This window comes from Myotis nattereri (genome assembly GCF_964212035.1).
Source record: "Myotis nattereri genome assembly, chromosome: 10".
Classification (NCBI taxonomy): Eukaryota; Metazoa; Chordata; class Mammalia; order Chiroptera; family Vespertilionidae; genus Myotis; species Myotis nattereri.
The window spans coordinates 25,163,034-25,307,212 of NC_138085.1; positions in this window are offsets into that span (position 1 = coordinate 25,163,034).

Consider the following 144,179-nt stretch of genomic DNA (forward strand, 5'->3'; position numbering starts at 1 on the left):
TTTTTTGGTTTTTTTGGTTTTGTTTTGTTTTTTTTTGTTTGTTTGTGTGTTTTTTTTTGTGTGTGTGTGTGTGTGTGTTGGGTTTTTTGTTGTTGTTGTTGTTTTTTTTTTTTTTTTGTACTTCCATATAAATTTTTGTGATATTTGTTGTAGCTCTCTGAAATACGTCACTGGACATTTGAATGTTGTTAATTCTTCCTATCTTTGAACACCATATATGCTTTTATTTATTTGTATCTTCTTCAACTTCTTCCTGTCTTCTTTCCTTTCTTTCACTTTCTTCTTTCTTTTTTTCTTTCTTTCTTCTTCATAATGTTTATTATGTTCAGGGGAATTCCCTCTGTTCACATTTCGCTGAGAGTTGTTATAATGAATAGGTGCTGTGTTTTGTTGCTCTTTCTGCATCTATTGTTATAACCATGTGATTTTTATTTATTTTGTTTACGATGTATCATGTTTTTTATGTGTAGATACTGTACAAAGCTTGCATCCCTGGAATAAATCCCACTTCATCATGGTGTGTAATCTTTTTAATGTATTACTGGATCCAGTTTGCCAATATTTTGTTGAGGATTTTAGCATCTATATTCATCAGGGATATTGGCCTATAATTTTTTCTTTGTAAAGTCTTATTCTGGTTTGGGATTAGGAGAATGCTGAACTCATAAAATGAGCTTGGGAGTCTTCCCTTGTCTTGAGTGTTTTGGATGAGTTTGAGGAGAACAGGTGCTAGTTCTTCTCTGACTGTTTGATGAAATGCACTGTGAAACCATCCAGTCCAGCACCTGCATTTGTTTTTTGCTGCTTTGTTTATATCTGCTCTGATCTTTATTATTTTCTTTATTCTTCTCACTTTACGGTGTCTTTGTTTTTCTTTTGCACTAGTTCCTCTAAGTGTCAAGTTAGATGATGTATTTCAGATTTTTCTTGTTTCTTGAGGTAGACCTGAAATGTTAGGAATTTCCCTCTTAGGACTGCTTATGCTGTGCTCCATAGAGTGAGGATTGTTGTGCTCTCATTTGCATGTGTTTCAAGGTATTATTTCATTATTTCCTTGATCTCATTGTTATCTATTCATTATTTAGTAACATGTTAATTAGCCTCCAAGACTTTCTGTGTTTTACAGGTTTTTCTTTTTCTTTTTCTGTTTTCTTTTTAATCCTATAATTACTAATTTTTATTGTGGTAAAATAAATATAAGATTTAGAGTTTTAACCACATTTAAGTATACATCAAGTATATTGACATGCAATTCTCACCACCATGTATCCCCAAATTTTTATGTATTTATTTATTTATTTTTGCTTGTCATTGTTTTTATTTCTCTGTTAATAAATTTATTGGGGCAGGGTGGTTTTAGGTGTGTACAATTCAGTAATAGATCACTTGTACATCAGTTTTGTCTAATTGACTTCTAGTTTTATACAGTTATGACCAGAAAAGATTCTTGATATGATTTCAATCTTCTTAAATTTCCTGAGACTGTTTTTGTGCCCTAACATGTGGTCTATCCAGATAATGTTGCATGTCCACTTAAAATGAATGTATATTCTACTGCTTCAGGGTGAAATGCTCTGAAGATACCAATTAAATCCATTTGATCTATTGTGTTAATTCAGGCACTCATTTTTTTTTTTTAATTTAAAGACTAGGTGTGAGGCCGCCCTGCACAAGGGTGAGAAGGTGCCCAAGTCTCCCCCCCACATCTCCCTACCCCCCAGCCCCCACCCGTCTCCCTCCCCCCCCAGCCTCCGCCCCTCTCCCTCCGCCCCCACCCAAAGGGGCCCCAATCCAGGAGGAGGTCAGGTCCCAAGTCTCCCCCCCACCTATCCCTCCCCCTCCCAGCCCCTGCCCGTCTCCCTCCCCCCCAGCCCCCGCCCATCTCCCTCCACCCCCACCCGCAGGGGCCCCAGCCCAGGGGAGCCAGGGGAGCCTAGGGGAGCCAGGAGAGCATGTCCCACGCTAGGGGGAAGGGAACGCTTCACTGATTTGAGTGTCACCCTTGCGCAGGGGCCAGCCTAATCTCATCTGTATCATTCCAGCTTTAGTGTATGTGCTCCTGCTGCTGCTGCAGAGTCCAGCACCAGGCCACTCTTTGCTTCTTGATTTTCTGTGCGGAAGATCCAGCCATTGATTCCAATGGGATGTTAACATCCCCTACTGCGTCTGTATTATTGTTGAACTCTCCATTTATGTACATCAGGATTTGATTTACACATTTACTTGCTCTTATGTTGAGGAAATACATGTTTGCAAGGGTTATATCCTCTTGTTGGATTGCTCTCTTTATCATTCTGTGGTGTCCATTCTTATTGCTCAATATAGCCTTTGTTTTAAAGTCTGTTTTGTCAGCTATATAGGTTTACCTCCCCAGCTTATTTTTCATTTGTATTTGCATGAAATACCTTTTGCCATCCCCTTGCTTTTTGTCTGTATATCTTTCATTCTGAGATAGGTCTCTTGTTGACTGCATATATATGGTTATTAATTTCTTATCAGTTCAGCTACCATGTCTTTTAATTGCCGCAGTCAAGCCACTTACATTTAAAGTGATTATTCATAGATATGTTTTATTCTTTTAACTCTGTTTCCCTTTTATTCCTTCTTGATAGTTCTCATACTAATGGTTTGGTGGTAACACACTTGTTTTGCTGTTTCTTGTCTAGGAAGCTCTTTATTTCTCCATCAATTTTAAATGACAGCCATGCTGGGTAAAATAGTCTTGGTTGAAGGTCCTAGCTTGTCATTATTTTGAATAGTTTGTGCCAATCCCTACTGGCCTGGTATGTTTCTGTAGAGAAATAAGCTGACAATCTTATGGGAGCTCCCTTGTAGGTAACTGACCGTCTTTCTTTGGTTGCTTTTAAGATGTCCTGTCTTTAATCTTTGTCATTTTCATGATGATGTGTCCTGGTGTCAAGCCTCTTTGGGTTCATCTTGTTTGGGACTCTGTGCTTCCTGGACTTGTGTGTCTCTTCCTTCACCAGGTTAGGGAACTGTTCGCTCATTATTTCTTTTAATATGGTGTAGTCCCTTAATCTTTCTTTTCTCCTTGTACGCCTATAATGTGGACGTTGTTACTGTTTCATGTTGTCCCAAAAGTCCCCTAAACAGTCCTCATTTTTAAAAGTTCTTTTTTCTTTTTGCTGTTTTGTCTTCTGTGACCTTGTCTTCCAAATCACTCATTTGATTCTCTCCTTAATCAAATTATTTATTTTCTCTAGTGTATTCTTCATTTCAAAGATTTTACTCTTTATTTCTGACTGGATCTTTTACATGGCTTAAATATACTTTTTCATGCCTACTATCAGTTTTCAAGTTCCTACTGATTTCATCCATTCTTCACCTAACTTAAATTAACATCCTTACAACCATTGTATGTATATATATATATGCAGTATCTGGAATATTGCTAGCTTCACTTTGTTTAGCATTTTTTCTGGATGTGTCCCCTGTTCTTAAATTTGGGGCATGTTTCTTTGCATTTTGGCTGCCTCTGTGTGTTTCTTTCTTTGTATTAAAATCCAGGCCTTGATAGTGTGGCTTCGTGTAGTAGGAGTCCTGTGGAACCCAGTGGCAATTTCTTCTTGATCATCTGAGTTGAGTGCTCCAGGGATGTCCCGTGTGTGTTATGTGAACCTTCCTGTGGCAGTTGATTCTTGATGGCTGTTGGCCCAAGCATGTACTAAGTCGATGCTCAGGCTAGTTGGCTGCGACCACAGTGTACCCTGCCTATAGTATAGTGTATAAGCTGCTGACAGGTGTTGACCATGTGGAGTGCAATTCATCTCAGCGGGGTCTGGTGCCTGCCTAGATCTCTCTTTGGATCTGCCACTTCTGAGGCTAATTGTATCCTTCTCTGATGTGCTCTGAAGCTGGCCACTGGGCTTGTTGGTCCTGGGGCTTCCTGGGAGCGACTCTGGTGCTGAACAATGTCAGATGCTTGATGTGACTGGCCCAGGGCAATCTATTTGCATCTACAAAGCAATTCACAACTTGTGACAGGCACTCCTGAGGCCCAGTAAGCTCAGGAAGGCCCAGGCAGGGCACCAAAGCTGGCTTTTACTAGCACTGATCCCGGGGACAGGTCAGCAAAAGTCCCAGAGCACACCATGTTCTGCCTCCCTGTCTGCCTCCGTCTGCCGGGTGCCTGTTTTTCTCAGCTAATGAAAGAGTCTCTGGAAGCACTCAAGTTGCATGAGGTAGGTTCTCAGGGAGTCCCCAGGTAGAGGTGAGTGGTGTTCACCAGATGGATGCAGGTTCAAGTTCAGTGTCAGTGTTGGGTCTGAGGCCACTCAGCAAATGTCCCAGGGTATACCACGTCCAGCTGCCACCCGCTGGGTCCTCACACATCTTTGAGCAGTGTACAGAAGACACAGACCTGGCATTGTTTGTAGGAGGAGAATGAAAAATCAAAAGAGGCTGCTTCCCAGGATTGAAGATTTCTGGAATCTGTAGTCTGAGATCAGCCGTGTGAGCTTAAGGGCTTTGCAGAGGGTCTGTGGATTCTCAAAGGCCAGAGAGCTGCTTTCTGTTGTAGATGATCCATGGAATCCCTGGGATGCCACAGGGGAGGGAGAGCATGGGGGGATCATGGAGGTGTAATCCAGTCATCATGTAGTGAAAAGTTGAGTCCCCTTATGTGTGGCTGATTTCAGCAGATTCATCCCTCCATTTCTGTCCTAAGAGAACTGGAGCTCTCTCCAGACTTCTGACCACATGCATGCTCACTGGCTTCCCGGGCAGCACTGTCCCTGCCTTCTTTCCTCCAGGCTGGGTGAGCCAGGCTGGCTGGAGTGTAGGGAAGGGAGGATAGAGGTCCATTTGGTGGGTTGAAATGCTGTGAGAACCTTTAAGGCTTAAATTTATTTTTTCTGTGTTGGCTCCCACACTACAAGTAAGCAGCCAAAGTGATGCTTAGCTCACTCTCAAGGAAGCACAGTTCTGACTGCACCAGTGCCACACATCACCAGAGCCATGAAGGCAGCTACTGGAGGAAGAAAACAGGGCATTCCTCTCCCAGCAGTGTAACACCCTCACAGGCATGATGCTGTCTGGAGAGCTGACCACTGTTGGAGCGCTTAAGGCTTTTAGGCACAGAGTGTACTTATCTGATTTACATTTTTTAAAGATCACTCTGATTCGCATTTTCATTTTTATTCAAAATTGTTTTACTACTTTAATTTAGTTTCAATTAGGGATGACATTCAATATTAGTTTCAAGTGTACAAAATAGTGGTTAGACATTTATATAACATATAAAGTCATCTCCTGATAAGTCTAGCATGGGATATCTTTGAACAGGGTATTAATCGTATTCATGAGGGCTCCACCCTCATAACCTAATCAACCTCAAAAGACCCACCTTTCATTTACTTTTAATCAACCGTATTTGGGTGACATTCATTAATGAAATTGCATAGGTCAGGTATGCAATTCTATATTGCATCATCAGTAGATTGCATTGTGTGTTCACTGGCTTCAAGTCAAGTCTCCTTCCATCACCATTTATCCCCCCTATTCCCTCTTCTCCCTCCCCCACCTGTCACCCACCAACCCTACCCCCTACTCCGCACAGGCCACCACCACCTGCCACCCGACAACCACACCCAGCCCCCACCGGACTCACCACACCCCCAACCCACAGCCCCCTCCTGCGACCCCATACCACCCACCTGCCAGCTCCCATCCCCCAACACTACCGCTCACCCCTACCTCAAACTCTTACCCACACCCCTACCCACACCCCACAACCCACACCTCACACCGCACACCACCCCCCTGATTCTTGACCGCCCATTCCCCAGTCCACACGCCCTAGCCCCCACTCCCCTCCCCCCACCCCCACCTACCATCCCCCACCCCCCAACTCCCCACCCCCAACCCCCCACTCCCATCCCCCACTTCCCACCCCTAACCTCCCACCCCCACCCCCCTTCCCCTGTTTGTGATTTGACATTTGAAATGATATTTGAGATGTGTCTTGAGAGCACAGGTAGGACTTAGACAGATGAAGAAGGTGAGAATGTACTTCAGGTACAGAGAGTGGACACTCAGCCTAAAGGCAGGAGAGATGAACACTGGAGAGGCCAGAGCATATGCCCCTCAGATGCCTGTGAGTGAGGGGTCACGGCAGGGACACAGAAGACCCTGGCATGGAAGGAAAAGGCAGAGGGATAAGGTGACCAACCACAGAGTGGTCAGAGCAGCGGAGACAGCAGCCCCTCCATGGGAAGGCAGGGCAGTGGGGGCAGGGGACCAGGGGAGGGACCAATGGACAGGGAGGACAGGGAATGCTGTGAAGGGGCAGGGCTGGGGAACAAAGGCCCCACCATGGGGTAACAGGGGACTCTCCATGGAGGGGTGTGTTTCCCCTGTTACCTATCTCTACTCCCCTGTCCTCCCTTCCCTGGCCCCTCCATGGATGGTGCCCTAACCTCACTATCCTGCTCAGACTATGTGGGGTCCTTTATCCTCCCTGCCCTGCTACCTCGCGGGAGGATGTCCTCTCTCCCCTGCCCTGCCATCTATTTAAGGACCTGTGCTGAAATCCTTGCTGTCTCAAAGTAGGGTTCTCTATGGCCCCAGCCTCTCCCCTCCATGGAGAGTTCCCTGTTCCCTCTCCTGCATGACCTGTCCCTCTGTGTAGGATTCTGTCTCGTCCCTGCCCTTCTCCCTCAAACTGGGGTTACCTTTCCCCACTGCTTACCCCCTCAAAGTGAGTTTCTCTGTCACCCTGCCCTGCCCCTTCCATGAAGGAAACCTTATCCTCCCTGCCCATCCTCCTCAAAGTGAGGTTCTCTACACCCCTGCCATGCCCCATCCATGGAGGGTTCCCTGCCTCACCTGTCCTGAAGCCTCCATGGAGGTTTCCCTGTCCCCACTGCCCTGCCCTCTCCCTGGAGTGTCCCCTCTCCTCCCTGCCCAGTCAACTCCATGGAGGATCCCCACTTTCCCTGCCCTCCCCCCTCCATGAAGATTCCCCTCTACTCTCTGACTGGCCAATCATACAGGGTCCCGTGTTCCAAGTCCCCACTGCCCTGCCATATCAATGGAGAGTTCCCTGTTCCCTATACCCCCTTCACTTCCCCCTCCACATAGAGTTCCCATTCCCACTATCCTTCCCTTCCATGGAGGGTCCTCTCCACCCTGCCGTGTTACCTCCATGGTAAGTCTCCTCTCCTCTTTACCTGAAACATCCATGCATTGTCCCCTCTACTCTTCATTCTCTCCCTCCATGGAAGGTCCCTTCTCCTCCCTGTCGTCTCCCCTCCATGGAGGGTCCCTTGTCCTCCCTGCCCAGCCCCCTCCATGGAGGGTCACCTCTCCTCTCAGTCTTCTTCCCTCAATGGAGTGTCCCCTCTCCTCCCTGCCCTACCCCTCCATGGAGGGTCCCCTGCCCCACCTGTCCTGTAGCCTCAATGGAGGGTTCCTTGCCCACTGCCCTGTCTCCTCCACGGAGTGTCCCCACTTCCTCTGCCCTCCTTCCTTCATGCAGTGTCCCCTCTCCTCCCTGCCCAGCCCATTGTTTGGGGTTCCCTGTTTCCCGTCCCCACTGCCCTGCCCCCTCCATGGAGGGTCCCCTCTCCTCCTCTCCCTTCCCACTCCATGGAGGTTCCCTTGTCCTTCCCGCAGAGCCACTTAAATTGAGGGTCCCCTCTTCTCCCTTCCCTGTCCCCTACACTCCCCCCTCCATGGAGGATACCTTCTCCTTCTTGACCCATCGCCTCCATGGAGGTTCCCATCTCTTCCCTGCCCTTCCTCTCCCTGGAAATATCCTTCTCCTCCCTGATCTGTCCCCTTTATTGAGGGTCCCCTCTCCTCCCTGTCTAGCCCATCCCTGTAGGGTTCTCTGTCCCCGTCCCTGCCCTCTCCTCCCTGGCCTGTACCCTCCACTGAGGGATCCTTCTCCTCCCCGAACTGTGGCCTCCGTGGAGGGTCCTGACTCCTCCTTACCTGTCCTCTCCTGGAGGGTTCCAATAACCCTACACTCCCCCCTCCATGGAGGGTACCTTCTCCTCCATGACCCGTCTCCTCCATGGATGTTCCCATCTCCTCCCTTTCTTGTCCCCTCCAGGAAGGGTCCCATCTCCTCCCTGCCCTTACCTCCATGAAGGGTCCCCTCCATGAAGGGTTCCCACCTCCTCCCTGCCCTTCCCATGCATGGAGGGTCCCCTCTGCTCCCTACCCTGCCCACTCCTTGGAGGGTCCCATCTCCTCCCTGCCCTTTCCTCCCATGAAGGGTCCCACCTCCTCCCTGCCCTTCCCCTCCATGGGGGGTCCCATCTGCTCCCTACCCTGCTCCCTCCATGGAGGGTCGCCTCTCCTCCCTGCCCTTCCCCTCCACTGAAGGTCCCCTCTGCTCCCTACCCTGCCCCCTCCATGGAGGGTACAATCTCCTCTCTGTCCTGCCCCTCCATGGAGGGTCCACTCTCCTCCCTGCCCTTCCCCTCCATGGAGGGTCCCCTCTGCTCCCTACCCTACCCCCTCCATGGAGGGTACAATCTCCTCCCTGTCCTGCCCCTCCATGGAGGGTCCCCTCTACTCCCTTCGCTTCCCCTCCATGGAGGGTCCCATCTGCTCCCTACCCTGCCCCCTCTATGGAGGGTCCCATCTCTTCCCTGCCCTTCCCCTCCATAAAGGGTCCCCCCTCCTCCCTGCCCTTCCGCTCCATGGAGGGTCCCCTCTCCTCCCTGCCCTTCCCCTCCATGAAGGGTCCCATCTCCTCCATAACTGTCCCTTCCATGGAGGGTTCCCTGTAACCACTGCCCTGCACCCTCCATGGAGGGTCCCCTTTTGTCCCTGCCCTGTACCCTCCATGGAGAGTCCCTTCTCCTCCCGGCCCACCCCTCCACGGAGGGTCCCATTCCTCCCTGCCTGTCCCCTCCATTGAGGGTCCCCTCTCCTCCCTGCCTTCTCCCCTCCATGGTGTTTCTGCTCTCCTCCCTGCCTTCTCCCCTCCATGGAGGGTCCCCTCTCCTCCCTGCCTTCTCCCCTCCATGGAGGGTCCCCTCTCCTCCCTTCCCTTCCCCTCCATGGAGGGTCCCATCTGCTCCCTACCCTGCCCCCTCCATGGAGGATCCCATCTCTTCCCTGCCCTTCCCCTCCATGGAGGGTCCCCTCTCCTCCCTGCCCTTCTCCTCCATGGAGGGTCCCATTATCCTCCATAACTGTCCCTTCCATGGAGGGTTCCCTGTCACCATTGCCCTGCACCCTCCATGGAGGGTCCCCTTTTTTCCCTGCCCTGTACCCTCCATGGAGAGTCCCTTCTCCTCCCGGCCCACCCCTCCATGGAGGGTCCCACTCCTCCCTGCCTGTCCCCTCCATTGAGGGTCCCCTCTCCTCCCTGCCTTCTCCCCTCCATGGAGTGTCTGCTCTCCTCCCTGCCTTCTCCCCTCCATGGAGGGTCCTATCTCCTCACTGCCTGTCTCCTCCATTGAGGGTCCACTCTCCTCCCTGGCTGTCCCCCCATGGAGGGTCCCCTCTCCTCCCTGCCTTCTCCCCTCCGTAGAGTGTCTGCTCTCCTTCTTGCCTTCTCCCCTCCATGGAGGGTCCCCTCTCCTCCCTGCCTGTCCCCTCAATGGAGGGTAACTTTCCTCCATGCATGTTCCCTCAAAGGAGGGTGCCCTGTCCCCACTTCCCTGCACCCTTCATGGAGGGTGCCCTTTTGTCCCTGACCTGTACCCTCCATGGAGAGTCCCCTCTCCTCCCTGCCCACCCCTCCATGGAGGGCCCCCACTCCTTCCTACCTGTCCCCTCCATGGAGGGTCCCTCCTCCTCCCTGCCCGCTCCCCTCCATGGAGGGTCCCCTCTCCTCCCACCCCTCTCCCCTCCATGGAGGGTCCCCTGTCCTCCCTGCCCTGCCCCCTCCATGGAGGGTTTACTGCCTCCCCTACCCTGTCCTCTCCATGGAAGGACCCCTTCCCCCTGCCCTGCCCCATCCATGCAGGATCTTCTGGTTCCCTGCCCTGTCCCATTACTCACAGGCTCTGAGAGGCATGTGCTCTGGTCCCCAGTGTCCATCTGTCCTGCCTCCAGGCCGTGTCCACTGTCTGTACCTGAAGCACATCTCACCGTCTTCATCTGCCCAAATCCTCCCGGGCTCTCAGGACACATGTCAAATATCATTTCAAATGTCAAATCACCGAGTGATCTTTAAAAAATATAAATCAGATCCCCCTATTCTCGTGCCTAAAAGCCTTCCTGCTGTGACAGCATTTTCAACCCACACTAGGGCCCTCTCTGCCCCCCGCACCCCCTCTGCTGTTCCCAGCCAGCCTGGCTGTCCTTGCCCTGGGGCACTGCCTCTCCTTTTGGGGTGGCTTCCCCAGGTCTCCATGGGGCCAGCTCTGTCTCAACAGCCATGTCTCAGTTTAAATATGTTGGGGAGCCCTTTCCTAAGCCTGCTGGGGAGTCACTCTGCTCGGGAGCCCCCATCTAGCCCTATGGTATATCACCTGGCAGTAGGTCACAATACTAACAGAGGTCAGAATGGTAAGACAGGTCATAGAGGTAACCTAGCCACCATGCCAGGTCAGCCATGTGGGCCAACCTCTCAAGTTTTCTGGTGGTGGTGTTGTTAAAAATCAGTGAATAAACATTTATTGACACCAACACACCCCAGGTCCTCTACAGAAACCACAGGAGGTGTGTCTCCCCCTGAGGTCCTGGCCCTCAGTAACCAGGTGTTCTTCAAAGTGAAAACTGGCTGGGAAGGAGGGGCAGAGAAGCCAGGGAGGGACCCCATTTGAGTTGCTGGCTTTGAGGCTGGAGGAAGGGATCAAAGGCCAAGATTTTTGGGAGCCCCAGGAAGCTGGGAGTGGCTTTGGCAGGGAACAGAAGGGAACTGTGCCATAAGGAATGGAATCTGCCACCTCCCCATGAGCAGGCCCCCGAGGCCTCCTGGGAGGAGGGCAACCCAATGAACCACCTCAGGTTTCTGACCCACAGCACCTGGGACCCCACACTTTGTCCTGTGAACCACTGCGTTTAAGGTCATAGGTCAGGGCACCAATAGAAATCCTTTGTGTCCCTGTGGCTCCCTAGTCATATAAGCTAAGTCTGTTTTCTTCATGGCTCTTCCTGTCTTCTGAAATAAAGTGTGGCCTTGGTTCTTGTTCACCTGTCTGTCTCTCAGGCCCTCTCAGCACCTGAAAGGTGACCTGTGAAGGCCCCGCCCCGAGATCCAGGTAGACATCACACACTTGCTGAATGAATTCCTGAGCAAAGAGCTCTTTTTTGATTTCCTTTATTTCATATTTGTAATAAACCTGATTCATTAACATGTACATACATATGATATCTTAATCTTCTTTAGGACATCCCACATAGATTCATGAATTTTTAAAATATCTTAATTTTTTGGTCAAAACCCATGTCTCAATTTCTTGTTCAGAAATGCAGTAGCTGCTTTATGACCTGCCTTGGGGAGGAGAGGGCTCTGACTGCAGACCAGGATGTGGCTCCTGTTCCTGGTCCTTCGCAGGCCAGCCCTTTGGCCTCTGGTGACCAGTTTACCCATGATGCACCTTTACACCTCATCTTCTGTTCACCAGCCTGGTGTTGCTTCCTCAGTTGGGCACAAGGTGCAATATACAGATCCTGTCACATAGAACCCACACCTAAAACCTGTATGTTCTTGTTGACCAATGTCACACTAGTGGATTTAATAGATAACAATATTCTTTAAAAAATCACATATTAGTTATTTTGCAGATTGAAACTGGTTCAGGGAGATGAAGTGACTGCTCTGAGGTTCCCCAATATTCCCACTGCTCATGATTCTGAATGCCCAGCACTTTCTTCTCTTTCTCCCATTAGAGTTCAAAGGCCCTGCCTTTTAGAAATCTAAAGAAGCTGAAAAAACAGTAGGAAGCTTCAAACCTCCTTTAGAAAGCAAACTTTAAGTCGGCAGAGTGGAACATCTTCTCTGTCAGTGTTTCTTTGCTTCTTTCTTCATTCATTTGCCAAATGTATGTTTTACAGACATTTCTAGAACTGACCTTTTCAGTACTGGATCTCCCTCTCAGAAGGTGCCTAGGCCTGTGCTAGGACCAAAGAGCCCCCAGTGCTGAGTGGGAATTCAGCAATGACTTTTGAAGGTTTCTTTTTAAGAAATACATACAAATTCTGATTTTACTTTTATCACTAGATACAGTGGAGCCTTGACTTACTAGTTTAATTCATTCTGAGACCAAGCTCGTTAAGGAGCTCGTTAAGGCGCCCCTTAACTCAAATTACTCTGTCAACTCAATGCAAAAAATCAGCGAAGAGACAGCTGGTATCTCAAAACACTCCTTAGTGGGGACACTTGTAAGTCAAGGCCCCCGTGTGCTAGGAAGGGCTCTCTCCTCACAAGAGCCTTTATGCTATTTTTACAAGACACTTGCTCAGTGTCTGGTGAAAGGAAGCTCAGCTTATTTCACAGAAACACAACAGCTAAAACCACAGCACTATTTTCATAATAAGAAATTTCCTTTGCACATTGTAGCGAGGAAGAAACACCTTTAAGAAGAAATGTCAGATAGAGTTACAGTTTTGCATGAATAAAGATAAGTACGGCTCAAAGTTGCAAATATATTCAGTATGTTAAATGTGCAGGAGAAATATAGCTTATTTACGTGTTTCTAAATGAATTCGCTCTTGAGTCCCCCACCGAAGGATAGAGGGGAGAGGAGCAAACGAAAATATTTAGCCCAGTTTACTATCTGAGCTCAGCCTCAGGAAGGGAATCCTGTCTTTAAATGAACCCAGTGCCTTTCCCATGGGTGTGATATGGGATGGGAGGCGGAGCTATTTTGTTCCTATGGCAACAGGGGCGGAGTCTTTGTATCTCCTGTTGTCTCTCAGGGAGTAGCTAGCCTGGGTCCCTGCCTGGGGTCCTACTCCAGGTTTCCCTCTGGAGTTCTACTCACCCCGAGAGTGAGGACATGCAGCATCCCTGCTGGGGGCTCCCAGTCTGCCCAGATAATCCCAGGGGAGCAGTCCTCAGCCCTCCAATTCTAACCCCAGTGTCTGTGTGTCCCCCTCTCCCCTCTGAGAGTCCTGGCTGCAGAGGAGGGGACAGGAGGCATCTGCAGTTCCCTGTCCTCAATCTCTTCATTTGTTCCCACAGTTACCAGAGCTCAGAAGGCTTTGCTTCTCCTTCCTATCCATACAGACCTTCCCTGATGGAAAATTTGAGAAAATTGGAAATCAGGGCAGGTAAATGCTTTTCAAGAGCATGCAAGTGTATACAAAGTATTTGAGAAAATTAATTTCGAAATTCCACATTTCTTTTAGGTGCTGTTTTCACATTTGGTCTGCCTGAGGAGTCATCTGTGATTATTTTTTTTTTCCATCTCACCTTTCACAGTCTCTTCTCTCATTTTAGTAAAGAAAACCATGCCTTCCCCACCTCCTCCCAGAAATCTTACCTTTGCCCCTGGGTGTGACACTCTCAAGCCCTCTGAACTATGAGTGCATGCCAACTAATCGCACTGCATGAAGCAAACCCTATCTGAGAAGGAATTCTTAGGGTGATCTGAAGGCCGCAGGAAAAACAAAAGCAGAGACTTCAGAGGTAGTTGGAGCCTCGGTCATCTCCAGCTACACAAATGTTAAACACAGCCTGACACATGGCCAGACAGTGTAAAATCTCACAGTGCTCAAAATGGTTGATAAAAGGGAAAAATGGATTATTTTTTTGTTAAATAAACATCTGCATAATAAGAACTAAAAAAACCTAGTTTTCTTCCATAATTCAGGCACTTTACATGTATTGTTCTAATCCCACAATGGTCCCCATGTGCCTCCCATTTTAGAAAGCAGAGAACTGAAGTCAGAGGACTGAAGACAGGAGGCCAGAATTGGTGGGGCTCCAAATCCAGCCAAGTCGGCTTCCCCAGAGCAAGCTGCCTCCTGTGTCCAAGGTTTCCTCATCCTACTGATGGAGAGTTTGAGCTTCCGTCCATAACACACATACTGGTGTCTTCATGAATTTCAACCAATTTCCAAAAGTACCAGTGGGTAAAGAATTTTTACGGTTAAGGACTAGCAATAGGGACACAGAGGAGACTCTCATTCAGAACAATTGGAGCATAGAAAATGTTTACAGATCTGCTTCCGAATAAATGAATGAATGTCACACTGGGCTCAACGCTTAGACAGGTGCAGCTACAGAGAGAATCCAGAGACCACTCCGCTGCTCTGTAGACATGGGAGCATCCTACGAATGACACTTGCCTTGACACCTGCCTTGGTGACAAGAATTATGCAGACGGCTTGAGCGGATATACAAAACATTTTATACATCGAAAAAATCTTTAGTTGTGTTTTTTTTTAAGTGAATTACTGAATCTTCTGAAACTTATTTTGGCTTTTGCAAAAGTTCAAAAAATTCCACATTCTTTTTATAGTTTCTTCTTTTATTCATTTTTCCCCCGATATTGGAAAAAGATAAAAAATAAAGCCATGTTCAAAGAACATAAAATCCGCCATAATTTCACATCCCACAGTTAACAGATAATAGTATGATCTTTTTCCTTTGTTTCTTTTACATATATATATATATATATATATATATATATATCTTATAAAATTGCAAAATTTGGAATTATATATTCAAATGTTTATATACATATATTTATGAAAATATAAGTACACATACTTTTTGCTTCCTCTTGTTCTTAAAATTATGCCATAAACCTTCCTGCACATTCTAAGAAAAGACTATTTTAATGGCTTTGTAATATTCCAGCATATGTTTAAATCACAATTCAGAGAACCCAAATTCTATCGCTGGACATTTAAGTTTTTTCCACTTGTTCAGCATTATGAATAATAGGAAGAATCAGCACTTTCTAAAACTTTCTCCATTTTTTAAATGAAAGGAAATTAATTTTAAAATCACTAGAAAATCTGTGAGAATAGAAATGTTTTATTTTGCATTGCTCAGCAGTGTAGCCAGCAGCCACATATGGCTATTGAGTTCTTGATAGGTGGTTAGTGCCACTTAGGAGTGTGATTTCTCCTTTTACTTCATTTTAAATTAGCCTCATGTGGGTAATGACTACCTTATTGGTCAAAGCAGAACTTGAGAGCGCCGAATCCTAAGCACTAGACCACCAGAGACTGTGGTACATATAATGAACAACATAAACTGATGAACAAAAACAGATCCAGAGACAGAGAAACATCTATCAGACCACCAACCTCAGAGGGAATGTAGGGGAGGGTGGGGGTAAGAGGGAGAGATCAACCAAAGGACTTATTTGCATGCATATAGGCCTAACCAATGGACACAGACAACAGGGAGGTGAGGGCATGAGTGGGAAGGATGGGGAGGGTAATGTGGGGATAAGAACACATTTGTAATAACTTAATCAATAAATAAATCTTAGAAAAACAAACAAACAAACAGAAACCAACAAAGCAGAACTTGACACTTGAGAGCTCAATGCTCTGCTTTGAGAATTTGCTTGTATGCAGGAATACCCCCATCTTGTGGTCTTTTAGAATATTGCTTCTGAAATATTGGGAACTTAGGTGTATTAGCAAGTATGAGCAAGTATTTTTTCTTATAACTTCAGAAGGTTCATAAACCATAAGAGTCATCTGGTAGATTATGTAAAGTATCTGGAAGTTTAAAGACTGGCGTGACTAAAAGACAGTGAGTACACAGGGCAAATGAATTGCAGAGGACAGTAAATATTTAGAAAAACACTAAGAATAGAGTCACTCTTTTGATTGGGACACAGGGAGGACTTTAAACAGAGGGACCTTGTTATCTTCCAAGTCCAACAATATTACTATTTGCAGATAAGGCTTCATATGGTTATTCCTAGAATTAGTGTAATTGGGAAATGATCACATTTAGGCATCAAGGATATCTTTTTCCAAGAATGGCGAAATGTGAAGAGTTCCTGGAAGTTGGTTCATCCTTGAAATACCCTTGAAACAGATTTCATTGGAGATTTATCCCTAAAGCACACCCCTTTGGGGCATGTTACCAAATATCCAGGATGCTACTTTAATATCCAGGTTTCAGAGCAGACCGTGACTTCCTAGTGCATTAGTTGATGCTCAATCACTGAGCAAGACTAGCTAGGCATATTTTGTTGATTTTAAAGTGTGCAATATGCGACATTTAAAATCATTTGAAATCCAAATACAGTGCTAATAATAACGCACACGGCCTTCATCTACTCTGTGTAGGACAAGGGTCCGCAAACTTCCTGTGTCAAGGGTTTGGTAGTAAATGGTTTGGGCTCTGTAGACAATACCATCTTGGTCATAACTACTCAACTCTGCCATTGTAACATGCAAGTAGCCAATGACAATGTGTAAATGATTGTGCATGACTGCTCCCAGTAAAACGGTAATTATGGACACCAAACAGTAATTATGGACACCAAAATGTTAATTTCATATTATGTTTATGTATCAAAAATATTCTTTTCATTGTTTTCTAACATTTAAAAAGTGAATAAAAATGATTCTTATCTCATGTGACATATATAAACAGGCAATAGTCCAGATTTCACCCGCTGACTATAACTTCCTGACACCTGGTACACAGACAATATAATGACATACCCTCCTTTATAACATCTACAAAAAAATTATTTCCTTCTTTAATATAAAATATTTAATAAAATAAGTCAAAAATTAAAAGCTCAGATATTGTACATGATGATGAGCAAACCAGTGACCTAATGGAAAATTCTGGCTCTCGACAGTGACTTGGTCAGAATGCAGAAGTGTCCTGTGTTGAAGTTATTCTGCAGGGACAGACTGTCAGTAGGCAATGCTGGGTGGAGGAACTAACCCACACTACTGAGCACAGCAGGATGGCAGCAAGGAGCCCAGGGTGGCCTCCTGGTGCTGACCAGAGGCGCCACCAGGTGGCGCTGCAGCGGCAAACCATCCTGGCAGGCCAGCCTGGCAGATGTGGCCACAGGTGCCCACATGGGTGAGGGGGACAAGCCTGGGGTACCGCGAGTCACAGGAACCGCTGGGCTTCCTGGCTCCTGCTACTGCCTCATCCGGGTCCGCCAGGGTCCCGCGGGCGGAGGAGCCGTTGGAGGCCGAGCCCAGCTGGTGTGGAGCCGCCCCCGCTGCCAGACCACGTGCATCTGCCTGGAGTCCAGGCCACCATCCTGCAGGCGCTCCTCTCCCGCATGTGGGCTGGATCCACTTTCTCATCTGAGGGAGGAGCTGGAGCGGAAGCTGGTGAGGGGCAGCAATGGGCCAGACCACCTTCCTCAATGTCACCAAGGTGAGTGCCCTCCTGCGCACCTGCCCAGCGACTCCCGCCTAAAAGCCTAGTCGACCCCCCCTCCCCACCCCCCCGAAACTGTGTGCGGGTTCCAGCCTATCTGGCACCTCCCAGGTGCTGGGACTTGGAGTGTCCCATGTGGTAGTGGCTGTTGTGGGCGGGAAGGGCTCATTCCAAGGGTGAACTTGGGTTTGTCAGGTATTTAAAACGCTTGGAGGATTGGGGTTTCCCTGGGCCTTGCTCTGTGGGGGCCACCAAGGTCTCACTTTCCCGAAGGGTGGGACTCGGAGAGCCCCAGGGTCCTGGGAGAAAGCAGGAGAGTGGAGAGGCTCCATCAGGTCGCCACCTGGGACCAAGAGCCCCAGTGAGAGACCAAGAGCCCCCTGTGGGCTCCTTCCCTGAGCTGGGCTGGTCCCCTGTCATTGTGGGGCAGGTTGCATGTGCTCCCTGGACCTGGAGGAGTGGTGGCTGCTGAGCTGAAAGGAGGCAGCTGGGGACAGAGTTCCAGCCAGACCCCAGCAGGGCCCCCTGTCTATTAAGCCAGGCAGTGAGGGGTCCTGCTTCTCCAGGGCTTGTGTCTCAAGCCAGGGGACAAGACGGATCTGTAGTCCCCAGAAAGTTAACTACCTGGTCAAATAGGGTTTGTGTGTGTGTGTGTGTGTGTGTGTGTGTGTGTGTGTGGTGGGGGGGCAGGGGGGCGGTGAGAAGCAGAGGAGCCAGCCTCTCCTTTGGGGGAGCCAGTGAGAAGCGCCTCCAGTCCAGTGGTTGGCACTGGGGACCCAGGCCGTGAAGGAGCTGGGGCAGATGGTGTGGCTGGCTGTTTCTCTGACTGCCTCCCCCCCCCCCCCCACCGAGTCCTCAGAACCCCCGCCTTCAGGTGACTCCTGTTTGCTGGCCTGTGGCCTGTGGGTCCCAAGCAGCTGGGCTGAGGCCATGATGGCCCCTGTGTTCACGGACGTGCACCAGAAGGCAGCTGTGTGTGTGTGGGGGGGGGGGGGGGGCGGTATTCGGTGGCCTGGCTCTGCCCAGAGACAGGCTCTGGGGAGGCAGGGCTACCTCAGGGCGCACTGGGTGGGCCTCGGGCTCAGCATGTCTCAAGTTGGGCTTTGCATACCGCCCTGCCTTCAGGAGCTTCCCCCACAGGGGCTGACAGAGCTGGAGGGCATCCTCCCTTTGCTCCTGGCGGGTGTAGCTGGTGTGGAGGCTGAGGGAGGGAGGTTCACAAAGGTAGGTCAGCGGGGTGGGTGCCAGGGGGCTGAGAAGTTGTGGGAGGCAGGCAGACCAGTTGGCCAGGCCCTGCCAAGACCCAGGGACAGGGGTGTTGGGGGGACCTGGGATGAGAACAGTCAGCTAAGAGGGGTGGGCACATTCCAGATCCATTCCACACCCAGGTTCAGGGGAGCGATCACCTGTGGGAAGTAGAGAGAGAGGAGGGGTCCAGCCCGCACCCCAGGTTTTGGCTTCTGTGATTGACAGCTGGTGGCCTTGGATAAGCAGGGAGCCCAGAGGAGTCAGGGACAGTGGAGAAGCCTGCAGCCCGGGCAGGGGGTCTAAGGCAGCGACCTCAGGCCTGAAGCTCAGGAGCGGTCAGTGCTGGGGAGCGGGTGGCTCAGCCCTGCAGAGGGGCAGGGAGGGGGCTGCCTCCACGGTGGAACCCGGGAGCGAGCACACAGGGAACTCCAATGAGTGTTTGTGGAAAGGATGAGGGGGGACCCAGGGACCGGCCAGTGTGCGCCCTGAAGAGCTGTCCCAGAGCGGAGAGAATCAGGGAACAGAGGCTGAGAGCACCCAGGGGTGACCGGTCAGGTTCAGACCCTGCAACAGCCAATGGCAGAGGGGAGGCGGCCTGCAGGGTTCCACAGGCTCAGTTTGGCTCCCAATTTTGGGGAGGGCAGCTCGCAGAGGGGGCGGCTCCCCCAGGGGCAGGGCCTTGGAAAGAAGGGGAAAGGAGGCCACAGGAAGCACCTTACAGAAGAGGCTGGTGTGGGAGGATGGACACGCAGGCGGCAGCTGGACGGGCCGCCATGAGGTCAGGTCTGGGGGGATCTTCACCTGCCATCCTCCTCCCTCCTCGGCCTCTTCCTAGTTGAGTGGCCTTGGAAAACCCAAGGATCATTTTAAGCTGAGCTCCTGCTGTGATAGAAATCCCAAATCAAAATGGGATTCAACTTAGAGGGACTTAAAATACACCAAGGCCTGGGAAGACCGGCTGCCTGGGAAACAGGAAAACTGGCTTCCCCTTCTCTGGCCTCCTGGCCGAAGGAGGTCTGCATTCCAGGGGCCCAGGACCCGGGGGTGGATGCGGGGAGCCCGGAGCCCGGGCATCGCTGCCAGTGACGAGCGGTGAGGAAATCCAGGACTCAATTCTACTCCAACTCATTTTATTACAAACCCATCCTTGTGTTCCAAAATCAATGGCTAATCAGTACAGGTCACAGCACTCGGAGACAGAACACTTTTTCACACCCAGTTCTTTGTCAGCACATTAAGGCCAAAGGAAAACCTCTTTATAGAGCCCGGGTCCCCAGGCCAAGCCCATCCCAGGAGAGCACCTTAGGAAACCGGAAACCATGTGTCAGGAAACCGGCCATATACACACTAGAGGTGTGACTCCCAAAGAGAAAGATTGATGCCAACTGATGTCAATATAGGCTGTCCTCCCAAAAGGTAAAGAGAGGTAGGGCTGCTGATGGAAAATGAGTCCCCATTGGAGGTAAATAGGGGCTGTCCCCCAAAAAAGTTAGAGGTTGGGCTTCTGATGGACAATGAGTCCCCACTGGATGTAAATACGGGCTGTCCCCCAAAAAAGTAAAGTGTGTTGGCCTGCTGATGGAAAATGAGTCCCCATTGGTTGTAAATATGGGCTGTCCCCCAAAAAGGTAAAGAGAGGTTGGGCTGCTGATGGACAATGAGTCCCCATTGAATGTAAATACAGGCTGTCCCCCAAAACAGGTACAAAGAGGTCAGACAACTGATGGAAAATTCTCTCTATTGAATGTACATGTAGTATCCCCCCAAAATGTAGACACATTAACAGCTGATAACGCACTTAATTTTCACTTCTTTTCAGTTTGAACAGATTTGAAGAAATCAGTGAAGACGGTAGGATTTGAACGAAGACCATGTCTCCACAGGACTTTTTATGGGGACACAGAAAAGATAAAGTTGAGGGGACCCAACACCCAGCAGTCCAGGAATCGAGGGCAGCTATTGAGAGAGAAGCGTACAAACACCGAACCGAAGGAACGATTCTTGATGTGTGCGGCTCCGTGGCTGCGTCAGTTCTGGTCCAGGCGCTGCTGCTGCTGAAGCAATGGAACCGCACACACCGAGAATCGCTGCGTTCGGTGTTTCTGCGCATCCTCTGTCCACAGCGGCCCTGGATGCCTGGACTGGGGCCCGTTCGGGACCAGACACTTCATCCTGGATGTGTCCCCATCACAAAGCCAGAGGACACATCTTCTTGGTTCCAAGCTGAGTCTGGCTTCACCCATTACGTCAAATCCGCTCACCCTGAAAGGAGGGAAAACTGGGTTCTCAGCTGTTAAAGTGCGTGTACATTTGGGGGACAGCCAGCCTGTGGTACATCCATTTGGGGGACACCTCAAAACACATATATTTCATGAGTGCCTACACGGGTATGGAATGTAGTAAATTGGGTTTCTATCCCGGGGAGTGACTCAGAAACAAAGACTCAAAGTGTCATCCTCGATGGTGGACACCGGGGGCTACAGCCACGTTAGCGACCAGGCTGCACCCGCCTCTCGCACACGCTCCCCTCTGCACACTGTGGCCTCTGCTGGGAGGGGGCGGGCAGGGCTTCTCTGCGCCAGGCGGGGCAGAGCCCATGATGGTAGAAAAGTGAACCCGGGGGCAGGTCCGGGGCCCAGGAGCCAGCTGGAGAGAGGCACAGGCTGAGGCCACCTGCCTGGATGGCCCCGGGCTCAGGAGTGTGGGGCCCAGGCCTGGCTCGGCAACGCTCTGGGGTAACAGTGAGCCCGACTCCAAGGTCCACCCAGGGCTGCGAGGTCTTGGTCGTCTGGCCGGTCTGGGCTTCCCTGTTCCAAAGTCACTCCCGGCCCCTCAGGCCGATCGGAGAGGGGGCCCTGGTGGTCAGAAGGGGCTTCAGGAGTTTGAAGGCTCAGGAGCTGCGGGTCCAAAAGACCAGTCGCCCATGGCCACGCTCATCATCTGAGCTCCACCTGCTGGTCCCACGCAGCTGTGGCGACGCCCGCCTGCTCTCTAAGTTGTTCCCTTGACTGACGTTCTCAGGGTTCCGTTGGCGTGGGAGCCACGTTGGGTGACTTGCGTGGGCTCTTGGCAGGGATCCCCTCTCTGTGGTCCTGCCCTGGACCCGTCGGGCTCTGAGAAGCTGACACTGCCAGGACAGGGGCCACGGTGGCCACTTGCCCTGAACGTCCGGGGCTGAGGCCTCGTCCTGGCAGCCGGGGCTGCAGTCACTGTGTGGTGCTGGGGCTGGAGCTGCTGCGGCCGCCACCTCCCGTGGCCATGGCGGGGCCGTGGTGGAGGCTGCAGGGGAGCCAGCCTCTCTTCCTTTGGGGGAGCCAGTGAGAAGCGCCTCCTGTCCAGTGGTTGGCACTGGGGACCCTGGCGGTGAAGGAGCTGGGGCAGAGGATGTGGCTGGCTGTTTCTGCCCCTAGAGTCCTCAGAACCCCCGCCTTCAGGTGACTCCTGTTTGCCGGCCTGTGGCCTGCGGTCCCAAGCAGCTGGGCTGAGGCTAGGCTGACCGACCTATTTAGGGACAGGCACCAGCGGGCAGCTGTGTGGGAGGTGGGGGGGGCAAGGGGGGAATGGGGTGGCCTGGCTCTGCCCAGAGAAAGGCTCTGGGGAGGCAGGGCTGCCTCAGGGCGCACTGGGTGGGCCTCGGGCTCAGCAGGTCTCCAGTTGGGCTTCACATACCGCCCGGCCTTCAGCAGCTTCCCCCGCAGGGGCTGACAGTCCTTCTGCGGGCACAGAGCTGGAGGGCATCCTCCCTTTGCTACTGGCAGGTGCGCCTGCCTGTCCCCCGGTGGTCAGGAGATGAAGGTGTTTCTGAGCAGGTACCTTGGCAGGTCATCGGGCACCTGGGAGTGTCCTACAGAGAAGAGAGGAAAGAAGGAGAGGACGGAGTGAGGGCAGGAGGGTTCTCGGAGAGCCCTCCCCTCCCAGGGCCGCCCCTCACAGGCCACATGGCCAGGACCAAAGTTTCTGCTCCTGCTCAGCCTGTTCACAGCCTAGCGTCACCCCAGCTCCCGCAGCGCCTTTGGTCAGGACGCCAGGCCTGGGTGCTGGGTCAGCAGAGGCATCTGAGTGGTCAAGGCTGCCTCCGTGGAGGGCCACTCCCTTCAGTATCGGGTCCCCAGGGCCTGGGGCAGAGAAGGACAGTGAGAAATGGGGCTGCAACACCCCATGCAAAGGGGGGGCGACCACACCGAGGCCTAGCAGCAGAGGCAGCGGGGCCCACGGAGCCCAGGGACAGAGGTGGGGCTGCGCCTCACGGGCTGTGGTCTGATTGGGAGGCCCTGGCCGCAGGCCTGAGTGGAGGCCTCCACTCTACCCATCGCTCACAGGGTGGGCTCTGAGCAGCTGGGAGAACTTGGGGGACCAACTCACGAGGCTGCACCAAATGTTGGCACAAGGCCAACACATAACTCCTGGGCACACCTGCTGTGAGACACTGTGTCCTCAGATCCCTGATTTCAAAGCACCCTGACCCGAGTCTGCCTAGGACCACTCCACACCTGTGGTCCAGGCCCTCATGGTCCCGGAGGGCACCCTTAGGATTTGAGAACCAAGTTGGTTACCACCCGAACAACCCTCTGTTTAAGAAGTCCTCCTCTCGCCTGACTGGTTTGGCTCAGTGGATAGGACGTCGGCCTGCAGACTGAAAGGTCCCGGGTTCGATTCCAGTCAAGGGCATGTACTTTGGTTGCGGACACATCCCCAGTGGGGGGTGTGCAGGAGGCAGCTGATCGATGTTTCTCTCTCATCGATGTTTCTAACTCTCTATTCCTCTCCCTTCCTCTCTGTAAAAAATCAATAAAATATATTTAAAAAAAAAAAAAAAAAGAAGTCCTCCTCTCTGCATGGTGACTTTGACTGCACCATGAGTTTACCTGGTATTTTGTGCTTTCTGCAATCTCTGAATTTTCTACCATGAACGTATGCTCTTGTCAAAGCTAAACAGAATCCCAATTAAAAAAAAAAAACACATGAGGGCAAAACCCCGAAAAGACCTGCAACTACCTCATCATGGGACAGGCGATGGGCTCTCCAATCCCAGTGGCACAGGTGTGCGGTGGAGCTCCGGGAGCACGAGGACAGGCTGTTTGCACAGCGTAGGCTCCAGGCAGCCCCGGGGCTGTGGGCCCGGAGCCACACCCACTGTGGGGATTGCGGGCCCCTCCTCACTCTCCCAGGACCTGCCCCCCTGCCCCTCAGCCACTCAATGTCACACCCACCATGAAGTCTGAAGCACCCAAATCTTACCACTTGACATCAGGCCTCCACTGCGTGGCGACACCTGGAGGAGCAGAGCGGCGGACACAGCCAAGCCAGAGAGACCTCGGGTTTCCAACTGCGCCCACGGGAGACAGGCCGAGGGAGGACCAGGCCGTGCCAGCCCAGGAGTTACAGCCGGTGCAAGAGGCCAAGTAGGGGACACATCAAGCCACTAAGTCAGGGCGATGGTGACTCCTGCTTTGGCGTGGCCTTGTTGTCATGGCGACTGAGGTTTCCATTAGGTTCAGGATTTTTCTGCTTCCAAGCGAACTGGTTTTCTTTGGGCTTTTGTTGTTGTTGTTGTTGTTGTTGGAGTTTTTTTGTTCTTTTAAAAGAAACTTAAAAAATTTTCAGAAATAAAGGGTATATGTTCAAGACAGGGATAAAGGGAAAGGATTATAAATCTTCGTGGTCGGAAAAAAGGGAGAGGCAAGTTAGGGAGGAGAGGGTGGGTGCATTAAATGCAGCATTTCATGACGTTAGACCAAGTTGGTTACCACCCGAACAACCCTCTGGCCACTGGAGGCTTGTCTTTGACCGCAACATGCTTCTTTATCCTCCAAAAGGCACTCTTGCGTTGTTCCGTCGCTAAATCGTCATCCCGGATAACCAAGGGAGGAAGGATCAAAACACAGAAAACAGCAAGTAAATGAACTGAATAATGGACAAATGACGCTACATTCGCCAAATGTACTTGGGAAGTCAGAATCCAGTCCAGCCCGGGAGAGACGGCAACATTCCCCCCAGCACAACCAGCATCAGGGCCCGGTGGACCCTTTCTGCTCGGACTCCAGTCAAGTGTTGGAGTGGCAGCTGGAGCCACGGCTCCACGTAGCATGAGAGGAGCATTCTGTACTGCTCAAGGAGTGGATGTCTTAGACTGCTTTTCCATTTCCATGGGTTACATTATTAAGCAAGGGTGTTTATTGATGTAGGGGGCAGCTTTCCTTACTCATCCGCTTTTTTGTCCAATGTGTTTTTATTGATTTTCAGAGAGGGGGAGGGAGAGGGAGATAGAAACATCAATGATGAGAAAGATGGATCGGCTGTGTTCTGCATGCCCATACTAGTGTGCCCTGACCTGGAATCAGAAGGTGATCTCCTGGTTCATGGGACGATGCTCCCCCAACTGAGCCACACCAGCTGCGCTTACTCATCCATTTTAATGACAGGCTCCCTGACATCCTGTCTCACACACAACTAACTCCTGCTCCCCTCCAAACACTTAGTGGCATGCTTCTGGCCTGCTGCATGCAGTGAAACAGTCCACCTGGACTCCTCAGTCATAATACTTCTTTTTAAAAAGTCCTCACGGGAGGATTTCTTTCCATTGGTCTTTAGAGAGAGAGTGGATGGGAGGACGTAGGTGAAGGGAGGTGAGAGAGCAGGAGAGGGAAACATCGATGGGAGAGAGACACATCCACTGGTGGCCTCTCTCACAAACCCCAACCGCGGCCAGGATCAACCTTGCAACCGAGGTATGTGCGCTTGACTGGAAATCTAAGTTGCGCCCCTTCGGTCCTTCGATGCTCTAACCACTGAGACAAACAGGCAGGCTCACTAAGAATTCTGGTACCTCTCACAGCCTCTGATGGCAGGATGACTTTGCACATAATGAAAATACCTACCTCTATCTGATACCAAAACACCCTCAAACTCAAGCATTCTTCCACTGTAGATGGCGCCGCATCCTCTCCTCTTGGTTTAGCCCTCACAGCCTTTAAGTTCTAGTCTTATGAGAGCAGACAATTGGTCTAGTGACTTCCTCAACACATCAATCCATGAACAGAAGGGATTTCTCCAGTCCTGATGGAGGATTCAAGTGCACAGCTGCACCTCTGCTATTTCTTCCCCCGCAGCGCCACCTGCTGACACAGCTCACACCACAGAGAAGGGACCCACTCCTCAGTGCTGGGGCCCCAAGTTGGTTGAGCATCTTCAGGGACCAAAGCAGCTTGAAGGGCAGGCAGTGCTCACAGCGGTTAAGAGTTCGGGCCCCGGAACCTGTCAGACGCGGGTTCGGGTCCCAGCTCCAACACTGATTCTCTGGGCCAGTGCTGACCCTGGTCAAGCATTCCTGAGCTCCCCTCCCAGCTCTGAACGGGGGGCAGGAATGGAGCCGACCTCCCACGGCAGCTAGAACTCAAGGAGACGGACAAAGTGGGTCAACTACCGAAAGGCTGCTGAGCCCAGAAAGCCCCCTCGCACGGCTGCCGTTACTAACTGCAGCCCCTGACCTGCTCACTCAGGGATCCAAACCACAGTGGGGATCTGTCAAGCAGTTTTTTCTCAGAAGGTTTTGCTGACTCAATTGGGCTGATTATAGCTCATTCATCAACTTAGCCAATCACACAAGTGGACGTGATACATGTCCAAAAGTGTGAGGAGCCAGTAGGAAAACCCCAGGCCACAGAACCCTCTGGAGAAAACCCATGCTAACAAGGCAGTAAGCTTCATGATCATTTACCTGCACATGAGCGTTTCCCCGACTTCACCTCCTGTGAGACCGGGAACGCAAGCAGCAGCCCCCAGACAGTGTGTCCGGTGCACACACTTCATTTCTGCATCTCGAGTGACACAGCAGGACTTGCAGTGGCGACTGCCACCCGGAATGGCTGCTGCACCCGTCACAGCCACAGGGCGCCTTGTCACGGCCCCGGGTCCTGTCAGGTCCTGTCACCCCAGCCCCTGGGAGCCCACGAGTTCGGGCCTGGCCCCGTCTTCAGAAAGTCCTAGTGTCCTTCATCAAATTGTTAACTTTCTCAGGGGGCATGTTTGGCAGGTTTATCGGCAAATAATCAATAAAATGATATTTCAAAGTGAATGTGAAAACTCAACCACCTTTCAGTCAATGGCTTTGTTTAATTGGTTCTAAGAGGAACCCCCCCCCGCCCCCCGCAACCTTCCATCTCTGAAATCAGGGTGCAGCTTGGAGCATCCCTCCCAGTCACTGTCGGCTGGTGGCGATTCTGACAAAACCCTCACTGCCACCACCCGATCACTTTCTTTCTATGAGCACAAAATCGGGCAGCTGACAGCTGACAGCCTCTTAGATCCCAGGAAACACAGGCAGCACATGCAGCTACAAATCCACTGTGGACCCACCCAATGGCTCACTCCCATCACAGCCCTCAATGAGCAGGTCCAGCGCCCCCTGGTGGGAGGACTCAGGGCCAGGTCAGGTAGGAGAAGAGAACCACCCCTGCTTTTCAGAGCAACAGCAAGAGCAGAGCCCGAGCCTGGCTGAAGGCCTGGCAGATGTCCACGACGGGTTACATGGGGGCTCGCCCGACAGAAATGGCTAATCCGAGGCCTGGCAGAGACAAGGAGCCCCAAACACATCCTCTCCTGAGCGTGTCTCCGCGGTAACTGTCTGGAGATCCGCTCTGGATATCTGAGGACCCACCACAGTGTACGTGATGGGGAGGCTCCTCATGCTGAAGGAACTAAATGGTTCTGGATGAAACTGCCGCCACAGTGACGTGGGCTTACATGTTCTACCTGGGTGTTCACACACCTGAGGGGGGAGACGGGGGCGTGTGGAGCCCCCTTCAGGCTCCAATCACACGTGTGCGCACCCAGCTCGCATCTCTTCGGTTCTGCTCTGACCTTGAGGAAGGCCTGAGATTCTCCCCTTCACTGCCCTCCTGCAGCCAGGCCAGCCCCTCCTACCTTTTGCTGGGGGCCCACTGCGGGCGTCTCCCTTCTCCTCCCAGTATGAGCACGATGGGGTGGCCTCCTGGGGCCCAGGACAGCCATCTGCGGGTGACTTGGCTTGTCCTCGAGAGCCGTCTCTCTGGCGTTGGAACAATTTGAGGAAGGCTCTGGCTCGACTCCAGCGCTTTTTCCTATTAGGAGTAGAGGGTTAGGACACTGCCAACCCCCACTGCCCCTCCAGCCGGGGAAGCGGCCCTTCCCTTGGGGTTCAGCACCAGGTTCCCCACGAATCTGCATCGCCAGCACCAGGACCATCGCATGTGGCCTCAGGGCGTGGGGCATCATTGGCAGTTCATTCTCACAGACCCAGGGACGGGAGAAGCGTTCCTTGTGGCAGAAACCCGCACTAGCCTCTCGGGAAACAGAACCTCACATGCAGCCTCCACTCTGCGTCACCGGGAGGCACCGGGAGAGGTGCTGTGCTCATCTAGGTGTGCTGGCAATTGTGCATCCCAGGGCCATGTCAGGGAGAGTCAGGGCCTCCTCATTTCCCCCTGGAGCTCCCAATAGGTGAGACAGGCGGGCAGACTTAGCCCCTTCTGGGCACTGAGGAATCTGGGTGAGGGGGGAACAGGGTGGGCCCAGTGGGCCATGTGGATGAAAAAGAGTGGACACTGGCTGGTGTTCCCCAGGGGTTAGAGCAGTGGCCCAAGCACTGAAGGGTCAAGGGTTTGATTCTGGGTCAAGGGAGTGTACCTGGGTTGCAGTTTTATCCCTGGGCCCACTGGGCGCATGTGCTGGATGGCAACCAAACAATGTGCCTCTCATATTGATGTCTCTCTCATTGATGTCTCTCTCTCTTCCCCCCAACCCTTTGTTCCCCTCTACTCTCTCCAAAAATCAATGAAAAAAAATCCTCAGGTGAGGATTGAGCAAAATTAAAATAGCCCTAGCGGGTTGGGCTCAGTGGGTAGAGCATCACTCTATGGACTGAAGGGTTCTGGGCTCCATTCTGGTCAAGGGCACATACCCCGGTTACAGACTCAATTCCCGGTGGGGGGTGTGCTGGAAGCAGCCAATTAATGATTCTCTTTCATCACTGATGTTTCTCTCTCTCACCCTCAGCCTTCTTCTCTGAATTGAGTTAAAATATACTAATATATATACATATACACATATACATATATATATATATATATATATATATATATATATATATATATATATAGTAAAATAAAAACGAATCAATGAAAACAGTGAACTTAAATGGTCATACAGTGCAGCTAACCGGAAATGGAGGCATTCTAATGTCACAAGAAGCACCGCAGCTGGTTCTAATCCTGGCTCTGCCACAGAGCGACACTGTGCTGACTCAACTCGAGTACTTTCCTCATCGAGGCCTCAATGTCCCCGCCAACACAAGGGACAGGAGGAGGGTGGGAAATTATGTGGTTTTGTGATGTCAACAGAGAGCCCTTGCAGGATTCATGGTGATTTGCCCTCAAGTCTGGGCTGGGGCAGGACAATCTGAAGGCCCAGCTCCTGGGGCTCAGGCCCGGACGCAGGGGAAGGCCTGCTGGACGGAAGCCCGCAGCCTCGGGGACCGATCCGCCCACCACCGGGGCTGCTGCTCTGCAGAAAGGAACGTGTTTGAGAACCACCCTGGCGTCCAGAGACTCCAGAGGAATGTAGGGAAGACCAAGAGGTTCCTGTGACTGAAGACCATGGGTGCTGGCCCAGGTGTCCGGCCCACGCTTCCTTCCCAAAACAGAAACATGGCTTTCTAGGTCCTGAAACCTGGAGACACAGCCTGACAGTCCTGCTTCAGTGGCTCTAATCCAGACTCTCTGCCCCTTCAACCGGACATGGCATCTGGCATTCGCCACCCTCAGAGGATAACCCCGAGGAAGGCCGGAAAGAAACTCTCAGTTCTTTCAGAGCTGGGAGGGAGGTGCGCTCAGGGGACCTGCCCTAGAGGGGAAGGTGCGGGCCCCACACACTGGGCACTGCTCCACATGGCTTTCCCCACTCGTGAAAGAGCAGCTTCCTGTTCTGAGTTGAAGTTCCTGCTGCTGAAATCAACTCACTTCCTAGGAGCAGGACACTGAGCCTCCTTTGGAGCCCCAATTCTGTCGTCTTCTGCCTCTCCTGTAGGCATAGTCTGCCGGGTGTCGCTGGAAACAGAGGGGAAAGAAAGAACAGTCTGGTTTTATATAAAACGTGTCAAGGGACTCATCGGCCCTGGCTGGGACCTGGCCCAGAAGGGCCGGCATTTTCCGGGGACTCGGACATCACGGTGCTCATGACCGTCAAGCTCGCCGAGGGGGGAAGATGGGGAGGGGAGCTTGTGGCGTGGGTCCAGGAACCCTAACACGTGAGGAGACCTGCTGTAGCACCAAGGAGCAGGCTGGACCACATCTCAGTAGAGCAAGCCCCGAACCATGTGCAACTCAGGATGGCAAACCCGTGGGCCTTGACAGCAGAGACCCTGGCTTCCTTGCTTGAACATGAGTCCCCTGGATCGAGGCTGCAGCTCAGGCTCCTTTGGCCATGAGGCTGCCGAGGTCCCACCTGAGACGCGGGCTTTTCTGAGACTTCACCGTGAAGTGAGCAGCTGTGAAAAGCGATGACTCGCAAACCGCTGGGCCCAGGACCACCGACCCTGACCTGCTACCAGCGGCCTTGGCTCGGCATCTGTTCTTCTAGTCTGTGTTCCTCTCTTCCCTCAGCCGTGCTGCTGGGCCTTATGCTAGAGCGCTTTCCTGTCTGGCTCTGACCGACCCCCACCACTAGGCGCACAAATTCACACAAGACAGGCCCCCAACCCGCCCCGGGCTGGGAAGACTCCACTCGGGGCAGCTCAGGAAGCCTGCCCACTCCCTGGCCTCCTGCAAACACTGTCTAATGCAAAACCTTCATCAGATCATCCCCCTGGGTACCAGGCCCCGATGCTTCTAGTTGGCACCTACCCAACCTCTGCTGGTCATTGGGACCCGCTGCGCTGTAGAGAGCCAACTCAGGCCACGGTCATTTCCACCCCAAACTACAGTGTGGCTTTCCCTGTAAACCATCCTGGGTAGGTGGCGAGCCAGCTGTAGACGAGCAGAAGAACCCGGGAGAAAAGTGAAGCAGCACCGTGACCCCGCGGGGCTGGGTCAGTGCCCCTGTGGCCACTGTGACCGTGTCCCTCTGTCCCTCCTGGCCAGCCACTCCCCATCACAAGGAAGGACAGTCCCACAGCTCAGCACCGAGGGGTGAAGAGCACCCTGGGCCCACCAGATGCATCTCGGGTCACTTGACTTCCAACCCCAAGGTTTCCAGCACCAAGCCTCTTCCTCCTGCCTCCTCTCTGGCAGCTCCCTCGGCCCTTAGACCAGCCTCCCGTAAACACTCACTCCCAGGGAATCTGACTCCTTAGCAAGGCATGGAGGCCTTCCCCATCTGAGTGCCCCCTGCTCCAGCCTTCCCTCCTGCCACTGCCTGCACCTTCCCTGCACCCCGACCACCCGTGCTCCACCTTCACGTCCCCCCAACTCCCGCCCCCCCGGCTAGCCCTGTCACCATCCGGGTCAGCTGCAGAACCCCAACTCCCACACCACGCTTCCATCTCCCCCTCCTTGGAGCTCCTCAACATCTGTCTGCTGGGCACACAGCTCTGCTCACAAGCCATCACCCCTGCCTGTGTGTGGCCACCAGGTCACTGGTTCTGTGCACCTCGCAGGGCCCCCTGCCACAGCCAGGTCCGTGTCACGTCAGCAGAGGGAGGACAACCCTCTCTCCAGCCCCTCAAGCGGAAATCAGACAGAGAACGGGCTCAACCCGCGACCTGGATGGCTTCCCTAGGTACCTCTCTTTGCCTCTGTCATCATTTTTAAACTGAGCTTAATTCCAAAAGCAGATTAAGAAGCGGCTGGCAGTGGGCCATGTCGTTGAAGCCAGCAAAATCCAACCACCGCTCCTTACAGAATTCTAGAGCCATTCCGGGGAGAGGAGAGCAGGCTGCACTGGGAAGATGGTCTGTTCCCTTGCCCTGGGGACACCAGTTCGCCGGCGGGCTCTCTGCCCAGAACGTGGAGGCCTGGGCGTGGAGCTGGAAGCCCGCAGCCCTGTGCGGACAGGTGTCGGTCACCCCTCCCCCTTACACGTTCTCAGTGCAGTGCTGGTCCCATGCGTCCAGGAGGATCTGGTTCAGCTCTTTCAAGGTGTCTATCTCCTTCCTCAGGCGACACTTCTCCTCTTGCCAGTCCTCCTTCGCAAGGGTGAGCAACTGAAACACAGATCAACAATGTCCTCAACACCACGGGCCCCTGTGACTCCACTGCTGGGAAACTGCTCCCAAAGGAGAAAAGGGCCACGTGCATGAACATGGCCATTTCGGCATGAGCTTCACCAGTCGCAAGGACCAACACAGCCAACGACATGGGGACGGCCGAGTGCACCGGACAGTCGCGCAGCCCTGCCCACGTGTGGCCACTGAGCACGAAAACACAGCCAGTCTGAGCAGAGAGGCGCCATCAGTGCAAAATGTACAAGAGGCTCTGAGGACTTGACAGCCATTTTTAAAAAGAATGTAAAGTATCTCATTAGGAAGCAGCCCAAAGGATGTGGCTCAGGTGGTGGAGCGGCCCCCCATGCACCAGGAGTTCCCAAAAGAGATGCCTAGTCAAGGAACACGCCCAGGATGAGGGATTGATCCTCAGTAGGGGGCGTGCAGGAGGCAGCCCATCAGAGGTTCTCTCTCCCCATTGAAGTTCCCATCCCTCTCTCCCTCTCCCTTCCTCTCTCTGACATCAGAAAAATAAATGCCGGGCTGGATAGGAATTCGGGGCTGAGGTTGCTCAACTCTCCACCCAGAACATCATCGGGCTGGAGTGGCGGGAAAGCCCAAGCTTTGGCTTCAAACAAACTGAGTTCAGACCCAACCTCAGAGGATGAGGATGGGCGACAGCTCACAAAAGCATTGTGAGAATTCAGTGAGATGACACGGGGAGCACAGAGCAAAGAGCTCAGCCGCGAGGACAGAATGAAAACAGCACTTAGCTGCTTCCATGCACGCCCCCCACCCCCCCGGCCCTGTGAAAAGGAAAGGTCAGGCCCTAACCAGTTTAGCACAGTGGAGAGAGCATCGGACTGCGAACTAAAGGTCCCAGGTTCGAATCCGGTCAAGGACACATGCCCAAGTTGTGGGCTGGCACCCCGCGGGGGTGGTGCAGGAGGCAGCGGAACCACGATTCTTTGTCCTCATAGATGTTTCCATCTCTCTCTCCGTCTCCCTTGTTCTCTCAAATCAAGAAAAATAGCTTTAAAAATACAAAAGCAAAGGTTGGTGAGAGGTCTTTTCTAACACATCCCCTCCAGCCAAGGTGCTTGTCCCCGTTAAATGCCTCTGGCTTCCTCTCGGCCTCTGGGTGACATTCCCACACAGTCTTTGGGCACAGATGCCAATGAGGACCCACTCGGACCTGGCTGAGCCCCAGGCTGTCAGCCCCAGGCTCAGGCCCGGTCCTGAGGCCCACCAGCCCCCGGCCTCACCTCACACTGCATGCTCAGCTTGTAGAGCAAGATTTCCTTGGGCAATTGCTCCGCCTTCAGGTCTTGGTACTCGGGCTGCCAGTTGGCCTGCCAGATCCGCATCTTCTGCTGCACCTGCTCCAGGGTGGCCTGCAGCTCCTGGCAGTGGGAGCGTAGCTCCTCCTGCTCCGCCTGAAGCAGCTCAGTCCAGGAAGTGAGCCTGCAGGTGGAGAGCCACACGGCCCAGGGCTCAGGAGCACTCCCAGCCTCTGTCCCATGTACACCTCAATCACACCCCCATCCTCTCTGGGCCTCAGGTTTTCCCCTGTGGAAATGAGGGCTGAGCACATTCAGAGGTTCTTAAACTGTGTCCGTTGGGGTTCTATGCGGCCACCCTGGCTGCCACACTCTGGGCTGGGACACAGGACAGGCAGGCTCGGACACAATTCAACAGAGCAGCCTGTGAAAAATCCTTCCCATGGAAGGCTTTGCATGTCTGCCTCCTTGGAAAAAGGGTTCTTCGACTGAAACACTTTTGAAAAACTTGGAATCAGATCATCTTTGCTCTGAAACTCTGCCTTTGCCCAGCTCTTCTCCCCAATTCCAAGTCCCTTTCTGATCCCAACTCCTGACACAAATAAGAGATTCTGGAGCATTATGTAAAGCCGCTGACATCATCATCATCATTATCATCGGCATAATTACCCGACTGGCTTTCCAGGAGTAAGGGTTCTACCTGAAATCTCAACGACCACAGGCTCATGGACTCCATGTGAACACAGGTGGGCCCTGTGAGGCCCACACAGTCTCCGTGATTTAATTTAAAGTAATTAGTTATTCAATATTTCTAAAAATGTTCCGTTTCACATCAACATTCAGCGACCGAGATTCTGGGAGGGTGGGGAGAAAGCATCAAGCAAAGGCCCTGGCAGGGGCAGCTCAGCAGTGATAGCATCAGCCTGTGTCCGGAATGGTCACGGGTTGGATTCCCAGTGGCATGTCCCTGGGCTGTGGGATTGCTCCCTGGCATAGAGGGGTGTGTGCTGTAGGCATCCAATAGATGTGTCTCTCCCATCGCTGTTTCTCTCTCCCCCTCCCTCCTTCTCTCCCTCCCTCCCTTCCTCCCTCCCTCTCTCTCAGAAGGGCAATGGAAAAAGTATCCTGGGATGAGGATTAAATAATAAGAAGAATAAAAAAGTAGAAACAAAAGGATGGCCTGGCAGCCCGGGTCCGCCCCGCAGCTGACCGCCTTCAGAGGGTGTGTATTCTCCACGAGGGCCTGCCCTGCCGCTGACACTCCCTCCCCACCTGCTGGACCTGCCTGGCCCCGCAGGCACCTGACTGTGTAGCCCCAAACATATTAAAACAAGGCTGTGCGAAGGAAGGCTTCACGTGGTCAGGCCACTGGGCTGAGACAAGACCTGGATTTGAGTCCTGACTGGGCCACTACACTCAGGACTGGCCCGAACAAGTTATTGAATCTCTCTGAGCCTCTTTCCTCATCTGTTTGAAGAGAAGGATAAAAACGCAGTCAATTCTCAGGATTCGCGGTATAATGTCCTATGGAGCCCCCGCGAGCACTGAGCAGTGTAGACTGCAACTGTCCCCACCAGTTCCTGTGAGTCTCTGGCCACATTTCTGCCAACCAATCAAGACATAAGGACGCTTTGTGCCATATGCTCACTGGGACAGCCAACAGCACCAGACCTCGGGCCTGAACGACCCTCATGTGCCACTCGGATATTTTCCCTGAGGCCCAGCGCAGCGTGCACTTGGGACACTGGACAGCACTGCAGCACTCCACCTGGGGGCCGTTTCAAACAGCGAAATCGCCACCAAAAAGCAAGAGAAGAGGACTCCATGGCACGCAATGGACCACAGAAGGGACGCTCCTGTGGAGTGTGAGAGCTGAAACAGGCAGGAGTCAGAGGCCTTGTTCAACCGCAGCTGCAAATGTGCACATCAGGCGATTCCAGGATCTCGCCCTATGGACAGGCCCCTGACAGGCCATGGGGACCGATGGGGGGTGACAAGTGCATCTCAGTGAGGAGGTGAGTTCGCCAACAGGGAACGCGGGAATGACGGGGAGCAAGCATATGTCCTTCTGGAATGGCTGGTGAGAGAGGATGAAGATGGCCGTGCCCGACACAGTCATCCCCATCATCCATGTGGGAGGGGCGGTCACCCACACCTGGACGATGCTCCATCCCAGCCACCAGCTGGAGGCCCTTCCCTCCTGACCATCAGCTGTGACCGTGACAGGGCAGATGAAAGGGCACCATGACCAGGGGACTCCCCTGAGCTGAGCGCAGCGGGAGCTGAGGGAGCTGGTGTGACTGAAGGCGGAGATGCTGCTGCAGGGGCGGGCGGTACCTGTTGTTCTCCTGCCGCAGCCTCTCCTCCTCTCCGTGGTTCTCTCTGGTGGCGGCCAGGGCCTTGGCCTCCTGCTCCTTCTTCAGGGCCTCCTGGGCTTCGGGCACCTGCTTGTCCTGCTGCCCCGGCTCCTCCAGCTCCCTCTCCTCGGCCCCCTGTTGTTTCTGGGGGCCCAGAATGGAAGGATCCTCCTGCCGAGGGAAAAGGTGAGGATGCCTCACTGGGTGCAGGCCCCGGGGAGCAACAGACCCCATATACCTGCACCCCCACACGCACTGAGGGGCCAAGAGCAGGTCAAGTGCAGACCCCAAAAGAGCAGGGACCCTCGGGGCAGGCAGCACCCGCCGTGCTGGGTGCGGTTCTCCCAGCGCTGAAGGAACTGCGCTGGCCGGGCCCACATGGTGCTACGGGAGCCCTGCGCCCTCTCCACACTCGGGACCTTTAGGGGCACAGGATGCCCGCTCTCTGGATCAGCTCCCTGGCTGCCCTCTGTGACCAAATGTAAAAGCCTATTTTTTTAAAAGGACATAGAGATCAACCAAAGGACTTCTATGCCAGCATATAGGCCTAACCAATGGACACGGACAACACGGGGCTGAGAGCATGAGTTCCCTCCCCCCACCAATAGGGGCCAATGTGGGGATATGGACACATATGTAATAACTTCATTGACTGTGGTGGCTGGTAAGCAAGGAGGCATGGAGGAGTGCGCTTGCCTCTGCGGCTTGGACTCTTCGCGGGGATGTGGGTGTCCTCAGGAGCGCCAGGGCCCGGCTGAGATGGCAAAGGCCGAGGGCAAGCGGTGTCCTCAGAAGAGCCAGGGCCCGGCTGAGAAGGCAGCGGCCGAGGGCAAGCGGGCCCCAGCAGAAAAGCACCTGGAGGCGGACGCCGCAGCGGGGTGCTGGGTGGGGAGTGGAAGAATCGCGAGCCCCAGGCCGCCCCCGCACTGCTTGCTGCAGGACCTGCGGGTGGAAATGTTGGTGGTTATCTGTGCCTCGCTCCCCGTCACCGACCTGGCCAGCCTGGCCCAGGTCTGCACCAAATTCCGCCGCATCCTGCACATCGACAACATCTGGAGACGGCGCTGCCAGGAGGAGGTTGGCCTTTGTGAAACCTTGCAGAATCTGGAGGCAGTAGGCACGTCTTACCGAGAAGTCTATGCGAAGCTGTTCCACCCAGACAGACACATTTTGGGTTTGTGGGGGCGAGATATTGAGCTCTATAAAACACTGCTGTATGTAGCGGTGGACAGCTTAGGCATTACTGGTTGGACGTACTGGCCTGGTCTTAACACCCATGTGGACGGCCCAATGCAATTCAAGCCTGCGTTCCGAATCCGCCTGACGGAGCGGAAATCAGCCACGGTGGAGTGCATGGAAGGCCACCACCGCAGGCCCCACAGCCGCCACCTGCAGATTCGGAAGGACAGGCTCACCAGCCAGTGCCAGAAGAGAGACCACCGAAGGGATTCACCCACGCGGCTTAGGGAGGAATTCGGGACTGCGGGCGCTGATATGGAATGTCACAGTACGGCATCACTGCCGGACCTACCGCCGCCTCTACCTCCCGCCCAGCCACCCGGACCACCTCATCAGGCCAGGCCTCTTCCAAGGCAAATGCGATCGGATCGCTTGGGCCTCACGATTTTCATGCTCAGCTTCCACGGGAAGTGTGCCAGGCTCACGCACAGCACGGGAATCGCATTCCACATATTAGAGATCCACCTTACGCGCTGCATCCAGCTGCGAGATGGCGAGATCTTCCGCGACTTCCACGAGCTCTCCCGCGAGGTCCGGGAGATGGAGGAGCAGGTGCTCCAGGAGCAGCAGCAGCAACAAGAAGACGGGACCAAGGAAAGCGAGGGCCATGGCTGGCAGAGCCCCGCCCAGCCCAGCGTAGGGGAGTCCGGGGCTGCAGCTGCAGAGGAGCAGCCTGTCCCGTTTGTTCTGCCTGTGGGCGTGAGCCCAAGGGACCAGAACTACCCCTGGACCTGCAGGATGTGTTTCTATGGCATGGAAACTGTTCCCGTATGTCCCTCACACTGGCACTACCCTAGAGTCGTCATCCTGTTCGATGAGAACCACTTGGGGTTCATCGATCTGGAGGAGAAATCCTTCATCCTGTTTGGCAGAGTCCAGAACACCTTCCAGAATGTGGAGGCAGCATCCCCGTAGGCCTTCCTGGGGATGCTCAAGAACATTCACCCCCGACCACGTTTACCACCCGAGAGGATATCTCATGTTTAGAGAGAGTGGGGGAGAGAGGGAAAGAAAGAAAGAATCGATGTGAGAGAAACACATCAGTTGGTTGCCTCCTGCCCAAGCCCGGAACAGGGCCAGGCTAGGTAGGGGCCAGCAATCGAGGTTGAAATAAACCTTAAACCAGTGGTTCTCAACCTTCCTAATGCTGCGACCCTTTAATACAGTGCCTCATGTTGCGGTGACCCCCAATTGCATTGTTACAAATTGAACATAATAAAAGCATAGTGATTAATCACACACAAAAAAATAATAACTTAATCAATAAAAATATTTTAAAAATAAAAGAAAAAGAAAAAGTACATAGCACAGCAGTCAGGATACAGAATATCTGAACAACACTAGCAGCCAACTGACCCTAATATTTACGGAACAACCATCGAATGGACACAGCCAGCAGCACCGTCCTCCTCCTTCCCTCAGTCCTGTCAACCACCACCAAGATGGCCAGTGTCCCAGGGAGGCAACACCTGCCCCCGCGGACGGCAGTGGCTGAGAATTGCTGGTCTGAGCTGCAGCTGAGCGAGGGAATATGGTCACCCAGGAATCACTGATCAATGACCAGGACATGGCTGTGATCCCGGAGGCTCCCTCGGGCAGGCGGGGGCGCCAGGGGGACATGCGCTCTGGAGGGCCTACCTGCGTGGCCCTGGAGGGCCTCACGGTGTTGGCGATGTTAGACTGGAGTTCTCCCTCCAGCTCTTCCTTGTGGCTGTTGGCCTTGTCCTGGGTGAGTTGGGTCCCCAACTCTTCCAGCTGCAGAGCCAAAGACCCAGCCCGTGCCACAGTCAGGTCACAGAGTGAACTTGGATTGAGAGCAAACCCCAAACCTGTCACCCCACGGGACACCTGGCCACTGGCTTGCCCGTCTATTCCGGACACTGCCCACTTTACCTCTTTCCGGAGCTGCTGGTTCTCCTCCTGCAGCGTCTTTACTGTGCCCCGGAGGGCATTGGTATTCTCCTCCAAATCAGTGATCCGCGTGCAGGCTGAAGAGCAAAGTGGAGTCAGAGCCCAGCTTCCAGGGCCTCCACTTCCCCTCTCTGACTCTGGCCCCGAGAGGACCATCCCCCCAGACGGCCACCCCCCCACCCCGAGGCCAAGGTGTGAGGGCCGGGGATGGTCAGCTGGGTGTCGTACACAAGGTGCTGCCGCTGTTGGTTGTGGCCCCTGTGCTGGCTCAGCTGGGGGCCGGTAGGGGAGCCATCCAGAGCTTAAGAAGAAGGCAGGTGACCGTGGAGAGGCCAAAGCAGAAGTTCCAGACGGTGGAACTGCTGGAACCACTTTTTACCGAGTTCTAACCTGACTGTCTAGTCAAGGATTTCAGAGACTCACAGAGACGGCAAAGACATGGCATGGTCCGGGCCAGCCGTCAGAGTGGGGGGGGGGGTCTGGGTGGCTCAGCTGGGGAGTGGGAGGCACGGTAATTGACCAGTATGCCTGCGGGGGGTAGCAGATCTGGGGCGCGTGTGTCGAGGACTTGCCACCCGTGGGTGAGGTCCTTCGGGAGGAGAGGTCATTGAGCAGTCTCTGCCCAGGGAGACAGAGAGCAGACTGCACCCATCTGCCCGAGGAGGACATGAACGGAGGAAATCAGCCCAGGCCTCTGTTATAATGCAGGTGAGTGAGCACTGGGGAAGCTCCTGCCATCCAGAGCTTTCAATCCCCCACGGACAGATCTAAGACAGCCTCTGGGGTCAGCGTGCTGTCATCTGGAAGCTCCCGGGACTGTCCACATGGGCGCTGAGAAATCTGAATCTACTTACTTGTAGTTCATGTCCTGACTTTGAGGCTGCCAGGCCCCTCATGTTCCCCTTGGGGAGAATGGCAATGAAACGGTCCCAAATGACCCCTGAAGCACACCCTACTGACTTGGGCTGAGGGTGGGCTGACCCAGGAGATTCAGAGCCAAGGGCTCAGCTCCCTGGGTGAGGGAGAAGCCACAGCCAGGCTGGCTCCCTGGCGCCAGGGGCTGCTGCCTACCTTCTATCAGCAGCTCCGGCTCCCAGCTCTGGTGGGCAGGCTGGTTCCTCCTCTGGACCTGTTCAGCCTCGAGGGCCATGATGTCCCCCAGCAGCTCCTCAAGGAACTGCTGGGGGATGTGTCCACGATCCTAGTGCAGGAAGAGGGGTGGGTTGAGGATGCGCACCATGGAACCCGCTGGCCTGCCCCGCCCCAGGGCAGCTACCCTCATTCCCCAGGATGAAGGGCCTCCATGCACCTGCTCACTTCCTAGAGCACCGCTGCACACAAGGGACTCCAGCACAGGGTCCTGCTGGGAGACCTACAGCCACTAAAAGACATGCTGACCCCGTGGTAGGTGATGAAGACCCATGAGGCCTCTGTGGTGTCTGAGCAAAGTGACGCACAGCACAGGGCTGTAAAGCAGGTGACAGGAGGACTGGTGGCTCTCAGGCCCCTTAGCTGGTTTACCATGTCTTGGAAAGGCCGTAGGGACTCCCAAATCACAGCTCGGCCCACATCCTAGTTGCCAGCAGAAACCCTTATTGCCAGTCACCCACCTACATCCATCCTTACAGAAAGCAACACAGCAGTCAGGCCCTATCCATTTGTTTGTTTTGTTTTTTTTTAACAACCTATAGAATAAAAGCCTAATATGCTAAGTGTCTGGTCATCCATTCAACCAATGAAAGCATAATACACGAATGATATGCTAAGGCCACTCAACAGCTTGCTATGACGTGCACTGACCACTGGAGGGCCTACGCTGCAACTGGCAGGTTGGCTTGCTGCTGGGGTCTGGCTGATTGGGGCTGAACTAGACAGGCCTGACATGCCCTGGGGCCCTCCCAGGGTCCCTCCCCACTAGCCAACCTCCTGTGTCCCTCCCCGCCCTCATCATATACCAGTGGAGTCCCACTGCCTCGCCTATGCCCTCTCGCAATCTGGGACTCCTCAGGGGCTGTCAGAGAGCCAGTTTCAGCCGAATTCCCGTAGGCCAGGCCAAGGGATCCCAATTGGTAGAAGGGAAGCCGTGGACCTGCCGCCAGCGGACACGGTTCTGGTCAAAGCCTGGCAGCGGGAAGGGTTTGCTCACATACTCAGGAGTCACCTGGACACCTCTCTCTGCCCATCCCCGGCCCTGCGCCAGGTGCCCTCTGTCCTTGCACAGTCACTCCTCACAAGAGCCCTGAGGGGGAGGCAGGGACAGTCCCTCTCACACAGGAAGAGGCTCTGCACTCACCGACTCTATGACCACCGACTCTTCTTACTCCAACTCTTCACACCGACTCTTCACACACTGACAATTCGCACCGACTCCGCACCACCAACTCCACACCACCAACTCCGCACCCACCAACTCCTCACCCTCCAACTCCACGCCCACCGACTCCACGCCCACCGACCTCGCACCTAACATTCCACTGTCTCCATGGCTCCCCAACCAAACTGCTCTAGGCCAAGCATTCTAAACGGCTCTGCCAGAGGCTCATGCCCCATGCCAACTGCTTTAGGAATACGCAAAAATTAGGACACTCTCCCCATCAAGATTAAGATCTATCTGGCACATAAAATATAAAGAAACATAAAGGTTATGTTTATAGATCCTATACCATTATCAATGGAAATTAACCACTTCATTCTGATATGTCTGTCTATGTTTCAAAAAATTATTTTTTCCCATCAGCCACATTACAGAAATTTGATTCGTTCCTTTCAGGGAACTACACAGTCATTTTATTTTGTGAAGTCTTACCTACAGAGCCCAGCTTGGAAATTCTCCCCATCGACTGTCAATAGTTCATACGAAAGACCCCTCAAGTCCACCAGTCAATTGCCTAAAAAACAATTTGACAGACCACTCACTAATGTGTAGTTTATAAAAAAAATGAACAAAGTAAAGCTATATATTTGAGAAATATTTTATATACATATATATTTTTAAAAATATATATTTTATTGATTTTTTACAGAGAGGAAGGGAGAGGGATAGAGCGTTAGAATCATTGATGAGAGAGAAGCATCGATCAGCTGCCTCCTGCACACTCCCCACTGGGGATGTGCCCACAACCAAGGTACATGCTCTTGACCAGAATCAAACCTGGGTCCCTTCAATCCCCAGGTCAGCCCTCTATCCAGTGAGCCAAACTGGCTAGGGCTATACTTTATATATTTTTAAAAAATATATCTTTATTGAGTTCCGAGGGGAAAGGAGAGATAGCGAGAGAGAAACATCAATGATGAGAGAGAAGCATTGATCAATTGCCTCCTGCACGCCCCATAATGGGGATCAAGCCCCCAACCAGGGCATATGCCCTGACTGGGTATCTAATGGTGACCTCCTGGTCGTAGTGATACACTCAATCACTGAGCCATGCCGGCCGGACTGGAAAATATTTTAACAAAAGGACTTTGTACATAGCTTTCTGTGCAAGGAGTACTAAATTAGCACATGCAAGAAAGACATTTAGAGAACAAATATACAGGCACCCTCAGAACAGAATTTAAACATTTAGGCTGCCAATCAATTATTTCTAAACTAGTAATGGTTTACTTGGGTGAATTAAAAAACTCATTCTTAATTTAAGACAAATTTAAATTGTTTAAAGTAGATGAAATCTTTGGACTTAGATTGGGGGTGGGTGAGAGTACTGATTAGCATTTCGATTCATTATCCAGCTCCAATGACTGTTATAAAATTACTGAAAGTGAATCTGGACAAGCAATAGGTCCGGGCTGCTGGTCACTCCTTGAGCCAATGAAGCAGAGACAGGGTTGAGATCATTTATTCCATGAATGCAGCAGAAGGAGAGAGCATTAGGTCACCCACAGACGTCTGCTATACCCCCAGTCCCCCACCCCCAATAAGCCAGCTGCTTATCTTGGGTAGAAGGACAAAGATCCCACGGGAAAGCAGACATTTCAGGCCTGGGAAAGTAGGAAGGTATAGTGGTTACAGGTTACAGGCAACTCGGGCTGGGTGTTGGCAGAGGCCGGGTGGCTCCGGGACCATATTACAGGCAACGAGGTTGCTGATCTAGGCCTTTCTCAGAAAGGAGGGTGGCCTGCATTCCCTTGTTAGCTCCCATGTCCCAGGGCGGACAACTCTCCACCAGATCAGAACGTGCTTTCCCTCATTAGAACAGAACAATCATGGTTAACAGAGCACCATTCATATTCCTTGTAATCATAGCGAGTCCCCAGCAGTCTATTCCTGCCCCGAACAAAAGAACAAAACTGAAAAAAATCCCACCTAAAGTGGTGACTTTTTCATAACTATCTCAATCAATTCCTCGTACAGAAGCTATTCCATAAATCTAACCGCCTTCATTTGTGGGCAGCATGATGAGATTTCAATTAGTGTCCAACGAAATGTGATCTAACCTGGAAACAAATTTATAGATTCAGTGACCTGAAGTGAGAACACAGCAGATAACATATACTTTAAGGAACCTTGCGATAATGAAAATTATTTATCATTATGCAAATCAAGATTTCAAGAACAGTTGAATTGATGAGCTTATGCCAAAGGGATATAAACTGGATGATAAAATTTCAAACTCTATGCTCCCCGTTTTCAGGGCCAACATTTTAGAGAAACGATGCAAAATTTATGAACCTAGTGCTATTTTTAAGGAAAATACATAAGAATGACACAGAAAACAGGATGAGGCCGACTGAAACCACAAAAGAGTGAGCACAAGCCTGGCACAGTGATGAGCACATTGCACACATTGCATCTCATTCACTCAACTCAAAGTCATCAAGGTGTTCCATGAACTCCCATGGACTGAGCTGTATTTTGGACCACGGATATGCACAAAGGTTAGGAGTCACAGAAAGTTTTCTTTCCTAAAAATTGGTCCACGACATGGCCGGTGTGGATCAGTTTGCTGGAGCATCATTCTCTACACGGAAAGGCTGTGGGTTCAATTCCCAGTCAGGGCTCATACCTAGGTTGGGCGTTCAGTCTCCAGTGGGAGTGTGTATGAGAGGCAACCAACTGATGCTTTTCTCTCACATCAATGATTCTCTCTCTCAAATCAATAAGCACATCCTTGCCATAGGATTTAAAGAAAAAGTGGGTTCCATTAGGTCGTAGAAAGTCATTCTCAAATTTTCAGTTATCAATTCTTAGCAACTTCTCCAATAGTTTCAAAGAATACCTTGAAGCTAACTAAACCAGCAATACCATTCTTTTCTTTATACAAGCAGGTTTACCGGCACCCGAGCCTTGTCGGCCTGGTTCAGTGGTTGAGTGTCAACCTATGAACCAGAACCAGGCAGTTATGGTTGGCTTCCAGGTTGGGGCCCATGTCCCAGTTGTGGCCTCCATCCCCAATGTGGGGTGTCCAGGAGAGAGCCAGTCAATGGTTCTCATCATTGGCGTTTCTCTTTCCTGCTCCGTCTCCAGTTTTCTGTGAAGTCAATAAAAGTATATATAAAATAAGAATTCTCCTCAGAAAAATGAATAAAGAAGTAAGGGTAGAGGACGCCCTGACTGGAGATGGCAGTGGGTCTGTGCTGTGGCCCACGTAAAAATACCTGGGGAGGTTACATAGACAAGCCCCTCTCCTGCTGGGCTAACGCCTCCGGTCCTGGTGGGCCCTCTTCCAAAGTGATCAGAAGGTCTATGGTGATTCTGCTGCACAGCCGAGTCCAGCACCACCGGCTAAGTGTGGGGGATGCTGATCTCACAGGGACATGCTGCACACGGGCCCCTCACAGGGTCTCACCGCAGAAACACAGCTGCCATTCGCTCCCTCACAACTCTTGCTGACCAGGCCGGGCACCCGACTCACGGCTCCAACTACCTCCCAGCCTTCCACAGTGGGTCCACGTCCACAGGGAACTCACTTCCCCTCTCAGCAATTTCCTCAGTTTCTCCACAGGCTCAGGCTCACAGCCCGGAATCCTCTGCACGCCACTGTTCTTCAGAACCAACATCGTTTCCAGCACACAGCGAACCTTAAAAACATAAAGAAAAGAAAGAGAGAGCCATCCATTTCAAATGGTCATCACTTCAACTTGGGAAGAAACAAACCAACTCTGCACGTGGCCACCACTGCTGATAAACCCGATGGTCGCAGGCAGACCATCCCCACTCCAGCCTCTGCAGCCTTTTAACATGACCCGGCACCGGACTCCCGCCAGACCTCCATCGGGGCCTGGACCACTACCCACAGAGCTCCCCTTCCCTCTCCTGCTCCCCTCCACCCCCCTCCTCCCACCGGTTCTCCCCCCTCCCTGCACTCCTCCCTCCTGGCCCTGGGTTCTGAGCCACCCCTCCTCTCCACGACATTGGCCATTCCTTCCCCACCCCTGGCCTGTACACTCTTTAACTTTTCAACTGGAAAGAATGTCACACTGAGAGAAAAGTCGCAAGCACAATTCAGAGACCTCCCAGAGAGCCCTGTCTGAGATTTCTCCAAGTATTCACTTTTCAGTGAGAGCATTCACACAGCATCACACCCACCCATTCACAGTGTCCACTGCGTATGTTAAGGGCTGTGCGTCCTCAGAGGGCTCAGACCACAGCACATCCCAGTGAGCATTTCCGGTTTCAGGATGGTCCCGTCCTCCCTTATGAGCCTGTGTCTCCTGCATGTAATGCTGTCCACTAAAGGCCCAGCTGAGAACATGCGCTGACCCCACCTTCCCTCCCACCCATTCTCCGCCTGGTCAGTTCCAACTCCCACACCCTCTCCCACACCCACGTCCACTACCACAGAGCTAATCCTCCCACCACCATCTCTGACCCCTGAAGGGGGTCTTCCTGCCTGACCACCTCCGTCTTCTACGTTGTAGCCAGGGTGACCGTTAGCACGAACCCTTCCCAGTCCATTTTCCCACTCAGAACCCTCCAGGTGCCTCCAGGATCAACGCCCAAGTCCTTGCAACGGCCTCTGCCCTGCTCCCCTGTGGGCCCCACATGCACCCTCTCCCTGCTCCTCACACATCCCTCAGGGCTCCCCTGCCCTCCCCTATCTCTTATCTGTACAAAAGGAAAAGAGGCAGGAGCTCTGCTCCACCCTGTGTTCTACAAGGGGAAACTGAGGCTTGGAAGACTCAGGTTACATTGCTGTCCACTGCTGAGCCAGAAGTCCAGGTCGCTGACACCTGAGCCCCGAGCCACACGGCCTTCCTCAGTGAACATTTGTTGAACAGATGAGTGTGAATTAAATCGATTCTTAACGCACAAAAGACCCGAGTTTTAGTAAAGGAATAAGGTTTGCTCACACACTCATGATAAAAACATCTTCATCCTAGGAACAAACGATAACAGATGGCTAGGGCATGGCACACAGCATTTCCCCACTTATTTCACCTGCTGCTCAGCATCTGCGCACTTAGGCACTTAGGAGGCAGGTCGAGGGACCCACCGTCCCTGGTCTGGTCCTGGAACGTGCTGCCTGCCCCGCTGGCTTTGCCCTGGTCTCTCTGATCATTGCCAGGGACATAGCATCGTGTTTTCTCAATGAAAATCCCCATTTCTCAGCCTGAACAGGATCAGTTCCTTATCTTTCTCTGTGAAAGTTCCAGTCAGTTTTTCCAACATGTATGAGATGCGGAGAGACTGTAGCAGGTGGAAGTCATACAAAAGGGCAAGGATGGTGAGCCGGCTGCCACCCTCTGTGCCTCCGCTTCCCTTTCTATAGACGTCATGGAACTTCCTCAGCGCTGCCTCCTGAGAGGGAGCTCCCACCTGCAGGAGTGAAGCAGACCCAGCGTCATCGCACGCACCTGACCATTGTGGCAGCGCGCTCCTCTCAGGGACCCTTTTTGTCAGCCAGCTGAGGCGTTTATGCTGAAAGAGTCAGTCCTTTTAAAACCAGCGCAACAACGCACAACTGGTAGGACACTCACGGCCACGGGACATACCCTGTAAGACCGGGTCTGCGTGTGCAGGGTTGGCACAGAGCCACGCGGACTGCTGGCTGCAGCCCAGAGCAACGGCCACAGCACTGGGACCTGCCTGTGAGCCACTCTCTCACCTTCTAAGTCCAGGGGGACCGCCTCAGCCAGCAGCTGTCTAGCTCTTGGAAACAGAGCACCGCACATCTGTCTGCAGCGCTGCACATCCCACAGCCCTCATTCTGGAGCGCAGCTGAGCCTGGAGGAGGAGGTGGGAGCAGCACCAGGTGGGGGAGTGGAGCGCTGTGGAAGGGGCAGTCGGAAGGGAGGCCTGCCAGACGCAGTCCTGTGGGATCTGGGAAGGAAGACCCAGAGACCCAGCAGCCGTGACCGGCCACAAAGCCACTAGATGGAAAAGATCAAACTCTGAGGAACAGGGGCTGGAAGAGGAACCCTGGGGGAGGGGGGTAGAGCAGGTTATGGGGAGCACCTTCAATTGTGGGTGCTGGTGAGCTTGGCCCAACAGGTCAGAGTGTCGTAAACACGTGTCACTGCTGAAGGAAAACACTAAATGCTAGAAGCCTCCAGGAGGGGCGCAGATGTGCAGGAGGGAACCATGACTTCACAGAGGCCAGCGCCCATAGACAGGGGCTACTCCTAATTGAATAAATAATACATTTAACCTGTAAACTCCCAATTGGAGCCTTTTCACTAAACATCAACCTGGAGAGCAAGCCATGACCACGACATTATGTTCAAATAGAACTTAAAAAAGAGAAATTAGCCAAGCCGGCATGACTCAGGGGTGGAGCGTCGACCTAGGAAGCAGAATGTTGCGGTTCAATTCCTGGTCAGGGCACACGCCCAGTTCAATCCCCACTGTGGGGCGTGCAGGAGGCAGGTGGTCAATGATTCTCTCTCATCATTGATGTTTCTATCTCTCCCTCTCCCTTTTTCTCCTAAGTCAACAGAAATTGACTTTTAAAAAGAGAAATTAGAATTCTGCAGATATAAAAATTATGTATAAAATGGAATGTTTGAATGGTTGAATGTTTTCAACACACTAATGGAATTACTTAACTACATCAAATTTTCTCAAAGTTTGAATTTATTTGAAGTCTTTAAAATAAAGTATAGCAATATCTTGACCCATGCAGCTCCTAGGCCAATGGAAACTAAGGAGAAAAGAAACAAACGGGACTCCATCAAAAGATAAAGCATCAACCAAAAGAACAAGAAAGCCCACTGCATGGGAGAACACACTTGCCAATGTTATCTCCAATAAGGGTTAATTCTCCAAAATTTACAGAGAACTCCTACAACTTAACAAAAGGAAGGTAAACAATCCAATCGAAAAATGGGCAAAGGACCTAAATAGATATTTTCCGAAAGAGGACACACAGATGCTAGCGAGGAGAAGCCTTAAGAGAAGATTGAAGAGTAACCCAGCCTGTAAAAACTTTAGCATAGAATTAGCTATTGGAAGCTGAGAGTCACTTTGGCTCAGTTATCAACCTACTTTGCACTGGATTCAGCAATTGCCTTGTGATTACCCACCTACTAGAGAAATTGTGCCTGTTACATGTGCCTTGTTGTGTTGTATTATGTGCCCTGAAATCAACGCAGCAAACCCAAGCAACAGCAGCCTCCTGATCACCACACCCTCTGAGGATCAGCAGCTGTATGTGAATCTCCCCCCACCAGCCAGAAGAGCCTCCAAAGCAGTGAACAGCACCCACCAGAGGAGCTGCTGCCAACTGTGAATCATCTGCTACCGCAACCACCCAAGGAGCAACCACAGCCCAAGGAGCGACTGCCACCCAGGGAGCATCCACTGTATGACTCAATGTCTCGATATGGCAGTGAGATCAAACATGGGTAGACAGAGAAACCCCCAAAGGAAAGAAAAGGAGGACTCGCCAGAAAAGCAGCTAAGTGAAACCCAGGCATGCAGCATGACAGAAAAAGATTTCAGACTAAGGGTCCTAGAGTGCATAAACCAGACGGAGGAAAAAATCAACAACATATACAAGAAGCAAGAAGAAACAGATGAAAAAATCAACAACTTAAGTAAGACCCAAGAAGAAATGAAGAGTGATATAGCTGCAATAAAAAACACCATTGAAAGTATCAACAGTAGACTAGCAGAAGCGGAGGACCGAATTAGTGAATTAGAAGACAAGGAAGCAAAACACACCCAAACTATACTGCACTTGGAGAAATCAATTAAAAGACAGGAGGTGAGCCTAAGGGAGCTTTGGGGCAACATGAAACGAAACAACATACGAAAAATAGGGGTGCCAGAACAACAGAAAGAGGAACAAGGATTAGAAAACCTATACGAAGAAATCATATCAGAAAACTTCCCTGAGGTGGGGAAGAAAAAAGTCACACAAGCACAGAGAGTCCCAAACAAGGTGAAGCCGAAAAGACCCACACCGAGACACATCATAATTACCATGGCAAATGTTCAGGACAAAGAGAGAATCTTACAGGCTGCAAGAGAGAGACGGAAAGTGACATACAAGGTCTCTCCCATTAGATTATCAAATGATTTCTCAACAGAAACACATCAGGCCAGAAAAGAATGGACGGAATTTTACAAACTTATTCAAAGCAAAGGACTGAATCCAAGAATACTCTATCCAGCAAGGCTACCATTCAAAATTGAAGGGGAAATAAGAAGCTTCACAGGCAAAAAAAGGCTAAGGGAGTTTATCACCACCAAGCCAGCAATGCAAGAAATGCTCAAGGGACTGTTGTAAAAAGAAGAAACAAAAAGCTCAGAAAGAAAAGAGCCACACACAAAAAAAGAAATGGCTACAAACAAATAGCTCTCAATAATAACTTTAAACCTAAATGGATGAAATGCTCCAACCAAAAGACATTGAGTGGCTGAATGGATAAAAACTATGACCCATACATTTGCTGTCTACAAGAGACCCACCTCATTAGAACGGACTCACACAGACTGAAAGTGAAGGGATGGAAAAATATCTTTCAGGCAATAGGAAAGGAAAAGAAAGCTGGGGTAGCAATACTTATATCAGACAAAATAGACCTCAAAGTGAAGGCCATAACAAGAGATAAGAAAGGCCACTTCATAATACTTAAAGGGATCAATACAACAAGAAGATATAACCCTGGTAAACATATATGCACCCAATGCAGGAGCACCCAAATACATAAAAAAACTCCTGGAAGATATCAAAGGAGAGATTGACAACAATACAATCATAATAGGGGACTTTAATACAACACTGACATCACTGGATAAATCCTCTAGACAAACACTCAGCAAAGAAATAGCAATTCTAAATGACTCACCAGATCAGATGGACTTAATTGACATCTTCAGAACGCTTCACCCCAAAGCCACGGAATATACATTCGACTCAAGTGCTCATAAGACACATTCAAAAATAGACCACATATTGCGTCACAAACAAAGTCTCCCCAAATTCAAGAAGATTGAAATCATACCAAGCATCATCTAAGACCACGACAGCATAATATTAGAAATAAACTACAATAAAAACAACCGAAAATACTCAAACACTTGGAAGCTGAATAGCATGTTATTAAATATTGATTGGGTTACCAATGAGATCAAAGAAGAAATTAAAAACATCCTGGAAACTAACGACAATGAAAACACCACAATCCAAAACCTATGGGACGCAATGAAAGCAGGCCTGAGAGGGAAGTTTATAGCTCTACAGGCCTATCTCAAAAAACAAGAAAAAATGGTAGTAAATCATCTATCTCTACAACTCAAAGAATTAGAAAGAGAGCAACAAGAAAACCCCAGAGTGAGCAGAAGGAAGGAGATAATAAAGATTAGAGCAGAAATAAATGACATAGAGACCAAAACAAACAAACAAAAAAACACAAACAATACAGAAAATCAATGAAACCAAGAGCTGGTTCTTTGAAAGGATAAACAAGATTGACAAACCTCTAGACAGGCTCACCAAGAAACAAATAGAGAGGACCCAAATAAAGAAAATCAGAAACGATAGAGGCAAAATAACAACAGACCCCACAGAAATACAAATGATTGTTAAAAAACACTATGGACAGCTTAACTCCAACAAACTAGACAACCTGGAGGAAATGGACACATTCCTAGAAAAATACAACATTCCAACACTCAATCAGGAAGAATCTAAAAATCTCAATAGGCCAATAACTATGGAAGAAATTGAAGCAGTCATCAAAACACTTCCAGCAAACAAAAGCCCAGGACCAGACGGCTTCACAGGGGAGTTTTGCCAAACATTCAAGGAAGAACTAAAACCTATCCTCCTCAGACTACTACAAAAAATTCACGAGGAAGGAACACTTGCAATCTCATTCTATGAAGCCAGCATCACTCTAATACCAAAACCAGGTAAAGACAACACAATGAAAGAGAATTACAGGCCAATATCCCTCATGAACATAGATGCCAAAATCCTCAACCAAATATTGGCACATCGGAACCAGCAGTACATCAGAAAGATCATACACCATGACCAAGTAGGATTTATCCCAGGGATGCAAGGATGGTACAATATCCGCAAATCAATAAACGTGATACGTCACATAAAAAAACTGAAACAAAAAAATCATATGGTCATATCAATTGATGCAGAAAAAGCATTTGACAAAATCCAACACCCATTTTTGATAAAAACTCTCAGCAACGTGGGAGTAGAAGGATCATACCTCAACATAATAAAAGCCATATATGACAGGCCCACAGCCAACATCATACTCAATGGACAAAAACTAACACCATTTCCCCTAAGGACAGGATCAAGACAGGGATGCCCACTCTCACCACTCCTGTTCAACATAGTACTGGAAGTATTAGCCATTGCAATTAGACAAGAAGAAGAAATAAAAGGCATCCAAATTGGAAAAGAGGAAGTAAAAATGTCCTTACTTGCAGACGACATGATATTATACATACAAAACCCTAGAGACTCCATCAAAAAACTACTAGACTTAATACACAAATTTTGCAATGTAGCAGGATACAAAATTAACCCCCAAGAAATCTGAGGCATTTCTATACACCAACAGTGATCTTTCAGAAAGAGAAACTAAAAAAAAAAACAATCCCATTTACCATCGCACCAAAAAAATTGAGCTACCTAGGAATAAACTTAACTAAAGAGGTAAAAGACCTCTACTCAGAAAACTTCAGGACGTTGAAAAAAGAGATAGAGGAAGACATAAACAGATGGAAGAACATACCATGTTCATGGATTGGTAGAATCAACATCATTAAAATGTCCATACCACCCAAAGCAATTATAAATTCAACGCACTTCCCATTAGAATACCAACGACATACTTCACAGATCTAGAAAGAACTCTCCACAAATTCATCTGGAATGAAAAAAGACCCCAAATAGCTGCAGCAATCCTGAGAAAGAACAAAGTAGGTGGGATATCAATACCAGATATCAAGTTGTATTACAAAGCCACTGTTCTCAAAACTGCCTGGTACTGGCACAAAAACAGGCATATAGATCAATGGAATAGAACAGAGAGCCCAGAAATCGGCCCGAACCAATATGCTCAATTAATATTTGCCAAAGGCGGCAAAAACATACAACGGAGTCAAGATAGTCTCTTCAATAAATGGTGTTGGGAAAATTGGACAGATATACGCAAGAAAATGAAACTAGACCACCAACTTACACCAAACACAAAAATAAACTCAAAATGGATAAAGGACTTAAATGTACGACGGGAAACCATAAAAATTCTAGAAGAATCCAAAGGCAATAAAATCTCAGACATATGCCGAAGCAATTTCTTCACTGATACAGCTCCTAGGGCACTTGAAACTAAAGAGAAAATGAACAAATGGGACTCATATCAAAATAAAAAGCTTCTGCACAGCAAAAGAAACCATCAACAAAACAACAAGAAAACCCACTGCGTGGGAAAACATATTTGCCAATGTCATATCTTGTAAGGGCCTAATCTCCAAAATTTATAGGGAACTCATACAACTTAACAAAAGGAAGATAAACAATCCAATCAAAAAATGGGCCTTTGCCCATCTAAATAGACACCTTTCAAAAGAGGACATTCAGAAAGCCAAGAGACATATGAAAACATGCTCAAAGTCACTAATCATCTGAGAGATGCAAATCAAAACAACAATGAGGCACCATCTCACACCTGTCAGACTCGCTATCATCCACAATTCAACAAACGACAAGTGCTGGAGAGGATGTGGAGAAAAAGGAACACTCGTGCACTGCTGGTGGGAATGCAGACTGGTGCAGCCACTATGGAAGACAGTATGCAGTTTCCTCAAAAAACTAAAAATGGAACTTCCACTTGACCCTGTGATCCCTCTTCTAGGAATATATCCCAAGAAACCAGAAACACCAATCAGAAAGGATATATGTACCCCTCTGTTCATAGCATCACAATTCATCATAGCTAAGATCTGGAAACAGCCTAAGTGCCCATCAGTAGATGAATGGATTAGAAAACTGTGGTACATCTACACGATGGAATACTATGCTGCTGTAAAAAAGAAGGAACTCTTACCATTTGCAGCGGTATGGATGGAACTGGAGAGCATTATGCTAAGTGAAATAAGCCAGTCAATGAAGGAAAAGTACCACATGATCTCACTCATTCATGGATAATAGAGACCATTATAATCTTTTGAACAATAATAGATACAGAGGCAGAGCTGCCTCAAACAGATTGTCAAACTGCAGCGGGAAGGCCAGAAAGGGTTGGGGGGCAGGAGGGAGTGGGGTAAGAGATCAACCGAAGTACTTGTATGCACGCATATAAGCATAACCAATGGACATAAGACACTGGGGGGTAAGGGAGGGTGGGGGATTGTCAAGGGCGGGTTGAAAAAAAAGGACACATATGTTATACCATTTCTAATACTTTAAGCAATAAAACTTAAAAAAATAAAAAAAAACCTGTTAAAAAAAAAGAAAGAAAGAGGACACACAGAAGGCCAAGAGACATATGAAAACATTGTCAAAGTCACTAAACATCCAAGAGATGGCTTCACAGCGGAGTTTTACCGAACATTCAAAGAAGAACTAACACCTACTAGTATACTCCTCAGACTGTTTCAGAAAATCCACCAATAATGAACTCACACAGAGAGAAACTAATACAACAATCCCATTTACCCCTGCCCCCAAAAAATTAAGATACCTAGGAATAAACTTAACTCATGAGGTAAATCACCTGTACTCGGAAAACTACAGGATGTTGAAAAAAGAGATAGAGGAAGACATAAATAAATGGAAGGATATACCGTGTTCATGGATTGGTAGAATCAACATCATTAAAATTGTCCACACCACTGGTAGCAATCTATAGGTTCAATGAAAATCCCATTAAGAAACAAACGGAACATTTCACAGACCTACAACAAAGTATTCAAAAATTCCTATGGAATTTAAAAAGACCCCAAATAGCCACAGCAATCCTGAGACAGAACAACAAGGTTGGAGGGCTAACAATACCAAATATTAAGCCATATTACAAAGCCTCAGTTCTCAACACTGCCTGGTACTGGCACAAGAACAGACGTGTAGACTAATGAAATCAAACAGAGAATCCAGAAATCAACCCAGGCCATTGAACTCAATTCATATTTGACAAAAGAGACAACAATATACAATGGAGTCAAGTTAGTCTCTTCAATAAATGGTGTTGGGAAAATTGGATGGATACAAGCAAAAAAAAGAAAGAGAGAAACTAGGCCACCAACTTACACCAAACACAAAAATAAACTCAAAATGGATAAAGGATTTAAACATAAGGCGGGAAACCATAACAATCTTAGAAGAATCCATAGGCAGCAAATATCAGACATATATCCATAGGCAGATGAATCCATAGGCAGCAAAGTATCAGACAATCATCATCAGAGAGATGCAAATCAAAACGACAAGGACATACCATCTCACACCTGTCAGAATGGTTATCATCAACAAATCAACAAACACAAGTGCTGGCGAGGATGGGGACAAAAAGGAACCCTCTTTCACTGCTGTGGGAATGCAGACTGGTGCAACCACTGTGGAAGACAGTGTGGATTTTCCTCAAAAAATTAAAAATGGAACTCCCATTGGACCCAGTAATCCCACTTCTAGGACTATATCCCAAGAAATCAGAAACACCAATCAGAAAGGACATATGCACCCCTCTGTTCATAGCAGCACAATGTACAAGAGCTAAGATTTGGAAACAGCCTAAGTGCCGCACTTAGCAGCTGAGTGGATTAGAAAACCGTGGTACGTCTATACAATGGAATACTACGCTGCCGTAAAAGAGAAGGAACTTTTACCATTTGCAACAGCACGGATGGACGTAGGGAGCATTATGCTAAGCAAAATAAGCCAGTCAGAGAAAGACAAATATCATGTGAGCTCACTCGTTTGTGCAATATAATGAAAAACGTAAACGGATGAACACAAAATAGAGCCAGAACAAAAACTATTTTAGAATATAATAGAAGCAATCCTGTTATTTGAAGATTTTTCATATTTCCTACAACTTTTGTGATATACTATGTTAGTATAGTTTTGGTAATATTATTATATTTTAAATCTTTTTTCCTACAAATATTAACGTTTATTACATGGAATATTATGTTTAAAAGTCTTTCTTGAAATATGAATGTTCATTGCACATAACATCTTTACTAATAAAAGGTTAATATGTTAATTAGACCAGGAGACCTTCTAGATCTGAGGTCCTCAAACATTTTTAACCGGAGTCCAGTTCACTGTCCCTCAGACATTCCACACATGCGCACTGCGGGCACGGGACGAGTTGGCTGCTAAGCAGGACAGGCAGTGGCGGCAAACCACCCGGCGGGCCAGATAAATGTTTTCGGCGGGCTGCATGTGGCCCGCGGGCCGTAGTTTGAGGACTCCTGTTCTAGATGTCCTTTGGGGAAAAGCCATGGTAGTGGGGCCGAGGCAGAGGCAGTCAGGGGTGATTAGGCCAGGAGGAGAGGGCACTTGGGAGCAAGCAGGCCATCAGGGGGGTCAGATGGGGGGCAAGCAGGCCAGCAGGAAAGGCAGACGGAGGGGAGCAGGCCGGTAATTGTGGGCAATTGGCGGCGAGCAGGCCAGCATTGGGGGCCAGTTGTGGGTGAGCAGACCGGCAGTGGGGGGCAGTTGAGGGTAAGACAGATGGCTGGGGGGCTGCTTAGGGTACACAGGCCTGCAGGCAGAGTGGTTAGGGGCAATCAGGCAGGTGAGTAGTTAGGAGCCAGAGGTCCTGGATGGTGAGAGGGATGTTTGACTGCTAGTTTAGGCCTGATCCCAGAAATCATGCCCAAACCAGCAGTCAGACCACCCCTAATGGGTCCCAGATTGGAGAGGGTGCAGGCAGGGCTGATGGACACCGCACCACCCCCACACACGAATTTTGGGCACCGGGCCACTAGTCTATATACACTGAGTGGCCAGATTATTATGACAACACCATCAGTATTTCGTTGGGCCACCTTTTGCCTTCAGTACTGCGGTGAATTATCTTGGCATGGCTCCCCAAGATGTTAAAAGGTGATGTGAGTAATCTGACACCATGCCTGATGAATAGCACTGTCCAGTTCTGTGAGATTTGAGGGTTGTGGAACCAGCTGCCTGATGGCTCTTTTAACTTCGTCCCACAAATGCTCAATTGGATTGAGATCTGGTGATTGTGGGGGCCACATAAGCAAGGTAAAGTCTCCCTCATGTTGTTGAAACTACTCCTGCACCATACGAGCACCATCATGGCACACTGTCTTGTTGGAAGACGCCATTGGGATACGCCATCAACAAGACAGGATGAGCTTAGGTATGTTGTGCTATTCAGATGTTGTTCCACGCAAATTAAAGGGCCTAAATCATGCCAAGGAAAACATGCCCCAAACCATAACGCTGCCCCCACCAGCTTGAAGGGCTGTACTCACGCATGTGGGGTGCATGCTTTCATGTTGTTTCCACCAAATCCTCACTCTGCCATCTGCTGATGCAACTGGAAACATGATTCATCTGACCACATGACTTTTTTCCAATGCTCAACTTGTCCAATCCTTGTGTTCCTGTGCAAATTGGAGATGTTTTATCTTGGTAACTGCAGACAGCAAAGGCGTTCGACCAGGCCTTCAGCTTCCATATCCCAAACAATGCAGTGTATGGCTTATTTGCCTACACACATCAGGTGGTCATAATAATCTAGCCACTCAGTGTATATAAAGTCCTAAGCTACCCTTGGACCAGTGCTATGATGCACATTGACCACCAGGAGTCAGACACTCAAAGCTCAGGCATGGAAACATGGAACAGACAGATGAACCTCAGAGGGAAGGAGGAAGGGGGAAGGTGAGAAGAGATGCACCAAAGATCTTATATGCACACTAGAGGCCCCCGGTTGGGTCCCTCAGCCTACCTGCAGGGATCGGGTTGAAACCAGCAGTGCGACTTGCCCTGAGGGGTCCTGGACTGTGAGAGGGCCCAGGCCAGGACGAGGGACTCCGCTGGTGCACGAATCCGTGCACCCGGCCTCTAGTTCTTTTTAAAAAGTTTTTCTTGAAATATTAATGTTTATTGCACATAACATGTAAATATATAAAAGCCTAAGCGAAAGTTGGACCAGTGCTATGATAAGCAGTGAGCACCAGGGGGCAGAGGCTCAATGCACAGGCATGGAACCATGGAACAGCTTGATGAATCTCAGAGGGAAGGGGTTGGGGGAGGGCGGGAAGAGATTCACCAAAAATCTTATATGCATACTAGAGGCCACCGTGGGGGTTCCTCCTCTGGCCTGTGGGGCTCAGACATGTCCTGAGGGGTTCCGGATGGTGAGAGGGACAAGGGACCCCACTGGTGCACAAATCTGGGCACCAGGCCTCTAGTTATAGGTCAAATTGTTTTTCTTGAAATCTTGTTTACTGCATGTTGTTGTGCCCAGATTTCAAGGTTCCCAAAATGCCCACCAGGGAGCCAGCGAGTCCGATGCAAAAGCAAAGAGTCCTTCATTTCGAACTAGTTCGGCTAATCAACCACACTCACCAATGCAACGGTAAGCCCCAGTGGCCGAGAGAGAGCAAGGCCTGATGGGATTGTGGGTTTTATAGAAAGGGCAGGGGAGGGGACTGTGGGCCACGCCCATTGGCCAGGCGTGAGTCGGGTCTTGTTACACAGGATGTGGTCATCTCTATGGCGTGCACGTCTCTTGATTGACATTGGTTAGTTCAAAGAAAGCCCGGGCGTGGCCAGTAGGGGCCTGGGCTTCTGGGAAGCAGGCACTCTCCTGAGCACATGGCGGCCGCCCCAAAAATGGAGGACCCAGGGCAAGATGGAGGCCGCAGTCCTAGCCCCCCCCAGGGCGAGCTGAGCCCGGGCTCCAGGGGCCAGTCCGGTTGCTGGGGGTCCAGCACATCGACCAGTTCCAGCCCAGACAGGAAGTCCACATCGTCCGTCTCGTTCCTGGGGGCGCTGACGATCGCCTCCTCCTCCATCTCCTCAGGCGAGGGCATGTGCCCCACCCCGCCGCCACTGCTGCCACATGGGTCTGGTCCGGGGGCTGCGGGCGGGTGGCGGCCTGCGCCGGGCTCCCTCTGTGGGCTGGGGAGTCGGTGCCCGAGGCCGCCAGCAGCGTGGTCAGGCTGTGCCTCATGGGGCCCGGCAGGCGGCCCACATAGGCTCCGCAATAAACCGCCCTTTCAGTTACCTTTTAGGATAAAAGGGCAACGAGGAACCTTAGTGTGCGAGGCCTGCTCGCAGGTTGTGGGTTTCCATCTCGAGAGAAGGAGCGCCAGGGGCCTATCCACGGGGAGCTGTCCGGGGGCCTGTCCGCGGGGAGCTGTCTGGCGGCCTGTTTGTGGGGAGCTGGTCCTAGGTCAGCTTTCACAGCCAAGATGGCCAAGGACTCAGCAAACCTCAGCCGCTGCCCACTCCTGTCCTGGTAAATAACGTTTTATTGGAACATGCCTTCCACTTGTGTCTGTCCGTCTACCACTGCTTTCTCTCCACGGCAGTGAAGCGAAGTCGCGGACACGGAGGCGGAGCGGCCCGCCAGCCTGAACAGCCACCCGCCCCTCAAGGGACACCTGTGCCAGCGCCTCCACACAGGACGCGCTCTAGGTGGCGAGTTCCAGCGTCTGCTCCTCTCAGTACGAGAGCTGCACGATTGAAAGCTCAACGTCCCCAAAGTGTAAAAACTGAGAAGCCCCCGAGCGCATCAGCCGCCTCCCACTGGAGGGAACTCCTGAACCTGTGCTCAGTTCCTGGCTGTTGGCCTCTGTCTAATCCAGTGGTTCTCAGTCTGCTGGCCCTTTAAACACAGCTCCTCATGTTGGGACCCAACCATGACATTATTTCCGTTGCTACTTCATAACTGTCATGTCACTCTGTTATGAATCGTCATGTAAATATCTGATCTGCAGGATGGTCTCAGGCGACCCCTGTGAAAGGGTCGTTCGACCGCCAAATCGGTCGCGACCCACAGGTTGAGAACCACTAGTCTAATGGCTTCATATCCACCAACTCCTGTGAAACTGCACTTGGTTCTCCGTAAGTTGGAGCGTCGGGGAAGGTGGATTTGTCCCCTTGCCATGACCGAGTGATGGATCGGCGTCCGCCCCAACGCCCTCCCAGCCCCGTCACACTTCCATGCGGGTCAGCTGACTGCTTCTCCAAAACTGCTACCAGGTTCTCAGCATCAGGGACACTTCAGTGACAGCTCAAATAGTTTGTCACCCACATACTCCTGTTTCTTTAAATCAATTCGAGGCAGTGGAATGAATACGCAACCAGGAAAGAGGTTTCCCTGAGCGGAAACAGGCCTGGCTTCATCTCCGGGACCTCCAGTGCACACTCACCGCTCACCGCTCACCGAAAGGCCCGCTTCTGTGCCGTTTTAGGAAAAGGGTCTTTAAGTGCAGCTTGAGACCGTCAGCTTCAAGATGCAGAAGGAGATGGCGACTTGAAGGCAGCAACGGAGACACGTGACCATCAAAACGGGGGGCAGGGGGCAGACTTCCTGCAAGGGGGGGAGGCGCAGTATGATCTATTGAAATAAAGGGCTTAGACAACATGGGCTGGAGAGGGGGCAGACGTGGGCGGTCCTCTTACCCCGTCCTCCCCTCAGTGCTCGGCCAGCTGACAGAGCCGGACAGTGGCAGAGCTGACCCGCGGGAACTCAGTGGGCAGCCTGGACCAAACCCCAGTACCCCCGCCTCCCTCATCCTGCCCCCCCACCCTCCCCTCCCGTCTCACTCAGGGCCTCTCACCAGGCCCTCCCACCCCCGGCCTCACTCAGGGCCTCTCACCAGGCCCTCCCACCCCCGGCCTCACTCAGGGCCTCTCACCAGGCCCTCCCACCCCCGGCCTCACTCAGGGCCTCTCACCAGGCCCTCCCACACCCTGGCCTCACTCAGGGCCTCTCACCAGCCCCTCCCACCCCCGGCCTCACTCAGGGCCTCTCAGCAGGCCCTCCCACACCCTGGCCTCACTCAGGGCCTCTCACCAGGCCCTCCCACCCCCGGCCTCACTCAGGACCTCTCACCAGCCCCTCCCATCCCCGGCCTCACTCAGGGCCTCTCACCAGGCCCTCCCACCCCCGGCCTCACTCAGGGCCTCTCACCAGGCCCTCCCACCCCCGGCCTCACTCAGGACCTCTCACCAGGCCCTCCCACCCCCGGCCTCACTCAGGGCCTCTCAGCAGGCCCTCCCACACCCTGGCCTCACTCAGGGCCTCTCAGCAGGCCCTCCCACCCCCGGCCTCACTCAGGACCTCTCACCAGGCCCTCCCACCCCCGGCCTCACTCAGGACCTCTCACCAGGCCCTCCCACCCCCGGCCTCACTCAGGGCCTCTCACCAGGCCCTCCCACACCCTGACCTCACTCAGGGCCTCTCACCAGGCCCTCCCACACCCTGACCTCACTCAGGGCCTCTCACCAGGCCCTCCCACACCCTGACCTCACTCAGGGCCTCTCACCAGGCCCTCCCACACCCTGACCTCACTCAGGGCCTCTCACCAGGCCCTCCCACCCCCGGCCTCACTCAGGACCTCTCACCAGGCCCTCCCACACCCTGACCTCACTCAGGGCCTCTCACCAGGCCCTCCCACACCCTGACCTCACTCAGGGCCTCTCACCAGGCCCTCCCACCCCCGGCCTCACTCAGGGCCTCTCACCAGGCCCTTCCACACCCTGACCTCACTCAGGGCCTCTCACCAGGCCCTCCCACACCCTGACCTCACTCAGGGCCTCTCACCAGGCCCTCCCACACCCTGACCTCACTCAGGGCCTCTCACCAGGCCCTCCCACCCCCGGCCTCACTCAGGGCCTCTCACCAGGCCCTCCCACCCCCGGCCTCACTCAGGGCCTCTCACCAGGCCCTCCCACACCCGGCCTCACTCAGGGCCTCTCAGCAGGCCCTCCCACACCCTGGCCTCACTCAGGACCTCTCACCAGGCCCTCCCACCCCCGGCCTCACTCAGGGGCTCTCACCAGGCCCTCCCACACCCTGGCCTCACTCAGGGCCTCTCACCAGGCCCTCCCACACCCTGGCCTCACTCAGGACCTCTCACCAGGCCCTCCCACCCCCGGCCTCACTCAGGGGCTCTCACCAGGCCCTCCCACACCCTGGCCTCACTCAGGGCCTCTCACCAGGCCCTCCCACACCCTGGCCTCACTCAGGACCTCTCACCAGGCCCTCCCACCCCCGGCCTCACTCAGGGCCTCTCACCAGGCCCTCCCACCCCCGGCCTCACTCAGGGCCTCTCACCAGGCCCTCCCACCCCCGGCCTCACTCAGGGGCTCTCACCAGGCCCTCCCACACCCTGGCCTCACTCAGGACCTCTCACCAGGCCCTCCCACCCCCGGCCTCACTCAGGGCCTCTCACCAGGCCCTCCCACACCCTGGCCTCACTCAGGGCCTCTCACCAGGCCCTCCCACACCCCGGCCTCACTCAGGGCTTCTCACCAGGCCCCTGCCCCTAGGTGCCCTCAAACAGCTTGTGCTGCCAGTTGGAGTAGGAACCATGAGGGCGTTGGGTGCAGAGCCCAGAGGTGCACCACCCTGGGACCCTGCCCCCGAGGCTGCTCCAGGCTGGGGGCCGAGCCCAACTGTGACCGCAGATCTACCTTCTTCACCAAACCCGCCAGAGAAAGGAGCCAGCATTCCAGTGCCAGTGCCACAGCCAGCAGTGCCAGTGCCCCGTGAGCAGCGCCAGGCCTCCCTCGCTGGCCTCACCATGAGCTTTATCTGCAGTCACGCCCACAGGAACGGGGGACCAGGCCCAGGACAGTGTACATGGAAACCAAAGCAAACGCGGTTCCATTCCTCACCCGAGGGCATTTTTTCATCGACGTTTAGGGAGAGTAGAAGGGAGGGAAGGAGAGTGGGAAGAGACACAGAGAGAGAAACATTGATGTGAGAGAGACGCATCGATTGCTTGCCTCCCAGGTGCGCTCCGACCCGGCCAAGGAGCGAACCTGAAACCCACGTACGTGCCCTTGACCTGGAATCGACCCTGAGACCCTTCGGTTGGTGGGCCGACACTCTAACCACTGAGACCACATCCAGGGCCGATTCCAGTTTTAAGAGGATCCTCTATCAGGAAAGAAACCGACGTTGTCCACGTGCAGAAACCCTGCTGTGCTATCCACATGCCACTCAGGCACGCAGACCAGCGTGAGATATGTTCAGGCTACAAGGCGTCACCTCCATCCCAGGAGCACGCGGCCGCAAAAGCGCTTGCTTACCAGCTGCTGGCCTTTGGGGCCCCAGCCTGCATACTGCAGCTTCGCGTAGCTCACCTCCGGCGGGTCTAGGCTCTGAGGGTCCCTGGAAAACATGACAGAGAGCAAAATGGTGGGAAGGTACGGAGAGTTAAGGGCTGTACTTTGTTCTGCACTGAGCCTCACTCCCCCCCCCCCCACACACACACACACCGCGTCACGCTCTCCAGGAGCCATCTCATTGGGACCAGGGCCCCCAGGCGTGTGAGGTGGACTCAGGTCCTCATGCTGAGCCCCAATAGCAAATATTCCCTGGGAGCGAGCTTGCGGAGGAGTCTATGAATTGATTTTTAAAAATATTCAGAACCGCCTGGGCGGGTGATGGGGGGTGGCGCGGGAGGCACTGCTCTCAGCCCAAGACCTGGTTCATTGTCATTTAATGGACTGAAATCCTCAGGGGTGTGTTCATGCATGAGAGAGAGAGGAGAGAGAGAGAGAGAGAGAGAGAGAGAGAGAGAGAGAGAGGATGCATTCATTTATTTTGGTGTTAGTTCATGCTCTCGCCCCATGTTTCTGTCTTTCTCTTCACTTACTCATGTGTTTTAAAGAATCCAGTCCAGGCTCCGTATGAATCATGTCAGGGAAGAGACGGACTGGTAAAAAATGACTAAGGACAAATACAATGATCTGGACTTAACTCCATCCCAAAGCAATCACACAGTCCCTTCTGACTTTGAGTATCTGAGCAAGAAGCAAGCAGCATACATCATGCTGACTTTTGCAGAGTACATTAGTGAATGGAAGTTTTTTTAAAAATATATTTTATTGATTTTTCTGCTGAGAGGAAGGGAGCGGGATAGAGAGTTAGAAACATGGATGAGAGAGAAACATCGATCAGCTGCCTCCCACACACACCGTACTGGGAATGTGCCCGCAACCAAGGTACATGCCCTTGACCGGAATCGAACCCGGCACCCCTGAGTCCACAGCCGACACCCTATCCACTGAGCAAAACCAGCCGGGTCGTGAATGGAAGTTTACTCGTTCCTCTTCCTGAGCTGGGCAGAGGGTTGAAAGCTTCCAGACAAAAGGCGCCTTTGGAAAGAGAAAAGTCAAAGACTGCTTTCCTGGCTCCTAACCCTTCAGGCTAAAAACATTTTAAAAATTAGCATTTCGTGTCCAATAATACATGTTTTCAGAATCTTCCTCATGGTGGATAACATAAACATATAAAAGACCCTCACAGTCATAGCAGAGTGTCTGACACATTGTAGATGCTCATACAGATTAACTGGATAATGAATACAGTGAGTGGAACCTCCGTTCGCGAACCTGTTTCGTTCTGGAAGGCTGTTCTAGACCGGAATCCTGCTTTCCTTTAGAAATAAGGTAAATTGAATTAATGCCTTGCAGACCTCTAAGTGACCTCCTGTTTGAATGTTTCTCCTATACAACACATGTCTAATATACAGTTTAACCTATAAATGAACACCTTAAAAACAAAAAGGACATGAAATGGAAATGAGGATTTGACAAAAAGGAAACGAAATGTACAGTAAAAAAAGAAAATCTACACTAATAAAAGACAAACATGCAAATTGACCATACCTTTGCTACACTTTAAGCTACGCCCACCAGCCATTCATAGCGACTATATGCAAATTAACCCAACCAAGATGGCAGCCAGCAGCAATGGCGCTGGAACAAGCAGGAGGCTTGGTTGCCCCAATGATGGAGGAAGGCAATCTTCCTGTGGCCAGCTCTGAGCTCCACTCAAAGCAACAAAGTTTCAATTATAGGAGGTAAATAAATCCCAGAATAAAAAAAAGAAAAAAAGGAGATGCTGGGAGCTTCTGTTGCCGGCGGGCTTGGCCAGCCTAGAAACGGCCATCAGCCCCTCCACTAGGCTGGCCAGGCACCCCATGGGGACCTCCACCCTGAAGGGGGTGTGACCAGCCTGCAAACAGCCATCAGCCCCTCACTCAGGCTGGCCAGGCAAACCAGCAGGACCCCCACCCTGATCTGGGACACCCTTCAGGGCAAACCAGCCAGCCCCCACCCATGCACCAGGCCTCTATCCTCTGAAATAAAAGGGTAATATGCAAACTGACCCTAACAGCAGAACGACTGGGAATCACTGTTCACTATGACACACACTGATCACCGGGGGGCAGACACTCAATGCAGGAGCTGCCCTCTGGTCGTCAGGGCGCTCCCACATGGGGAGCTCTGCTCAGCCACAAGCCAGGCTGATGGCTACCAGCACAGCGGTGGTGGTGGGAGCCTCTCTCGTCTCCGCAGCAGTGCTAAGGATGTCCGACTGCAGCTTAGGCCTGCTCTCCACTGGCAAGTGGACATCCCCCGAGGGCTGCCAGGCTGCCAGAGGGATGTCTGACTGCCAGCTCGGGCCCAATCCCCCAGGGAGCGGGCCTAAGCCAGCAGGCGGACATCCTCCAAGGGGTCTCAGACTGCAAGAGCGCATAGGCTGGGCTGAGGGACCCCCGCAAGTGCACAAACTTATGTGCACTGGGCCTCTAGTGTAATAATAATGAGCAGCAACAAAAGCAAAAAACAGGAAAATTTTCGCAGCACCATTTCCTGAGATGTTAGCAACGTGAGGTTTAGCAATAAACTGACACACACTCACACATTCTCTCCCTTGTTTGTTGCCTGAGAGACGCGTGACTGATCATACAGGGATCAGCATGAAAGGGTGTGGGTGAAAAGCATATTGTTTGAGATGGAGATGTTTGAGAGCCAACGTTCCACTATAGAAGGATAGATGGATGCATGGATATATCGGATACAGTTTAGTCACCAATGGATGGTTGGTTAGGGTCAGTAGCACCTTAAACTCATATAACATTGAAAGATTTGTATTATTATTTTAATATATATTTTAAATTGCACAGTACTAATCTTTTTAAAAATGTTTTTACCGATTTCAGAGAGAGGAAGCAGGAGGGAGAGAAGGATAGAAATGTCAAGGATGAGAGAGAATCATTGATCAGGTGTCTCCTGTACACACCTTACAGGGGATCAAGCCCCAACCTGAGCATATGCCCTGACTGGGAATCAAACCATGACCTCCTGGTTCATGCGTCGAGGCTCAACCATGGAGCCAGGCTGGCCAGGCCACGGTTAAATTCCTGAGGGCAGGGTCCTTGCTGGCATGAACCCTTCGCCTGGCCAACATTGGGGCTGGTTAGTCGGCGCTGTCTGTGTCTGTGGGTTCAGAAGCTCTGCCTGTGAAGAAGGACTTGGGTACAGAAGTCCTGCCATGGAGACTGTGGGGTTGACTCATACTGAAACATATGTGATGGATCCCTCACCCAACTCACAGAGGCACTTCCACATACATGGTCCCACACATACGTCCTCAATAAAGTCAGGGAGATTTTTTTTATATAATAGGGGAAGCGTCGTGTCTTCCATCAGTGCACCCCGTGTCTACACCAGCTCACTGCCCAGGGAGCTCCTGCTGGAGGGGCCCTGGGAGGGCTGCGAGGGTGTGGGGGGAGGAGTGGTGCAAGTTTCCAAGGAACGTTAGCAAACCGACCATTTGTGCGATTTTATGGTTTCAGAGAATTTTCATAAACAAGGCGATTTCCTCATGGATTTTGTATGGGGAAAGGTTTTGTAAGGATGACTCACAATTCTGAAGCAATAACATAAGAGAGTGACACATTTGAGGACATAAACATTTTTTGAAAAATTACAGGACAAGACATGCAATGTTGAGCTGAAGGACACAGAGTGTTGGGGGAAGATGAAAAGTTCTGACACTGAATGGGGTGGGGCTGCCCACCTCTGGGAACACACTACAGACACTGAGCTGTACAGTCTCCATGGGTGAATCCCAGGGGGTGGAATTCTATCTCAATGAAGCCAGGACAGAGAGGAGGAGAGGGTCCCTCACGGTGCCCCCACACCTGCTCGCGCTCTCCGTAGCTTCTGCCCTGTCCCTCCAGGCCCTGGTGTGTAAGGGCGGATGTCTGGTCGACATGATAAACACCTGTATGTAGCAAGCTCTCAGGGGAAAGCACCCAGAGCCATTCTGAGGATGAGAGGGGTGGCCTTGGACCCAGACGCAGGCTGGGGTCCCAACGACCTCGCTCCCAAGCTGTGTGGTCTTGGGGACTCACTAAACCTTTCTGAGCCTCCGCTTCCTTCTCTGGAATTTGGGGTCAGTCCGCTTGGGTTATTGCGAAGTTTTGTTTTGTTCTTAAATGTGTGTATGTGTGTTTGTGTGTGTGTGTGTGTGTGTGTGGTTAGTTCATAGAGGAAGGGGGAGGGAGAGAGATAGAAACATCAATGATGAGCCGAAACCAGTTTGGCTCAGTGGATAGAGCGTCGGCCTGCGGACTGAGAGGTCCCAGGTTTGATTCCAGTCAAGGGCATGTACCTTGGTTGCGGGCACATCCCCAGTAGGAGGTGTGCAGGAGGCAGCTGATCGATGTTTCTTTCTCATTGAGGTTTCTAACTCTCTCTCTCTCTCTCTCTCTCTCTCTCTCTCTCCCATCCTCTCTGTAAAAAATCAATCAGATATATTTTAAAAAAAGAAACATCTATGATGAGAGACAATCATTGATTGGCTGCTTCCTGCACACCCCCTACTGGGGACGGAGTCCACAATCCAGGCATGTGCCCTGATCGGGAATTGAACCATTACCTCCTGGTTTGTAGATTGATGCTCAACCTCTGAGCCACACTGGCCGAGCATGTCACGAGTGTTAAACGAGGAGATGAATGTAACAGCCCAGCCAGCCCCTGGGTCCTGGCGTGAGTCCAGAAGGGTCACTGCTCTGATGTCACTGCTACTGATGATGACGGGGCCAGGGAGGGAGAAGAGCCAGGGATCCAATTCATTTGTTCAAGTTTTCTCCAAAGTTAGATGGTCTGTAGTCTGAAGCACCTGTGATTCAGAAACCAGGCAATCTGCAGTGGGATGTGCAGTGGGATGGCCGAGGGAGTCAGTCCCCGGGGCTGTGCCCAAGGGCCCCCAAGCTGGAGCCTGGAGGCAGGCCGCCTGCATTTTGATGAGTGCATCTGTTTACTTCCTGTAGGTTTCACCTGACACCCCGCACATTCATCAGCCTGAAGAGAGCAGGTGCCAGCGACCAGCCCTGCTGAAGGAGTGTGAACAGGCTTGGGGTCTGGCCCTCTGTCACACCCTGCCCCTCGGCTGCGTGTCTCACCCCATTCCACTCCATGGAGGTGTGTCCACGCCCTGTTCTCTCCAATACTTTCGAATGAGATGCCTATTGTGTGTGGATTTCTCTCAAGAGCTTAAATAGCTCGGTCAAGTCTTAGAATAAGTTGAGCTTCTTAACTAATGTCTCCTCAAGTTTGCAAAGTTCGGCAATGAACTAAACCACAGGCAGCCGGCGGCCTGTTAACATTTCAGTGGAAGAAGCACCTAATGAAAGGATGGTGCTCGACCCGCAGGGCCTCCCAGTTCAATGACCGGCTTCACTGCGAACGCTCACGGGTCCCCAGGCCCCACTTGCTGTCACTTCTCAGCATTGGCACAGACGGGCAGCCATGCTTCCTGTCCGTTCCAGCTATGCGTGCTTAAACCACTTGATTTCTGTCTCTTAGAGGCAGCCATCACCAATTTGCTCTTTTCTATTCAGGCATCTCTTCCAAGGAGGGTTGGGAAAGCAGCCAGCAGGGATATTCGAGGGGAAACGGTAGACAGTTTGGTGATAGGCAGTGAGAAATCAGACCATTTAAACACGGGCCCCATGGAACTGACCCGTGAACTCTGAGTAGCTCTCACATGTGAGCTCGTGGGAAGCGGAGGGAGGAGGACTGCCCTCCGCACGTGAACACGGCCGTCCTCACTGAATGTGACCTTCCAGCAGGCCCACGCCTGAACTTCAGGACAGAGTGTGGTTTAGTTAAGAGTGCATATTGAATAGGCCCCTGTCCTCAAAGCGTACATGGCAGAGAGAAGGCCCAGCCAAGCCTTGGCCCGCACACATGAATGTGCATTATTTGTGGTCCCAAATGCTTTATGAAAACCTGGCGTTCCTCATCTCAATGGAACTCATTTCCTTGGAACCAGGCAGCTTTCTGGCGGCGCCCCTGAGTAGGAAGTGCGAGGGCCTCTGTGCCAGGCTGAGGCACAGGCGGGAAACTCACCCTTGGGATCCAGCCGCCACCTTGTCACCAGGGAGTCCGGCCCCAGGTGGAGGCTGCATAGTGTGTTTCAGCCACAGGCCCATCTAGGTCTCAGCTGACCGCCAGGCGTGTCAGGCCTGGCCTCCACGCTGCCCAGCGGATGCCCAGGAGGAGAGATGACCCAGCCTGTTGCCCCATGCGAACTGCAGATTTATGCGCACCATTATAAAGCACTAAACATGGGGCAGTCTAGTACATCAGCGGAGTACAGGGCAAATACGGAGAAAGTGTAAGCTGTTTGGAACCAAGTGACCTTCACCGTGTCACGTGGTGCAGACACACAGCTGTGTCAGGGAATGAGCCCCTCTCTGTTCTCCAAGCCATTCTAAGTGCAGAGCACAGGAGGGAAAGCGAGATCTCCCTCCCCAAGTGTTCTTCCCATGCGGTGAGCGCAGTGGCTGAGGGAACTGGGGCATCATAGCCTCCTTCTGAGATGCCTCCGCTCGCCATGGACGCCTCTTCCTCCCCCCTTCATGCAGCCCCCGGCCCCGTGTTATCTCCATCCTACTCTCTGTACCCCTCTTTCTCTCATCTTTTCTACCTACACGTTAGATGCAGACACGCTGGGCTGGCACAGCTACCCAGGGCATTGGCCAACGCACAGGGCATTTCTCCCCAGGAAAAGGTCTGATGGGACAGAGGAGGGAAATGACAGAGGCTGACGGGATAGAGGAGGAAGCAGACAGAGACTGATGTGACATTGAAAGAAGGATGGGACAGAGGCTGCTGGGACAGAGGAGGGAAGTGACAGAGGCTGATGGGACAGAGGAGAGAGGAGACATAGGCTGATGGGACAGAGGAGGAAGGGGAGAGTGGCTGATGGGAGAGAGGAGGGAAGGGACAGAGGCTTATGGAACAGAGGAGGGAGGGACCAGTGGCTGATGGGACAGAGGAGAAAGGGGACAGAGGCTGATGGGACTGTGGCTGATTTCATAGAGGCGAGAGGGGACAGAGGCTGATGGGAGAGAAAGGTGTGCACAGAGGCTGATGAAACAGAGGCTGATGGGACAGATGCTGACGGGACAGAGGAGAGAGGGGACAGAGGCTGATGGGACAGAGGCTGTTGGACAGAAGATGGAGCTAAGAATGGAGGGAGGGTACAGAGGAGGCAGGGGACAGAGGAGGGAGGGTATAAAGGAGGGAGGAGAGAGAGGCTGATGGGACAGAGGAGGGAGGAGACAGAGCTGAATGGACAGAGGAGGGAGGAGATAGAGGCTGACCTGACAGAGGAGGAAGAGGACAGACACTGATGGGACAGAGGAGGAAGGTGTCAGAGACTGGTGGGACAGAGGCTGATAAGACAGAGGGAAGTGACAGAGGCTGATGGGATAAAGGAGGGAGTGGACAGCGGCTGATGGAATAGAGGATGGAGGAGAAAGAGACTGAATGGACAGAGGCTGATGGGACAGAGGAGGGAGGGAACAGAGGCTGATGGGAAAGAGGGGGAAGGAGAGAGAGGCTGATGGGACATAGGCAAATGGGAAAGAGTTGGAGAGAGAGGACAGAGGCTGATGGGACAGAGGAGGAGGGAGGAGACAGAGGCTGACTGGACAGAGGAGGGAGGGGACAGAGGTTGATAGGACAGAGAAGGAGGTAGGGGATAGAGGCTGATGGGAAAGAGGAGTTAGTGGACAGAGGATGATGGGGCAGAGGAAGAGAGGGTACAGAGCTGATGGGACAGAAGAGGGAGGTGACAGAGCCTGATGGTACAGAGGACGAGGGAGATTAAAGAGGCTGATCGGACAGAGGAGGAGGGTGGGGACAGAGTATGAAGGGACAGAGGAGGGAGGAGAAAGACTGAATGGAGAAATGCTGATGGGACAGAGGAGGAAGGGGACAGAGGCTGATGGGACAGTGGCTGATGGAACAGTGGCTGATGAGACAGAGGAGGGAGGGGACAGAGGCTCATGGGCCAGAGGCTGATGGGATTGAGGCTGTTGGGATAGAAACCAGGGGGACAGAGGTTAGTAGGACAGAGGATGATGGGACAGAGGAAGGGAGGGTACAGAGACTGATGGGACAGAGGACGATGGGAAGGAGGATGGAGGGGACAGAGGCTGATGGGTTAGAGGAGGGAGGAGAAAGAGGCTGAATGGACAGAGGATGATGGGAAAGAGGAGGGAGGGGACAGAGGCTGATGGGACAGAGAAGGGACGGGACAGAGTCTGATGGGACAGAAGAGGAGGGAGGGGACAGAGGCAGATGGGGCAGAGTAGGGATTGGACAGAGGCTGATGGATCAGAGAAGGAGGTAGGGGATCGAGGCTGATGGGAGAGAGTAGGGAGTGGACAGAGGATGATGGGACAGAGGAAGGGAGGGTACAGAGGTTGATGGGACAGAGGCTGATGGGACAAAGAAGGGAGGGGACAGATACTGATGGGACAGGGAAGGGAGGGGACAGAGGCTAATGGGACAGAGGTCGGAGGGAGCAGTGGCTGTTGAGACAGAGTGGCGAGGAGACAAAGGCTGATGGGACAGAGGAGGGAGATGACAAGGGCTGATGGGAAAGAGGTGAAGAGAGGGGACTGAGGCTGATGGGACAGAGAAAGGGAGGGTACAGAGGCTGATGGGACAGAGGAGCGAGGTGACAGAGGCTGAGAGGACAGAGGAGGAGGGAAGGGACAGAGGCTGATGGGACAGAGGAGGGAGGGGATAGAGGCTGATGATCAGAGGAGGGAGGAGACAGAGGCTGATGTGCAGAAGAGGGAGGAGACAGAGGCTAATGGAATAGAGGAGGGAGGGGATAGAGGCTGATGGCACAGAGGAGGAAGGATGGGACAGAGGCTCATGGGATAGAGGGGGCAGGGGACAATAGCTGATGGGAAAGAGCGGGGAGGAGATAGAGGTGATGGGATAGATGACTGAGGCTGATGGGAAAGAGGTGGAGAGAGGGGACATAGGGTGATGGGACAGAGGAGGGAGGGGAGAGAGGATGATGGGACAGAGGAAGAGAGGGTACAGAGGCAGATGGGACAGATGCTGATGGGACATAGGAGGGAGGGGAGAGAGGCTGATGGACAGAGGAGGAGGAAGGTGATAGAGCAACTGTAGGCAAACTATGGCCCTCGGGCTGGATCCGGACCCTTTGAAATGAATAGGACTACTGAAAAAAAAAGACCATTCCCTGTGATGTAATGATGTTTACTTTGAATTTCTATTAGTTCACACAAACACTCCATCCATGCTTTTGATCTCTCCTCCAGTCCAGTTTAAGAACCCATTGTGGCCCTGGATTAAAAAAGTATGTCCACTCCTGGGATAGATGCTGATGGGACAGAGGACAGAGGTGACAGAGGCTTATGGGACAGAGGAGGGAGCAGACAGAGGCTGACAGGTCAGAGGGAGGGGACAGAGTCTGATGGGACAGAGGACAGAGGTGACAGAGGCTTATGGGACAGAGGAGGGAGTGGACAGTGTCTGATGGGAGAGAGGACAGAGGTGACAGAGGCTTATGGGACAGAGGAGGGAGCAGACAGTGGCTGATGGGACAGAGGAGAAAGGGGACAGAGGCTGATGGGAGAGAAAGGTGTGCACAGAGGCTGATGAAACAAAGGCTGATGGGACAGAGGAGGGAGGAGACAGAGGCTGATGGGACAGAGGAGGAAGGGGACAGAGGCTGATGGGAAGGGGGAGGCAGGAGGGAACAGAGGCTGATGGGACAGAGGAAGAGGGATGGGACACTGGCTGATGGAAGAGAGGATGGACGGGACAGAGGCTGATAGGATAGAGGATGAGGGAGGGAGAGAGGATGAAGAGACAGAGGAGGGAGGACACAGTGGTTGTTGGGACAGAGGAGGGAGCAGACAGGGGCTGATTGGGCATAGGAGAGAGGGGAGAGATGTGGGAAGGGACAAAGGAGAGAGGGGGCAGATAAGGGATGGGACAGAGGCTGATGAGATCAAGAAGGGACAGTACAGAGGTTGATTGGACAGAGGAGGAGGAAGGGGACAGAGGCTGATGGGACAGAGGAGTAGGGAGGTGACAGAGGCAGTCAGGACAGAGTATCATGGGATTTATGCTGTTGGGATAGATGCCAGTGGGACAGAGGCTGATAGGTCAGAGCCTGATGGGACAGAGGAAGGGAGGGTACAGAGGCTGATGGGACAGAGGAGGGATGTGACAGAGGCTGAGAGGACAGAGGAGGAGGGACGGGACATAGGCTGATGGGAGAGAGGCGACAGAGGCTGATGGGACCAAGGAGGGAGGGGATAGAGGCTGATGATCAGAGGAGGGAGGAGACAGAGGCTGATGGGACAGAAGAGGGAGGAGACAGAGGCTGATGGGACAGAAGAGGGAGGAGACAGAGGGTGATGGGACAGAGGAGGGAGGGGACAGAGGCTGATGGGAAAGAGGAGGGAGGGGATAGAGGCTGATGGGAAAGAGGAGGGAGGGGACAGAGGCTGATGGGAAAGAGGAGGGAGGGGACAGAGGCTGATGGGACAGAGGAGTAGGAACGTGATAGAGCAACTGTAGGCAAACTATGGCTTGCAGGCTGGATCTGGCCCCTTTGAAATGAATAAAACTATTGAAAAAAAAGACCGTTCCCTTTTATGTAATGATGTTTGCTTTGAATTTATGTTAGTTCACACAAACACTCCATCCATGCTTTTGATCTGTCCTCCAGTCCAGTTTAAGGACCCATTGTGGCCCTGGAGTAAAAAAGTATGCCCACCCCTGGGATAGAGGCTGATGGGACAGAGGAGGGAGGAGACAGAGGCTGATGGGACAGAGGACAGAGGTGACAGAGGCTTATGGGACAGAGGAGGGAGGGTACAGTGGCTGATGGGACATGGGAGAAAGGGAACAGAGGCTGATGGGAGAGAAAGGTGTGCATAGAGGCTGATGAAACAGAGGCTGATGAGACAGAGGACGAGGGATATTACAGAGGCTGATGGGACAGAGGAGAGAGTGGACAGAGGCTGATGGGTTAGAGGAGGGAAGAGAAAGAGACTTAATGGACAGAGGCTGATGGGACAGAGGAGGGAGAAGACAGAGGCTGATGGGACAGAGGCTGATGGGAGAGAAAGGTGTGCACAGAGGCTGATGAAACAGAGGCTGATGAGACAGAGGACGAGGGATATTACAGAGGCTGATGGGACAGAGGAGGGAGTGGACAGAGACTGATGGGTTAGAGGAGGGAGGAGAAAGAGACTTAATGGAAAGAGGCTCATGGGACAGAGGAGGGAGGGGACAGAGGCTGATGGGACAGAGGAGGGAGGGGACAGAGGCTGATGGGACAAAGAAATGTCTGTACAGAGCGTGATGCAACAGAGGCTGATGGGACAGATCCTGACTGGCAGAGGAGAGAGGGGAAAGAGGCTGATGGGACAGAGGAGGGAGGGAACAGAGGCTGATCAGAATTAGGCTGATGGCACAGAGGAGAGAGGGGACAGAGGCTGATGGCACAGAGAAAGGTGTGTACAGAGCGTGATGCAACAGAGGCTGATGGGACAGATCCTGACTGGCAGAGGAGAGAGGGGAAAGAGGCTGATGGGACAGAGGCTGATTAACAGAAGAGGGAGGGGACAGAGGCTGATGGGACAGAGGAGTAGGGAGGTGACCGAGGCAGTGGGGACAGAGTATGATGGGATTTAGGCTGTTGGGATAGATGCCAGTGGGACAGAGGCTGATAGGACAGAGCCTGTTGGGACAGAGGAAGGGAGGGTACAGAGGCTGATGGGAGAGAGGAGGGAGGTGACAGAGGCTGATGGGACAGAGGAGGAGGTAGGGCATAGAGGCTGAGGGGACATAGGACGGAGGGGACAGTGGTTGCTGGGACTGAGGGGATAGAGACGGAGGCAAAGGGACAGTGCCTGATGGAACAGAAGCTGATGGGACAGAGGAAGGTGGGGACAGAGGCTAATGTGACAGAGCCTGATGGGATTGAGGTTGTTGGGATAGAAACCAGTGGGACAGATGTTTGTAGGACAGAGGATGATGAGACAGAGGAGGAGGTAGGGCATAGAGGCTGAAGGGACATAGGACGGAGGGGACTGTGGTTGCTGGGACAGAGGGGATAGACACGGAGGCTGAAGGGACAGTGCCTGATAAAACAGAGGCTGATGGGACAGAGGAAGGAGCGGGCAGAGTCTGATGGGACAGAGCCTGATGGGATTGAGGCTGTTGGTATAGAAACCAGTGGGACAGAGGTTGATAGGACAGAGGATGATGGGACAGAGGAAGGTAGGGTACAGAGGCTGATGGGACAGAGGATGGACGGGACAGAGGCTGATGGGGCAGAGGAGGGAGGAGAGAGATGGGAAGGGACAAAGGAGAGAGGGGGCAGATAAGGGATGGGACAGAGGCTGATGAAATCGAGAAGGGACAGGACAGAGGCTGATTGGACAGAGGAGGAGGGAGGGGACAGAGGCTGATGGGACATAGGGGGAGGGAGAGATGATGAAGAGACAGGAGGGAGGAGACAGAGGCTGATGGGACAGAGGAGGGAGGGGACAGAGGTGATGGGACTGAGGCTGCTGGGACAGAGGAGGGAGGTAACAGAGGCTGCTGGGACAGAGGAGGGAGGTAACAGAGGAGGAAGGGGACAGAGGCTGATGTGACAGAAGAGGGAGGTATCAGCGGAGGGAAGGGACAGAGGTGGGAGGCGAAAGAGGAGGGAGGGGACAGAGGCTGATTGGACAGAGAAGGGAGGTACCAGAGGATGACTGGACAGAGAAGGAGGTAACAGAAGACGGAGTGGACAGAGGAGCAAGGGCACAGAGCTGAATGGATAAAGACTGATGGGATAGAGGAGAAAGGGGACAGACGCTTATGGGACAGAGGAGGGAGGGGACAGTGGATGATGGAACAGAGGACAGAGGTGACAGAGGCTGATGGGACAGAGGAGGGAGGGGACAGTGGCTGATGGGACAGAGGAGAAAGGGGACAGAGGCTAATGGGAGAGAAAGGTGTGCACAGAGGCTGATGAAACAGAGGCTGATGGGACAGAGGATGAGGGATATTACAGAGGCTGATGGGACAGAGGAGGGAGTGGACAGAGGCTGATGGGTTAGAGGAGGGAGGAGACAGCGGCTGATGGGACAGAGGTGGGAGGAGTCAGAGGCTGATGGGACAGAGGAGGGAGGAGACAGAGGCTGATGGGACTGTGGAGGGAGCAGACAGAGGCTGACGGGTCAGAGGAGGGAGGGGACAGAGTCTAATGGGACAGAGGAGGGTGGGGACAAAGGCTGATGGGACAGAGGAGGGAGGAGACAGAGGCTTATGGGACAAAGGATGATGGCACAGAGGAGAGAGGGAACAGTGGCTGATGGACAGAGGAGGGTGGAGACAGAGGTTGATGGGACAGAGGAGGAGGTAGAAGATAGCGACTGATGGGAGAGCGGAGGGAGTGGACAGAGGAGGAGGAAGGGGATAGAGCAGCCTTGGGCAGACTATGGCCTGCGGGCTGGATTAGGCCAGTTTTTAATATATAAATCTATTGAAAAAAAAAGACCGTACCCTTTTATGTAATGATGTTTACTTTGAATTTATATTAGTTCACACAAGCACTCCATCCATGCTTTTTTTCTGGCCCTCCAGTCCAGTTTAAGAACCCATTGTGGCCCTCAAGTCAAAAAGTTTGCCCAACCCTGGGATCGAGGCTGATGGGACAGAGGGAGGAGACAGAGGCTGATGGTACAAAGGAGGGAGGGGACAGAGAAGGGAGGGGACAGAGTCTGATGAGACCAAGTAGGGACAGAACACAGGCTGATGGGACAGAGGAGGGAGGGGACAGTGGCTGATGGGACAGAGTCTGATGGGACAGAAGAGGAGGGAGGGGACAGAGGCTGACGGGACAGAAGAGGGAGGGGACAGAGGCTGATGGGAAAGAGGAGGAGGTTGGGGATAGAGGCTGATAGGACAGTGGATGGAGGGGACAGTGGCTGCTGGGACAGAGGGGAGAGGAGACAGAGGCTGATGGCAGAGAGGAGGGAGGAGACAGAGGCTGATGGGACAGAGGAGGGAGGGAACAGAGGAGGGAGGGGACAGAGGCTGATGGGACAGAGGAGGGAGGGGTCAGAGGCTGAAGGGTCAGAGGATGGAGGGGACAGAGGCTGATGGGACAGAGGAGGGAGGAGTCAGAGGCTGAAGGGACAGTGGAGGGAGGGGACAGAGGCTGATGAAAGAGAGGCTGATGGGACTGAGGTTGGTGGAATAGAGAAGGGAGGTAACAGAGGAGGGAGGGGCAAGAGGAGCTAGGGGACAGAGGAGGGAGGGGACCGAGTTTGATGGGACAGAGGAAGGAGGGGACAGGTCCAGTAGCTCCACTGAACCCTCAGCCACCCAGGCGGTGCTGCCCAAGGAAATTAATGGGGAAAAAGTTGAAACAATTTGCTGGAATCACACAGCTGGTACCTGGAAGCATTGTACTACGGAAAATACTATAAGAGAAGATATGTTTTTCGGTTTCTTCTCCTCTCTGTTTCCTCTGCTTCCCTCTGTCCACCTCGACCCCAGTGCCGCTTGCGATGTCAGAGACCGTGGCTGCCGAGCGGAAAATGGTCCTGGAGAGCTGACGTACTGCCCCACGCCCAGTGCTGCTGTTGTTACTGGGATAAAAGACAGCAGATGCTTCTGTCTGTGGCTGGAGGCGCTCAAGTGGGATGTCTTCAAGAGGCTGTTTTTGGGGGTGGGCAGCCCAAGGCCTTCCGTGGTTCCCAGCTGGTGCGACCCGTGCGGACCCACCGGCAGGACCAAGGGCGTGCGAATGGCTCCCTGAAAAGCCGCCTGGGACGCAAGGGCAACTGGACACACGCCCATCAGGAGGCAGGTCCCTTGTCGTTCCCTGAGGTGAAGGACAGCAATGCCAACAGAGACAGCAGCGTGTGGGCAGACTACCTCAGTCCTCAAACTGTGGTTGTGGTGGGGCTTCGAGCAGCTTAGCCGAGACCCGGTTTCTCTGTCTCTGTCTCTGACCTCTGTCTGTGTGTCCTTCCTCCTCTCTCTCTGCCCCTCCCTCTCTCTCTTTGTGTGTCTTCCTCTGACTTCCTGTGTTGGTCTGTTTCTCTCTCTGTTGCAGCACACACACACACACACACACACACACACTCACTCTCACACACACACACACTCTCACTCACACACACACACACTCAGTTGCACACACACACTCAGTCGCACACACGCGCACACTCTCACACACACACTCTCTCACACACACTCACTCGCGCACACACACTCACACACACACACTCAACACACACACTCACACACTCGCACACACACACTCACTCTCACACACACACTCGCTCTCACAGACACACACACACACTCACTCTCTCTCTCTCACACACACACACCCACACTCTCTCACACACTCACACACTCGCACACACACACTCTCTCACACACACACACTCTCACACTCACACACTCTCTCACACACAAACTCGTACACACACACACACTCTCACACACACACAGACACTCACTCACACACACACTCACTAGCTCACACACACTCACACACACACACACACACTCTTTCTCACACACACACTCTTGCACACACATGCACACACACTCAACACACACTCTCTCACACACACAAACACACACACTCTCTCACACACACATCTTTCTCACACACACACACTCTCACACACACACACTCACTTGCACTCGCACACACACACACACTCTGAACACACACACACTCTCTCTCTCACACACACACTCTCTCTCGCACACACACACACTCACTCGCACACACAAACACTCACTCTCACACACACACACACTCACACACACACACTCTCTCTCTCACACACACACACACACACACCCTCACTCACACGCACACACACACACACACCCTCACTCTCTCACACACACACACACACTCACTCACACACACACACACACACACACACACACACTCACTCGCACGCACACGCCCTCCCCGTCGCTGGCTAAGCATCCTGTTTCAGTGTTACCTTTGTGGGGAGCTCTCAGTGCAGAACAATCAGCTCCCCATCCTGGCACCACCGAGTTAGGGTCCACACAGGAGTTACTCTGGGAAGGTCATGCCTGCCTCCCAGACAGTCCCTGCTCCCTAGTTTCAATTCCCCTTCCAGCGTTCTTTCCCCTTAGAGATGATTCCTCCTGAATCGGAACAATGCTGCAATGAAACAAACGTCCTTCTATGAAACCCACCAAGAGAGCCGCCACCCCCCCCCCATCCTGGAGGCGCATGCAGAGGAACCCCCAGGGACAGCAGCCTGCCTCCCCTTATGCCTGCAAACTCAGGCTCCAGCGCTCCACACCTCCTCACTCCTGGCTTCCCTTTCTTCGAGTGGCACCACCACACACAGGGTGCCAGGGCCCCTGGAGAGTCCCCAGACTGTAACTTGGCTCAGGAGTAAGGATTTGGGGGTGGCGTGGCCAAGAACTGTGTCTGTTCTTGTGTGAGTCCCAGAGACTCACGATCCCCCCACCCACCGGAGCCTCCGGAACGTGGAGGTGGGACGGCAGGGCGGGGCAGCAGTGGAAGGGGGGCCGCGTGCCCACCTCCGAGCCCTGGCAGATGGGCAGGAGGCCCAGGATGTTCGCAGCCTTCCTGGGTGTGTCACACCCCAGGGATGTGATGACTTCGGGGGGTGTTGGGGGGAACAGCCACAGACATTGTCTTCACTTTCTCCTAGTTGCACTGTGAGCCCTGAGATGGGAGAGCTGTGTCAGGCCACGCCTCCCGGCCTCCCAGCCTCCCCCTGCCACAGGCCGGAGCTGGGGGAGCCGGGACACGTGCTGCCCCTCTGGAAGGGGACACTTAAGGCGCCAGCTCTTGGGGCAGCTGGGGTATGCTGGCTCGGTTTTCTAATTTCCGTGTTCTCCGCCTTCATCCAGAACCCGATGCTGCCCAGTGTCTGGACTGTGCTGCGCGGCCACGCACGGGTCTGAGGAGGCGGCATGGTGTGTGTAGGAGCTGCACGCGGGCGGGCCCGGCCTTCGGGGAGCAGGAACTTACTTGAGACGAGATTTAGAATCCTGTGAGCACTGTAAACGTCACAGGATGCCTGACTCAGAGGCAAGGCCGAAGGAACCCAACCTTCAGTCCTCAGGGCATCAGCACCTTTGCCTTGGCAAAACTTTTGGATCCGTCTTCCGGTCTAAGGCGGCCGTTCGATTGGCCATTGCTCTTATCAATCAAAGTCAACCCACACACATTTCCCACTACGATTGGCCTCGGCACCTTTGCCCCGCCTCCAGGCAGACACTCACTTTCACAGGTTTGGGCAAAATGGCGCCGCTGCCAGTAAGGATGACTGACCTTGATGGTACCAGGCTCTGACCTGAGCCGCCCTGTCAGGCGGAGATAGCTCCATCTTTCGCCAAGCTGGGTCCTCTCCGGAGAGCCCCGTAGCGGACAGGCGCCAATACCAGCCAGCGAGCCGCTCCGGATGCCATCCCTGCACCCGGACCCCAGCGCCTGGCCTGGTGACACCCTCACAAAGAACGCTGCCCCAAGCCTCGCGAGGCTTTTGGAGCGGACAAGAGGCCCAGCCTCACAGTCGCGCAGTGCGCCTAGTTCCCCCTCCCCTCCTTTTAGAAGAATCCTCACGCAGGGATATTTTTCCCATTGAATTTTTTTTAGAGAGAGTGGAAGGGAAGGAGGGAGTGGGATGAGAGAGAGAGAACCTCAGTGAGAGAGACACAGGGATTGGTTGCCTCCCAAATGGAACCCGACCAGGGCAGGGGATTGAACCTGCAACCCCAGAATGTGTCCTTGCCTGGGAAGTGAACCTGACACCCTGCAGGGCACAGGCCGCCACTCTAACCACTGAGCCACCGGCCATGGCACCCTTTTTTTTCTTCCCTAAGCGGAGTGTCTGGAAATGAAACGTTAAGTCACAGGATAGAAACAAACAATGTTTGCCTTTTACCTCCCTGTTACTAACAGAAAGCAGGCCTCCCCGGGCTCCCAGCCTCAGGAATCTCAGCATGGCGTCCAGAACTGCCCAGGGAATGACACTGAGTCATAAGGCGGCCACGTCAGCTGGGATTACAGTGAGATGTTGGGGGTGCCGCTGTCCCACCAGCGCAATGCTGTGTCCATGCCTTGAAGAAGTCTCCTTCCAATGGCTTTGCTAAGCAAAAGCGTCACTTGAACTGCAAAGCAATGGGCTTTGTATTTTATCAGGAAGACGAGGGAGTTGGTGTAATCTCCTGGGTGTGGACTTTGAAGGCGATCAGGTCCGGAGCACGAGGATCGAGCAGCCAGCACGCCCGGCCCTTCCGCTTCGGGCCCTTTGGGGTGTTAGGACACTGACCGCTCTGGCACTCGGGGCGCCGCTCACAGAAAGTGTAGCCACAGGGGATGCCTGTCAGTGTCCCTTTCATTCCACCGACACCCTCCTGAGGGGCCAAGGACCATGTGGCAATAGAATCCCAGGACTGATTCTCCTGAGGCCCAGAAGGCACCCCGGAAACCGGAACCCTGGGGCTTTCGCAGAAGATGTCACGGAAATGGTAAATGTACTTACGAAGGGTATTGACCCCGATGGTCATCACACACATGCAAATTGAAGCCGGCAAATGTGTGCCTGGAGGTGTGAGCACAGGGGTAATGTAAGTGGACTTAAAATGTACTAGTGCCCTGGTGGGTGTGGCTCAGTGGTTAGAGCGTTGGCCGGAGCACAGAAGAGTCTAGGTTCCATTCCAGGTCAAGAGCATGTACACTGGGTTACAGAACTGATCCCCAGCCCTGGTTGGGGCATGACCGGGAGGCAACCAATTTCTGTGTCTCTCTCACATCAATGTTTCTCTCTCCCTCTTCCCTTACCCTTCCATTCTCTCTAAAATCAATGGACAAAATATCCTCTCACATCAATGTTTCTCTCTCCCTCTTCCCTTACCCTTCCATTCTCTCTAAAATCAATGAACAAAATATCCTCGTGTGCAGATTAACATAAAAATAAAAAATAGAAATAATAAGGTTAGGATGTTACAAAATTATTATATATAACTAGAGGCCCAATGCACAAAATTTGTGCAAGAGTAGGCCTTCCTTCCCCCGGCTGCGGGCACTGGCTTCCCTCTGGTACCTGGGACCCAGGCTTCCTTCACAGCCCTGGCTTGATCAGGAAGGTCGCCCGGAAGGTTGTCTGGAAGGACGTCTGGTCTAATGAGCATATTACACTTTTCTTATTACAGATAGTATTCAGATGATAACATATGAATCTGAAACAAAAAAATAGTTCAGGAATCCCCTCCTGCTCCGCCCCAACCCCCACACCCAGCCCCGCCTCTCCTCGGCTCTGACCTAAATTAAAAAAAAAAAAACAATAGTTCAGTGTAAAATGAAAAGACATGCTTAGGTCACCCCTGGGGAAGGGGACCTCAGCTAAGAGGCTGTCCCTGAGCATGAGTCCTCCCCTCCCCGACTCACGGGCAGCCTCCCGGGAGGAGCACTGTGTTTTCCCCAGGGCTCTGACCACTGCTTTCTGGAGGCGGCAGAGAACTCAGAGGGAAGTATCCGGGCCAGCGCTGCCACTCCTTTTGGGGTGCCAGTCCCGAGAAAGACGAGGGAGGCAGATCATTACACCAGGCCGCCCAGGAGGCCGCCAGCCTGTAGGTGCTGCAAGGAAAAGCTTCCTACGGGCGGCCTGGAGCACAAACACCATCATTCACAACAACACTTTGTTTGCAGGGCGTTTAAGAGATTTTCCCAAGACTTCTCATAGAGGAGAGCGCATTTGGTCCTGAGATAAGCTGTTCGGCCTTTTCAAGGACGGGGCTGAGCTCAGACACACTTGGCGCAGAGCAGGCGGGGCCGCTAGCTGCGGTTACCATAGCATCGCTAGGGCGTGACCTGGGGAGAATTACTCCCATTTTTCTGAACTTTAATTTTCTCACTGCTGAATGGAGACACGGAGAACAGAAAAGGACAATATACTCGGAATGCCTAGCTTGGTGAGGGCCGCGTGGGGAGCCCTGCCTGCAGGGTGTTTGTTATCAGTTATTCTGTCCCGTGGACACGGCGCGTGGTGACGACGCCCTGACTGGAACCCAGCACCTGCTGGTTCAGGCCTTTTCCTCTGTACAGGTTTGGTTGGAGAAAATAACACCACAGCCCACCGATGCTGCAGAGAACATCTGTGGACGTGGGCACGGCCCCCCTCTGCCCCTCCGCCCCCCCCCCCCCCCCCGCACCCAGGGCTGGAAGATGAAGAGGACACACAGCTTCATGGCACCCTGACCTCAGCTGAGGGCGGGAACCCCAGGGCCTCCTAAGCCGGCACCTGCCATTGGCGCCTGTTGATCAAACAGGATACAACCGCCTCTGGGAAGCGTCGGTTTCCCTGGAAATGTTCTAGTCTCTGGCAGTTTTGTGTGTCACACAGTCCTTTGTTCTGGGCCTGGTGATTAAAAATGGACTCTCATGGGTTCCTGGCTGTGTGACGTTGGGACAGTGACCCCCAGGCTGCGACGTTAACGGCCACTTCCTTTTTCTTATTCTGTGCCTTTTAGTGGGAAGATTTTGAAATCAACTAACCTGGTAACACGATGACCCAGGAAATTTGAAAGACAGAATGGGCCACACAAATCCCCCCATGAGCCTGTCCCAGGGCAACTGGGCTTACAGAGAGGAGCAGGGACTGCTCACGTTCAGAGGACATTGCAATGACTCGCTTCCCGGTCATAGCTGCAGCTCTCAGCTGGTTTAAAGACACATGAGCTGTCAGCAATACAGGAACTCAGGTTAATTAAATAACCCATGGACATGCAATCACAATTTTTTTTGATCGGGGAGTTTACCGGAATTTCACGGAGCCTGCACGTGAACACGATATGGTGGGTGTTGTGCCCAGATTTCAAGGTTCCCAAATGGCCCACCAAGGAGCCAGCAAGTCCGATGCAAAAGCAAAGAGTCTTTCATTTCGTACCTGTTCGGCTCCCCAACCACACTCACAGATGCAACGGTAAGCCCCAGTGGCCGAGAGAGAGCGAGGCCTGATGGGATTGTGGGTTTTAGAGTAAAAACCTTTTATGCATACTAGAGGCCCCCGTGGGGGTCCCTCCTCTGGCCTGTGGGGCTCGGACATGTCCTGAGGGGTCCCGGATGGTGAGAGGGACAAGGGACCCCACTGGTGCACAAATCTGGGCACCAGGCCTCTAGTTATAGGTCAAATTGTTTTTCTTGAAATCTTGTTTACTGCATGCAACATATTTTAAATCGATTTCAAGAAAAAGAGAAAGAAAATGCCAAAGAAATAAAAAAATGAAAATAAATAAAATAGAGCTTAGTAGAGCCTTTCAAAAGAGCAATAGCATTCATGTGTTGGACTTACTGGAGCACCTGCAGTGATTCCGAGGGGACGTGCACACAGCTCTGCAGGCCTGCTGTCTGATGGATCCAGGAGCCGAGAGCAGCTCGGGGGCGGCCCACAGGCTCGGGACAGACTCTGGGCCCCACGAGGACGCCCCTGTCGCCACAGGCCTGGAGCTGAAGGCCCTCCCTGAGCGCGTCATGGCCGGTGTCCGTCCTGCCGCGGGGAAGGCTGCAGCGCCAAGTGCACAGTGACACATGGGCCGCGTTCCGTGGACGCTGGACCAGCAGCGGGAGGTCGGGGTCCGTGGCTCTCACTCCCCATCAGGACCTTCTGTCTGAGCCGAACCCTGTGGCTGAGGAGGTTGCGGGTCTGACACCTCAGGCCTTGGGCCCGGGAAGCCCTGGAGCAGAGCCCTGAGCGGGGCCACACAGGGCAGGGCCGTGGCCGGGTCCAGCGCCCTCTGCAGGGAGGAGGGCAGCCTGGCCGGTGAGGGGGCGTCTTCCTCAGAAACAAACCCCGACTAGGAAGGCGCCTCCTTCCTGGAGCCACTGGTGCGGGCAGAGGGGGGGGTCGCTGCCCTGAGGACCTGGGGCCTGAGCAGGGCGGTCTTCAGCCGGCGCCCCAGGGCCCCGCGGCCCCCACTCGCCATCTTCCCTGCAGAAGCTTCCAGGCTGCCCTGGCCATGCACTGCCAGCAGCCACACAGGTCAGACAGTGCCCACACCTCCAAGCTGTTGGCTCCACAGGCTCCAAGCTGACTTCCGGGAGGGGCGGGACTTCCGCGCAGTGGGCGGTACCTGCGAGGGCCCGTTGTGCGCCACCTCGTGGCGGGAGGCGGCAGCACAGGGAAGTGTCAGCAGCCAGGTGCCTCCTGGGGGAGCTCTGTGCTCTGAGCAGGGGCAGCAGGGGCTGCTCTGGCTCCCACAGCAAAGCCCTGCAGGTCCCAGTGCAGAAGCCTCTGCCTGCCCCGCCATGGAGGGGCCCTGCTGGTCGCAGGAATCACGTAGGCACACGTGGGCGTAGGGACCTGGAGACCATGCCCACAGGTAATGTGCCCGTGGCCTGGGCGCCTATTGGCCAGAATTGACGGGAAATTTCTACTCAGCTTGCTGTTTCCACTCAACCCCGGGCCTCGTGCCTCCGTGTGCCGTGTGGGGCCTCTTCTGGGGTGTGTTCTGTGCCCCCGGTCCATGCGGATGGGACAGAGTGGCCGTGGCCTTGTTGGGAACAGGGCCTTGGCCGGTGGACTCCAGGTCAGAGGGGTCTCAGGGTCTGGGGTGGGTGGGCCTCACTGAGTGACAGGTGTCCTGGTGGAGGGAAATGAGACTCCCTGGCAGAGAGAAGATCATATGACTTGGACGCAGAGATGGGTGGTCGGATGGGGCTCCCAGCCGGGGAACCGAGGACAGCTGGCTCCACCCGAACCTGGGAGAGGTTTTCCCTGCAGCCCCAGGAGAACCAGCCTTGCCCTCTCCCTGATCCCAGGGCTGAGAGTCTCACAGGCAGCGTGGAGAACTCCGGTCCCTGCCCACCTGCCCGGTCACTGCCTCCTGGGCTCCTGGAGAGAAGCCACAGGAGAGGAAGGGGCTCCAGGCTGGGGCTGAGGAGCAGGAGGAGGGGTGCCTGGGGCGCTGGCTCATCCCTGATGCCCTGGGCACCTCCCATCCTGTGACCTGACCTGTGGACCTGGGTTTATATCTGCCCAGAGGGCCTGAGGACCAGGGCGCAGGGCTGTGCGAGGGAGACTCAAGAGCAGGCGTGACAAAGCTCCTCTTAGGTCTGAGCCCACCTCCTCTAGTCCTGCCTGTACTCAGCACCCTCACTACCCCCACCCAAGTCTCTACAGCGTCTCCCTTCTGTCTTACACCCTGGAGCTCATGACTCTTTCTCATGCAATGGTTTCTCTGGTGCTAATTGGGAAGAGGGAGTCAGTCGCCCCCTTTCACAGGAACCAAATGAAGTGAATCCATTTATTCCAACGGAGTGCTGACAAGGGCTCTGGCACAGAGGAGCTGCTCAGTGAATGAATGCCAGCGCCCTCCGCAGGCACTCAGGGCAGATGGTGGACAGGAAGTTCTGTTTCTCTGCTCCTGGTGAAAGGCCTGGTCGCAAACATAAGACAGTTCAAGAATGACACGGAGGCTGACAGGCGAGTGCTTGGGACAGGGTGCTGGTGTGCACACATGTGTGCATGAGAGAGAGAGGGGGAGGGAGGGAGAGAGAGAGAGAGGGAGGGAGGGAGAGAGAGAGAGACAGAGAGAGGGTGTGTGGGTATGTGTGTGTTTGCAGGACATGCAGTGTTTCCTAGGCTGTCATCCTAGAACTAGCTTAGGGAAAATGCATGAATCTTTTTTAATGAAAAGGTAAGTGCAAATGTCCAAGCTCCTTCTGTGCCAGCTCACACTCAAATGGAGAGTGAGCGCCTGTTCGCCACACCGCCTCCTTCATTGACTCCTTCCTGGGTTTTCATCTTTGCCCATCTGGTAGGTGGAAGGTCAGCATAGAGAGACCCTGTGAGAAGGGAAGGGATACGGGGACCCTAGGCTGCAAGGTCACCCAACCCTCTTCTTCAGCTCCCTCCAGCCAGCCACCCAGCCACACCCAGCTGTTTTCCCCCCTGAGCTTGGGGAGAACATTCGGGCAGACCCTTGGAGCCGCCCAGTCTCTTCTCCCATCCTTGTGACCATGGTCCTGCCGCTCCTCCTGCGGGTCCTCTTCAGTGCACGCGCTGGCAGAGGGCTCACTCTCACCCTCGCAGGCCCCTGCCATTCAGCCCACCCTACCAGGCAGTGGCCCTGGCTGAGCTGCAGCAGCCTGTGCTGCTGGTGAGAGCCCATGGGTGTGTCCAGGGGCTTCAGAGGCCACGTGATACACACAGACATGGCTAACAATTAATTTATTTGAACTTGGAATTCAATAAATTATATTAAAAGCAAAGGTGTTAACCCTGGCCGGTGTTGCTCAGGTGGTTGGGCATTGATTGTCCTGTGCTCCCAAAGGTCACCAATTCCATTCCCAGTCAGGATTCAGGCCCAGGTTGCATGTTCAGTCCATGGTAGGGGTGTTGGCAGAGGCAACTGGTCAATGTCTCTCTCTCTCTCTTTCTCTCCCTAATCCTCTTTCTAAAATCAATAAAAACATAATAAGAAAGAAAGGTTATAAATACTCAAAACTTGCCCCTTGGCCTAGTTGGCGTGGCTCAGTGGTTGAGCAGAAACCAATGAAACAGGAGGTCACGGTTCAATTCCCAGTCAAGGGCACATGCCTGGATTGCAGGCTTGATCCCCAGTGGGGGGTGTACAGGAGGGAGCCGATATATAATTTTCTCATCATTGATGTTTCTCTTTTCTCTCACTCTCTCTCCCTTCCTTTCTGAAATCAATAAAAGTAGATTAAAAAAAAAAAAACCAAAACTGGTTACTTGGAATTTTTTCCCTGTTACCCATACTCTTGGGGTTATTCAGACGTATCGTACCTGCGTGGAGGTGATATTATAGAGCAGGGTGGACCATACATCTATCCCCACGTTCGTGGTCGGGACACCATGTCAGCAGCCTGAAATCACCTCTGGTGAAAATATTTGCACCCTAGGAATTGGCCAGTGTTACCAAATCGGGACTTGATTTGTTTTCTTCTGTGTCTGTGGTCTCTAGACTTGAGAAAGTGATGCAGAAAATGTTACTAGTGAAGATTAAACCTAAAAGTGTGCCCTGGGTGAATATTATGACACGTAAATCGTCTCTCTGTTTTTTAAAAAGACCTCTGTAGGCCTTGCAGTGCCAACACATTATACGAATTGAGGGACTGGGCTGGCATTCAGAAAAGCACTACCTGACTGAGTAGTCACCACATCATGAACAAAAGAGTGAGCATCTCATAGGCACCTCCAGTTTGTCTTACTTGCTAACATAACAGCAAGCATCACCCAACATTCTCATTGGAATGACACTCATCCGTCAGTTGAGGGCAAGCATAGGGTGGCTATAAATTCACCTGTTTGGCAAAAATCAAGAAGAGCTTTCAAAGGGAGTCAATGGGCTGTGTATCTACATGTTTATATTCTCGTGTGTGTTTGTGTCTGTGTGTGTTTATGTGTGTGTCTCTGTGTGTGTCTGTGTTTGTGTATGTGTGTGTGGACATATAAACACACTCCCTCCTCTTCCTCTGGTTGGTTGATAAACATGTGGCTGGATGCTTCTTTCCCGAGGTGTGTCTGACCTTTTCCCATTTTCTCACTTTCCTGCTCTCCCCAGGGGGAGCCCCTCTGGTGCCACAGGTGACCCCGCCCTCTCTGCAGGCAGACCTCAGCCCTGAGTGGTCACGTGGATGTTTACCACCCCCCAGAGCGAGCAGCTCCCAGCCAGTGCAGAGAGGTGGGGCCCTGGAGCTCAGGAGGGTCTGGTTTGGGTGCTCCCTCAGCAACAGGATCCCGTGGCACCGCCCCGGGGGGACCACCCCCTGGGTTGGGTGGTATGTGAGTGAGAAGTCAGAGTTGGGAGCAACTGGGGTAGTGAAGGATAGGACACGGGGAAGGGAGGGCGATGCCCAGCATGGTCTGGGGGAAGGGGACAGAGGGGATGAGAGGAGGAGCACAGAGGCTTCGGTGGGGGAGGAGCGTGAACGGTGTGCTGAGCATTGTGGGGTGGAGGTGTCTTTGGGACCTCCAAGCTGGGAACAGATCTGGGGGTTCCCAGGAGAGGCCTGGGCTAGTGGTGCTGGGAGCCTTCTGGGAAGATGGCAGTGAAAGCTGTGGGTACGACCATCTTGTCTGGCTCTGGAGGGGGGTGAGAGCGGGTGGGGTACACCCCGCGGTGAGTCACATGGAACACATAGTCCACAGAAGGACGGGTGTAGCTGGTGTGGAGGCTGAGGGAGGGAGGTTCACAAAGGTAGGTCAGCGGGGTGGATGCCAGAGGTGTCAGGCGCTGAGAGGTTGTGGGAGGCAGGCAGACCAGTTGGCCAGGCCCTGCCAAGACCCAGGGACAGGGGTGTCGGGGGGACCTGGGATGAGAACAGTCAGCTAAGAGGGGTGGGCACATTCCAGATCCATTCCAGACCCAGGTTCAGGGGAGCGAACACCTGTGGGAAGTGGAGAGAGGAGGGGTCCAGCCCGCACCCCAGGTTTTGGCTTCTGTGATTGACAGCTGGTGGCCTTGGATAAGCAGGGAGCCCAGAGGAGTCAGGGACAGTGGAGAAGCCTGCAGCCCAGGCAGGGGGTCTAAGGCAGCGACCTCAGGCCTGAAGCTCAGGAGCGGTCAGTGCTGGGGAGCAGGTGGCTCAGCCCTGCAGAGGGGCAGGGAGGGGGCTGCCTCCACGATGGAACCTGGGAGTGAGCACACAGGGAACTCCAATGACTGTTTGTGGGAAGGATGAGGGGGGACCCAGGGACCGGCCAGTGTGCGCCCTGAAGAGCTGTCCCAGAGGGGAGAGAATCAGGGGACAGAGGCTGAGAGCTCCCAGCGGTGACCAGTCAGGTTCAGACCCTGCAACAGCCAATGGCGGAGGGGAGGCGGCCTGCAGGGTTCCACACGCTCAGTTTGGCTCCCATCTTTGGGGAGGGCAGCTCGCAGAGGGGGCGGCTCCCCCAGGGGCAAGGCCTCGGAAAGAAGGGGAAAGGAGGCCACAGGAAGCACCTTACAGAAGAGGCTGGTGAGGGAGGAGAGACACGCAGGCGGCATCTGGATGGGCTGCCATGAGGTCAGGTCAGGGTGGATCTTCACCTGTCGTCCTCCTCCCTCCTCGGTCTCTTCCTAGTTGAGTGGCCTTGGAAAACCCAAGGATCATTTTAAGCTGAGCTCCTGCTGTGATAGAAATCCCAAATCGAAATAGGATTCCACTTAGAGGGACTTAAAATACACCAAGGCCTGGGAAGAGCGGCTGCCTGGGAAACAGGAAACCTGGCTTCAACATCTCTGGCCTCCTGGCCAAGGGAGGTCTGCATTCCAGGAGCCCAGGACCCAGGGGCGGACACGGGGAGCCCGGAGCCCGGGCATCGCTGCCAGTGACGAGCAGTGAGGAAATCCAGGACTCAATTCTACTCCAACTCATTTTATTACAAACCCATCCTTGTATTCCAGAATCAATGGCTAATCAGTACAGGTCACAGCACTCAGAGACAGAACACTTTTGCACACCCAGTTCTTTGTCAGCACATTAAGGCCAAAGGAAAACCTCTTTATAGAGCCCCGGTCCCCAGGCCAAGCCCATCCCAGGAGAGCACCTTAGGAAACCGGAAACCATGTGTCAGGAAACCGGCCATATACACACTAGACGTGTGACTCCCAAAGAGAAAGATTGATGCCAACTGAGGTCAATATAGGCTGTCCCCCCAAAAGGTAAAAAGAGGTAGGGCTGCTGATGGAAAATGAGTCCCCATTGGATGTAAATATGGGCTGTCCCCCAAAAAGGTAAAAAGAGGTATTGCTGCTGATGGAAAATGAGTCCCCATTGGTTGTAAATATGGGCTGTCCCCAAAAAAGGTAAAGAGAGGTTGGGCTGCTGATGGACAATGAGTCCCCATTGAATGTAAATACAGGCTGTCCCCCAAAACAGGTACAAAGAGGTCAGACAAGTGATGGAAAATTCTCTCCATTGAATGTACATGTAGTATCCCCCCAAAATGTAGACACATTAACAGCTGATAACGCACTTAATTTTCACTTCTTTTCAGTTTGAACAGATTTGAAGAAATCAGTGAAGACGGTAAGATTTGAACGAAGACCATGTCTCCACAAGACTTTTTATGGGGACACAGAAAAGATAAAGTTGAGGGGACCCAACACCCAGCAGTCGAGGGATCAAGGGCAGTTTGAGAGATATGCACACAAACACCGAACCGAAGGAATGATTCTTGATGTTTGCGGCTCCGTAGCTGCATCAGTTCTGGTCCAGGCGCTGCTGCTGCTGAAGCAATGGAACCGCAAACACCGAGAATCGCTGCGTTCGGTGTTTCTGTGCATCCTCTGTCCACAGCGGCCCTGGATGCCTGGACTGGGGCCCGTTCGGGACCAGACACTTCATCCTGGATGTGTCCCCATCACAAAGCCAGAGGACACATCTTCTTGGTTCCAAGCTGAGTCTGGCTTCACCCATTATGTCAAATCCGCTCACCCTGAAAGGAGGGAAAACTGGGTTCTCAGCTGTTAAAGTGCGTGTACATTTGGTGGACAGCCAGCCTGTGGTACATCCATTTGGGGGACACCTCAAAACACATATATTCCATGAGTGCCTACATGGGTATGGAATGTAGTAAATTGGGTTTCTATCCCGGGAAGTTTCTCAGAAACAAAGACTCAAAATGTCATCCTCGATGGTGGACACCGGGGGCTACAGCCGCGTTAGCAACCAGGCTGCACCCACCTCGCGCACATGCTCCCCTCTGCACACTGTGGCCTCTGCTGGGAGGGGGCGGGCAGGGCTTCTCTGCGCCAGGCGGGGCAGAGCCCATGCAGGTAGAAAAGTGAACCCGGGGGCAGGTCCGGGGCCCAGGAGCCAGCTGGAGAGAGGCACAGCCTGAGGCCACCTGCCTGGAAGGCCGTGGGCCCCGGGCTCAGGAGTGTGGGACCCAGGCCTGCCTCGGCAATGCTCTGGGGTAACAGTGAGCCCGACTCCAAGGTCCACCCAGGGCCGCGAGTTCGTGGTCGTCTGGCCAGTCTGGGCTTCTCCTGGGAGCCCCAGGCTTCTGGAGATGGAGTCAAGTTTCCGGACCACAGGGCCCAGCCCTGAGAGCGTGCCTGCATGTACCTGCTCACCCACAGCAGCACACACATGGACGCTTTCATGGAGGTCAGGTTGCTGACACATGTTGTAAGGGGCACAGCATCTGCCTCAGGGAGTGTGTTTGTGACTGCACAGTGAGCATCCCCAGGGCAACGTGGATTTGTTCCAAAGAGACCAGTTTCTGAAGGGTCAGACGCGTGCAGCCATCGTGGTAGTGTGACCCTAGGGTCCGGCAGAGCCTTGTCACTCACCGAAAGATGGGAGCAGCGGCGGGAACCCTTCTTCATTCCAAAGTCGCTCCCGGCCCCTCAGGCCGATGGGAGAGGGGGCCCTGGTGGTCAGAAGGGGCTTCAGGAGTTTGAAGGCTCAGGGGCTGCGGGTCCAAAAGACCAGTCACCCAAGGCCATGCTCATCATCTTAGCTCCACCTGCTGGTCCCACGCAGCTGTGGCGACGCCCGCCTGCTCTCTAAGTTGTTCCCATGACTGATGTTCTCAGGGGCCCGTTGGCGTGGGAGCCACGTCGGGTGACTTGCATGGGCTCTTGGCAGGGAGCCCCTCCCTGTGGTCCTGCCCTGGACCCGTCGGGCTCTGAGAAGCTGACACTGCCAGGACAGGGGCCACGGTGGCCACGTGCCCTGAACGTCCGGGGCTGAGGCCGCGTCCTGACAGCCGGGGCTGCAGTCACTGTGTGGTGCTGGGGCTGGAGCTGCTGCGGCCGCCACCTCCTGTGGCCATGGCGGGGCCGTGGAGGAGGCTGCAGGGGAGCCAGCCTCTCCTCCTTTGGGGGAGCCAGTGAGAAGCGCCTCCTGTCCAGTGGTTGGCACTGGGGACCCTGGCGGTGAAGGAGCTGGGGCAGAGGGTGTGGCTGGCTGTTTCTGCCCCTCGAGTCCTCAGAACCCCCGCCTTCAGGTGACTCCTGTTTGCCGGCCTGTGGCCTGCGGTCCCAAGCAGCTGGGCTGAGGCTAGGCTGACTGCCCTATTTAGGGACAGGCACCAGCGGGCAGCTGTGTGGGAGGTGGGGGGGCAAGGGGGGAATGGGGGGGCCTGGCTCTGCCCAGAGAAAGGCTCTGGGGAGGCAGGGCTGCCTCAGGGCGCACTGGGTGGGCCTCGGGCTCAGCAGGTCTCCAGTTGGGCTTCACATACCGCCCCGCCTTCAGCAGCTTCCCCCACAGGGGCTGACAGTCCTTCTGCGGGCACAGAGCTGGAGGGCATTCTCCCTTTGCTCGTGGCAGGTGCGCCTGCCTGGCACCCAGTGGTCAGGAGATAAAGGTGTTTCTGAGCAGGTACCTTGGCAGGTCATCGGGCACCTGGGAGTGTCCTACAGAGAATAGAGGAAGGATGGAGAGGACTTAGTGAGGGCAGGAGGGTTCTCGGAGAGCCCTCCCCTCCCAGGGCCGCCCCTCACAGGCCACATGGCCAGGACCAAAGTTCCCGCTCCTGCTCAGCCTGTTCACAGCCTAGTGTCACCCCAGCTCCCGCAGCGCCTTTGGTCAGGACGCCAGGCCTGGGTGCTGGGTCAGCAGAGGCATCTGAGTGGTCAAGGTTGCCTCCGTGGAGGGCCCCTTCCTTCAGTATCGGGTCCCCAAGGCCTGGGGCAGAGAAGGACAGTGAGAAATGGGGCTGCAACACCCCATGCCAAGGGTGGGCGACCACACCGAGGCCTAGCAGTAGAAGCAGCGGGGCCCACGGAGCCCAGGGACAGAGGTGGGGCTGCGCCTCATGGGCTGTGGTCTGATTGGGAGGCCCTGGCCGCAGGCCTGAGTGGAGGCCTCCACTCTACCTATCGCTCACAGGGAGGGCTCTGAGCAGCTGGGAGAACTTGGGGGACCAACTCACGAGGCTGCACCAAATGTTGGCAAAAGGCCAACACAAAACTCCTGGGCACACCTGCTGTGAGACACTGTGTCCTCAGATCCCTGATTTCAAAGCACCCTGACCCGAGTCTGCCTAGGACCACTCCACACCTGTGGTCCGGGCCCTCACGGTCCAGGAGGGCACCCTTAGGATTTGAGAACCAAGTTGGATAGCACCCGAACAACCCTCTGTTTAAGAAGTCCTCCTCTCCGCATGGTGACTTTGACTGCACCATAAGTTTACCTGGTATTTTGTGCTTTCTGCAATCTCTGAATTTTCTACCATGAACGTATACTCTTGTCAAAGCTAAACAGAATCCCAGTTAAAAAAAAAAAAACATGACGGCAGCACCCTGAAAAGACCTGCAACTACCCCATCGTGGGACAGGCGATGGCCTCTCCAATCCCAGTGGCACAGGCGTGCTGTGCAGCTCCGGGAGCACGAGGACAGGCTGTTTGCATAGCATCGGGCTCCAGGCAGCCCCGGGGCTGTGGGCCCGGAGCCACACCCACTGTGGGGATTGCGGGCCCCTCCTCACTCTCCCAGGACCTGCCCCCCTGCCCCTCAGCCACTCAATGTCACACCCACCATGAAGTCTGAAGCACCCAAATCTTACCGCTTGACATCAGACCTCCACTGCGTGGTGTCACCTGGAGGAGCAGAGCGGCGGACACAGCAAAGCCAGAGAGACCTCGGGTTTCTAACTGCGCCCACGGGAGACAGGCCGAGGGAGGACCAGGCCGTGCCAGCCCAGGAGCTACAGCCGGTGCAAGAGGCCAAGTAGGGGACACATCAAGCCACTAAGTCAGGGCGATGGTGACTCCTGCTTTGGCGTGGCCTTGTTGTCATGGCGACTGAGGTTTCCATTAGGTTCAGGATTTTTCTGCTTCCAAGCGAACTGGTTTTCTTTGAGCTTTTGTTGTTGTTGTTGTTGTTGTTGTTGTTGTTGTTGGAGTTTTTTTGTTCTTTTGAAAGAAACTTAAAAATTTTTCAGAAATAAAGGGTATATGATCAAGACAGGGATAAAGGGAAAGGATTATAAATCTTCGTGGTCGGAAAAAAGGGAGAGGCAAGTTAGGGAGGAGAGGGTGGGTGCATTAAATGCAGCATTTCATGACGTTAGACCAAGCAGAGCTGGCCACTGGAGGCTTGTCTTTGACCGCAACATGCTTCTTTCTGCTCCAAAAGGCACTCTTGCGTTGTTCCGTCGCTAAATTGTCATCCCGGATAACCAAGGGAGGAAGGATCAAAACACAGAAAACAGCAAGTAAATGAATTGAATAATGGACAAATGACCCAATAATGGACAAATGGACAAATGACTCCCAAGTACCAAATGTACTTGGGAACTCAGAATCCAGTCCAGCTCGGGAGAGACGGCAGCATTCACCCCAGCACAACCAGCATCAGGGCCCGGTGGACCCTTTCTCCTTGGACTCCAGTCAAGTGTTGGAGTGGCAGCTGGAGCCAGGGCTCCACGTAGCACAAGAGGAGCATTCTGTACTGCTCAAGGAGTCGATGTCTTAGACGGCTTTTCCATTTCCATGGGTTACATTATTAAGCAAGAGTGTTTATTGATGTAGGGGGCAGCTTTCCTTACTCATCCGCTTTTTTGTCCAATGTGTTTTTATTGATTTTCAGAGAGGGGGAGGGAGAGGGAGATAGAAACATCAATGATGAGAAAGATGGATCAGCTGTCTTCTGCACGCCCATACTAGTGTGCCCTGACCGGGAATCAGAAGGTGATCTCCTGGTTCATGGGACGATGCTCACCCAACTGAGCCACACCAGCTGCGCTTACTCATCCATTTTAATGACAGGCTCCCTGACATCCTGTCTCACACACAACTAACTCCTGCTCCCCTCCAAACACTTAGTGGCATGCTTCTGGCCCGCTGCATGCAGTGAAACAGTCCACCTGGACTCCTTAGTCATAATACTTCTTTTTAAAAAGTCCTCACGGGAGGATTTCTTTCCATTGGTCTTTAGAGAGAGAGTGGATGGGAGGACGTAGGTGAAGGGAGGGAGAGAGCAAGAGAGGGAAACATCGATGGGAGAGAGATACATCCACTGGTTGCCTCTCTCACAAACCCCAACCGCGGCCAGGATCAACCCTGCAACCGAGGTATGTGCGCTTGACTGGAAATCTAAGTTGCGCCCCTTCGGTCCTTCGATGCTCTAACCACTGAGACAAACGGGCAGGCTCACTAAGAATTCTGGTACCTCTCACAGCCTCTTATGGCAGGATGACTTTGCACATAATGAAAATACCTACCTCTATCTGATACCAAAACAGCCTCAAACTCAAGCGTTATTCCAGTTTAGATCGCACGCATCCTCTCCTCTTGGTTTAGCCCTCACAGCCTTTAAGTTCTAGTCTTATGAGAGCAGACAATTGGTCTTGTGACTTCCTCAACACGTCAATCCATGAACAGAAGGGATTTCTCCAGTCCTGATGGGGGATTCAAGTGCACAGCTGCACCTCTGCTATTTCTTCCCCCACAGCGCCATCTGCTGACACAGCTCACACCACAGAGAAGGGACCCACTCCTCAGTGCTGGGGCCCCAAGTTGGTTGAGCATCTTCAGGGACCAAAGCAGCTTGAAGGGCAGGCAGTGCTCACAGAGGTTAAGAGTTCGGGCCCCGGAACCTGTCAGACGCGGGTTCGGTTCCCAGCTCCAACACTGACTCTCTGGGCCAGTGCTGACCCTGGTCAAGCATTCCTGAGCTCCCCTCCCAGCTCTGAACGGGGGGCAGGAATGGAGTCGACCTCCCCCGGCAGCTAGAACTCAAGGAGACGGACAAAGTGGGTCAACTACCGAAAGGCTGCTGAGCCCAGAAAGCCCCCTCGCACGGCTGCCGTTACTAACTGCAGCCCCTGACCTGCTCACTCAGGGATCCAAAACACAGCGGGGATCTGTCAAGCAGTTTTTTCTCAGAAGGTTTTGCTGACTCAATTGGGCTGATTATAGCTCATTCATCACCTTAGCCAATCACACAAGTGGACGTGATACATGTCCAAAAGTGTGAGGAGCCAGTAGGAAAACCCCAGGCCACAGAACCCTCTGGAGAAAACCAATGCTAACAAGGCAGTAAGCTTCATGATCATTTACCTGCACGTGAGCGTTTCCCCGACTTCACCTCCTGTGAGACCGGGAACGCAAGCAGCAGCCCCCAGACAGTGTGTCCACGTGCGCACACTTCATTTCTGCATCTCGAGTGACACAGCAGGACTTGCAGTGGTGACTGTCACCCGGAATGGCTGCTGCACCCGTCACAGCCACAGGGCACCTTTTCACGGCCCTGGGTCCTGTCAGGTCCTGTCCCCCCAGCCCCTGGGATCCCAGGAGTCTCGGGCCTGGTCCTGTCTTCAGAAAGTCCTAGTGTCCTGCGGGTGACTTGGCTTGTCCTCGTGAGTGGCCTCTCTGGTGTTGGAACAATTTGAGGAAGGCTCTGGCTCGACTCCAGCGCTTTTTCCTATTAGGAGTAGAGGGTTAGGACACTGCCAACCCCCACTGCCCCTCCAGCCGGGGAAGCGGCCCTTCCCTTGGGGTTCAGCACCAGGTTCCCCACGAATCTGCATCGCCAGCACCAGGATCATCGCATGTGGCCTCAGGGCGTGGGGCACCACTGGCAGTTCATTCGCACAGACCCAGGGACGGGAGAAGCGTTCCTTGTGGCAGAAACCCGCACTAGCCTCTCGGGAAACAGAACCTCAAATGCAGCCTCCACTCTGCGTCACCGGGAGGCACCGGAGAGGTGCTGTGCTCATCTAGGTGTGCGGGCAATTGTGCATCCCAGGGCCATGTCAGGGAGAGTCAGGGCCTCCTCATTTCCCGCTGCAGCTCCCAATAGGTGAGACAGGCGGGCAGACTTAGCCCCTTCCTGGCACTGAGGTGTCTGGGTGAGGGGGGAACAGGGCGGGCCCAGTGGGCCATGTGGATGAAAAAGAGTGGACACTGGCTGGTATTCCCCAGGGGTTAGAGCAGTGGCCCAGGCACTGAAGGGTCAATGGTTTGATTCTGGGTCAAGGACATGTACCTGGGTTGCAGTTTTATCCCTGGTCCCACTGGGGGGGTGTGCTGGATGGCAACCAATCAATGTGTCTCTCATATTGATGTCTCTCATTGATGTCTCTCTCTCTTCCCCCCAACCCTTTGTTCCCCTCTACTCTCTCCAAAAATCAATGAAAAATAATCCTCAGGTGAGGATTAAGTAAAATTAAAATATACCTAGCCGGTTGGGCTCAGTGGGTAGAGCATCACTCTATGGACTGAAGGGTTCTGGGCTCCATTCTGGTCAAGGGCACATACCCGGGTTACAGACTCAATTCCCGGTGGGGGGTGTGCAGGAAGCAGCCAATTAATGATTCTCTTTCATCACTGATGTTTCTCTCTCTCACCCTCAGCCTTCTTCTCTGAATTCAGTTAAAATATACTAATATATATATATATATATATATATATATATATATATATATATGTAAAAGTGAAACCACTGCCATCCCCATTCCTAAAGGATCACAGTTCTACTACACTAAGAACATCAATTATTTTACTGGTAAATACAAGCTTTTTTATGAAACTTTCTCTTTTAATTGATACATTAGAAAGCTTTAACTTTCAACTGACATACATTGGGAATATAAGACATTCTAAGGTCAAATAATATTCCAAGATCTGGGGATGAAGGATTTGACCTGATGAAACAATCACCATCAAGCAAGCATGGCTAGGTGCCAGTAACCTGAAACAATGAAAAAATTAAAGTCACCAATAAAAATTAAAACGGGGGTGGGGGGGAGTGTTCAGCTCCATTCACTTGTAAATGCTTCATGAACTTGTAGCACAGTAAAGGTCTCTTACAGGAAACAAAAAGCAGATGGACTGGACTCATCTGAGCCAATGATTTGAAATATAAAACTTTAACTTTGTTTTAAAGGGAAATAACTTTACGTTCACTTACCCTTTCCTTAGAGAGGCTAAGTAAAACAAGTACTACACCTACGCACCCAGAGGTGTGATGGATGTCATTTGCACATATAAGATCTTTATACTGGCCACAGTTCCTTGTGAACAGAGCTAAAATTAAATACTTCATACTCACATTGGCATGTGAGCCCTGTGAATTTCCCTTTGCTCATTCTCCTCCCTCTCCTGGAACAACCACATACCTCTTTCCTGCCAATAAAACCCCACCATCCTTCAAGGTCTAGTTCTCCCTCCTCTGTGCTTCCACAGCACAGGAGGCCCATAACTGCTACATTCTGCCATTGAGGCAGTTCTAACGGTACCCACCCCATAGGGTGCTCTAAGGATTCCATGAGATAATGCACATGGTTAGAGCTGCATAAACACAGGTGTTTAATTATGTGTGCACAGGTTCCTTCCCTAACACCATGTAAGTTCCCTCAATACCTAGGAAGAGTGCCTTGTTCCTCACAGATGCTTAATTTCATTCAACATACTTATCCTTCCAAACAGTTCACCTCTATGTCTGAGAAAACATTAGAAAACTCTACTCCAAACACTTCACATACACAGACACGCCACAGCAGGACTATGAAGTGTTGTGCCAAAATACCAGCAGGAGGAAGCTTAGAGGATCACAGGTCCTTTCAGGAGTTGTAGTCCAGACACGTGTGCACACACAGCACACAGCGTGCGGGTACCTCTGCCACACCTGGTGCCCTCTCACTGAACCGCTGTCCTGCTTTAAGGTCTTTTGATGCCATAAGAGGGAGTTAATGAAGGTTCTTAGGGTGCAGGGACACCCGGGAACTAGTGTGGCAGGGAAGTAAATACTAAAGCAATGAAAATGTGAGGGAAGAGAAAATAAAGTGAAATAAACCACAGACAAGTAATCTTATCAAATGAGCACCGACACCTTCGTCTTCATTGCTGCCACGCAGTGCTGACTCAGGGGTTGGAAACCACCGGGTCTCACTCCAGTCCCTTCATCCCTGTATTAACAGTCCCTGGGCGTGATGTCCCAGGCACCTAGGCGTCAACCTTGATTTCATCTGAAGAAAGCACAGCTTTCATCTTTGAACACCTCCGAAATGTCATTTTTCTGTTTTCATCAGAGGGGATTTCTTAGACTTGAACCCTGAAATGCATTGAATGAGATGATTCATAGGAATTATGACTTTGCTGAGTCAATAATGTGAGTAATTTTTATCTACATCTTCAAAGAACATTAAATAATCTAAAGATTTGAATCTGACCCCATATTTTCTAAACATAACCATGCCATTTCAGAAATACACTTTACATTCTCGCCTTAGAAATTAATTGCCTATCACTTGACAGATAAGAGAAGTTCACCTTCCACTGCATTCATTCAGCAGATGACTCACCTGGGGAGAAAGGTCCATGTTTTGGGCTTTCTAGGCTGCCATGTGGCTCTGACTGAACAAATGATGCTCAGAACCGGAAATGATATTTTCCCATTTGAAGCATGTAGGAAGCTCTCTGAAACACCAGGAAACCTCAACACCCCAAACAGTTAACAGGGACTATGCTGTCTGGGGCAGGGGGAGAAGGGTCTTTCACTTCTTTCTTTGTGCAATTCTGTGATTCCTTTTCGTTTAATATCAAGTACATAGGAGAACAGTATGGAGCTTGCTCAAAAAACTAAAAATAGAACTCCCATTTGACCCAGTGATACCACTACTAGGAATATATCCCAAGAAACCAGAAACGCCAATCAGAAAGGATATATGCACCCCATGTTCATAGCAGCACAATTCACCATAGCTAATATTTGGAAACAACCTAAGTACCCATCAGCAGATGAGTGGATTAGAAAACTGTGGTACATCTACACAATGGAATACTATGCTGCGGTAAAAAAGAAGGAACTCGCCGAAACCGGTTTGGCTCAGTGGATAGAGCGTCGGCCTGCGGACTGAAAGGTCCCAGGTTCGATTCCGGTCAAGGGCATGTACCTGGGTTGTGGGCACATCCCCAGTGGGAGATGTGCAGGAGGCAGCTGATCGATGTTTCTCTCTCATCGATGTTTCTAACTTTCTATCTCTCTCCCTTCCTCTCTGTGAAAAATCAATAAAATATATTAAAAAAAAAAAGAAGGAACTCTTGCCTTTTGCAACAGCATGGATGGAACTGCAGAACATTATGCTAAGTGAAATAAGCCAGTCAGAGAAAGAGAAATACCACATGATCTCACTCATTTGTGGATTATAGAGAACAACATAGACTGATGAAAAGGGACAGACCCAAAGACTGAGAAACAGCGATCAGGCTATCAATCCCCAGAAGGAAAGTTGGGGAGGGAGGGGGTAATGGGAAGAGATCAACCAAAGGACTTGTATACATGCATATAAGCCAAACCAATGGACATGGACAACAGGGGGATGGGAGCATGAGTGTGCGGGGAGTGGGGGGGGGGGGGTCGGGTGGGGAGGTTGGGGGTTAATGGGGGGGATGAGGACACATTTGTAATACCTTCACTAATAATTTTTAAAAAAAATGCAAGGACATTTAGGCAATGCCAAAAAAAATCAAGTACATATATCACTTTAAAAATGATTAACAAAAACAAATTTTATAGGACTTATTTATAAAACAGAAAAGGAACTAATAAAATGAATCCAGACTCAGATCTTTGCACTAGTAATGAATTACATTAAGTGAGATACATCTGAACTGAACTAGATTTATCAGAAAAGTCAGTGAAATTTCGGGTACAAATGACCTTTTAGGACATGTGACCTTGTCAGAGGATTTCACACGTAGTCCCTCACCTGCCCCTCAGACAGACGAGGCAACAGCTCAGATACAGGCTTCCATCTTCTTCACGATCTCAAGGCCCATCCTACATAATAAAAGTCTACTATGCAAATTGACCAAACGGTGGAACGACTGGACGCTATGATGCACACTGACCACCTGGGGGCAGATGCTCAATTCAGAAGCTTCCCCCCGGTGGTCAGTGTGCTCCCACAGGGGGAGCACCGCTCACCCAGAAACCATCCTCACAGCTGGTGAGCACAGTGGTGGTGGTGGGAGCCTCTCTTGCCTCCGTGGCAGCGCTAAGGATGTCCGACTGCTGACTTCTCCCAAGGGCTCCTGTACTGCAAGAGGGTGCAGGCTGAGCTGAGGGACCACCCCCCATGCACGATTTTCGTGCACTGGGCCTCTAGTACATTATATTCTTCTTGCAACTTATTTCTTTAAAATGCCACTGTAGAACTTAGCCCCACAATATACATAAAACAATGAAACACAACGAAAATGTATGGTCAAAATTGGCATCTTTCAAAGGAATAATCAATTTTTATTTTCAACAAATGTATTTTAGTATAGCACTTCTAAAACTAAGCTTTAAAAGTAATTAGAAATTACCCCCAAACATGTCAGCTTAGGTCAAATTCAATCCACTGCCCTCCAAGCCCCTACTGGTAGGCAGATAGCAGTATCTCACGGGCATCCCAGTGGTTTTCCACATACGAAAGTTCCCTTCTCCCTCAACACCTAATGCACATGAATTTATTTAAACTCTCCCTAAAGTAATATGTATTATCAACCTGGACTCTTGGAGTACAAACTCCTGCTGACTATTATCTTGTGTTTAAGGTGAGACTGCATTTTATTTATTCTAAGGTGCCCAGGAGAGTTTGGAGCCAGAATGTAATAGAGAAAATAATGGCTGAAAAATCCCAAAATCTGGCAAAAGACATAAGCTGCAGATTTAATAAGCTACACAAACCCCAACTAGGATAAACCCAAGAAATCCATGCCGAGATACAACTATTTTACTCCCAGTAAGGATGAAAGAACACCACTTTTCTTGAGTCATGAGTTTGATGTCTACCAGGATAAGCTAAGCAAAACCCACCAACCCCTTCAGAGCTTGTCTGCTTTCAGTGTCCTGACCAAAGTGTACATCAGCACCATGGACAGGACCCATTCTCCTTGACCAGCCACATCTCAAAGGGAGACCTCATCTGCATCTCCTAGGGCTGAAAGCAAGCCTGCCCTTTGTTCCAGAGGCTGGCACGCACTTCCAAAACTGTTCCCTACACACCAAGGAACAAGGGCAGACAGTGCCCCATGCAAGACAAGCAGAACCATGGGGGAGCCCCAGAGAACTGTCTCCCATCAGGCAACATGTAACTTTCACTTTCAGGAAATTGTGTTATGAACGAGCACCCTCTCCAATAGGAAGGTTCTTCTATACAAGTCAACTAAGGACGGAGAACCTGATTTGATAAAGGACATGGTGTATATTCCTTGCTGTTATCACTAACCTAGTACACATTCCTGGCTATCTGACAGCTTCTGCAGTCAGGAGCAGGGCATGGTGTAAGCCAGCCATGGGCAAACTACGGCCTACAGGCCGGATCTGGCCCGTTTGAAATGAATAAAACTAAAAAAAAAAAAGACCTTACCCTTTTATGTAATGATGTTTACTTTGAATTTATATTAGTTCACACAAACACTCCATCCATGCTTTTGTTCCAGCCCTCCGGTCAAGTTTAAGAACCCATTGTGGCCCTCGAGTCAAAAAGTTTGCCCACCCCTGGCATAAGCGGTCCCTCTGATTTGGGGCTCAGAAGACCAGGGTTTTGGCTGAGACGGTGGTCTCCCCTGAGTGTCCAGGAGGAAAGGAGGTGCTTCCAATCTCACCCCAGTTGCGGGCAGAATTCGGTTTCCTGCAGGTGTAGGACTGAGGGTGGATCTCCTGTGGCTGCGGCTGCAGGCGTCCTCAGCTCCGAGAGGCCACAGGGAGCTTCTTGACCCGTGGGCCACTTGCTGCTGCAGAGCCCACAGAGCAAAGGGCCAGCAACTCCAGCAGAATGGCCACTGCAGTCTGTGTGAGGAACCCGTCAATGTGTCGTTGCCACCACGGTGGACATGTGCTCTCGTGCTGTCTTCAGATGTGTTCCTGGATGGGGCTGGATGGGATCAGAATCAGTGGAGTGGATGCCAGGGTGTTCTGGCAAAAGGCACCATTGGGGTTGAGTGACAGTGTGTGTGTGAGGAGGGTGTGGGCACGAGGAGCCTGTGGATTTAGAAACTTGAGAGAAGTGGCCACTGAATTGTCATTTGTGTGATCTGACTGGGTGTGTCTCTGTCCCACAGCCTGACCATTCCCTGACCCAAGGCCCTGACGGTCAGCAAGTGGAGCAGGGTCCCAGGACAGGAAGTATTAACTGGGCTTTTCCCCAAAGGCCTCGGCTGGAAGCCCAGCTTCACCGTCCATGGAACCACCAGGGAGGAGGCGTGTTCTCCTGAGAGCTGGGGCTGCATCTGTGATTCTTGGGGGCAGGAGTCCTGCAGCTGTGGGCGCCGGGTTTGCATATCCTCCAGCTCCCACTCTAGCACGCAAACTAGCCATCCCTGACCAGGCCCTTCATGGACTTCCACCTTCTGCCCTGTGCACAGGTGCAGGCCCGGGTTCATGCAGCACAGCCCAGGGCCCTGGGGGGCACTGCAGGGAAGTTCCTGTACCCTTTGCGGGCAATGAGTGAGAACCTGTGTGGCAGGTGTGCCCACTCAGTCACACAGGACAATCTCCTTGTACCCGAGAGAGAAGAGATGAGACTTAACTTGCTCCTTCCTGCCTTATTCCTACAGATCAAACTTTGCCCCCTGTATCCTCAGGCCAGGGAAATACGTGGATATTTTGCTTTTAGGGAAATGACCATAGAGAACGGCAGGCCACTCAAAGTTCTAAGAGTGACTCTGTCTTAGTATGTTTGGGCTGCTATGACGAAAATACCATAAGCTGCATGGCTTATAAGCAACAATTTATTTCTCATAGTTCTGCAGGCTGGGAAGTCCAAGATCATGGTGCTGGTAGTTTCAGTGTCTGCTGAGGGCCTGCTTTCTCGCTCATTGACAACCTTCCCTTCACTGGGTCCTCACTTTGTGGAAGGGGCACTAATGCCAGTCAGGAATGCTCCACTCTCATGACCTAAGCACCACCTCCAAACACCATCACATACAGCATATGGTTTCCACATGGGAATTTTGGGGCGGGGGTAAGCGGGGGGGGCAAGTATTCAGTCCTCTCAGCAAACTCCTTCTTGTATTGAAGTCTTCTGAGAAGAGGCATTTGAGCTAAACCCTGAGGGCTGGCATTCCAAATAAAGAAATGAGGATGTACCCAGATCCCAAGACCACAAAGTGCAAGATGTGTTTGGGGACACTCAGGAGATGATCTTAGTGCAGACATAGGTTTCAGCCAATTTTATATTTCTGGATAAAGAATTTGAACTTGATTTCTTAGGCCATAAGTTGTCTATTGAATGAATGAATATATATATATATATATATATATATATATATATATATATATAGAGAGAGAGAGAGAGAGAGAGAGAGAGAGAGAGAGGAAACTACATATATATAGTTTTCACCTGAGGATATATTTATTTATTTATTTATTTATTTAGAGATATCTATGTGAGAGAGAAACTTCAATCGATTGCCTCCTGCATGCCCCTCACCCGGGATCAAACTGCAACCTAGGTATGTGCCCTGATTGGAAATCAAACTCCCAACCTTTTTTGGTTACAAGAGGACACTCAACCAATTGAACAACGGGGTCAGAGCTCCATTGATATTTTTTAAAAATATATATTTCTTTATTGATTTCAGAGAGGAAGGGAGGAGAGAGAGATAGAAACATCAATGATGAGAGAGAATCACTGATCAGCTGCCTCCTGCACACCCCCTACTGGGGATGGAGCCTGCAACCCAGGCATATGCCCTTGGCCTGGATGGAACCTGGGACCCCTCAGTCCGCAGGCTGACTCTGTATCCACTGAGCCAAGCCGGCTAGGGCTCCATTGACAGTTTTAACCTAGACACCCTATGCCGTGGGAGAGCAGAGCTCAGGAAAGTTTTCTAGTTTCCATTAGTGTGCGATTGTACAGCTAAGTCCACGGAGAGGGAGGGCAGGTAAAGCTGGGGTGCTTCATCCAGGTCTAGGTGTCACCTCGCGGTGTGTCTGTGAAGCTCAGAAATGGCACGCCATGTTTCTGTGAGGACCTCCGTGTCTTTCCTGCACTTTTCACAGGGTCTGGCCCTACAGGGTGAAGGAGCACCAGGAGAGGGGAACTCAGCGCCCCCTCACCGCCCCAGTCCCATGGGGGAGCGAGCAGAACCCGCCTGGAAGTGCGGCAGCTGCGGGTGGAGGCAGCTCAGGCTCCTAGTGACAGGACCCGGCGCAGATGGAGAGGCCGGGAAGGTCCGGTCACAGCTCAGACTCCAGCTGACCGGGTCCTGCTTCCGGGCTCCACGCGGCGCCGGGGACCAGGCTGTACCGGCGGGCGGACCCAGCATCCTCCCTGGAGGCGAGCAGAGCCGGACCACGGGCTGTGGCACCTCCCGCGAGACCCGGTGCTTCAAGGCCCCGCCCCCGGCCCCGCGCGAAGCAGGACGGGAAATTCAGCGGAGTCCGTCATTTGGTTTTAGAGCGGGAGCTGACTCCCGCGGTCCTCAGCTGCTGCTCGCTGGTTCTCGGGAGCGGGGGACAGAGGGGGAGGAAACGCTCAGCGACAGCGGAGTCCCCGTGACCGACTCTGCTGTGGCCCCGGGGGCGCAGCCGGGCTCCCGCGCCTCGCGCGTCCCCAGTGACTCAGGCGAGGTCCAGCCGGCGGCGCTGCTGGTCGCCGCGTGTCCCTGACCCCGCACCCGACCGCCCCTCCCCGCGCCGCCCCCGGCCTCCTTCCCAGCTGAGTGCGGTGTCCCCGCGGCCGCAGCTCAGGGCGGGCCTGCCCGGCAGCCGGCGCTGCTGAGGCCCCCACTCAGACCGCGGGTCTCTCTGACCCTGAGGCCCCGGACGCAGCCCTTCAGCCCAGACCCGGCTCTGGTGCCTCCTGTGCCTTCGGGTCCCCCCCCCACTCCCCCCCCGCCCCCCCCCCCCCCCCCGCAGCCGCCTCGCATGCTCTTGGCAGGTCCCTGTTCCCAGGAAGCCAGGCCTTGGTCTCCCTGGAAGCACATCAGTTCAATGCGGTGCTGTCATAGGGCCCCGGGAAGCGCACACACAGTTGGGGCTGCAAAGATCTAAATATACTAATCAGCACAAAGTGGCCATTGTTCTGTGCAGGCGATCCTTTAATTACCGATTCTGTGGCTTCCTCTCAGAGTTAATATGTTGGTTAACCCGTTGACTAGAACATAGGAAGGCCGGCTGGATTTTGTGGTGTTTGGTGTAAGTTTTATAAGGCACTGTGGGGTGCACAGTCCTCTGCCAGGGGCTGTACCCACGTGAACGCCGGGCAGTAGACAAAGAGGACATGAGAGACAGAGGCATATAGGAGAGTCTTTTTAAAAAAATATTTTCATTTTTTTTTACATAGAGGAAGGGAGAGGGATAGTTAGAAACATCATGAGAGAGAAACATAGATCAGCTGCCTCCTGCACACTCCCTACTGGGGATGTACCTGCAACCAAGGTACATGCCCTGGACTGGGACCCTTTAGTCCGCAGGCTGTTCTCTATCCACTGAGCAAAACCGGTTAGGGCAGGAGAGTCTCTTTTGCAGGCCATGTAGCCATTGCTAACAAGGAGCCATCAGACAAAACAGTTCTTCAAAATAGCTTCACACAGTGGCTGCGCCAAGCAGCCCTTGCTAATACAGTAGCAAACAGGAGCCATACCAAGCAGCCACCCACCGGCTGGTTAGTAACACCTTTATACTAACTTAGACACAAAGGCTTCCTGCCGAATAGTGACATCAGTATTTGGGTTATAGTAAGGTACTCCTGCCCAGTGTGTACAGTACAATCTCTGTGTCCTTGCTTAGATTGGCCTTGAACATCCTAATTAGGATTCTCCTGCTCAGATTGGCCTTGAACATCTGGTGTACTCTGATGAGGCTCCCACAGGCACTATCTCAGTCATGGCCCAAGTTAAACTGTTCTCAAAACTGACTTATCAGAAGGAGGAACAAGTGTCATGAATGTGACATAACCGTTCTCTCAGGAATAACACTTAATTCACAGAAAACATAACTGCAACCCTAGAGGAGCTGCATGGGAACCACAGGCTTAGATATTTCAGCCAAGAAAGCTGCTGGTGCCAAAAAGATCTCAGAGGAGAAATGAAGTCATATTAAACTGTTTGTGATGTGAAAGCCATTTCAAACACTGTTTTTAAAGGTTGTCTAGTGCTGACATGAATGTTTGTTTTGATTCCTGTATTTGAGGATTGCAGCTTAACCGCTATGCCACAATACCGTTTTTCATATAAGAGTTGTCTGAGGCAAAACTGTCATCCACCTTCTACAGTGGCCGAATTTGACTGGCTGTCAGTTACTGTTCGTAGAAATGTTCTGGAAGTAAGGGGTGAGGGCTCTTTCCACCCACAGCTCGCCCACTTCTTTGTAGTAATGAGTTGAACTGTAGTAGATTGTGTTCTTTCAAAGCCAGAACTGTTAAGTTTGCAAACAAGCATGACTGTTCCATCGCCAGTGATTTTGTTCATGCCTTGGTCTTTGGGGTTTGCACCAGAAATTGGCATTGCTTGCAATTACATGTTTAGGTGGATTGAGGCTCACAATTAATGATGACATTTACTAGTTTCTTAAAGCACCAAGTGGTTCAACTTTTGATGAATTAGAAATAATATGTTGTTTTTGTTTGTTTCATTTCAATATGCCAGTGATCTGTCAGGTGTGCTTTTTAAATGTTGTTCCAGCATTTGAACAGAAATGCCCTTAAATGTTGAGAGCCATTTACTATAAAGTAAAACTTGTCTAAATCCTTAAATGTGAAATGTGGAGAAATTAGTGAGTAGTAGTAGGAAATGTAGGATCAATATTGTCAGCCATAAGTGCTTATCTCTCAGCCCAGTGATTTCCTACAGTTGATTTTGTCAGCAACTAACATGTAGCTGTAATGTTAATTATGTACTGATAGTGTAAGGTAACTATGAAATGGTAACTAATTACCTGAAAGAATCAGATCTGGAATGCTCTTTGATGTTATGATTACTTGTACACCTACAATGTGATAGGATTGTATGACACTCATCTAAGGATTAATGGCTCTTCTGTAAGCTTCTGATAATTTTCTTCTCGTTTTGATTCCAGCAGCTGGCCAGAATGTGTTTGAATTCATACAGAAATAATATTGATATCTGAAAGCCATGTTGAACTTCTCTGAAGAAAGGGCAACAATGATTGCATTTGGGGATTTGCAGGAATTTGTTCCTTTTGGTCGAGACCACTGCAGACACCACCCTAATGCTTTGAACCTTCAGCTTCGGCAGCTGCAGCCAGCCTCTGAGTTGTGGTCATCTGATGGTGCTGCTGGCTTGGTGGGATCCCTGCAGGAGGTTACAATCCACGAAAAACAGAAGGTTTTATCAAGATTCTCAGTTTGCTTTTGAAATGTAGAGAGATTCGATCTACTTGTAATTTAAGGCTACCGAGATGCTACTGAGAAATGAGTATGATGCTACTTCTAGGGTATTGGTTAAGATTTGGTAAATTTTATGAAAGCTAAAAATAATGACCTTAATTGTATTATAGTGTCAAGGCTGTTTAGACATATAACTCAGGGATTTATAATGAGAGTCACTATGATTATGGTCCATTTAAATCTCTTTTTCTTCACTTAGTATGTGGGACCAGATTTCATGTTATTTGATGGTTAGATAGTCGAGTTAGCAATGGTCCCTGCTGCCAAAAACTTACATGTTTCTAGAGGAGAAAAGAAATGCCACATAAGTAGATACAGTACTAGTTTTTAAATAGGGGGATGAGAAGTAAGTGCATGTTAAACAGTCAGTCTTTCTCATCTTAATTCCATTTCTGTATCCCTTTTCGGATACCAAAATTTCCAGGAGCGGAAGTCTGTAGTTAGGAATCCAAACCTTTCTCTGCCCTGTTCATTTTGATGGTTGGCACAAGGGCAGGAAGGTGAATGTATATGCAGTTGTGAAGCAGGGAAGTCTGCATGGTGGGTAAGCTCCCCCAGTGTCCCATGTGCACTTCACTGCCCCCTCTGCTTCACCCCCCATATGCTTCGTATGTCTTTAGTCTCCCAAGAATGTTGGCTTAATTTTTGGATATATAGGTAGGGTCTAGTTTTTGTTTATTTATGTTTTTGGCAGCATAAAATGGTAACGTAATAATAAAATACTTAATATAGAGAATTCTTGAGGTAAATTCCCATGTTTGAAATCCTGTAAGATACACTATGATACATACACCCACACCCCCTCCTCTGTTAATCAGTGGCACCAAACCTAAAAGTTGGGCTTGGACTGAGCCTTATTCCACAGACAGAGCAGGAGACTTGTATCTGAATTGCTGTTCAATTTTAATTAATTAATCTTGCTCCATAATGTTGCAAAAGAAATAAAAACCGCTTAAACATGTCTTACATATGTAAATTTTTAAGGAAAGCTGGCAGTTAAGGAGAGGCAGAAGTGAAATTGGAGAAATGGATTATGACGAGGAACTCTATGTGCCTGGAAATATGGTGATCTGGAGCAAAGGAAGTAAAAGCCAGGCATTGGCTCTTTACAAGGCCTTTACCGTTGATAGTCCTGTTCAACAGGTGAGTTGATTTGAATTTTAGTATTTGATTGATTATTGAGTAATTTTTTTAAAAAAACAAAGCTTTTATCCTAAAATTTAACAGAAATAATAAAAACAATATATAATGATCTCAGTAGCTAGATATATGTTTTAACATGTAGTGAAGATAACGGTGGGGAAATAAACATTTCATTTATTTCCTATATCATCATTTTTTTGCACTGTTCTTTGTCAACTTCATGGTAATGTTTAAACACTTGAGTAATTTAATTATTTATTGCCAAGAAAATTTATGACTTAAATTTAAGGGTATAAGAATATATTAGCACATGATTATATTTGGTTGCAAAGTGTTGAATAAATAAAAATCAAGTTCATAGTAAAAATAGAGAGTACGGGAAAGGAAAAAAAAATCTAATTTGCTGTCATTGCACATGCTTGGGTTGCTGGCTTGATCCCCAGTAGGGGGCATGCAGGAGGCAGCTAATCAAAGTTTCTCATCATTGATGTTTCTATCTCTTCCTTTCTGAAGTCAATGAAAATATATTTATATATGTATTTATATTTCATAAATTTATATATAAATTTATATGTATATTTATTTATATGTAAACTACATATATTTCTAACTGATTATAAAAAAAGAATAGAAACAAATAAAAATTAGTAATTAAAGGGACAGAATTAAGCATTTGCCCTGCCTTTTTAGGAAGCTTTGCAGTTCATCTCCAGTTAATAAAGGAAAACCCTTATTTAAAGTAGAATGCCAGCTAATAAATATAGAAGGACTGGTAGAATTTGAAAATCGCTATTCTGTGTAACCTCTTACACAAGTGTAACCTCTGATTCAGACAAGGATTGTAAATGGGATAGTAATGCCATTGCGTGAAAGGTGTTAGCATGGCACCAAGGTGTCACCCAAAGTGAAGAAACAAATGCATCTCTACTTTGAAGCTGCATGTTGTTCTCCACCTCCACAACCTGGTGGGTTACCATCACTGATAGGGGACAGAGGACTCTTTTATACCTACAGCTGTAATGTGGCATGGAGACATGATGTCATCTACTCAGTTTTCTTCCCCCAAATATTTGATATGAATATGTAGACCTAACTTCCAGTTATAGGAAGTATGGGGCCTAGAGGATCAGTTTGTAAAATGAGATGAGGAATGGGTGGAGGTATAGATGAAACAAGAACCACCAGAAATTGAGAATTATTGAAGCTGGCTGTTGTAGATTTATTATGTTACTCTGTTTACTTTGTATATATTTGAAATTTTCTATCATAAAGACTTAAAGAAAAAACCACTATGAGATACAATTAGACAAATCCAGAATATGGGATAGTCTACATTCTGGTCTCCTTAAAGAGTTAGTCATGGAGAGAAACCAAGATGGCAGCATAGGTTAAACACTGGAGTTTGCTGCCTCTAAATCCACTTCAAAAATACAACTAAAAGACGGAACGGACACCATCCAGAACCACAGGAATGTTGGCTGAGTGGAAATTGTACAACTAGAAGGGAGAAGGAAAGAGAAAAGCATACCGAGACTCAGAGGAGACGCAGTATGGCAGTAAAATACTATGGTGCGGAAGTGCATGCGGAGCGGGCTGGCAGCTGAGGGCATGGTTGTCGTTTTCAATCAGGAGGGAGTCTCAGGCTCTGAGCTCCAGTTCCAGTCAAGTCTCTAGGGACCCAGACTCATACGGGAGAAGCGGGACTGTCTGGCATAGGTCAGAACTCTAGGGCAGCTTTGTCTCTGAGGGGCTTGCAGCAATTACCAGGACATTGAGAAGCAGAGCCTCTGAGGGCTGGACTGAGAGCAGCCATAACTGCTAGCCCCACCCTGTTGATCCCGTGGGACCCGCCCCACCTAAGCCCTGCATGGAAGCTTTTGCTGGATAGCCTCAGGCAAAGGCTAGATTAGCACCTCCCTAGAGATCCAGGAGCCAGGAAACCCAGAGGTCAGAGTGGAACCATCCGGTTTGCAGCTCCATGGAACCATAAAGGACACACTCAGGGGGCAGACTCAGTGAGCGCCAAAGCCCCATTGAAGCAAGTCTTGCCCCAGAGGAGTGTGTCCAGCACAGAAGTTCTCCCACTGCAGACACAGCTGATTCTCACAGCCAATTGGCCTGGAGGTCAATTCCTCCCAGTGATAACTACAACAATCAAGGCTTAACTACAACAAGACGGTGCACAAAGACCGCCAGGGGGTGCACCAGGAGTGTCCTCCTCAGGTAATTGGGGAGGCTGAACCACTGGGCCCTAGTGGACACTCAGCACAGAAAACCACTTTATCAACACAGGGAAGCATAAAAATGCGGAGACAAAGAAGAAGGACACAATGACAGAAATGGAGGAAAGCAAACTAGTGGATATAGAGTTCAAAACCACACTTTTAAGGTTTTTCAAGAATTTTCTAGAAACTGCTGATAAACTTAATGAGATCTGTAAGAAATCTAATGAGACCCTCGAGGTTGTGGTAAAGGACCAACTAGAAATTAAGCATACACTGACTGAAATAAAGAATATTATACAGACTCCCAACAGCAGACTAGAGGATTGTAAGAATCAAGTCCACGATTTGAAATACGAAGAAGCAAAAAACATCCAACCAGAAAAGCAAAATGAAAAAAGAATCCAAAAATACGAAGATAGTGTAAGGAGCCTCTGGGACAGCTTCAAGCGTACCAACATCCGAATTATAGGGGTGCCAGAAGAAGAGAGAGAGCAAGATATTGAAAACCTATCTGAAGAAATAATGACAGAAAACTTCCTCTACCTGGTGAAAGAAATAGACTTACAAGTCCAGGAAGCGCAGAGAACCCCAAGCAAAAGGAAATCCAAAGAGGACCACACCAAGACACATCATAATTAAAATGCCAAGAGCAAAAGACAAAGAGAGAATCTTAAAAGCGGCAAGAGAAAGACAGTTACCTACAAGGGAGTGCCCATACGACTGTCAGCTGATTTCTCAACAGAAACTTTGCAGGCCAGAAGGGAGTGGCAAGAAATATTCAAAGTGATGAATGCCAAGAACCTACAACCAAGATTACTTTATCCAGGAAAGCTATCCTTCAGAATTGAAGGTCAGATAAAGAGCTTCACAGATAAGGAAAAGCTAAAGGAATTCATCACCACCAAACCAGTATTATATGAAATGCTGAAAGGTATCCTTTAATAAGAGGAAGAAGAAGAAAAAGGTAAAGATACAAATTTTGAACACCAAATACACATCTATCAACAAGTGAATCTGAAAATCAAGTGACTAATCTGATGAACAGAATGAACTGGTGATTATAATAGAATCAGGGGCATAGAAAGGGAGTGGACTGGCAATTCTTGGGGGGCAAAGGGGTGAGGGGGATGTGGGAAGAGACTGGACAAAAATCGCACACCTATGGATGAGGACAGTGGATGGGGAGTGAGGGAGGAGGGTGGGGTGGGAACTGGGTGGAGGGGAGTTATGGGGGGAAAAAAGAGGAACAAAAGTAATAATCTGAATAATAAAGATTTAATTAATAAAAAAAAAGAAAAGTAGTAGAAAGCAAAAAAAAAAAAGAGTCATGGAGGGGGAAAAAGGTGGGGCCTATTGTAGGTTAAAAGAGACTAAAGGACATCACCAAATGCAATATTTTTTGCACCATTTTGAATGAACTTTGATTGAGTCCTGGTTCTAGAAAATTGTCTTAAAAAACATTTTGGGGAAAATTTGAAAAAGTTGCAAATGGACTGAATATTAGGTGATGTTAGAAAAATTTTTTCTTAGGCAAGATGATGGTTTTGTGGTGTATAGGAGAGAATATTTATTTTGGGGAAATGCATGATGAAGTCATGATGTGGGGGATTTTCAGGTAGTCATCATCCCCCAGTCAAATCCCTCACATGCACATAAGCAGATATGGCATAATGGTAACCACTGTTAGATTTATTTGTTTATTTTTAAAACATTTTTTATTGATTTTAGGGAGGAAGGAAGAGGGAGAGAGAGAGAGAGAAACATCAGTAACATCAATGGTAAGAAGAGAATCATTGATTGGCTGACTCCTGCATGCCCACTACTGGGGATTGAGCCCGCAACCTGGGTATGTGCCCTTGACTGGGATCAAACCCAGGACCAGTCCGCAGGCCGATGCTCTATCCACTGAGCCAAACCGGCTAGGCCTTAACAACTGTTAGATTTAGATGAAACAGGTGTTCACTGTATTATTTCAACTTTTCTTACTGAGTATTTTTAGAATAAAAAGTTTTCGGGCGGGGGAGAATATATCTATAGCAGTTGAATTAATTATTGGGCTATTGACAAGAGATTTCAAGACTTTTTGACTAATGTTAAATTCCTTAGTGGTAAGCACTGCAATCTTGGTACCTGGACATTGCTTTTTTGTGTTTTCCCCAATTAACTGTTTCCTGATGAACATTGTACCCTTCTAACAATATACTGGGAACGATAAACTGAATTATTCCTAAACTTGAGGGCATGTGTAAAAGCATTTCTGTCCAGGAGTGTTGAAGCCAGTGACCATTTTTTTAAAAATATATTTTTATTGATTTCAGAGAGGAAGGGAGAGGGATAGAAAGATAGAAACATCAATGATGAGAGAGAATCATTGATCGGCTGCCTCCTGCATGACCCCTACTGGGGATTGAGCCGGCAACCTGGGCATGTGCCCTTGACTGGAATCGAACCTGGGACCCTTCAGTCTACAGGCTAATGCTATATCCACTGAGCCAAACCAGCTAGGGCCCCAGTGACCATTTTGATGATATTTCCGCCCCCCCCCCCCCGTAACCATATGGTTAGTGTAGTTGTGAAAGTGGCATGATGATATCCAACAAGGGTTTGTTTGTTTTTAATATGTATTTTTATTTTCCAGAGAGGAAGGGAGAGGGAGAGAGAGATAGAAACATCAATGATGAGAGAGAATCATTGATTGGCTGCCTCCTGGGGATCGAGTCTGCAACTCAAACATATGCCCTGACCTGGAATCAAACTGTGACCTCCTGGTTCATTGGTCGATGCTTAACCACAGAGCCATGCTGGCCGGGCTCAAACTCATTCTTTGCTTCTATGTTTCCATCTTCAATTCTCCAAAGGATGATTGCATGTTTACTATATTCCATGGATGTGCAGTTAGATGAATTGTCTCTTTTGTCTCCGTTATCTTAAGACTGCTTGTAAATAGAACGATAAGATTTTTAATTTCAGTCCTTTTGGTCTGGAAAACATATTGTTCTTTAGTCTTCTTACTATATGCAGGAAGATATTTTATATTTTGGTTAGGAATCAATACCAGGTGTATGTGACTCAGATTTAGTTGAACAAATAAACAGATAACTAAAATGCTGTATGCAGATAAATTAAAATGCCATATAATACCTGTGTGTCCACAGTGTGGTGAGAGTCAGGGGACTGGCTCTGAAGGAAGGATTTCTCAAAGAAGTTGCTGATTGAACTGGAAGTTGGTAAAAGAAGGGCATTCTAGGCAGAGCGAATCGGCCAAACGATTTATGGAAAAACATGATGTTTTCTAAGTTCAGAATGGATGTACACAAGGTTTGGGTGTGGAGAGATGCTTGCAGGTGCTGAGTGGATCCAAACTGAAGGGCCTTGTTTGTACCTGGGAACTTGAAATTTAAACTGTACACAGAAGGAGCCTGTCAAGGATATTAAAATGGAAAGTACATCTTTAGTTCTGTATTTTGAGAAGATAGGACTTTGGTGGCAATGTGTAGGATGTGTAGGATTGGCTGGAGAGTAGAGAGACTGTTGTCAAGGATACTGTTCTATGATAGTTCAGGGGAAAAAGATTGGCTCTGAAGAGAGAAGACAGAAATGAGAGACAGAGCTGAGGGAATGTGTAAGTCCTGAGACATCAGGAGTAAGGGAGAGTATGAAAATACTATTGGGGTGGGGATGGGAGTGGCCCGGAAGAGATTAATGCGGGGAAAGGAGGACCTATGTAATACTTTCAACAATATAGATTTAAAAAATAAAAATAAAATAAAATACTATCTGCTTTTAGAGACTGGGAGGATGGGATTTCATAAAAGGAAGCTGAGTCAATAATAGGTACAGCGTAGATTTGGGACATTTCAGGTGGGAGTGCAGCTCTAATGCCGGTTTTTCCTAAATTCAACAACCACAGATTAGACAATTCAATTTAAAACTGGACAGAGGGCTTGAACGGACATTTCTCTAAAGATATGTACATGGCCAATGAGCACATGAAACAGTGCTCAGCATGTTTAATCATTAGGCAAATGCAAATCAAAACCACAGTGCGATACCATGTCATACCTACTGAGCTGACTGATTTATTAAACAATGAAAAAAATAAGTGAGGATGTTGAAACTGGAACCCTGTGATTACTGGTGGAAAAGTAAAAAATGCCACTGTGGGAAACCATTTGCTGTTTCTCAAAATATTAAACCTAGGCAGGGTGGAGGGGATGAATGGGGGATAGAAAGGGACATCTATAATAATTTCAACAATAAATTTCAAGATAAATTAGGGGGGGGAGTTAAACCTAGAATCACCATATGATCCAACAATTCCCCTTTTGATTATATATACACAAAAGACAAAAGCATCCATCAGATGCTCAAACCTCAGAGGGAAGGTAGGGGAGGGTGGGAGTAAGGGATCGAGGTCAACCAAAGGACTTGTATACATGCATGTAAGCATAACCAATGGACACAGACCCAGGGGAGTGAGGTCATGAATGGGAGTGGGGTGGGGGGCAATGGGGGGATAAGGACATATGTAATTCCTTAATAAAAAAATGTTGAAATAAAAGGAAAAGATTTGAAAGTGGGGACTCAGTCGAACACCAGTGTTCATAGCAGCATTATTCACAATAGTTGAAACTGGAAACAACCCCAGTGTGTATGGAGAGATGACTGGATATACAATATGTGGTATATGCCTACAATGAAATATTTAGCCTTTCAAATGAAGGAAATTCTGAGATGTGCTACAACATGGATGAACCTTGAGGATGTTATACCCAACATAACATAAATACTGTATAATTCCACCTTCATGGGGTACTTTGCTTTGAATAGGTAAATTCATAAGGACAGAAAATATAATAGAAGCTGAGGGAGGGAGAAAGGGGGAGTTGTTGAATTGGCAGTTTCTGTTTGGGATAATGGAAAAGTTCTGGAAATGGATAGCATTGAGGTTACACAACTTTATGAATGAATGTATTTAATGGTACTGAATTTGTACACCACAAAATGGTTAAAATGGTAAATTTTACATTATGTATATTTAACCACAATTAAAAAACCCATAAAATACCATTAAATAATTTCAAGTAAGTGATTGTTAGGCATGCTAGTGAAAGTTGAATGGCATTTCCTAGTTTATGTTTTGCAAGATGAAAGGGAAAGTTTAGTTTTTCTAAAGATATTTTTCTGACTGTCTAAGAATGATAAGATCATTAAGAAACCTGTAGGTTATAAATAGCTCTTCTGGTAATCTTTAGTTTTATAAAGGACATAAGGTCAATACAGGTTGAGCCACGGTTTGAGGTCACTTTTGTGGCAAGGCTTCTAGCTAGTTGATTTTTAAATTTTTGTCTACTCTTTTCTTAAAATTTATTTACACACATACTTTATCTTATAATATTTATCATTCATTTGTTTAATTTTATTTTACCTTTTTTAGTTCCCATGGTGCATGTGTTGAGCTGGTGAGAAGATAGTATATAGCTATATGTCATAATTATTTATTTATTTATTTTTAAAATCTTTCCTTTTGAAAGTATTATAGATGTCCCCCTTTTTTTATTGTCCCCTTCTAGCTCACCACAATTCTTATTTAGATATGATTTGTTAATAGGCTATTATTTAGATGCAATTCTTAGATAAGCATTTTGTTTTAATTTTAGGCATTTATCATATCACAGGGTAAGTCTGAAAAAGCCTACAATAAGTTTCTTTTTGGAATTTTATTGAACTTTTTGATTCCAAATGTATACCTCTTTTTTTGTTGTTCAAAACAAAATGAATAATTGTGGTTTTGTCTAAGCATTTTTATATTATTCATTAAAGGAAGAGTCCACATCTCTTTCCGTAGAAGGTGCTGTGGAGACTGTGGAAATGACAACAAAGAGCCTCAAATCTCGTGGAGAAAGTGCTTTGGAGACTGGAAATGACAACAGAGGATTTAGAAGATCACTAAAGTCATTTAGGTGTTTTGATATTCCTTTCATTTTCCAGCATTGTGATTACTTAATTTTTAAAATGTTTTAATTGATTTCAGGGACAGGAAGGGAGAGGGAGAGAGATAGAAATATCCTTGATGAGAGAGAATCATCAGTTGGCTGCCTCCTGCACACTCCCTCCTGGGAATAAAACCAGAAACCTGAGCATGTGCCCTGTTCAGTAATTGAACCATGACCTCTTGGTTCATGGATTGATGCTCAACCACTGAGCCACACCTGCTGGGCCAGCATTGTGATTTTTTTTTTCATATTCTTAGATCAACTGAATATGAAAATGGAACTTGAATTGCTTTAATTGAATTTTTTTATTGTTTAAAGCAGCGGTTCTCAACCTGTGAGTCGTGAGCCCTTTAGGGGTCGAATGACCCTTTCACAGGGGTCGCCTAATACCATGGGAAAACACATATATAATTACATATTGTTTTGGGGATTAATCACTATGCTTTAATTATATTTAATTTGTAACAGTGAAAGTGGGGGTCAACATAACATGAGGAACTATATTAAAGGGTCGCGGCATTAGGAAGGTTGAGTTTAACACTGGTTTAAAGTATTACATATGTCTCCTTCTCCCCTCATCGACCCGTCCTTGATCACTCCCACCCCCCTAATTACAAGGAGGCATGATTTTAAAAATCAATATCTGTTTCTTCTTCTCGGGATTGGGAGTATTTACTGAATTCAGACCACCACCAGAAGGTTGAGTCTCACCTTTTGAACAGATCTTTATGTCTGAATCCTTTGGAAAGTTTCTCAGATGAAGGATGAAGACTTGTCACAGAATCTTAGTCTGGATTCTTCTACACTTCTCTCACATACCTGCAATCTTTTTCCTACTTCACTGGGTCTCTGAGGAGCCTAAATGGAATACTCTGATGGGAGAAGGAATTCATTCACTTGTTGACGCCCCTTGTTCAGTTGGCAAGGTAAATACTGTGTGTAGAGTGAAAACTTCCAGGAGTGCTCAGGTGACTCAGACGTTGGCCTTAAGAACCCAGAGCATTGTTTGCAAAACACAGAATTGTTTGAAGATACTGGCTATGTAAGGGCTTGTGAGTCATCTTTGTCCTAAGATCAGTAGGAAGTCAGGAAACATGGTAAACACTGGGGGTGACCCGAAGAGCATTTCATGTTGACAGGCTGACTGCCTGCACTGTGGTGGAAGGTCTATAACAATACCTGCTATGCTGTAACAATACCTACATTCTAGTAGTGCTTACAGTTCAGAGAACTGCAGTTTAGCTACATAAATTGTCAACCAGGCCAGGGAACCATGACCCCCATTAGTGATGAGAAAACCTGTCAGTGTGTTTCCAAGACCCTGACGCTTGGTTCGCTGTGGGCTCTCTGCTGCACTTGTGCTGTTGCCTTCGGTGTCTGTCAGGTTCCTGGTGGATCTACGTTTAAATGGTGCTAACACTGCACTCTCACAGCCTGGCCAGCACTCTGTTTAACACTGAATTCTAAAGGTCACACACTTGGGTATTGTGACTGTTGATAATAAATAAAATTGAATGGAATAAAAATACCAACATCTGAGTTAATATTACAGAACGTTTTCTAATTTTTGTGATCTTCCTTGAGATAAAGAAGTTGTATTCTGAGACATGGCACTTTAAATTTTTTTTTTTATTTCTCTTAGGACAAATCATTACTATCGTGAAAACTGTTTTATAATGAAATGATTTCCAACCCTAATCATGGGCTCTGGTATTTTTCACATATTTTATTTAGTTTTAAAACTTCACAGTGAATTAACTGGTATTTCCCCATTTTCTGGAAGAAAATATTGAGGCTCTAGAGATGGTTTGTTCAAGATCAACAGCCAATGGTAATGGAAGAGAACCGAGATCACAGTGTTTTTACAGTAGTTTCACCTGCACAACATCTGTCTAGCAAAAGTAGTTGAGGTTGCACTTACAATACTGGGCACAGGAAAGTCCAGAAATAGAATAAAGGGGCTCTGGATTTGATTATCTTTTTTCTCATAAGTGTTTTTAAATGGGAAAGTTCTATTGATGATTGCTAACTGTTGGGGGTAAATATTGGAATACCTTCCTAGTTATTTGTATTTTATATGTTCTTGTTGTTGTAGGGACTTAAAAATGGAGTTTTACTTAGATCATTACTGCAAAGATTACACAATGCTTTTCAGAACAACTGAAGAAGTATGCACACTTGATCAAGGTAAGCAACTGTGTCATTAAAGGTTTTGTGAACAGTATGGTGACATTTGCTTGTATTTCGATTATGTTTGGACTCTATGTTATAAACTCGCTTCTAAACAACATCAAGTACAGGCCAGCTGATGGGGTGTCAGGTCCTGTCACTTGTCTTGTACTCTCGTTCTTGAGGTCCCTTCCTTCCTCTCAGCCTCTCTCTCGCATTCTGTGTGTGTGTGCGTCTCTGTCTGTGCCACTGACCTGTTGTTCTGTCTGGAAGCTGAGTCCACACCCTTTTCCTTACCACTTTAGCAAGTCTTGGTTTTGGTATGTTCTCCACTTTGTTCTGAGAGTGTTTTGATCTGAGAAAAGATACAGCATATCGTGCTACTTTATTGTAACTTCTAGACATAAGCTGTCAAGTGCCATGAGTGGGATAGATTTCCACCTTGACATTCCTGATACAACGATTCTAGTGTGAAGCCATCAAGGTTAGCAGCAAGAGTACTAAGCCCCATTGACTTCGGGGCCTCCTGATCCCATGTGTGCTCTGTGACCTGTCAACCTCTAGTATCGCCGGGTCCCTAAGCATTCTCTACGGGCAGCCCGAAGGATCTTTTGAAAATGTCAATATGATCATGTCTCTTCTGAAAACTGCCAGTGGTCTCCTATGGCTTTAGAAATGAGTCCCAAATCCTTAGCGTGTCCGTCCAGGCCGACCATGATCCGACCTTAGCTCCTATTGCAGTCTTGTCTCTCCCTCACCCCTTTTCTGTGGTCACACTTTGAGATCCTCATTGGCATCACACTCTGCCAGCCCAGCTTAGAGCTGCGCCATGCCCTGTATCCCGACGTCTCCCTCTGGAGTCGGTGGAAGGCTGGTGTACTTTCCGGCATCTCCCATCTTTCCCCTGTCCTGCTCTCTGCTCCCATTGTTTTTTGTTTTTGTTTTCGTGTTTGGTGTTGTTGTTGTTTTGCAATACCATGAAATGCTACAACCTTGTCCACCCTCAGGAGTTTTAAGGATCTCATTCAGTGTGGAAGCTGAGTATTATAAGCAGCAGAATAGTGATGAAGCTAACAGTAGGGACTTGTCTTTCTCACAAAAGAACAAGTCCACAGGTAGGTGGATCCAATATTGAATTCAGCTGCTCAGTGATGTCAGGGTAAGCTCCCAGCATCAACGAGCGGAAAAATATCCTCTCCTCGCTATTGTGCTTTATATCAGGGAGGAACTTAGTGTCTCAGAAATCAACTATGAGACTCTTGTGTGAACCCTTGGGCAGAACGGGCCAAATTGCAAGGGACATGGGGCAGTTTAGTGTCAAACTGCTCCTGAAGGAGGTGCCTCAGCCCAGGAGGAGGTGGTGAGGGGAAGGGCAGTGGGGCCGTGTCGGATGGAGAGCTTCCTGTTTCTACTGTGATCACTAAGGGCCCCGTACATTTCTTCTGTGTGGACCTGTGGAGGAAAGGTGTCCCGAGATTCAGCGATGACTGTTTCACAACAGTTGCCTAGTGTTTTGAAGTACCCTGTCTCATAGGGTCCATATTATCCACATAGAACTGGTTAAACATATATGTTTTCATTGATCTCAGAGAGAGGAAGGGAAGGGGAACAGAGAGCGCAGGGGGGTGGAGGTGGGGGCCGTGAGGAGGCTGGGGAAGGGGAGAGAGAAACATCAGTGATGAGAGAGCATCATCCGTCTCATAGCCCCTAGCGCGCAACCCCAGTACGGGCCCTGGCTGGGATTGAAACGGGGATCTCTTGGTTCTGGGGTCCGCGATCAAGCACTGAGCCATGCTAGTCGGGCAGCCACATATCAATTTAAAATGAAACTTTTTTTTAATTCAAATTTAGTAAAACTTAAAATTCACTGAGACATTTAGGTTTCTCCTGTTGGATACCTGAGGAGTGTTGGCTTGGTGTATTGACCAGCCAGCTGGTTTTCCTTGAAAGCAAATATGAAATGAAAGAAAGGAAATGTGTCTCCCCTCAGAGCAAGAGTACTGCTCACATGAGAACGATGAGCTTTGGATGATTGGGCCACAGCACTGAATGGATCCCTCTTGCACAGCGTGCCTCCTTTTGAAATACTCACCAGTGGCATTCCTTTGTCCTTTTATGCTTAGAATTTTCTGACATGGTGGTTTTCATTTTAATTATATATTGTTCCCGTGGTGGTGGTGTCAGTGAACTATCGCCCCTCGGGTAGAACCAGGGCTGTGTACCTTGTTTCCATACCGTCCTGTTCCAGTGGAACCATTTCCTCTCCCTAAGCTGAGTTTGACTGGTGAGTTAAATTCTGGGCTCATGGAGGAAGGGAAATGATTCAGGAAGTGTTTAGTGGAGGGAGTTGTTTTGAGTTACTCCTGTTGCAACCAAAGCAATGCTCTTGCTATCCCTAGTGATTTTAAGTATGGTTGAGAGCTAGTCTACTGGTTGTTTCTGGCCAAATAGCAAATGCAGCTAAACGGCGAGGGAAGTAGAATGCCCCCCATTAAGTAATTTTTCCATTCCTGAGACCATTTCAAGATACAAATTGGCACTTGGGAAAGTTTAGAAAGATATGATTGAGTCTGGCCAGTGCTGCACGGTGGTCGAGCGTCCTCCTGTGAAGCAGGCAGGAGTGCAGAGTTGGTTTGATTCCGGGTCAGGGCACAGGCCTGGTTGCAGCCTGGATCACCAATAGGGGTCGTGAAGGAGGAAACCGATCCATGCTTCTCTCTCATGGTTTACGTTCCTGTCTCGCCCTTTCTCCCTCCCTGAAATCAATCAAAGTGTATTTTTTTAAAATATATACTGAGTCTAGCCCCGGCTGATGGGGCTCATTGGATGGGCATCTCCCCTTGCACTGAAAGGTTTCCGGATCAGTTCCCAGGGAGGGCACGTGGCAGGGTTTTGCCGTCAGTTCCATGTCGGGGTGGGCAGGAGGCGGCTGGTGCACCTCTCATCTGTGTTCTCTGCCTCTCCCTTCCTCTCTCTACTGTCTGTCTATATATTGGAGGTATGATCCTTGTGTCAACCAGAACCTATTCATAAAGCAAAATGAGAAGAAACTGTCACTTCTGGTAGTTTCACTGCTGACAGTTCACCAGTGTGAACATTCTGGTGTATATATTTCCAGATTTTATTTCCCCATTTTATCAGTGTATACGTAGTTATCAGAGGAAATTAAATGTTTCAAAACTTATTTTAAAACTGTATTATACAGTGAGCACCTTCCATGTCAGCATATATGTGTACGTGTGTGTGTGTGTACGTGTGTGTGTGTGTGTGTGTGTATGGAATTATGTATATGTACGTGAGAAGACATGGTCTACACGTGTTTTTAATAAACAACCTTATTTATTCAAAAGGAGTATTTAACTTAATGGGAAATAGTCTACATAAATAGGTAGGTACTTTTAGAAATTATCCTTATTTACTATTATAAATGTACAGTTGGGATGTATTCCTCTGAATTATTTAAGATAATCGCCTAGAACTCTTCTGACAGCACGAGAGAAGGCTTCCAGCGCAGCCAGTAGCTGGCTCCATAATGGCTTCAGGTACTGCCTCGAGCCAGGCCTGGCCAGGGCAGGGCCTCTCGTTGGACCAGGCTCTGGCCCCTGAGCAGGCCCTTCCTCTGCCTCCGGAGAGCTCTGGAGCTCTGGGCGTGGACCTGGAGCAGGAGAAAGAGACACATTGACTCACACTCCTGGCTTTCCTGTGACTTAGTGCAGACAGGAAAGATGCCACCACATTTAAGGGAACTCCAGCCCATGAGCCTGCCCTCCCCCGATGATCTGCCCAGATGATCATTCTGCCTCACCTTGTTGAGTTGCCTCGGTGGGCTCAAGGTGCTGCAGCGCCAACCATAGATTTTGGGTGTGGCCCACCAGGTTTGGGCAGGGGAATTGACGGGCACCAAGGCCTGCTCTACCTTGAAGCAGGCGGAAGGAAGGGGCTGCCCCAAACCCTGGACGTGGTCCAGCCATGTCCCCACCATCGCAGCAAAGGCCCTGGGGAGAGGCAGGTGGGCAGCAGATTCTGAGTCCTGCTCTTTCCTTCCAGTCTGCCCTCCCATGGTACACTTGTTTAGATCTGAGCTTCTGTGCAGGTCTCCCATGACCACCCATGGGAGAGCACCATGGTAACCCCGGCCCTTGTGTGGCTGTCATGGTTGTAGCAGTTGTGGGATCTAGCAGGTTCAACACGGAGTCTGTGTGAGACTCTTCTTCCCACTGGCAGCTCACCTAAAGGTCCAGTGCACTGCCCACCCCCACCCTCCAGGCCCTGGGCATCTGGACTGAGGACTGAGACAGGCTTGTGAGCACCCTGCTCACCACAGGCCTGTTCTGAGCCTGGCCACCGTGGTCAGGGGAGATGGATATGGAGAGGGGCAGGCAGAGCGGGGTGGGTCTGTGGGGGGGAGGGGACTGTGAGGGACCAATCAGTACAGCGTCCCCTCTGGGTCTACAAGGCCCGGGACCCCACCCACTGTCGTCTTTGACTCCTATCCTCCTGGAATAGAAGACTCCAGAGCCCAGGCCTTTCTTGGGAATCAGATGATGTATAAGATTAGGGTTCTGCCAGGCACTCTCCATCCCCCACCCACCACAGTCCCCACGATGCTGACTCTGAGGGCCCTCCTTCTGGACCCGGAGACCACTCACTTTATGACTTGGTCCTGCGATGTGTCAGCCCGGTCATTCTAAACAGGTGTGCATCCAGATGGAAAAATCACTCTGATGGCATCAGCCCTGGTGGATGGTGGACACGAGCTGCGAATGATGGTGAGCGTGACTGCTGGACCCAATGCCCAGAACTGAGGCCCAGGGATTGTGTCTGCTTCATTCCTTGAGTCAGGCTAAGGGTCTCCAAAAGTGCGTGCACATTGTCGAGTAAAGAAACTCCAACCAGGAGCATGCCATACATCTGAGTGGGCCTGGGCCCCTGCTCTCCCCAGAAATCCCCAGTGTGGTTACACCAAGGACCAGGACCGGCTAGGTGAAATCTCACACTGCTTAACAGGTTGCTTTGCATGTGCTTTTCCAACCTCTGATGCCACAGGCCGCTGATGGGTGTGTCAGAGTTCTTTCCGTGGGACAGAGTGAAAGAATTGCCAAAAACAACTGCCGCACATCCAGGTACCCTGTCTGCAGAGCCAGGGAGAAGGTGAGACCTGCCATGGCTTGTCCCCACAGCAGTGCTATGAGGTTCCCCCCCCCCCCCCCCCCAGCAACCCACTTCTCAGAGGAGCATCCTGAGACTTTCATGCCTCACATTTCATGACATTTTCATGCCTCACAGCTAGCAGTGGGCAGAGTCACGAGTGTATGCTCACCGAGATAGAAGCTCGTCCAGGAACCGTTGGGCTCTGCAGAAGGCCAGCGTGGAGACGTGGGGGTGATTCCCCCTGGGAAAGCTGGTACCGTGGCCATGGCAAGATGAGGGACAGGACACAGTTCACACGACATTTCTCTCTCTGATATTGCTACAAATATGTGAGGAGCGTGTCTTTACCGTCCCATGTAGCTGGACGGGGGTGGGGGGTCCTCATTTCTTTGTCTTGGGGCAGTGGGACACTAGGGAGAGGCCTGGGAGGGTATCTGTGGAGTCCCCAGATTGGAGTGTGGGTTCTGGGCACTGCCAGGTTGTGTTGGGGTTTTGGGTGTAGAGACCCTCGAGGCCAGCTCTCACCTCAGACAGGCACTGGTCTGTGTCGTCAGCCTGGTGCACCTGCACCCTGACCCCGTAGGTGGTGTAGTCGGGTCCATGGGCCAGCACCTCAATGATGTCCTCGTTGGAGCTCTGCAAAGACAGAGTGGGTACTGAGCCAGGAGGCATCAGGAACCTTCCACCCAATCTGTGGTCCTGTGTCATGGCAGACCTAGCCTATGAGGACAGTGAGGATGTTTCTGGCAGCCCTGCTGAGCTTGCAACAATTGATTTGTGTCAAGGTGTAGCCACAGTGAAAGCCTGAATGACTGAGGAAAACTCTGTCCTTGTTGGGATGATATGGAGTTGGGTCAGGCCACAGCTCCTGAGCTGGCCGCACTGCAATGGTTTGTCGTCCTCTGTGAGGTGATAGGTTGCAGAGAAAAGTATTCAAGGCCTTTATCCCTTCCTACACCCCTAACCCCCACCCCCGCTTCCCCCTCCCCTGTTTTTTTCAATACACAGCACTATCAAGTGGGATGATGTGTATAGCTTGGAGAAGGTCTGCAAGGACAGTCGGGCTGGGGCTGGTCCACAGGATACTTTGGGCAGGGATTTCATCAGTTGAAAGGAGCATGAGGCAAAGACAGCAACAGATGCTTTCTCTCTGATCCCAAGAAGCACAGGAAGAAAGACTGCTTTTCTCCCCTACCAGGGAGCTGGTCGGGAGGATTGAAGGTGCAGATCACTTTGGGAGTGGGCCTGTGAGAACTTGAGGCCCCAGATTTGAGTCTGACTTCTGGTCCCACCCCAGTCACCTCAGAGTCCTAGGTGTGGGCCAGCTCTCACCTCAGTTTGGCACTGGATGGTTTTCCTGTCCTGACGCACTTGTCCTTTGTACCCGTTGAGGGCATAAGTGAACCTGTCAGCCAGCTCCTCGACGTGCCCTTGTTGGAGCTCTGCAAAGACAGAGCCCGCTACCGGGCCAGGAGGCATGAGGGGCCCGGGCATTACCAGTGGGGAAGATGCCCACCACCCATTCTGCTCCCCAGATCAGGCAGAGAGGGGCATCTGCAAAGACCTCCAGGCAGGGAGTGAAGTTGATGACCCCTTGAGCACCCCTGCGATTTAATAAGTGGGTAGCAGAGCTATGACCCCAGCACTCGGCTTCCCTTCCTGTGAGCCATGACCTGGGCAGTGAACATGACACACCCTCCAACACCCTCCAGGCTTCTGACACTTACCAACCTGCTCCTTAGCCCAGGTTGAGCATCCCTCATCCCCCGCTTTCTTCACCTCACCATCCCGGACACACACACACACACAAAAACACACACACACACACACCTGGGATGAGGGGTAAGAGGTGTGGGCTCCCCAGGTATGACCCCCAGTTGGCGCACAAGTGTGAGCTGAAAGGGCCTGCCCTTGGTTACCTGTGTGTGCCTCGTGCCAGAGGGCGAGGGGTATCAGTGGTGGCGCTTGCGCCTGTTTCCCCAGCAACAGAAACATCTCTTGCCCTGGACTTTCTTCTTCGCAGAGTGTCGGAAGAACGGGAAGCAACAGAGAGACATCCTGGTCTCCTGACCTTCTCCACTCAAGTGAGCTGGAAAGGAAGTTGTCTCTAGAAGAGGCATGGGTAAACTTTTTGACTTGAGGGCCACAATGGGTTCTTGGCAGGCTGTAAGATAAGCATGGATAGAGTGTTTGTGTGAACTAATGTAAATTCAAAGTAAACATCATTAAATAATAGGGTGCGGTCTTTTTTTTTTTTTTTAGTTTTATTATTTCGAAAGGGCCAAATCCAGCCCGCGGGCCATAGTTTTCCCATGGCTGTCCCAGGTGCTGGGACTTGGAGTGTCCCATGGGGTAGTGGCTGTTGTGGTCGGGAAGGGCTCATTCCAAGGGTGAACTTGGGCTTGTCAGGTATTTAAAACGCTTGGAGGATTGGGGTTCCCCTGGGCCTTGCTCTGTGGGGGCAGCCAAAGAGTCACTTTCCCAAAGGGTGGGACTTGGCCAGCCCCTGGTTCCTGGGAGAAACCAGGAGAGTGGAGAGGCTCGATCAAGTCGCCACCTGGGACCAAGAGCCCCAGTGAGAGACCAGTAGCCCCCGTGTGGGCTCCTTCCCTGTGTGGGGCTGGTCCCCTGTCATTGTGGGGCAGGTTGCATGTGCTCCCTGGACCTGGAGGAGTGTTGGCTGCTGAGCTGACAGGAGGCAGCTGGGGACAGAGTTCCCGCCAGACCCCAGCAGGGCCCCCTGTCTATTAAGCCAGGAAGTGAGGGGTCCTGCTTCTCTGGGGCTTGTGTCTCAAGCCAGGGGACAAGACGGATCTGTAGTCCCCAGAAAGTTAACTACCTGGTCAAATAGGGTGTATGTGTGGGGGGGTGTGAGCAGGGGAGGTTGGAGAATCGAGCTGAGGGAAGGGAATGGGCATGGGCAGAGCTTATTCCAGGCCTAGGAATATATGTCTAGGAGGGTAGTCACCACGTGAGCCCATATACAACTTGGTGTTTATTTAGCAGTGGCTTCAGTGCAAGGATTATGATTAAATTGTGGTTGGTTGGTTGGGTGGGTGGTTGGGTGGGTGGGTGGGAGGTTGGTTGGTTTGGTCTCAGAAGAAATAAGAGGTAGAGACAATTGTCAGTCTTTACTTAGAGCCCAGCAGTGGCCTGACTGGGTCTTGGCTGGTAGGGCCTGTCCTTCTCAGGCTGAGTTTGGAAGTGTTCTGAGAGAGATGGCAGCACTTCTCCCACCTGTGAGCTGAGGCTGGTATCCTTGCTGCCTAGCGGCTGGCTGTGCAAGGGGCTTAGTGGCAGGAATGATTCACACACAGCTCCCTTCCTCACTGGGGAGAATAGGTGACATGTGGCTCTCAGTCCTTGCACTAAACTAATGTCAGGTTGGGGCAGACCCTACATGGAAGTATTTCAGCTTCACAAACCATTTGAGTGAGTTAAATAACAATTCTTATGTTTTTTTAATTTTTAAGGCAGAAAATACAGCCACATTTTAATTTGATGTTTACAGGAGTTGATTTTTACACCCCCAAAATTGGCTTCAGCTGAAGTTTTCCATACCTGGGAAGTTACTTGTTGAATTTTAATAAAAGTGACATATGGTGCTCAACACATCTGTATTTTCTGAGCCTTTTCACACCAATACAAAGAATATGCAATTGATGTTTTAAAAAGATAATGCTAAATTTACTAATTTGGGTTATAGTACAGTTACTAAGAAATGTTTCATAGTATCTACCAAAATGTTATAGGATAAGGTTTATAGAGGTTGTATATTTTTAAAATGAGTAGTATTATAAAACTGTGTTTACATTTTTGTGAAGTTTTGTACCACAAAGTTTAAAACAAGGAAAAGTTTATTATTGCTGAGATATTTAGGAACATTGTAGAAATCAGAACCTACAATTATTTTTTGAAGCCTTTGAAGAAACCTTATTTAAGAGGTCTAATTTTACCCTCATCCTATAGATGCAGCCTGGAGACCCAGAAAGGGTAAGTGAAATCCCCAAGACCACAAGCTATTAATAGCAGAGATCAAATGAGAACCCAGGGCAAGTGCTCATTCTATTTTTCCTGTCAGCCTCTGTAGACCCAGTTGAGGTTAGAACCATAGAGCTGTGACTTAGGAGATCTGAATTCTTTAAAAATCTTTTCTGTATACATATGTTTCTCTTAGGCGTCTTGATAGTATTATTTAATTACTAGAGTCCCAGTGCATGAATTGGTGCACATTGAAAGGAAATTAATTAGAAGAAATATTGTAAGATCACTATTTGCCCTTTCTCAATAATAGAAGTGTATACCAAATTCACGATCAACAATGACAGATGGAAACACATGCAACTGGCGCCAGAGAGATAGATAGATAGATAGATAGATAGATAGATAGATAGATATAGATGTAGATATAGATATAGATATAGATATAGATATAGATATAGATATAGATATAGATATAGATATAGATATAGATATAGATATAGATATAGTTATAGATATAGATATATAGATATTTGCTTACTTAGACCTGCTTTCTGATTAGGTAAACTTTTTCCAGCTTGGTGAAGTGCCCCAATTTCTTTTTCAGGATATTGACAGCAAAACAGCATAAATACCAAAATGAAAGCAGATTATTATTGTGGATCATGCAGAGATAACAAAGGGAGAAATATTTAACTATAACCCCGTTTGACTATATTCCGTGCAGTGAGAAAACCTGAAGTCATGTTCAGGCTCTACCATTTCTTGCTTCTTTTCAGTTGGGTCAATTTTTAAAACATTCTAAATCTTCATTTTCTGGCTAATGAAATGAAAACAGGATTCTACCGAGTCTCCTCTCTACCTATTCCGGGACTTCAGTGAGGATCAAATGAGATGAGGCACATGAAAACACTTCAAAGACATTTGGTTAAAGTGTAAAATGTTTGCACCTGGCTATAAAGCAAGTGGGTGAAGAAACTCCAAGGAGGCTAGCCGCTAGGGAGAGGAAGCCTGGCATTACTATGTGACATCATTACCTGGTGCCCACAGCCACCATTTCTGTGCTGGGCTGGCCTGTGGGCTTTGTGCCATGGGTTCGTGGCGGGGCCTGTGTCCCACTTGGGAAAAGCGGAGTGTTGCTTGTGGACTCTGGGTGCGCAGTGCCCTTCCTCTGTAAAGGGCCAGTTCAGGTCACAGCAGCTCCAGTATTGAATGTCTGCCCCTGGTGGTCAGTGCTCTTCATAGGGAGTGGTCAGGTGGTGGAATCCTTAGCACATTAGCCTTTTATATATATGGATTTGCAATAAGAACGGCAAAAACCGTTTTAAAAAAAGTTACTGTGGCTCATGTCTGAAGTTTATCAAATCTGAAACTTTACTGTAGATATCAGCCTTCCAATGAGGAATTCTTCAAACACAGCCTGAGCTGTGGACCCTGAGGCATCCTGCCTAAGAGCCTCTCTTCAGGGTTGCTGACCCGCCCCATCCCCCACTGTGCCTCTAACCCCTGCCCATTACTTTTTCCAAGCAGACCCAGCATCTCCAAAGCCCAGTGCTCTCATTCAGGAGCTGTTGGAGTGCAAGAATGCATTTTAAAGGATATTTCACAACGCAAAGCACTTTTTAAGCTTCTCAAAGATAAGTGGATGGTCACTGAACATGGATGCAAAATGCATTTTACACCAAAAAAAGTTACTTAAATGTGTTTTAGAAGATTTTTTTCATTATCAAAATAATATAGGATCATTAGAATTTTAAAAAGAATAGTATAAAGTAAAGGAAATCACTTCTTTCCACTATCCAAGGTTAACCACTGTCAACATTTCAAAGTATTTCCTTTTGTCTTTCGTACATTTATATATCTAGATACCTTTTTGAGGTGATACTATTAATTCATTTATATTAATATATGTTGTATTGACTTCAGAGAGGAAAGGAGAGGGAGAGAGAGAGGTAGTAGTAATATGAATGATGAGAACGAATCATTCATCACCTGCATCCTACATGCCCCCTACTAAGGATGGAGCCCCACGTACTCTGACAGGGACTCCATGTATGACCTCCTGGTTCATAGATCAAGGCTCAACCAGTGAGCACGCCTCCAGGGCAAGATGATACTATTTGTTATGTGTGTATCCTGATTTGTTTTCTCTTAGTTATGGTGTTTTCATTCCACTGCATCTATAACCACTTTTTTCCCGTTTATGAAGGCACTGTTTATTTTTTCCAGCTTTATTGAGAAATAATCAATATACACCACTGTATAAGTTTAAGGCAGACAAAAGGATGGTTTGATTTGCCTACATTGTGAAATGACTACCACAGTGGGTTCAGCTAACATGTACTGAAGATGTGACAAACCAAAATTGAAATCTCTAATGTAATTTGGGTTATTTTTTCTTCAAAGTCAAATCTACAATTGTTACTATTGCAAAAAAGAGCTTGTACTTGGAACTAAAGTGCAGGGTGTGGTGGGTCTGCAGGCTGGGGCTCTACTGCCCTGGCCCCTTGCACTTGAGCCCTGTGCCTATTCACATGCAGATCCTTTCTCCTTCCAGACTTCACATGAGGCTGGTGATGGATGTGCTGCCCCTGCTGGACGGGTTCCACAGTCTGTCTTCCCACCACGGAGTGTCAGAGGTGAGAGCCCCCTGTGTAAGGCTGTGGAGCATATGAAGTTCAGAGTCACTTGTGTCTCAGCAGCTCTGGGGGTGACCTCAGCATCAGCATGCGCAGAGCCTATGCTGGCCTCCAGGGTGTGCTCTGTGTGGGTCCAGCTCACCCACAGCTCCTCTCTCCCTGGATTTCAGCCACCTTCCTGGTCCTTCTGCTAGAAGCTCTGGTTCTCTCAGAACCTTACACTCCTCTCCACCCATGAGCTGTGTGGAAGCTTCATATAACAGGATGGTTTTCAGGGAAAACTGGCAAGAGAAAAGAAGAAAAATAATCAGGAGTCGCCCCAATACTTTGGAGTCCAGGGCCCCATTTTCTCAGGTCCTCACCAGAGATGGCTTTTTCCTCAGCATTTGAGGGATTTATGCCCAGTCCATGGTGTTAGAGCCCGGCCAGGAGAGAAGGGGGAAGGGTCCAGGGCAGCTGCCACTCTGGCTCCAACAGGCCCCTGATCCAGTCCTCTCTGAGTCATTCCCGTCTTGCTCACAGAGCAGTGCTAAGACTCACTGTCTTCAAGACAAATCAGCTCACCACCGTGCTGGTCACTGGTCAAGTTCTCAGTTCGCTCCCCACTCAGCCCACTGCTGCTCTCTCTGGAGTCTGCAGATAGTATTCTCTCTGAGACCACGGTTGTCATCATTGGGTGGACAGCTGGCCATTGGTCTGCTCCATCTCGGTGGCTCCAGAATGATGTGTTTTCTTCTTTGGAGAAGAAGAAAAAAGAGCAAGAGTATGGGTCTGGACAGAAAGTAGCCTTTCTGTAGAAATGCATGGACAGTGAGTTTTTTACTCTTAGTACTTTGAAGTGCTATGTGGATTGGCATGAGGTACTTTTGTTTTATTATTCTTTCTGGATGTTCTCCCTGAAGGTGACTGAGTTGGCTGGCTGCACAGGTAAAGGAACAAGAGGGTGAGTGTGCTGCCCTGGGTGCCAAGTAGCAAGGAGTTTGTGCTGTTCTGCATTTCTGAGCCTCTCTCACCATGTGAATCAGCTCTGGCCAGAGGCAAGGACAGCCATGAGTGGCTGCTCCAAGTCCATCCTGACTCCACTCGTCTGTCCCACCTCCACACGATTGAGCTGTGCTCATTGCCAGCTAAATCCACAAGCCAGGGGAGCCCTGGAGCCCTCAGTCACTGTGGGAGAGGATGAGCATTGGTGGCTCCCTGGCCCACATCATGGACCAAAAAGAGCAAGATTTTATGGGGTACAGACACTGAAAAGGCCTTCATGACAGCCCTACATTATTACCCTAATGATACAGGTTTGGATGGACAATTACAAACTCCCTACTTGACCACAGAATAAAGTATGAAACCTTACTGAGTGACACTCCGTCTCTCATCTTCATTTCACCCCTTAAAATAGGGATGTGTTGATTTCATCCACCAGCATTACTTCTTCCATCTTGCATTCAAGTTGACAGGAAAATTGGAGCCATCTATGGAAGGAGAGAGCATATGAAGACAGGGTATTATTTTTACCTTAATTTTGAGCACCACTCTGTTGAGTACAAAGAAAAAAATTATTTATCTTTCCAGACCTTTAACAGAGCATAGGTATCTTTTCTACAGTTGAGATCTGCAGATGATTAAAAGGCACGTGCTTCCGACGATAATGCTGCCTTCCTTCATCCTTGTCCTTGGGAAGTGTCACCCTGGGCCCTGTACCCTGGTCCCAACCAAGACACCGAGAAGTGAATCTGCTCTGTCGACAGGACCCTGGCCCAGTGTTCCTGGAATGGCACAAAAGGCCCATCCTTGTCACTTGGTGGATGTGGTTTAATGAAGCAGAGGGTCACTGTGGGAGGATTGCACTACCTGTGTTGTGTTTTGTGAGATGGTTAAAAGGTTTGAAGCTCCTTTAAGAAACCAGGTGGCACAGTGAAGGAGCTGTTCCCCCCAGTGATCGCATTAGAGGTGGCTGAGACACAGCAGCTGTATTAAAAGCTGTGGAAGCTTCATGATGGGATGAGAACTTAGCTGTGTAGGTGACTGGTCTGGATGGTGGCCCTCAATCCCACTGACCACCAGTTCCTGTGGGCAATTCCTTATCCTCAGCCCTGACCCCAATGGGACCTGCTGGACCAGATTCTCTGGGGCAAGACAACCAAATCTGGTTGTCGCCCCTTTTATTTTTTAACCTTTTAAAATTACAATTGTAGATTCCCATTATTTATAAGAGATAACACAGAGGTGGCCCATGTAATCTGACCCGGTTTCCCTCAATAATATCTTATTAAAATCTCACAACCAGGATATTGACAGTGACCCAACCAGCCATGTAGAGCCCATAGAAAACAGCTCTACCCGATTCTCCCACACCCAGGACAGTGCCTTCTATTTTTTTTTTTTTTTGGTATATTGTTATCACAGTAATATATACACAATGAAATTTACCATTTTAAGTATTTTTCAGGGCACAGTCCAGTGGTGGTAAGTGGTCCTTAACACAACTTAACAATCATATTGTTGTGCTGCCCTTACCACCATCGGCTCCATCACTGTTCTCATCTTCTCCAACTGAAGCTCTGTCCCCACTAAACAACAACTCTGCATCCACTCCCCCATTACTGGTGCCCTCCATCTTACCTCTATGACTCTGATGGCTCTAGGGACCTCATGTGAGTGGGATCACGCACTATTTGTCCTTTTGTGACTGGCTTATTTCATTGAGCATCATGTCTTCAGGGTCCATCCAGGTTGTAGCATGTGCCACAATGGCCTATTTTTCGAAATTGAATATATTGGGGTGAGATTGGTAATGAAATCATGTAGCTTTCAGGTATACAGTTCGGTAATACATCATCTGTATGTTGAATTATGTGTCTCACCACCCTCCCCCCGACCCAAGTCAGGTCTCCTTCAATCACAATTTATCCTTCCTAAACCCTCTTCTACACACACCCCTCTCTCTCTGATAATCACCAAACTGTTGTCTGTGTCTATAGGTCTTTTCTTTGCTTAATCCCTTCACTTTTCCCCTAGTCCCCCAACCTCCTCCCCTCTGACAGTATTGAGTCAGTTTTCTGTATCTATGAGCCTTTTTCTATTTTGATTGTAGTTTATTTTGTTCATTAGATTCCACATATAAGTGAAACCATAAGGAACCTGTATTTCTCTGACTGGCTTACTTCACTTCACTTAGCATAATACTCACCGGTTCCATCCATGCTGTTGCAAAAGGTAAAATTTCCTTCATTTTCTATTGTGTGTGTGTAGGTGAGTAGTATTCCATTGTGTTAATGTACCATAGCGTTTTCTCCATTTATCTGCTGCTGGGCACTTGGGCTGCTATGAAATCTTCGCTATTGTCAATAATGCTGCCGTGAACATAGCATTGCATATATCCTTTCCGATCTGTGTTTCAGGTTTCTGCAGAGATATTCTCAGAAATGGAAATGTTAGGTCATAAAGCAGTTCTATTTTTAATTTTTGAAGGAACTTCATACTGCTTTCCACAGTGGTTGCACCAATCTGCATTCCCACCAAGAATACACGAGAGTTCTCTTTTCTCCACATATTCACCAGCACTTGATGTTTATTGATTTATTGGTGATAGCCATTCTGACAGAGGTGAGGTGATACCTCGCTATGATTTTAATTTCCATTTCTGTAATGATTAGTGATGCTCAGCATCTTTTTATTTGTGTAATAATCATCTACAGATCTTCGCTGGAGAAGTGTCTGTTTAGGTTATTTGCTCATTTTTAAATTGGATTGTTTTATTTTGTGATGATGCTGAGTTTTTTAAGTTCTTCATAAATTTTGGATATTAAACCCTTATCAGATGTATCATTGGCAAATATGTTCTCCCATTCAGTGGGTTGATGGTTTCCTTTGCTGTGCAACAACGTTTTAGATTGATGTAGTCCCATTTGTTTAGTTTTTCTTATGCTTCTGGTGCCCAAATAGATATATCAGAATAAAAAATATTTCTATGAAAACTTATTGCCTTTATTTTCTTCTAGAATTTTTACGGTTTCAAATCTCACTTTCAAGTCTTAATCCATTCTGCATTTTTTCTTCAATATGGTGTAAGAAGGTAGTCAGCATTCATTTATTTTTCTACTTATGTGTCCCATTTTCCCAATTGCATTTATTGAGTGGACTATCTTTACCACATTGTATAGTCTTGTGTCCTTTGTCAAATAGTAATTGACCATAAGTGTATGGGTTTATTTCTGGACTTTTTATTCTGTTCCGATGATCTTTATGTGCGTTTTATGCCAGTACCATACTATATTTATTACTATGGCCTCGTAGTATAGGTGGTTATCAGGTAGCATGATTCCTCCCACTTTGTTCTTCTTTCTCAAGATTACTCTGGCTATTGGTTTGGTTTTATTTTGTGTGTGTGTTTTTTGTTTTTTGTTTTGTTTTTTTTGTGTGTGTGTGTGTTTGTGTGTGTGTTGGGTTTTTTGTTGTTGTTGTTGTTGTTGTTGTTGTTTTTGTACTTCCATATAGATTTTTGTGATATTTGTTGTAGCTCTCTGAAATACGTCACTGGACATTTGAATGTTGTTAATTCTTCCTATCTTTGAACACCATATATGCTTTTATTAATTTGTATCTTCTTCAACTTCTTCCTGTCTTCCTTCCTTTCTTTCACTTTCTTCTTTCTTTTTTTCTTTCTTTCTTCTTCATAATCTTTATTATGTTCAGGGGAATTCCCTCTATTCACATTTCGCTGAGAGTTGTTATAATGAATAGGTGTTGTGTTTTGATGCTCTTTCTGCATCTATTGTTATAACCATGTGATTTTTATTTATTTTGTTTACGATGTATCATGTTTTGTATGTGTAGATACTGTACAAAGCTTGCATCCCTGGAATAAATCCCACTTCATTATGGTGTGTAATCTTTTTAATGTATTACTGGATCCAATTTGCCAATATTTTGTTGAGGATTTTAGCATCTATATTCATCAGGGATATTGGCCTATAATTTTTTTCTTTGTAAAGTCTTATTCTGGATTGGGATTAGGAGAATGCTGAACTCATAAAATGAGCTTGGGAGTCTTCCCTTGTCTTGAGTGTTTTGGATGAGTTTGAGGAGAACAGGTGCTAGTTCTTCTCTGACTGTTTGATGAAATGCACTGTGAAACCATCCAGTCCAGCACCTGCATTTGTTTTTTGCTGCTTTGTTTATTTCTGCTCTGATCTTTATTATTTTCTTTATTCTTCTCACTTTATGGTGTCTTTGTTTTTCTTTTGCACTAGTTCCTCTAAGTGTCAAGTTAGATGATGTATTTCAGATTTTTCTTGTTTCTTGAGGTAGACCTGTAATGTTAGGAATTTCCCTCTTAGGACTGCTTATGCTGTGCTCCATAGAGTGAGGATTGTTGTGCTCTCATTTCCATGTGTTTCAAGGTATTATTTCATTATTTCCTTGATCTCATTGTTATCTATTCATTGTTTAGTAACATGTCAATTAGCCTCCAAGACTTTCTGTGTTTTACAGGTTTTTCTTTTTCTTTTTCTGTTTTCTTTTTAATCCTATAATTACTAATTTTTATTGTGGTAAAATAAATATAACATTTAGAGTTTTAACCACATTTAAGTATACATCAAGTATATTGACATGCAATTCTCACCACCATGTATCCCCAAATTTTTATGTATTTATTTATTTATTTTTGCTTGTCATTGTTTTTATTTCTCTGTTAATAAATTTATTGGGGCAGGGTGGTTTTAGGTGTGTACAATTCAGTAATAGATCACTTGTACATCAGTTTTGTCTAATTGACTTCTAGTTTTATACAGTTATGACCAGAAAAGATTCTTGATATGATTTCAATCTTCTTAAATTTCCTGAGACTGTTTTTGTGCCCTAACATGTGGTCTATCCAGATAATGTTGCACGTCCACTTAAAATGAATGTATATTCTACTGCTTCAGGGTGAAATGCTCTGAAGATACCAATTAAATCCATTTGATCTATTGTGTTATTTCTGTCCACTCTTTTTTTTTTTATTTAAAGACTAGGTGTGAGGCCGCCCTGCACAAGGGTGAGAAGGTGCCCAAGTCTCCCCCCCACCTCTCCCTCCCCCCCCAGCCCCCACCCGTCTCCCTCCCCCCCCAGCCCCCGCCCATCTCCCTCCACCCCCACCCGCAGGGGCCCCAGCCCAGGGGAGCCAGGGGAGCCTAGGGGAGCCAGGAGAGCATGTCCCACGCTAGGGGGAAGGGAATGCTTCACTGATTTGAGTGTCACCCTTGCGCAGGGGCCAGCCTAATCTCATCTGTATCATTCCAGCTTTAGGGTATGTGCTCCTGCTGCTGCTGCAGAGTCCAGCACCAGGCCACTCTTTGCTTCTTGATTTTCTGTGTGGAAGATCCAGCCATTGATTCCAATGGGATGTTAACATCCCCTACTGCGTCTGTATTATTGTTGAACTCTCCATTTATGTACATCAGGATTTGATTTACACATTTACTTGCTCTTATGTTGAGGAAATACATGTTTGCAAGGGTTATATCCTCTTGTTGGATTGCTCTCTTTATCATTCTGTGGTGTCCATTCTTATTGCTCAATATAGCCTTTGTTTTAAAGTCTGTTTTGTCAGCTATATAGGTTTACCTCCCCGGCTTATTTTTCATTTGTTTTTGCATGAAATACCTTTTGCCATCCCCTTGCTTTTTGTCTGTATATCTTTCATTCTGAGATAGATCTCTTGTTGACTGCATGTATATGGTTATTAATTTCTTATCAATTCAGCTACCATGTCTTTTAACTGCAGCAGTCAAGCCACTTACATTTAAAGTGATTATTCGTAGATATGTTTTATTCTTTTAACTCTGTTTCCCTTTTATTCCTTCTTGATAGTTCTTATACTAATGGTTTGGTGGTAAAACACTTGTTTTGCTGTTTCTTGTCTAGGACGCTCTTTATTTCTCCATCAATTTTAAATGACAGCCTTGCTGGGTAAAGTAGTCTTGGTTGAAGGTCCTAGCTTGTCATTATTTTGAATAGTTTGTGCCAATCCCTACTGGCCTGGTATGTTTCTGTAGAGAAATAAGCTGACAATCTTATGGGAGCTCCCTTGGAGGTAACTGACCGTCTTTCTTTGGTTGCTTTTAAGATGTCCTGTCTTTAATCTTTGTCATTTTCATGATGATGTGTCCTGGTGTCAAGCCTTTTTGGGTTCATCTTGTTTGGGACTCTCTGCTTCCTGGACTTGTGTGTCTCTTCCTTCACCAGGTGAGGGAACTGTTCGGTCATTGTTTCTTTTAATATGGTGTAGTCCCTTAATCTTTCTTTTCTCCTTGTACTCCTATAATGTGGACGTTGTTAATGTTTCATGTTGTCCCAAAAGTCCCCTAAACAGTCCTCATTTTTAAAAGTTCTTTTTTCTTTTTGCTGTTTTGTCTTCTGTGACTTTGTCTTCCAAATCACTCATTTGATTCTCTCCTTAATCAAATTACTTATTTTCTCTAGTGTATTCTTCATTTCAAAGATTTTACTCTTTATTTCTGACTGGATCTTTTATATGGCTTAAATATACTTTTTCATATCTACTATCAGTTTTCAAGTTCCTACTGATTTCATCCATTCTTCACCTAACTTCAATTAACATCCTTACAACCATTTTATGTATATATATATGCGGTATCTGGAATATTGCTTGCCTCACTTTGTTTAGCATTTTTTCTGGATGTGTCCCCTGTTCTTAAATTTGGGGCATGTTTCTTTGCATTTTGGCTGCCTCTGTGTGTTTCTTTCTTTGTATTAAAATCCAGGCCTTGATAGTGTGGCTTCGTGTAGTAGGAGTCCTGTGGAACCCAGTGGCGATTTCTTCTTGATCATCTGAGTTGAGTGCTCCAGGGATGTCCCGTGTGTGTTATGTGAACCTTCCTGTGGCAGTTGGTTCTTGATGGCTGTTGGCCCATGCATGTACTAAGTTGATGCTCAGGCTAGTTGGCTGCGACCACAGTGTACCCTGCCTATAGTATAGTGTATAAGCTGCTGACAGGTGTTGACCACGTGGAGTGCAATTCATCTCAGCGGGGTCTGGTGCCTGCCTAGATCTCTCTTTGGATCTGCCACTTCTGAGGCTAATTGTATCCTTCTCTGATGTGCTCTGAAGCTGGCCACTGGGCTTGTTGGTCCTGAGGCTTCCTGGGAGCGACTCTGTTGCTGAACAATGTCAGATGCTTGATGTGACTGGCCCAGGGCAATCTATTTGCATCTACAAAGCAATTCACAATTTGTGACAGGCACTCCTGAGGCCCAGTAAGCTCAGGAAGGCCCTGGCAGGGCACCAAAGCTGGCTTTTACTAGCACTGATCCCGGGGACAGGTCAGCAAAAGTCCCAGAGCACACCATGTTCTGCCTCCCTGTCTGCCTCCATGTGCCGAGTGCCTGTTATTCTCCGCTAATGAAAGCATCTCTGGAAGCACTCAAGTTGCATGAGGTAGGTTCTCAGGGAGTCCCCAGGTAGAGGTGAGTGGTGTTCACCAGATGGATGCAGGTTCACGCTCAGTGTCAGTGTTGGGTCTGAGGCCACTCAGCAAATGTCCCAGGGTATACCACGTCCAGCTGCCACCCGCTGGGTCCTCACACATCTTTGAGCAGTGTACAGAAGACACAGACCTGGCATTGTTTGTTGGAGGAGAATGAAAAATCAAAAGAGGCTGCTTCCCAGGATTGAAGATGTCTGGAATCTGTAGTCTGAGATCAGCCGTGTGAGCTTAAGGGCTTTGCAGATGGTCTGTGGATTTTCAAAGGCCAGAGAGCTGCTTTCTGTTGTAGATGATCCATGGATCCCCTGGGATGCCACAGGGGAGGGAGAGCATGGTGGGATCATGCAGGTGTAATCCAGTCATCATGTAGTGAAAAGTTGAGTCCCCTTATGGGTGGCTGATTTCAGCAGATTCATCCCTCCATTTCTGTCCTAAGAGAACTGAAGCTCTCTCCAGACTTCTGACCACATGCATGCTCACTGGCTTCCCAGGCAGCACTGTCCCTGCCTTCTTTCCTCCAGGCTGGGTGAGCCAGGCTGGCTGGAGTGTAGGGAAGGGAGGATAGAGGTCCATTTGGTGGGTTGAAATGCTGTGAGAACCTTTAAGGCTTAAATTTATTTTTTCTGTGTTGGCTCCCACACTACAAATAAGCAGCCAAAGTGATGCTTAGCTCACTCTCAAGGAAGCACAGTTCTGCCCTGCACCAGTGCCACACATCACCGGAGCCATGAAGGGAGCTACTGGAGGAAGAAAACAGGGCATTCCTCTCCCAGGAGTGTAACACCCTCACAGGCATGATGCTGTCTGTAGAGCTGACCACTGTTGGAGCGCTTAAGGCTTTTAGGCACAGAGTGTAATGATCTGATTTACATTTTTTAAAGATCACTCTGATTCGCATTTTCATTTTTATTCAAAATTGTTTTACTACTTTAATTTAGTTTCAATTAGGGATGACATTCAATATTAGTTTCAAGTGTACAAAATAGTGGTTAGACATTTATATAACATATAAAGTCATCTCCTGATAAGTCTAGCATGGGATATCTTTGAACAGGGTATTAATCGTATTCATGAGGGCTCCACCCTCATAACCTAATCAACCTCAAAAGACCCACCTTTCATTTACTTTTAATCAACCGTATTTGGGTGACATTCATTAATGAAATTGCATAGGTCAGGTGTGCAATTCTATATTGCATCATCAGTAGATTGCATTGTGTGTTCACTGCCTTCAAGTCAAGTCTCCTTCCATCACCATTTATCCCCCCTATTCCCTCTTCTCCCTCCCCCACCTGTCACCCACCAACCCTACCCCCTACTCCGCACAGGCCACCACCACCTGCCACCCGACAACCACACCCAGCCCCCACCGGACTCACCACACCCCCAACCCACAGCCCCCTCCTGCGACCCCATACCACCCACGTGCCAGCTCCCATCCCCCACCACTACCGCTCACCCCTACCTCAAACTCTTACCCACACCCCTACCCACACCCCACAACCCACACCTCACACCGCACACCACCCCCCTGATTCTTGACCCCCCATTCCCCAGTCCACACGCCCTAGCCCCCACTCCCCTCCCACCACCCCCACCTACCATACCCACCCCCCAACTCCCCACCCCCAACTCCCACTCCCATCCCCCACTTCCCACTCCTAACCTCCCACCCCCACCCCCCTTCCCCTGTTTGTGATTTGACATTTGAAATGATATTTGAGATGTGTCTTGAGAGCACAGGTAGGACTTAGACAGATGAAGAAGGTGAGAATGTACTTCAGGTACAGAGAGTGGACACTCAGCCTAAAGGCAGGAGAGATGAACACTGCAGAGGCCAGAGCATATGCCCCTCAGATGCCTGTGAGTGAGGGGTCAGGGCAGGGAAACAGAAGACCCTGGCATGGAAGGAGAAGGCAGAGGGATAAGGTGACCAACCACAGAGTGGTCAGAGCAGCGGAGACAGCAGGCCCTCCATGGGAAGGCAGGGCAGTGGGGGCAGGGGACCAGGGGAGGGACCAATGGACAGGGAGGACAGGGAATGCTGTGAAGGGGCAGGGCTGGGGAACAAGGGCCCCACCATGGGGGAACAGGGGACTCTCCATGGAGGGGTGTGTTTCCCCTGTTACCTATCTCTACTCCCCTGTCCTCCCTTCCCTGGCCCCTCCATGGATGGTGCCCTAACCTCACTATCCTGCTCAGACTATGTGGGGTCCTTTGTCCTCCCTGCCCTGCTACCTCGCGGGAGGATGTCCTCTCTCCCCTGCCCTGCCATCTATCTAAGGACCTGTGCTGGAATCCTTGCTGTCTCAAAGTAGGGTTCTCTATGCCCCCAGCCTCTCCCCTCCATGGAGATTTCCCTGTTCCCTCTCCTGCATGACCTGTCCCTCTATGTAGGATTCTGTCTCCTCCCTGCCCTTCTCCCTCAAACTGGGGTTACCTTTCCCCACTGCTTGCCCCCTCAAAGTGAGGTTCTCTGTCACCCTGCCCTGCCCCTTCCATGAAAGAAACCTTATCCTCCCTGCCCATCCTCCTCAAAGTGAGGTTCTCTACACCCCTGCCATGCCCCATCCATGGAGGGTTCCCTGCCTCACCTGTCCTGAAGCCTCCATGGAGGTTTCCCTGTCCCCACTGCCCTGCCCTCTCCCTGGAGTGTCCCCTCTCCTCCCTGCCCAGTCAACTCCATGGAGGATCCCCACTTTCCCTGCCCTCCCCCCTCCATGAAGATTCCCCTCTACTCTCTGACTGGCCAATCATACAGGGTCCCGTGTTCCAAGTCCCCACTGCCCTGCCCTATCAATGGAGAGTTCCCTGTTCCCTATACCCCCTTCACTTCCCCCTCCACATAGAGTTCCCATTCCCACTATCCTTGCCTTCCATGGAGGGTCCTCTCCTCCCTGCCGTGTTACCTCCATGGTAAGTCTCCTCTCCTCTTTACCTGAAACATCCATGCATTGTCCCCTCTACTCTTTATTCTCTCCCTCCATGGAAGGTCCCTTCTCCTCCCTGTCGTCTCCCCTCCATGGAGGGTCCCTTGTCCTCCCTGCCCAGCCCCCTCCATGGAGGGTCACCTCTCCTCTCAGTCTTCTTCCCTCAATGGAGTGTCCCCTCTCCTCCCTGCCCTACCCCTCCATGGAGGGTCCCCTGCCCCACCTGTCCTGTAGCCTCAATGGAGGGTTCCTTGCCCACTGCCCTGTCTCCTCCACGGAGGGTCCCCACTTCCTCTGCCCTCCTTCCTTCATGCAGTGTCCCCTCTCCTCCCTGCCCAGCCCATTGTTTGGGGTTCCCTGTTTCCCGTCCCCACTGCCCTGCCCCCTCCATGGAGGGTCCCCTCTCCTCCTCTCCCTTCCCACTCCATGGAGGTTCCCTTGTCCTTCCCGCAGAGCCACTTAAATTGAGGGTCCCCTCTTCTCCCTTCCCTGTCCCCTACACTCCCCCCTCCATGGAGGATACCTTCTCCTTCTTGACCCATCGCCTCCATGGAGGTTCCCATCTCTTCCCTGCCCTTCCTCTCCCTGGAAATATCCTTCTCCTCCCTGATCTGTCCCCTTTATTGAGGGTCCCCTCTCCTCCCTGTCTAGCCCATCCCTGTAGGGTTCTCTGTCCCCGTCCCTGCCCTCTCCTCCCTGGCCTGTACCCTCCACTGAGGGATCCTTCTCCTCCCTGAACTGTGGCCTCCGTGGAGGGTCCTGACTCCTCCTGACCTGTCCCCTCCATGGAGGGTTCCAATAACCCTACACTCCCCCCTCCATGGAGGGTACCTTCTCCTCCATGACCCATCTCCTCCATGGATGATCCGATCTCCTCCCTGTCTTGTCCCCTCCAGGAAGGGTCCCATCTCCTC